This window comes from Polyodon spathula, chromosome 8, assembly GCF_017654505.1.
Source record: "Polyodon spathula isolate WHYD16114869_AA chromosome 8, ASM1765450v1, whole genome shotgun sequence".
Classification (NCBI taxonomy): domain Eukaryota; kingdom Metazoa; phylum Chordata; class Actinopteri; order Acipenseriformes; family Polyodontidae; genus Polyodon; species Polyodon spathula.
Window position 1 is genome coordinate 9638686 of NC_054541.1, and position 142557 is coordinate 9781242.

The 142557-nt window shown below is 40.6% G+C and overlaps 3 protein-coding genes across 10 annotated transcripts in view; 1 reads left to right on the plus strand and 2 right to left on the minus strand.

The window, feature by feature from the left end:
- Positions 1-15267, minus strand: part of LOC121319339 (PHD finger protein 20-like) — a 16662-nt gene extending 1395 nt beyond the window's left edge. Inside the window, exons 1-20 of one of the 7 annotated variants that reach the window (XM_041256674.1) lie at positions 15094-15266; positions 10904-11004; positions 9529-9700; positions 8921-9008; positions 8219-8295; positions 7335-8127; positions 7106-7210; positions 6647-6817; positions 6215-6406; positions 6001-6060; positions 5615-5887; positions 5045-5215; positions 4717-4812; positions 3718-3882; positions 3297-3475; positions 3014-3113; positions 2623-2818; positions 1948-2362; positions 1514-1694; positions 1-63 (exon numbers count right to left, since the gene is read on the minus strand). The exon at positions 1-63 is cut by the window's left edge and continues 1395 nt beyond it. In XM_041256674.1, coding sequence (XP_041112608.1) covers positions 1-63; positions 1514-1694; positions 1948-2362; positions 2623-2818; positions 3014-3113; positions 3297-3475; positions 3718-3882; positions 4717-4812; positions 5045-5215; positions 5615-5887; positions 6001-6060; positions 6215-6406; positions 6647-6817; positions 7106-7210; positions 7335-8127; positions 8219-8295; positions 8921-9008; positions 9529-9700; positions 10904-10986 — 3580 coding nt within the window. In that variant the 5' untranslated portion in view covers positions 10987-11004; positions 15094-15266. Of the gene's footprint in view, positions 64-1513; positions 1695-1947; positions 2363-2622; positions 2819-3013; positions 3114-3296; positions 3476-3717; positions 3883-4716; positions 4813-5044; positions 5264-5614; positions 5888-6000; positions 6061-6214; positions 6407-6646; positions 6818-7105; positions 7211-7334; positions 8128-8218; positions 8296-8920; positions 9009-9528; positions 9701-10903; positions 11005-14669; positions 14771-15093 lie in introns of those variants that run through there. The other 6 variants (XM_041256673.1, XM_041256671.1, XM_041256678.1 and 3 more) reach the window with 6 other exon arrangements.
- Positions 15268-22050: 6783 nt separating this feature from the next.
- LOC121319340 (rho GTPase-activating protein 39-like) lies at positions 22051-68404 on the minus strand. Its single transcript, XM_041256679.1, has 10 exons — positions 68320-68404; positions 48509-48952; positions 35800-37186; positions 32708-33275; positions 32251-32340; positions 27731-27804; positions 26821-27020; positions 26163-26254; positions 23096-23265; positions 22051-22330 (listed from the first exon to the last, which is right to left on the minus strand). The coding sequence occupies exons 1-10, from the start codon at positions 68331-68333 to the stop codon at positions 22136-22138; spliced, it is 3234 nt and encodes a 1077-aa protein (XP_041112613.1). The 5' UTR covers positions 68334-68404; the 3' UTR covers positions 22051-22135.
- Positions 68405-72170: 3766 nt separating this feature from the next.
- LOC121319341 (minor histocompatibility antigen H13-like) lies at positions 72171-92683 on the plus strand. 2 transcript variants are annotated; one of them, XM_041256680.1, is made up of 13 exons: positions 72171-72541; positions 79310-79408; positions 80645-80727; positions 81233-81321; positions 81771-81856; positions 82149-82274; positions 82706-82763; positions 85080-85163; positions 86024-86060; positions 86281-86383; positions 86775-86860; positions 89890-90073; positions 91452-92683. In XM_041256680.1, exons 1-12 carry the CDS (start codon positions 72314-72316, stop codon positions 90035-90037), a joined length of 1227 nt encoding a protein of 408 aa, XP_041112614.1. In that variant the 5' UTR covers positions 72171-72313; the 3' UTR covers positions 90038-90073; positions 91452-92683. The 2 variants fall into 2 exon arrangements, with proteins under 2 accessions (XP_041112614.1, XP_041112615.1); XM_041256681.1 differs by lacking the exon at positions 89890-90073 and having other exon boundaries at positions 72174-72541.
- Positions 92684-142557: the final 49874 nt, after the last annotated feature.

Below are 142557 nucleotides of genomic sequence, written 5' to 3' on the forward strand. Positions count from 1 at the left end.
GTAGTCTGGCAAGAGGCTCTGGAGGCTCCAGCTCCCCTGTGTAATCCAGCCAGCTCTCCAGAACTAGGTGAAGAAAAAAACAGATAAAGCAACACTAAGCTAGACAGAATAATCAAGCTCAGCTATTTCAACATGTGTCAATATTCTTAGCCCAGAACTTTCCTCAAATTCAACTCTCTTTTCAAGCCTGGGTGACACTAAATGCACTGGTTTGGTTTTGAATAGTTTCCTAGTATTGTCTACCCGAAATCTAGTCCCTGCTCTTATGCTCCCAAGAATAAAAGGCAAATGCGTATGTGTACTACAGACAGCTCAACAGTGTAAGCCAGTAGAGTTTAAGTTTAGGAGTACAAACAATGTCCCAGACATGATTTCCTCATTCAATACTCTTCATGTCCTTAGGCACAGGTTTTTCCTTTTATTTACTGAATTAAAATACAGAGCTCAATAAAACATGCATCTCTTCCAATTACAGCCAATAGCATAATGCTGAGCAGTATAAAACGGAGTTATGCTGTATTCAGAATAAAATAAGACTTATCATATAGCAACCTAAATATTCTACAGCAGTTTAACTCTAACAAGTAACATTAATAAAATAATCTGAACAGAGCAAATACTGTAACCTGGCCAAAACAGAAAACACACTCCAACGTTACAATAGTTTGACATTACTATAATTACAACTAGCCATTCAGTACTGACATCAGATGAGTCTTTAGTCAAGTTACTTAGTTTATTCAATAACCTGTAAATAATTCAAAACAAGGAACATGCCTGCTTGTACTGTTAACGGTCAGTGCAAATGCTGACGTTACTCCATCCATTCACAGAAAGTCAACAGTAGATGTTTTACATTGCAGTCCTGAGTTAAAAAACGACTCCTTTCCAAGCATATTCTTATCAGTCACTGCGTTATTCTGTTTAGCATTTAGTATGTCTTTATGTTCATTATAAAGTTAAACTGCCTTTCTAATTTCAATGCTACCCCATGCTATATACATTTAATTTATTTCAGTTCACACATTTAAAGCTCGCCATGCTCCTGGAAGTGGTTTCTTGACTACCTAGCAACTGCACACAGCTGCTGTGTGGAGTATTTACAGGAGAACTCAAGCAGCGATCTGTTAACATCAGCTAAAAACAAGGCAACAAAACTGACAGCAATTTCAAACAGAGTACGTTTACTGTACAATTTCTGTTACAAGCATTGCATAATTAATTAGGGTCCTCACGTTTAATATGCAAGTAACACTTGTCAAGCGTTAGCATTTAAAAAAAAGACACCTTTGCTTCTACTAGTAGGCCTTTTTATGTACTGGAATATGTAATATGCGATTCGAATTTTTGTGTAATCGTGTATTCGACTACACTGACCCATCCTTAGTTTGTAAAACCCTATTTAAAAATGACCTTTTTATTAGCACATCCTATGATCATGTTGTCTGTTGTATGACATTGTTTAAATAAAAAATTAATAATAAATAAATAAATAAATAAAGATTGAGATTACCATCCAACTCCCTCTCTATGAAGTCCATTCTGTGGATGACTTCATCCTGAACCGCCTCGATATGGTCCATCAAGTTGATCTGCCATTGCTGCTGGAAGTTCATATCGCCATCCCTGTCCTCCTTGGCCACCTTCACATTGCAGCTTTCACCAGAACAGCTTCGCTTGGAAACTTCAGCCTCCTGAAGAAACAACGCGATTTACAACAAAGTACAAAATCATGTGCCTTAAAATTACAGATACCTCATGGTGGCATACAAAAAAAACCTACAGAGTTAACTGCATCAAATCACAATTTATCCAATTATTTTTTTTTTTTTTTTTTTTTTTTTTTTTTTTTAATATAAAACTGACCAAACCCATATTTTAAGTATGTGATTTAACTTAACCGACTTGCAGATAAATAAATACCACACAAAAATAAACACAACTTGCAGCTCCACTGAGTTTCCAGACCTGGTCCTGTTCATTTTCCAGGCGAGATTCCCAGTCTGCTTTTCTTCTGTCTTGATCGGGGCTCCTCCCGTAGCGCTGCTCCAGTGCCAGCAGGTCCTCCCCATTCTCCCTGACCCCCCTCATGCGCTCTTCCAGCTCAGAGCTCCGAGTCTCCACCACCAGCCTCTGCTCCACTGCAGGGTAGTAGGTGTGTGGCTTCTGGTAGCAGTGCTCGCTGGTGATGTAGGACTCCTGAATGCAGGGGATGGGACAGGGCTTCTCAGGGGAACTGATCTCCCTGTCCTCTCCTTCCTCCAGCCCTGCCACGGTCGCCTGCCTCTTCCTGGGCTTCTCTTTGGAGTCCACCTGCTTCCACGACGGACACCTGAACTTCAAGTCTGGATGAGCCTTGCTTCTAAAACGGTGAAGCAAGACACAGTACTTAGGGGTCATTACACAATACTATTCTGCAGGGCACCAAAGTCCTGCCTATTGACTACAATGTACTGCGCTGCTCTATACTGATTTTGAATTGCTCAGCTGCATGCTCCATCCTAATCTTTCCTATGGAGTTTTCACACCCACAATCCATTGCAAATTAAAGGCACCAAACTCACACATGACCGTTCGTTGTCCTGCCCCTTTAATCAAAAACAGCCAATGGGAATGACTTACTGCAAGATGCTCATCTTGAGTTGCAAGCCATTCAGAACTTCAATGACTCTGTGGACGTCGCCCAGGAGCTGGTGTGTGGCTGCGATCTTCTTGGCATTTTGGTGAGAGTAGTTCTCTTCCAGGAAGGATAAGCCATACATGTGTCCATTACTGAGCCAGTCTTTGTCGTACCAGTATTTCAAACTCTGTCTCTGTCCTGGAACAAGAACACGAAGACAGCGGACTGTGAACAACAATATCCATTTGTCAGAAATTCACTTAATACAGGTTGTGACTTTAAAATCAAAAGTATTTCAGATACTAACAAGCACTAGATGTTAATATAGAAGCCACGTAACTTGCCTGTTCAATAGCAACATTAAAAAAACGCTCATTTCTGAGCCTGGCTCACCTGGCGGATCTCGACATATATAGCAGGTGTACTTCTCTGGAACATTGTCCTCAAGCAGACCCATACAGACCCCATGCTGCCAGCACAAGCACTCTTCACACTGTTAACGAGAAAAACAAGTAATAACTATGATAATTCTATTCAAACTTCCCCTAGAAATGTTTAATTAAACTGCATTGATACTTGACAATACGTACCACGCAACATGTATGGGTACAAATACAAATCAGACAAAAAGAAGATGTAACCTATAAAAATCATGCAGCGTTGATTTATTTTTCACCTGTATCATGAAGTCATTCTCCTCCTGGACCTCGCAGATACATCGGACAATCTCAAACTCTCGCCGCCCCTCGTTAGGCCCGTCGTCATGTAGGTTCATCGTCACGTCGACGTCCTGACCCAGCTCGTCCTCGCTCCAGAGCAGGCTGTCCGTCGAAGAGTCACTCACAGTGTCTTCATCTGCAATATCCAATAAACACAACATACATGCACAGGGCTCGCAATCAGCTTGTGCATTCTCTGTGCTACAACCAGGGCTCACAATGGTACACAAGAATTAATCAGCTAGCTGTTTCAGCCCCATGATGGTGTAAAACTATCCTTTCCTCTTGCACTTGCAAAACATATACATCTCTTATTATTAAAAAGGGATAAAAACATATAGAAAAACACAATTAAAAAAAAAAAATCTTAATACCCACCATCCACTTTTATCTTTTCTGTGTATCCTGGGCTGGAGTTGTATAACAACTTGTGTTTGTGCGAGAAGGGGGGTTTGTGAGACAAATTCAATTTGGATTGAACGAATATTTTCTTGGGTGAGAAATCTCTAGAGATGTCAATATTTTCTTCACTACCAGTATACTCTGTTAAAGGGAAAGCAGACGCAGAAATAATTAAACAGACCAATTTGAACAACACTAATGGCTGAAAAGAAAAGCCGTACTAAAAAATTACACAAGTATTTTATTTATTTTTTTGTCACGGAACGGCTAACATTATAAATCAGTAAATTTTGTTTAGGGTTTGGGAAAATACAGCAGAAACAAACTTCAATTTACAGTATAATAAACTGAACAGTGATTGAAATTAGACAAATCAGATTTGTAAATAAACAGACTTAAACTAGGTGCTTGAATAATTCAGGGAGATTTAATTAATTAATTAATTTTAAATGGAAGACCCAAGAATTTCAATATTCAATTTCTATCCAGATCAAGCCCACCCCATCCCTTGATCTCTCGTTGTTACCCTCTTTAATACATTTGAGAGATTTCTCAATCAGTTCACACTTGACTCATGCCGTTGCTCATTTTCTGTTCCTTCTCTCACACTACTTAACCTTGAGAGGATCTTGTTCATGTAAAACAAAATCAGGTATTTCTACAAACAGTTAAACTAATGTCTGACATCTCAAAGCTTATACAAACTCAAATAAAACACAGACCAACGTGAACCCTATAAAAAATTAAAATCTGCTGTAATATTACAGAAACCTTTACCCGTGCTTCTATGCACGTAAGAGTGCATTTCAATTATTATTTTTTAAATGTACTTTACCATACTCCTCAATGCTCTGACCCTATAAGCTTAACCTAATAAACAACATTCCCACTGCATCCCCCCAGATCTGAAAAGGGAAGAACGAGGGGGCGGACTGAGCCCAGGGTACAATGATGTGCCCCTGAAGATTTGCTTACCAGATTTGGACTTCTTTTTTTTCTTTTTTTTTCTCTTTAGCTTGACTCTCAGGAACTCTCTGTGTTTCTTCTCTCTGATCTTCTCTTTTTCTTTTACTACCAGGACAGTAACAACCAGAGCATATTACATTACATTACTATATAAGAATCAGAAACAAGTTTAAAATGCGCAGTGTACAGTCTGAAATGAAATGGTGAGATTTGTATCAGAGTTAGTGAAGGGTAATATTGTAAATCTAGCCCCCCCTTCCCCCATATACAAGGATCACCTGTCTTGACTGTGTGTATGCATATCGCAAGGATATAAAAACAGGAGGTGGTGGGTCACCTGTGTCATTGGCATCCTTGTCCTTTTCCTTCTCCTGCTGCTTGCGGTTGGATTTCTCCAACTGGTTCTCTTTGCTCTTCTCTCGGAGGGAGGGCCGGTGGTTGTGCAGTGTGTTGACAGCAGGGGGAGCAGACGTCCTCCTCCTCTCGTGCAGTTTTCCAACCTTGCTGTCTGTGCGGGAGGAAGGCAAGTTTCTATGGGCAGAGTGCAGTGGTATATCTAAAATAAAAAAATAATATAAACAAGCTGCAAGGACAGTATGATAAAAATGTCCTGAGCTTTAATTGCTTTTTCAACTTTTTTTAAAGGCTCTTGAATGAAAATACACACATGCAATGGAAAAGTTCACTGGTACCTGATAAATCCATGTCTAGATGATTCTAATCTAGCCTACAATGATATACACACCTGAATAAAAATCCTGCAGCGCATACATTTAAAGATCCAACTGAATAGCAGTTCAAGCCATTCCAGGTTTTTGTTCCTGCTCACACTAAAAGCTGGAATAACTCACGCTGCTACGTGGTGGGAGCCTTTTAAAAGATGCCCCGGGAAAGACGAAATGCTTACGCAAGGAGGCTGAAATGGTGCGCCGTCTCTTAGGGTTCTCCAGGGCTGCCTGCTTCTCCGAGGCGCGGGTCTGGATGCTCCTCTTCGTCGGGCTCTGCTCGCTCTCGGCTGCCTTGTCCTCTCCGTGGTAGTACTTCATGTGGTAGTGCAGTAGCTTGGCTTTGCGGAAAGACTTGAGGCAGTCTGGTACCTTGCACTTGAAGGTGTGGTCGAGATCAATAGTGAGTGCCTTAGGGGACAGGGAGTCCTGCGATCGCTTTATAGCTGTGTACACTTCAATACAAAAATTAAAAAAACAAAACAAAAAAACATGTATTACCTACACAGAGTTGTTCACTTATTTTGTCATTATTACTTATTTACTATAATTAGAAGGGTTTACTTACAGGGCTCTCTGCTATATTTGTTAGGGTTTGGTGGCTGGGGCTGACGTTTCACAACAGGAGCTGCAAAAGAAACAAAACACAAGATTAAAACAAATCACTGAAAATGCTGCTGAGCTGAGCAGTTACTCACATTACAACGACTGGAATTCAGGACTTTAACACGTCTTATTATCTGTTCATATTTACTAATCGTTGTTATTCTTTTGCTTCTTACCCGTTTCAGTGTGCAATTTGCCTGGCTCTGCTTTCAAAGCTGTGGTGGGAGTCTCGTTTGGTGCTGCTCCTTCCTCCCGTGTTTGTTTCTCACTTGACGGAGCAGCTGGGGATTCTGGAACAGCATTTGAGGGTTCCTGACTCTGTCCTGAGGAGTCAACAGCAGATTTGAGCTCTGCTGATTCACCCTGATCTGCACAGAGAAAGCACATGACACACATAAGAAACCTGTAGTTCTAACAAGGCTTACAAAATTGCTATTACACCTGTTATGTGTTAATTTATAATCACATATAAACGTATGCACAGATTACCCTATTTCCTATGGTTTAAGAGAGACTGCACCCTGAGCTGTAATTGTGGGAACGCGGGGGGGAGGGAGGGGTTTGTCTAACCCTATAGAAAAATAAAGCAAAAAACAAAGACACTTAACCTGTTGCAGACTCCTTTTGCTTGCTATCAGACTGTGTCGTGTGTTTGGAGTCTACGGGCACAGGCGTGCTTTTAATGGAGTGTTGCCCATGATCGTTAATAGACAGTCTTGACGACTTTCTCCTGCTGCGGTCTTGATCACTACTGCCGACCTGACTGGACTTTTTGGTCTCTGAACAACAGAACAGATCCTTATTAAAAATGGCGTGCAAATACGTTTTGCATTGCAGAGCGTTTTTGTTCATTACAGGTTTTACTATTGTGAACATACCTAGACAAACTATTAAGGTTATAACTAAGCTCAGGTTTGTTAGCACGCCCCTCAATGGATACAATTAGTGTGCAAATGCAGTCTTATTTCCACAAAATGCTCAAGAATGTCTGCAGTCTGTTATTTTCTACTCTTATTTTCAAATCTTTTCAACAGTAAAGATTCAAATCACTTATCTGAGACACTGACCTGCATTTGTATCAAGTTTAGTTCTCTTTGACGGCACATGTGCTCCCAAAGATATTTTTCTTTTCCTCAACTCCAAGACGCCATACTGGTTATCAGGTGATTTAGCTGAGAAAATGCCAACCACAGGTGTTACATTTCAATAGCTAGTCAGATAAATAAAGCATCTATTGCTATAATTTGTTCTGCAAAAGTGACCTGGTTTTAAACAAGGTCCACTGTCTATACAAACCTCTTGATGGGGGTCTACCCCGTTTCTTCACTGCCTGGTCTGGGCTCTGCTCTGCTGGTTCTGAATCTCCAAGCTCTGCCGCTGGCTCTCTGTCCTCTGTAGACTCTGTGGTTGTATCGGCAGCTTCATTTTCCTTTGTTTCTTCAGCTCGTCCCTTTTGCTCCGACGTCTCTGCTCTGTCCTCCTCCTTGCCTGTATCTCCGGTTCCATCGCCAGACCCCTCTGCTGTCTCCGTCGCTGTCTCTGATACTTTCTCTTCTGGTTCTGTCTGCTTCTCCGCTTCTGTTTCACTATTTTCCGCATCCTTGTTCTCCATCTGTGTTTCTTCAGGCTGCTGGCTCTTCTCCTCTGCAAGTCCGTTGTCTTGTTTCGACTCTTTGCTTCTTGTTTCTTGCTCAGCCGATGTTACATTCTTCTCCGTTGTTTCATGACCAGATTCCATGTTCTTCTCTTCCTCTTTCTTCTTTGTTTCAACAGTTTTCTTCTTGTCAACTGTTTTTACTCTCGACACTTTCCTCTCCTCTTTCACCATGTCGCTTGTGAAGCCCCGCTTTGGTTTTTTAGATTCCTCCCGGACCTCTCCCTTCACGGGCACGTTTCTGTCGTCTTCTTCTTTAGCAGCATCTCTTTTATTTTCTGTCTCGTTCCGTTTAGATTTTTTACTCTTCGGTGTTGAGTTCTGTTCTTTGATGTCTATCAATTTTTCCCTCACCTTATGTCCCATTGCGGATTTCTCTTTATCACACACTTTTTCTTTCTGTTTGTCTTCGATCTTAGATTTCCCCCCGCTTTTCTGTAAATCACAAAAAAAGGATATGAGATGCAAAATTTCAAAACACAATTTTCCTGGGAAAAAATACATAAAAAATACTTAAATTTCTTACCTCACTGCGGTAAGGTTTGACATGGATACCCTTAACAGCCTGAATAACTCCATCGTAAAACTTCACAGTGTAGGAGGCTAAAGGAAATTAAGGGGCATCAGTTACAGTGAGCAGGTCACAGGTTTTAACAAAGCAGCTTGGAAACAACTTCCAACTAACAATTCATTAATTAGCCCCAGCTAACACATGCAAGCACAGCTGTCTCAAGAGTACACCACTTTAGTCACTGCAGCATGCTAAATGCCTATAAAACATGCAAACCCATTCTGAACAGAAACACAACTGTTAGATGATGCGCTTTGTGTTTTCATTTGTACATAGACTGAAATAGAATGGAGACTCCTTAACCACTCCACTGTCAAATTCATCTCTAGCACTCTTCTTTTATATTATACAACTATACTTCTACTGCTTGGCAGAGCATAAAGAGAAATATTTTCAAACCCCTTCAGATTTTAGTCCTCCTGATTTGTACATCTGTTCGGAAATGAAACTATTGCATTCATGATGGAATTTTCGAGATTTTTCTTTTCTTATATATTACCCAGTCATGTGTACTGAACAGACTGAGTAAATAATAGATTACAGACTTGTTCAACACATAAACAGTACGTCTATACCCCTGTACACCCTTGCACTGCTTAGGTAAAGCCCATCTTGAGTTGTTCTGGATGAACGACCATTACTCTCCAGTATACTTACAGAGATCTCTGTTCACTGAAAGGACCTTGGCAGGGTAAAATCGACAGTCCGTCCAGCTTGCAAGGACCTTCTCGTTCACTCGAAACTCCTGTGTGTGTGTGACAGATTGACACAGCTAAGAACACATGACAAAGATCAGTTACAGTGTTCCACTTATTTTATTAGGATTGGGAGTTTATGTGATAAATACATCACAGGCGGTAAGCTCGACAGCGCTGGAGATGTACCCTGATGCATTTAGCTTCTGTTGATAAATACAAGCCCTGCCAGAATAGCAAATGACCAAGGCACAGAATGGGCAGCAAAAACTACCCTGGCCTCAAAGAAAGCCTGCATATGAACCTGAGAGAACACCTATGGGATGAACTTTGTCATATGTGACCATGGCCTGGTAATCTGCAGGAATTAAAGGAGGTTCACCTATTCCTTTTCCACAAACCAGGACCTTCGTTGATTCTACGTGATCTTTAGGCACTGCAGAATGAGCGTCAGAGGGCATGGAGTGAATCCTGTATGCTGTCCAATTCTAGTCCTGTGCTTGCTGCAGAAGCCACAATAGCAGTTTGTCTTGAAGCTGCTGTACAGATTGTATCTGTAGATATACTCACAGCCTGGACCTCACCCTCCTGCAATCCCTCCTTCCTCAGCTGGATTCGCTCGACTGGCCTGAGATATGGGCTGCTCCACTCGAACCATTCATCATAGCGATGACTCCACTGTCTGTAGTGAATCAGCACTTTCTCTTCCTCATAATCAATCTTTTCAATGTTTGCTGCGTACCTGACCATTAAAAACACATACACACAGCACAACCGTTCAGTTTCATGAATCCTTTGAGTAGTGAGTTCCAAAATGCACTGCCGGTCCTATGGGAGGGAGTTTTTGTTTTTTTTCTGTCTACTGCATGAGCTTGATAATTACGAGTACAACGTACCAACCAGCTGAAAGCTATGTGTTTGTATGTCTCTAATGAATACTGATGAAATACAGACAAATCATTTTTACCGTAAATAAATAAAACCAATATATTTTTATTTAGTCATAAGGAAAGGTTTTGATTAAAAAAATAACATGTAGGCAATAAACAATAAACAACAGGGTGGAACAACCACGACAACACGTCCTAACAAAAAAAAGGCTGAACTAGAGAGAGAGAGAGAGATGAATAAATCATATCTAGGTAAACAGGTTGTGGGGGGCGGAGGGAGTGAGAGTGTCTAATGCGTCAGCGTATCATTCTCCTGGAAGCATGGAGCAATGCACAGAGCTTGGCGACGCCTCTTTGCTTGATGTTGATGGTAAATATTCACTTCACTGACACACTCGCTGACATCTGATTCAGTGGTAGAATTGTATGAATTTAAATTGGAATCTGAATTAAGTATTATTACTTCTTTCTCACTGAGCGATTTTCTACGGTTTACAAACACTATTGACATTTTTGTGACGGGGATATTTATATGTAATTCAGTCAATATCTGGCAGAGGGTGCAAGTGACCAATAAAAGGTGTTAGAGAAACCTTGTGATACAATATTATGCGATCAGGGATTTCTGTAGGCTAATTCAAGTTTAAAGTTGCACAACGTACCAGTACGTTCATACTCCCTGGGGACCAGAGAGCAGCGAATGTACCGGTACGTTCATACTACTCAAAGGGTTACTGTAAATAGCCTAATTCCTTAGTGTTTGTTTACTACATTTCTTCCATAGTGAAATCAACTGCGTACCATAAAAAAAAAAAAACACTTGGTTGACTGTCCAGTTTGTTTACATTATCCAAATGTAATTTTCGCAGAAGGGTCACCTCTTGAACCCTGCTTGCTGCAATGCTCTTAGATTAAACAGTCAAGCTCTGCTGATACTTGCACCGGAAGGAGGTTATAAATTACATTTGCAAGCTGTTGCAGCTAATAAATTGAGATGTGTCAATTTATCAAATATCAAAGCATGCAAAGTACAGGCAGACTCCTCCACTGCTCACCAGTTCTTGAGAGTGTCCCGGGCCTCCAGATGAGCTCCCACCTCAAAGATGATTCCTCTTCGGTTTGGTGGATTCTTGCTCATTTTGCGCACATTAAAAACCTAGGATTTGAACCGAGTAGAATAAAATTCATCAGAATTTAAAGAAAGATTTAATCAAAGTAAAAAATAAAAAAAACACAATACAGAATGTATTATCCCCCTTTTTTAATTCAAGATGATCTTTGAGCAGACCAAAAAAAAAAATAAAAAAATCAGGAAAAGACTGAAAGAGTTATCCAAAGAAAAAAAAGCGAAAGTGTGCCGACAGGCTAGCTTGATGCCGACTGTCTTGTTTATAGTCTGTATTGAACTACAACATGCTGAATCAAGTTTGCTTGCAGGTATAATATATGCATGCCTGCCAAACCTATCAATACCAAATGCACCAAGTTTCATCATAAATTGCATGACCAGTTCTCCAGATACATCTAGAATCTTACTGAGCTATAGGCTACATACTTGAGTTTGGCATACAATGTGCTACGCTCATCTGACTGCTGTGTGATTCGTTTATAATGCTTAATAATCACTGTGATTTTTTACTGAGGCAGGCTGGACTGAATTAGTCTTTGGAGCCATCCAAAGAATGAGCATCTTGGATCCCTGCCTCCGTGCATTTCTGAGCACATCAAACTCAACTGTGATTCTAATTAGATATCATTGCGACGCTGCCTGAAAATCTGGCAAGGTGAGAAAATAGGCTCTAAAACCGGTGTGATTAAAATGATGTGAAAGGCAAGAGTCCTTAGAAACAACAGCTGCAACTAGTTAATGTGAGGGACAGTGGATTAGAAAGTAGTTGACCGGTTGGCCTCATTTGTATTCTCTGCATCTGAAACCCTTCTTTTCAAGTCACTGCAGCATGGCTAAGATGCACCTCGCTTGCTGTGCTTTGCATAGTTCAGTCGAATCTGATTCAGACAGTTGGCAAACAACAGGAAGCTTGTGCCTCATACGCTCTATTTTTTGTTTTGAATAAGTATATTTTAGTATTATGAACTGAAACAAACAAAAGAAAGTTATGTGTTGGTTATATATCAACTAGTTGCAGCTAGTCTGTTACTGTATATTGACACCCAACTAGTTATTGCACAACATTTTCTCTGCAGTATCACATTTTTTAATTCATCTATCCATAATGACAATATCAATCCTAATAAATGTAGCATTAATATTAATAACAACCACATGACCAATGTGTCAGCCATATTCTGTTGAGGTCAAAATCACAGACAAAGCTTCTCATCTTTACTGCGTGTTACATCAGATTTGCCAACCCACACTGGAACCTCCCACATTTAACATTGGCGTTTGTTCCGTGACGGCTTGTACGCTACTTACTGTAATTGCTTGCTTTAACCAGAGAGACCCGCTTGTAGGACCAATAACCCACACACTAACTATGCCATCCACAATCAGCAGAAGCAGCTATGGTAATGCTACTGTATTAAAAATAACTAAAAAGGGCTCATCATATACTCAGGCTATTTGAGATAACTCACATCAGCAATTTTAATAAGAATATTCAAAACGCCACTTTGTTTATATTGGGGGGGGGTATTAGGATCCCTATTTGGCACGAAGCTATTAATGTCCCTTCATTACAACAACAGGAAAGAACAGAAACAAGTGGATGCATTGCATAAAAAATAAAAGCTGAGTATTAAGTGTAAGAAATAGTCATGATGACAGACATTTGGAATCAGGTTTTATTTCAAATAGACCCAGTGAGCAAGAAACAAATGCATAGTACAGAACAGGTCATCCAGCTAATGCTTAGAGGGGGGCTTCTCAGGAAATGGGTCACACAGCAAAAAATACTGCTTTCTTCTCAGAATTCCACTGGGGAATGATTAAGCAACCACTGCTCCTGTTGCAGCCTGCAGGCTAACACAGCACCCCACCTGGTCCCTAAGGTCTTCATTGATGTCTATGTGCATGAACTGGTCCGTGATTGGCTAACAACCAAATAAAACATCCAATCAGAGCGTGTAAAACACTAGTACAACATTACAGCAGCAGGGCTGTGTTTTTGTTTTATTTTTTATAGTAAATCTGAATTATTGAGGTTTTCCAAAATACTAACTAAAATACAGTCATATAAATGAGTTTAAGGAAAAATAATCTAGTGTTTAGGAAATGTAACTCAACTTAAATACTACCAGTTATTGTATTTAACAGTATTTCTTTCTATCATTGTCAAACCTGAATCTATCAGCCTGCCGAACTGAAATGAAGCCTGCACCCTGAGAGCAATAACTACCGGTATTCAAGTTTCTTGATACTGCTTATGTCTATTATATAAAAAAAAAAACAAAAACATGGTAAACAACATTTACACAACAAAATGGGCAATGTACTGGACAATACTGTTATCTAAAGTACTGTAAACAATCCCTTTAATGACCAAAACCCTTGTGTGGCCAGTTTACTTATTTTGTAAGCAAAGCTTTTTTTTAATCGTTAGGAAGTCCGATGAATCTATTATGAAGAGATTAGCATAATTGCCTGTGCATAGGATACTGTGGGATTAATACACAGAAGGGGCAACAATGTAAACCCAACAACATAAATCAGGCCCTTTACATCAGGTGGCAGTATACTGTACAACTGAAAACTAAGCTCTGACAGCAAGCAGTTAGCACAGCTAGTGCAGATTACATCTGACTGGTCATGCCTATGAAAAACACATCACGTACAAATGAAATCGGTAAACTACTACTACGACTACTTCTACTAATAATAATTTACAACGAAACATTACAAAAATATCTGCAAACATACAAAGTATGTGTTCCGATTATTGAGGTGCAAAACGAATTAGGATTGCGGCTGGTGTTTAAATACATATATACTGTCTAATATATTTATGTTAGCTTTCTCAATAAAGTGTTGATGAGAAACTATAGGTTTTGGGAGGATTCTGTCTGTCAAGTAACTATACAAAGAAGAATGCACTGTAAAACGATAAACAACACAAAACAAAAAAGACCTAATTTTCAATTTAACCCACTGCGAAAACACCCGGGACGTTTCAACCTGCGTCAGCCTAACCTCCGCCTTGACTAAATTGAATTTACATAAACACCATGTGAGCGGGCCTGCCCACATGTGCATTATACACAGCTACCCGATTCTTTTCAACAGCATATAATTGAACTCATACAGCCAAACGTGTCCACATCCACCTGGTTAATAGGTGTTACTTGTTTCATACTAGTTAACTTGATATCAACAAGCAAGGAGTATTATAAAACGCGACAGAGGCACAGTCAGCGGCAGTGATGAGAACAGTCATCGTGACACAAATGGCGCGCAATAAGGCTCTCATCCGCGTTGTTTACCACACCGCATAGTATCATAAAACCAGAGTTCAAAACTTTTTAAAGACTGGTCATTTAGCGTACAAATCAACTTCTGTTTGGTAAAATACGCAAGCTTTGTGTACTGATTACATGTATTAACTTACGATACGAAAGTCTTTATTAGAACAACGTGCACGCAACGTTGTATATCATGTTTTCCTGGTTTAAGTCTACAGCAGTTACCCGATGTAAAGAACAAAGAGGCCGTTTATACTGCGGTAAAACCTGTAAGTTAATTGACTTAAATCAGAATTGATACACGATAAAGAAAGTGAAATTACGTATTGGTAGTAAATCAACCCCCGCCTTTTTGCCGACTCTGGATGCGCTCATTGGACAAGTACTCCGCCAGTTACTTACTTAAGACGTAGGATAGGATGGGCAGACTGCCAATCTTTCGGAGATTTGCACAGGGCCTCTCCGGCCTGTTCTTGGTGCCCACCTTAAAGATCTCAAATGCGAAAGGCCAACTTCTCGTAACACGCTGGGGTAAAAAATAATAATAATAATAATAAAAAAACCGGAGCGCCGCCGTTGTACCAGCCTTACACCGGGTGACAGCATTGTTTCCTAACGGGTAGAGCGCAGCTTGCATTGAAGACAAAATGGGTTGCCTTTTTTTTCCCCCCTAAAGAAAGTCGTAGCATCACTCAAACTGTAAACACATGCGACAACTTTCTTGCGTCGATACTGTAATTACTTGCACTGTATTTAGCTGTAAACACAAATACAATGGTAATTTGTGCAGAACATCTTTAGAATCCGTGTTACACAAGCTCATTACCTGTTTTCCACCCGCGCGTCCCCCGCTGGTGTAATGTTTAATGTTGTTATTAATCCGTATTGCCTTGTAGTTAATACCCCGGGTGCCCACGCAGTTTATTTTCCCTCTAGCTGTGGCGGCGAGGTAGTGTGTGCTGAAGCGCCACTTTGCGCATGCGCTCCAGCACAAAAAAAAAAAAAAAAAAAAAAAAAAAGCTTTTTCTTCTCTCTCTCTCTCTCTCTCTCTCTCTCTCTCTCTCTCTCTCAAGCGGTAAAAAAAAAAAACGTTATGTCGGAAGGATCGGAGAATGGAAGTGTTGTGTTCCAATAAACACAGTCAAGTTCTAGCAAATAGCCGCCAAGGTTTCAGGACGAGGGTTTGTTCAGTAAATGAACAGATAATGTGTACTGGCTACAACATCGGTTCGTTATGTCGACTACATCAAAACAAACAGGTGATCGAAACAGCAATGTGATAAACTATCGCGATAATGTTTAACGATTAGTCACATCAAAATAAAATGAAAGCCGAGTTAGAATTATAACTCACTGAAGTACCTATTCATTAAACATTTTAAAAATAATTGATCGTGTGCGTTCAATGTCAAACAACTAAGTGCTCCAACTCCGTACGAAAAAGTAGGTCAGCGTGATGTGGATTGTAATCACTCAAAATCAACGAATTTCAGCACCAAGTTTCATCACAATTGGGTTTTTTTTTTTTTTTTTTTTCGATATTAAGGCTATGTTCCCATATTCTATAAGTAACTTCTATTTTTGAAAGGGCAAGTCCCAGGTGAATGCACCACTAAACACGTGTGATATATGGACTGATGTAATGATAGGCTCCTCCCCTCCATGTGTGTTTCCAGGGATATGCATCACCATGGGATACCATTACCCTTACCCAGGTTATAACCGTAAATCACTGAAAGGAGAGGTATGCAATAAATATATTATTTGGTTAATCCAGGACCACTGCCTAGCAATCTGAAAAGCTTTAAATATCACCGAATCATTGTTATTGAATAGAAGTTTCTCCCCTCACTGGCCAGGTCCAAAACCGACTGCTGGAATGAGGGCAGTATAACACGCAAATGGTTTGTGTATATATAGGCAACACAGCAACATCTCGCTCAACCCAGTGAGTGTCGTGGTTTGCAAACTCAACTGTCTTCATTCTGCCACTAGAGGGCTTTATAAATTATTATATATACTCATACTCAAAATCATCTAAACCTGTTATCCAAACTAAGTGGGATCAGGGGGAATTCCAACTATTATTATTTAGTCATTTAGCAGACACCTTTATCTAAAGAAATTTACAGAGACTAAGGGATAAACTATGCATCAACAACTGCTGCAGCCACTTACAATAGGACCTTGGTTTTACATCTCATCCGAAGGAACCTGGAACCTCCTGGTAACAAGCCCCTTTCTTTAACCACTGGACCACCAAGCCTCTGGCAATCCCTGCTAAAATTAGTAGAGATTATAGCAGTGCCAGAGATTGCCATAGACTATCAGAGATTAGCAGTACCAGAGATTAACAGTGCCAGATATTAGCAGAGTAGCAAATTAGCAGAGATTAGCAGCGAGTAGCAATATTAGCAGTGCCAGATTAGCAGATATTAGCAGATTATCAGATATTAGCAGAGTAACGAGATTAGCAGTACCAGAGATTAACAGAAATGAGCAGTGCCAGAGATTAGCAAAGATTAATCAAAGATGTACTGTATTCCCTTAACTAGAGAGTGAAATTGATTTAATAAATCGTAAATCTAAATTCGCTTTAAAAAATTGTTTAGTTAAAAATAAATTCACCACAGTACTTGTGTAGTTACAATACTTTTAGAATTCTCACACCATTATTTATGCTTTCCAAAGTGTTTCAATAATCCCAATGATTACTTTGCTAATCATTTACTTCATATATTTCAGAAATAATTAGATGCATTACTTTAAAAGGCAAACAATAAAAACTTGGAGGCACAGGGTAAAATAATTTTAAATGTGTAGGCTAGAATACAGGCTTGTGTCTGCATTACTAAAACATGTGCTTCTTCCATTGATGCAAATGATAGACAATGAGAAAAATTGTGCTGTACAAACATTTCAGAATTGTGCATGAAAACAAAAAAGCACTGTATTTTTAAATGCACTGGGTGAAGACAAAGAAACACGACATGGTTCCAATGAGAGGCTACTAGCACTGTGGTATAACTCATACTGCACTTCTCCAGTTCGTACAGCAGAGGTCAGCACTCTCCTGAAGATAAAAAACACAACAGCGGTCAGCACTTTCCTGAAGATAAAAACACAAAAACTTAGCTCTGCAACACACTAATTGACTTGTGCTGTTGCGTGTTGCACAGGATGGCATGCTTGGCAACAATGTGGAAATGAAGTGGGCCATGTGAGGTGGTGGTGTGTGTTTGGAGGGGTGGGGATGTCTATAGAATATAGACTGTATAACCATCTTGTATATCCCCTTCAGGCCAGTGCTTTCTCATCTGGATTGAAACTATACAATTTGTGTATTGTTAAATGACTTGGCTCATACAAGAATAATCAGAAATTAACCAGCAGCCACACCACACCTATTTTCAGGCACAAGTCAGAAGGGGCAGAGTAACATTTCTTGTTTTTTCCCATTGCATTAACAAACTTTTTGCTTCATTTTATATACCCAATTACATTTCCGCCCTATGAAGCAGGGGTTTGGTGTTTCATGGCTAGGTGGCAGTGGAAAGGAAGATGCTGCACGATTCAGAACAATGATTTTCAACAAGGCTTAAAAATCTAAGTGATAAAAACAGGCCTACATGTTATAGAAGGGCAGACAATGAGAGCAGATGATGATCTGCTGGCCTGCCGCTGCAGTCCTGCTGTTCTGTAACACAGCTCACACGCCCCCGTCTCTCTGAAATGCTGCATCATAGGGGAAGAGCTATGTGAATACATTCATATAAAAGTATTTAGCAGTCGAACCGAATACAACTCAAGTGCATTAGCTTTGACAGGGCGTTTCATCATTTGCTCCAAAGCTCTGGAACTCTGCCGAAATCCACAAAGATTCTATCTCAATCAGAATGTAAACAGATTAGTTTTAGTAGCAGGCTCCAGGGAAGAGTGGCTTGTGATTGTACAGCACCTGCTCCAGAAGGCTTTTAGGAGTTTGAACAGAGCTAGTGCATTTACGTGCTCATAGAGTCAATGGTAATGTTGCACACGCTTGACAACTAGGATGCTCTTGCATCAATGATTCGTTTTACATGCAAATAGCACACCTGGCATGACCTACATACAAGCTACCTCTTGTCAGTTAGTCTCAGTCTCGATAGGCACAATGGCCGGTCAGGCAGGCTGACAAAGAACTGCTGTTAGGCGGTGACTCGTGCACCTCTCTGTCCCTGGCTGGAAAAACCTGGAGTGTCAAAAGGGTTAAACCCCCACAGGCCCATTTTGGAGACCACACTTGCCTAAGATTTCAACCCCTAACACTTTCAAAGGATGAAGAGGCAGGAATCATTGAGGAATGGTAATGCACACCTGTTAGCAATTGAAACACCTTGCAGACTTGTCACGTCTAAGCAGTGTCGTCTTGGATACTGTGCTGGTCGGTCTCTGTGTGGAACAGTATACGTTCTGAAAAAACACAGTTTTCACTTAAGTAAACTCATCTATCAAGCAAATTTTATGGTTGAAATTGAATATACCTCTTCGTGAATCAAAAATATCTGACAGAAATGATACAACAGAACATCTATTTGAACAGAATGCACTGTGGCATCATGTTCTCAGGGGGTGGAGGAGGATATATTTAGCAGGCCTGCACAACAGTGCCACATTAAAGATTGAACTTTATCTTTTATTCATCACAAGAGTGTGTAGGTGGGTATTGTAAAGCGAGAGCTCCAAACCGCAGTCACGTCTGGATTCAATTACCAGACAATGCACACAGTAATTATTTGCATTTCTAAAAAAAAAAAATGAATAAAATAAAAATAACCCAAATAATAGCACACAAAACTATTTAAAAAAAAAAACCTAACAGGCAAAATGCTTTGTAGAAAGAACTCTCGATTGAAATTGACACTTTTTAAAAAATTATTATTTATGAAAATTACAGAAATGAAGAGTCAACATTATATCAACTTTCCCTTTGATCTCCTCACGAACATCCACAGAACCTTAGCATCATTTACAGTAAGGGCAAACAAACTGCATCCGCAAAATAAACAGCAGCAAAACAAAAAAACAAAAACAAAAACAAAAACGAGAACTGAAGCTAAGTGCAAAGGAATGACTTGCCACTTGGGAAACTGTATGCTTTACAGTGTTACAGTTACAAAGAAATGTACAAAGAAAAAGTGGTTGCATTATTTGTGAAATATAATTTTTTTTCTTCACTCCATATTACTCCAAAGTACAGTTATTACTATTCACATGTGCTATGCATACAGTGTGTTCTGTAATTCTGGCCCCCTCCCCCAGACCTTGTTAATCTGCAACACGTATTGTGCCACACATCTGCATTCAGGGAAATGTAACACATGTGCCGTTTCTGAGCAACTTCCAGCAGCATTCTGAGCCTGCAGCATTCGAAAGGTTAAACAATTATGCAATTCAAACAAACTCGAGATAATGGTTAGAAAAAATACTTTGCCTACCAGAGCAGCAAGACTGCCCTAACACTTGTTTGTTATACCAGCTCCAACGAGCATGCCAAACTATCTGACCAGGTCAAATCAATTACATATTTAAACAATATCAAACTCTCTGTTAATTTACAAATCCCATTATAGAATAGCATGCAGTTATCTGCTCTATCCCTGTTAGAGACAGCACAGTTCCCTACATGTCAAGGCTCCAAAATCTGGGTCAACCGAAAGCCTTGCTTTAATTGTCCGACTGACGTGTCGTACAGCTATAGCTACTGCGCCAGCATTCCCTTTGCACGGACTTTCCTTGCTGACTCCTATCGTTGCTCATGTACAGCCACTATCCAGAATTCAATGATTTACTTATTTTTAATTCATTTTAAAATCCAAATGGGTACTGTTCAACAGAAAGAGATGTGATTCACAAGGAGATTATTTTTGCATTGTTTTTCAGACATGCAACATCTATACCTCTATAATGGGGTATTTAAGTAGTTAAGTGGTAATTGGAATTTAGGGGTCATCACGGGATTACCTCCTCCAAATAAATCACAACCTGTCCTCTTCGTAAGGAGCTGGACAAGTAGGGCATTTCCACATGTCGAGCATGTTACTTTTACAAGAGCCAGAACACAGGTGCTGCCTGCAAAGGGTTAACCCAAACAAACTAACCTCACAGAGATTTTTGGGGGTATGAAACACACCCTTTAATTTCACAAGCAGGCAAATTTGGTTTAGTTTCCAAAGAACTAAAAAAAAAAAAAAAATATGGTACACTGTGGAACTAGAATGATTGCAAAAATAAATACGGTTGTAGCCCGAGAGGCAGCCACAGCCTAGTCTGTAAAAAAACAATAAACCCTCTATTGCAGAAAGCATGGCCGTCTTCCACCCACGGTTTACCACACTCCACTGGCAGGACAGAAAGCACAAACATCTGAAGCCATTCATAGAAAATGAAAACCACATCTATAAATAAGATGCCATTGCGGAAAACCAGTCAATTCTGCAATAAATGAGGCAATTGAAATGTACATTGTTAAATTATTATTAATAATGTATTTTTGGTTAAAGCAACCCTATATTTCATGCCCCCCCCATACAAAATATTAAAATAGTTTTAGCATGGTTATTTATTTTCATAAAATTAAACCTCTGTGAAGTTAACACATTTTGTAGTCTTTTTTTAAGCTTAGATTACATTTCTGCTCAGTTGTTGCTCTGAATACAACATCTTTTTAAAACATACCAAAGAAACTGCATACTCAATCTACAACTTAATTTTTTTCTTTTAACTAATATGGTGGCAATCTTTAAGATGAACGACCAGGTTTCATGATCAGATCATTGTGTACAGACAGGCCTCGCACAACGGGTAGACCAGGGGCTGTCGAGCAACACTCTACCCAACAACGCACTCCTCAAAAAGAACCCATTTCAGGACTTGAATGACTGTCTAATAAAACACTGCTGGAACAATGTACCTGGACTGGAATGACCTTTATTGCAGATGCACAGTGAAGACAGCTTGCCAAAATCGGCAGGCTTGTATACTGCTGTGTTTGCTTCAGAAATCAACACTCCCATTCCGCAGCTGTACTGGTGATCTCATTTACCATCCAGAAGAGAACAGGGGTTGTTTAAATGATCTAAAACATTAAAAAAGCACCATGGTTTTACTATATTAACCCTGCTGGTGTATTTCACCATCCCAGCTAGGAAACTGAATAACCCTCTTATTAGCATCGCTAAATGCAAGAAGAAATATATGGATAGAGATCCGCAGAGATGGTTTAATGCAAGTTCAAAACTCTTTAGATCATTAAAACAGACCCCAACTTGTTGTCAAAGGCAGTGAATTGCAGATATAAAATGGCATATTGAGGTCCTGGTGAAAACAAAAACATGGACTATTTACAAGCACCAGGAACTGCAGTTGAGACACACTGCTTTTTAGCCGATATACCAAATCTACGCACAGATAACTGGACATGGCATCGTCCTAGCAACAGGTGACATTAAAATAACAGGATAGCGAACAAAATAAATAACTGTTAATGAATGACCCTGAAGAGAAAGACAAAGTAAAAACCCAAGCAGGCAGTGTTCATATTTTTTTTTTTTGGTGAAAGAAGCAGGATCCTGGTAGATCCAGTTTACTGTTCTCATGTTAGACAGTCGGACCAGTCCACAAAGAAGCAAGTTATATTTGAATGCATCACAAGCCCAGATGCCAGTAGTATTGAGTTTAACCAGAATTAAATAAAAGGAGCTTTAAAATTTAAATAAAAGGAAAAAAAAGGCGCAATCAGTTGTTTTCAAACAGAAGATTAAAAAATAAAAACAAAGAAAGAAAAAGGTCATATTGACAGACGTCAAGAAGCGTGCCAGAGGCAGTGTTCACACAATCCCTTCGATGAAACTGGTGTCTAGGTGCACGATCAGCATGCGCAGGAAGGACATCTCCTTGCGCGTGTTCTCGAAGATGATGCGGGGATCGTCCGACTGGCACCGCAGACAGTTTGGCGCCATCACCATTGCCAAGTTGTTGACGTCCATCTTGGTTTTGCTCACGTTCACTGGCTGTGCGAAAACCTGTTAAAAAAAAAAAAAAATTAAACCAGAGTATTTACATTCTCACAAGTTAAGCCTTGTGAATAAAACATGAAAACATGTTAAAGTGCGACTATTAAGAATACTCCTAAATAATGTTGCACCCCACTCTGAATTCTATGAAATGGACAGATCCAATGTTACTGCCCAACTTTACTTTGGGTAAATCTAATGCACTCTGAGGTACTGTTGCAGGACATCCCTGACCATGCAAGCTGGTTTGTAGGTGCAGCACGCCCGTATGGCAGGTCTAAACCCTTCACACCGGAACAATGAATATCTAAAGCAGACATACAGTCCTCCTTTAGCCACACGCATGCTCTACCCGGCTGACGTTTGACGCTGCAGAGCTCCAATGAAGTCCGCCTTTATTTAGAGCTGCACAATGGAGGGCATGTTCGGAGAGAGCCAGCTGTTTCCAATCACGCCCTGTCCCAAACCAGCTGTCAAAAGCCGTGTGCTTTGTTCCGTTACTGCTCACTTTAAAAGGTTTTATTTGTGGCAGTTTTTGATTTATATAAAAATATGAAAAAAAAAAAAAAAAAAGCCTGGTCTCTTTGATTAAAACAAAAATAAAATGCTTCTGCAGAAAAGAAGTGCGGTCAGTTATTTTTCAATTTGAATGGCTTTGAAGTTGCAATAAACTCAAGCGTGACCTACAGAAATGTGCACAAAGGCTGCTATAGGGTGCCATGGTGTATGAATGGGCAGCTGAACTAGACCAGGCTATATGCATGGGCGGCTGACCTGCAGGAAGTGGATGAGGTAACAGAGGACCAGGCGGTTGAGCTCAGGCAGGAACTGCACCACGGCAATGGCAGCCTCGGGGTTCTCGTAGTTGCTGATACACTGCTGGTAGAAGCTCTGTGGGATGAGCGGCTCCTCCAGCTCTCTGTACCACAGCTTCAGCAAGGATGCTGCAACAAAGGGGAGGGGGTGACATTTCAATACAAGTTCACCTTTTCTTCTAACAGGGTTTACTCTATGTATATATCTAGTACCAACCTATATATAACAACTGGTGAGCAATTTTTCCAGTGATTACGAGAAACGCGCGCTCATTAACACCAGCAACAGAGAGTGACTCCAGACAGAGCGAGCTTCCGTCAAACTGAAAGGAATTCCAACCGTACCTTACATAGCTGCTGTCTTCTCTCGCTCGCTTCTCCAGCTGGGAAAAAATTATTCACCAGAGCTTCGCCCTCGGGATTTATTTAACATCCCACCCCTTGGTGGGCATTATATTCTCACATCACACTCCATCCCAAGCATTATTCTCCATCCACATACACACATACACATACACATACACACACACATACACATACATACAGTGCCTTGCAAAAGTATTCAGACGCCCTGACCAATTCTCTCATATTACCGAATTACAAATGGTACATTGAAATTTCGTTCTGTTTGCTATTCTGTTTGATATTTTATTTTTAAACACAGAATCAATTGTAAGGTGACATTGGTTTTATGTTGGGAAATATTTTTAAGAAAAATAAAAAACTGAAATATCTTGCTTGCATAAGTACTCAACCCCTGTGCTGTGGAAGCTCCCAGTTTGCACCGATGAAAGAAATTGCCCTAACGAAGACACAATTACCTTACTATTGGCCTCCACCTGTGAACTATTAAAGTTGCTGTCACATTTTTTGGATAAAAACCCCACTGTTGAAATATCATTGGTAAGGCTGTGAATCTGAAGGAAAATGAAGACAAAGAGCATTCTACAGAAGTTAGAGATAAAGTAATACAAATGCATAGATTAGGGAAAGGGTACAAAATAATATCCAAGTGTTTGGATATCCCAGTAAGCACAGTTGGATCAATAATCAGGAAGTGGAAGCTGCATCACACCACCCAGGCACTGCCAAGAAAAGGCTGTCCCTCAAAACTCAGCGCTCAAACAAGGAGACTTGTGAGAGAAGCCACAGAGAGGCCAACAATCACTTTGAAGGAGTGTCACAAAGACGGCCGGAGTGGGTCACGTCAGAACCAGGAAGGGAATACACAGAGACAAAACAGATTAATTGAAATGGTGAGGGCGCATGCTTGCGCCGGTTTATTGTAAATAAAAGGTCCAAACAAACAGAAAACAGGACACGGCACTTTACGCCAAAACAAAAAAGACACACAAGACAGACTATACTGAACAAACACGGTGAGCAGATAGACAGACTAACAAACACTGTGAGTTTTAAATAAACAAGTATCGTGCTGGTCCCACCAGCACGCAATAACAATTGATATTACACACTTTGGTTTCTCCTCCTCTCTCGCGCTCCTGTTCCCTACTCACCGAACACCCAACCCCGAGTGAGTAAAATGTGCATCTATATATACTGTTGTGCTGGGATTCAATTACCAATTAATTATTCACTTGATTCCCAGCACGTGAATTAATTATGTGCAACCTCGTGCTCACATATTAACTACTTTAAATGCACGTGAAGTGATGTACAATCCCGTGCCTAAATACAATTATACATTTTTAAACACACATGAAATACAGACCCGTTTATATCCCGTGTACCAATGCCTATACACCAACATTTAACACACCACACGCAACATATAACAGAAAAATAGACACAGGGGCAGGCACTTTGTCATAAGGAGCTACAGAGTTCAGTGGCTGGGAGTGGAGCAATTGTGCACCAGTCAACCATATCAAGAGATCTGCATAACACTGGCCTGTATGGGAGGGTGGCAAGAAAGAAGCCGTTACTCAAAAAGTACCACCTGAAAGCACGTCTGGAGTATGCCAGAAAGCATGAACGTGACCCAGCTGCGATGTGGAAAAAGGTTTTGTGGTCAGATGAGACAAAGATAGAGTTTTCTGGCCAAAACTCAAAGCGCTATGTGTGGCACAAACCTAACACTGCCCATGCCTCAAGACACACCATCCCTACAGTGAAGCATGGTGGTGGCAGCATCATGCCGTGGGGATGCTTCTCATCAGCAGGGACTGGGCATCTTGTTACAATTGAAGGAAGAATGGATGGAGCAAAATACAGGAAAATACTGCAAGAGAATCTGCTTCAGTCCGCTAAAAAACTGAAGCTTGGGATGAAATTCACCTTTCAGCAGGGCAATGATCCCAGGCACAAGGCCAAACCAACATTGCAGTGGCTCAAGAACAAAAAGGTGAATGTCCTACAGTGGCCCAGTCAAAGTCCTGATCTCAATCTCATTGAGAATCTGTGGCACTATTTGAAAATTGCGGTCCACAAGCATCGTCCAACCAACCTGAACAAACTGGAGCAAATCTGCCAAGAAGAATGGACCAAAATCACTCCGACACTGTGTGCAAAGCTGGTACATACTTACCCCAAAAGACTTAAAGCTGTTATTGCAGCGAAAGTTGGCTCTACCAAATATTAATGTGTGGGGGTTGAATACTTATGCAAGCCAGATATTTCAGTTTTTTATTTTTCTTAAAAATATTTCCCCAACATAAAACCAATGTCAATGTCACCTTACAATAACTGATTTTGAGTTTAAGTGTTTTAAAATAAAATATCGAACAGAACAAAATTTCAATGTACCATTTGTAATTCAGTAATATGAGAGAATTAGTCAGGGGTCTGAATACTTTTGCAAGCCACTGTATATGTATGTATATATATATATATATATATATATATATATATATATATATATATATATATATATATATATATAATATCCCATTTATGTATGTACAACAAAAATGTGACAAATACAAAATACTTATCTTGCTCCCCTGATAAACTAACACTACACAGGACATTGCAAGAAGAGCCAAACAAGGCAACAGCTCTGTTACCTGGGACGGTAGGATCAGAAAGATTGTCTGGGATTTTCCACTGATCAACTAGTATCTTCAGTGCGTTGACCTCATCGATATCACCAGGCACTCTGAAAGCAAACACAGCAAAAGCCACGGCTGAACATTAAACTCCAAGCCGACAAAAGCGACAGACACATGAAAATCGACCTCCACTCACGATTCTAACAGTTACTTAGCCCTCTGGATTCTTTATTCCACAAAACAATTCTTTTGACATTTTAAACCACACAAAAAATTAAATGTTAAAAGATTAAAAACATTTTCTGAATTGGTGTAACTTTGCCAGGCCAATCACTTTGGTTAACAAATAAAGTAATTGTGAATGTTTCAGAAACAGAGCAAGCAATCTGCTGGTTTCACACACCCCAGATTAGCAATAATAATTTATTTGGCAGATGCCTTTATCCAAGGTGACTTACAGGTGTTATAGGGTAATACAAGGTTACAGTGTAAAAACAATGATTTAAATACAGAGTCGCACTAACCTTGGTTTACCTGATGTGACTGTAGGTAATGTAATCCAAGATCAATAATATTCAGGGTCTGTGAAACCAGACAAACCACTGACTCTTTGTATTTAAGTATGCAAACATGTTAACGTGAAGCCTCCCTGCTTCCCAGCCAGGACTCTTACCTGAATATGCCCTCAGTCTGGGCTCCCCCAAGCGACAGCACATACTGGGAGAGCTGGACCTGTGCCCAGGGCAGCTTGCGGTCAGGGAAGAGCTGGTGCTGCCGTTGCATGATCTCCTCCAGAGCGCTGCCGAACAACGAGGGCGTCACAATGGCGTTCTTGGCGTGGTCAATCTCCTCGATGGTGGGCTTCCGCAGACCCTGTGGTTAACACACACACATGCCAACTGAGAACAGGACCACCGAGCAGAGCAATAACCCTAGCTCCCCTGAAATAACACTACACCGCAATGACTTCTTTTAAAAGAAAGTGAATGAAACCATTGGGATTGTTTTAACTACCATTTAAAACCACCTTCCAGTTCCCAAAAATCCTATATGCCAAACTCTTGGTATAGTTTTGAGACACTAAACAGCAGTCAGTCTGCGTTCCGGGAAAATCCCAATTCCAGGTGTTTCTCATTGCAATGAGGGTTGGGTGTTCGGCTTCCAGCTGATTGGGCTGTGTCACAAAGTAGCCACTTGTCTTGCCTCCCCTTGAAGGTCACACAGCGAGCAGTGACTGCGTGTTGAAGGACCCTGGATTTGAACCCCAGCTCAGTCATCTGATCTTCCCAGTAAACACTGCTATCATTCATAAATCAAACAGAACTATAGTATAAAACACTGAAGGTACAGCTTCTTCACATCTGCTGCTTTTAAAAACGCATGTTTTGTTCGAGACACAGTTACAGAGCGCAAACAGGAGTGTATAAATATTGTCATAGTACTTGCCGACAGACAAACACTGTCTATTCTATTTACTTTACTATGACAATAATGCATACTCCACCCTTCTGCACAAAGGCTGCTGAATAAGTTTATTGAAATGACACCTGATCTCTCAACCTTGTCAGAAGCTGTCCTCTTACCTTTTTGCCTCCCGTGACAGCCACTTTCTGCAGTTTGCGGTAGCAGTACTGTGCATAGGTGCTGATCGGCAAACCTGTTTGTAAAAGAGAACAAGGTTTTAAAAACAATAATAATAACAGGAAGATGACGACCACTGAAAAGAGCATTCCACCATTAGGTGATCAGATAAACAGGAACCAACACTGGGGTCTATTCAATTGATGTAGCTATGACCGTCCTTTAAATAGAGCTTTCCTGGCGCTTTACATATTGTTTACTACAGAGACTTACATACTGTTAGATGTTTGATTTTCATAACTTTTTGCACCACAAATCTGAATTATTATTATTTCAATGACGGTTTTTAACAGAACACTTTAGATTTCCCTGCTGGAAAGCACCTAGGTTTACAGTAAACTGATACAGTGCTCAATAACTCATTGTAAAATACCCATACACGTCTGATCAAACTCAGGTGAACTGTTCCAAAGAAATAGCCCAAGGTATTTTAGTCAACCACAGGGATGGAAATAAGCCTCCCATTGCATAGCAGTTCGATCCATTCCTGGTTTTACTAGGAGTTTAAAAAGACACACCACTGTTTGTTACCTATAAACTGGGGCTAATCAGGCTCATTTTAAAACCTGGAATGGGTGACACTGCTATACAATAGGAGTCTATTTCCATCCCTGCAAACAAGCCAGAACTAAGATGTACAGTAGGTAACCATGACCAAAACTCTAAATTATCTCAAGAACATGTACTAACAATGGTGGATGCATTCCCATATTTCATCAAAACCTAGTAACTCATGCACAGTACACATGCCTCTTGTGAATATGTGAAGCCTGCATTTGGCTGCAATAAACAGAAATACATGGTCAGAAACGCCCGGCACCTGTCTTGTTAAAAACACAGAGACTACTGAAACAGAGGAAGGCACGGCTCTCCCTGTGTTTGTTCCACACTTTCATCGCCAGTTATCGCCTCGGCGAGACCCCAGGCAGCACCACCCCAGTGTGAGGTGGGGGAGTTCACACCAGCGCTGCACACAGCTGCTGAACAAATGGCCAACGCCTCGCAACGACTGGGAGGCCTTCAACACTGAAAATCTCACCAGGACCAAACATGCATCTGAAACAAAGGGGAGGGTGGCTCAATGACCAACAGATTATCCAGTGAGTACAGAAAGTACAAGGATAACGTAGGGATAGAGTGGAAAGCTTGCTTCACCCACAGCCTCTGTACCAAAGTCTGCCGGCTGGAGGTGCCGTGCTAATTGGAGCCTGATTTTCATGAACATGTGAAGCTCCAGGCTCAGCATGCTTATGCGTGCATGAAGATCATCTACTACCTATAACATGACACATTGAGAACTTGGGAATCAAATAGTGTTTCTTTGTTACATCTGACTGCTACAGTAACTTTTTTTTAAATTTTTTAATTTAAAACATATACACGAAGATTTTGTGACAGATACAAACTGCTTCTCCTGCTCTCCTGATAAATATACAGGAGATACCAAGAAGAGCATATACCTGTATGCCATGCCAAAAATAAAACTAAACTAAAAAAGAACAACACAAATCTGGTCTACATTTTGAGTTCTACACACAAAGTAAGGTCAGTACATCACACTCATTTCAGGACAGGAAACAATGTTGTGAAACGTAGAATCCCTCTGGAGAAACCATACAGAGATAAATGCTTGCACTTGGATTTCACTTTTATTCCAATAACGACTTTGAGCTTTAATTTAAACTGCTGTACTCTCTACTGCATTCTTCAAAACTGCCTTCTCAGATGTCTCCCAAGGAATGAAACATGCAAGTTGGAACGGGACCCAACTTTTAAACAAGAGTCGTGGAGGGTTGATTTAAATCCTAACCCTGGACTGCAGCTCCTGTAATCAAAATGAATAACCACTTGCAGATGTTTGTGAGAGCCAAGCTCGTTCTGAACGCTTAAAGGAGGACGGGCCTCTCGTAAATCGACCATGCAGAGAAGCAGCGGGGACAAAGGCAGGAAACAAAACTGGGAAGGACTGTAATTCTCTCACAGGGCTGAAAATGACAGCTCCCTAAAATGTACTGCTTTGGCGTAACTGTACAGAGACCACCGCTACCAATGTTTAACTGTCCCATCAATTGCCACTACAACACCAACTCACACGGTCATGACATCATTATTTAATGTGGCAACATTCACAGCATTTCAGAGGTTTCCCCCAGGAAGAACTGCATGTGACTTATTCCACATAAATCACTGAAGTGTGATGATAGATTTGCAGTGTAACTTTACTGGAATGCAACACCCCCACCACAAAGCTAAAAAACTTCACTCTCACTCCAAAGCCCCCTGCGGCCCCCCAAAAAAGAGGGTTCAGTCCAAATTCTCTCCTGGCTACAACCTGAAGTGAGATTACTGATGTGTCTAATGAGATCAAGCCCAGCGGCTGTGAAATCATATTTGCATACAAATGCAGGGCAGAGCAATTGTAGGGTCTAATCCCCAGCTGCTCTCTATCCACAGTGGCGAGGCAGGGGCTTTACAGAGGGGATGCTGTTTCCAAGCCGTCAGCCCCGGTGCTGCAATGCCTCTCTGCCCACTCCGTATCTGCTTGCCTGCGGCCCACAGCCGGCCCACTGTTAAAAAAAAACAAGCTTTAAATGGTGGCTTTGAGTCTTTGAAAACAAAGATGCTTTCTTTGGCACAGATTAGTCCGAATGTACCAAACTCTATTCCAACTGATAATATATTGTACCACTGGAACAGGTGGGGCAAGACAGCTCTATGCCAACATCAACTGCACAGCACAGATGTATGGTGCCTGAATATGTATTTTTCCTCCCGATTCATTTTCTCTGCCCATCTTGATTCCGGTGGAGGAGATTCTGTTGCAACTTGATTTAACTGGTGGGCAGGGAACGTCCCCCAAAAAACATGTCAATAAACCAAACATATTGGTATAGCACCAAAATCAGCACCTACAATTAAACAGTAACACCAACGAAGGCGTTTGTTGAAACTCGTTGTCTTTGCTGGTAGCTGTGGATGAATGCCACCAGGTTGAGCGCTGTAGCAATGCAACACATTCTCTCTTCATGGGGTGGGACCATGTGTCATTGTGCAGTATTTTTTTCAATTTGCAAACACGTCTCCTCAGTGGAATGTGCGACTCCTTGACACAAAGAATCGAAGTGAAGGCTCTGTATTGCCTCTGTGCAGAATACCTGTACACAGACAAATGATGCTTTTAGGCAGAATCTAATCCTGGCACAGAAGAATAATTGGCAAAAATCAAGGAATAGGGCTGTGTACCTAATAATAAACCAGTAACCAAGTGTTCTGTCTAGACCCCAGAGGAATAAGTCGCATGACTTCAATATGGCAGTCACATTAGGTCATAGTTCAAACTATTAGATTTTGCCGCAGTCTCCAAAAACATTGCAAATATGACAGCGGAATCTCAAATTGTTTAGCCCCTCTCCTTATAGGGATACTTAATGCAAAGTGAGGAATTACTGTACAATGGCAGGTAATAAATATTATTCATGGGGATTGGGGCTACATGGCAGAAGGTGGCACAGCCCAAACTGGACATATGTTGGCAGCCTAAGCAATGGAGCACTTGCAATTCATCACTGGTGACCGCAAGTGGTTTTACAGAGCTTTAAAACCAAATGTCACAGCAAATAAAGAAACTGACATGGCTTATTTGCTTTGCCCAACAATAAAGAGGCCTCCCTGCTGCCAAATGCCACAGCTCTTGCTTTCTCTATCCAAAGATCGCAGGTACGCCAAAAAAAAAGAACAAAAAAACGTGGGATTTTATCCGTGTTACGTCCTGAAACAAAAATGGTAACCCACTATGTTTGTGAAAAAAGAAAAGGCTGACCTGTTAAATTTATGGAGTGTTCTTGGTAACAGATCAATTACACGTCTGTAGTTTCTCACTCAGCCGTGCAGAAAGTCAACATTTTTTCACTGTAGCTGGATCCCAGTGAATGGATCAATTGATTCATTCTTGCTTGGAGCACAGGCTGGGACTGCGATGCTTTGTAGTCATTATGTATATTATTGAGCTGACCCTGGACCATATAACCACTTGGTGCGATACTGTTGCAAAACAGGTATAAAAGCATGCATCCTACAGCAAAACCCTTGTGACAGCGTCCCATAAATATGGGCTAAGCTTGGTCATTCATAACTAACAGCAGTAGTTCATTTAAGAACATTCATTGCACACTTTTTAATACACACAACCTAAGCATTTTAATGTGGGTAATGAAAAAAATGCATAATACACTCTGCAAAGATATACATCATTCACAAAAAAAGTGAGACACCACACAGAGGTGCTTGTTACTGTTTGTGAGCCAACACGGTACAATCTCTAAATGGGAAGTTGCAGAAGATTTTGTTTCTTCATGCATTGTACTTCAACACAAAAAGAAAGACTTTCAGCCTTTCAGCTTGGGAACTAAACCATGTGTTGCTGTTTCTCGTTCTCACACTCAATGAGGTCATTGAAACTCACCCTCTTCTTCCGTGTTCTGTTTTCTCTTTTTTCTTGATTTTGAGTTCTTCTTATTTTTTGTTTCCAACTGGTCCTTGATATTTTGTGTAACTGTACAGCAAAAAAAAAAAAAACACAATAGAAATATAAAAAGGGCCCTGTTGCACATTAACCATTCCATTCTCGACAGTGAAACTAACCCCCAACTCTGAAAATGCTACCCCCGCCCTAAGTATGTTATCACTTTTCTATCCATAACTTAAGCACACTCCGAGTCACTTCGATTTCAATTTACAGGAAATTAAATGATTTCCATTGAACGTTCCTGATTAGTTACAAAAAAAAAAAAAAAAAAAGAAAGCGATCGTCTTTCTAAGCCAAACAAAATAAATGATTATTATTTTATAAGCGTTTCAAGACACCTTTGCTTCTTTCATATAACATCTCCTACGTCTTGCGGTCAACAGCAGTGACTCACTTTTCTTATTGTATGCCGGGTCAAGGTGCCTCTGAATGTAGCCCTCCAGGTAGCAGCGGAACTTGGGTGAGGGTGAGAAGAAGGCCAGGCTGATAGCCAAGAGCTCCCAGCCGGCAGTCATGCTGCGGTGGCACTGATTGTCCGTGGTCTGCCTGACCAGCTGAATGTAGAGCTCGTCCCTCAGGGCCTGCATGCTCCAGCACTTGGTGACGATGATGAGGGCCACGTGGGGTCGCTCTAGCCGGGCCTGCCGGTCTCCCATGTAGACCTGCACCAGCTTGAACATCTCGCAGGCCTCCTTCTTCACAGTCCTGTCGCTGGTGATCAGCATGGGCTTCTTGATGGAGCCCCGGTTCCAGGAGAGCATGTTGGCGATGGACACTCTCCGGCGGAAGATGCCCTGGGTGTGCATGTTGAGGTTCTTGGAGGCCCAGTCCGCCATGCTGGCCTCGGTCGGAGGTTTGCGCAGCGTGGCGTAAGGGAACTGGTAACCCACTACAGTGGAGCCCAGCGTGCTGCTACCCTTCTGGCCGTTCTCCAGTTTTGAGTTGGATTCCAGTGTTCCTGCCTAAAAAAAAAAAAAAAAAAAAAAAAAAAAAAAAAGCAATACAAATAAATAAAAACAAATAAATAAATAAAACAAAAATTATGTCCAGAAGGCATTAGCCATGTTCAGGGTTCGGCTACTCTGGCCCTTCCTAGTTTTTTGTAGAAACCAAAGTTGCCTATGCTTGTTCCAACTGATTTGGACTTCTTATAGTGTTCAATGTTACAGATAAAAGATTCAGCTACAGCATGCAAAATCTTTAATACTAACCTTGATTCAAGCACTATTAACAAACAACGGCACTTTTTTGCTTTTAAAAAACAACATACTTGAGAAATCCATCAAAAGATAAATGCGTTTGTAATCATGTTAAAGTTACACTTCTCTGACTGACAAAAAAAACAAAACAATTTCAGAATATGCAGATTTACAAAAACAATTCCGTTGTCTGCTTGACACAGCTGCAGGGAGAGGATCTTTTTAAAAAAAAAAAAAAGGAAGCAATGACTACCCAGGTCATATATTTACTTAGTTTACGAACATTTGTATTTAGATCATTAGGCAAATGTTAACAGTAGAATTTTGTATGACATCACTGCATTCAAACCAAATTAGCCTCATTAAAAGAACTGGAATTATCTGCAATTAAGATGAAAAGTTAATCTGAAAACTATAGATGAAGTCACATTTCTGGAGGGCATTAACAATATTAAGACACCTGATCCCTGAACAAAACCCAAAACAAGAAGCTGTTCCTGCAATATCAATATGGCTACGAAATGCAAACTTGCCTTGTTATCACAGCCCCTGCGGTCCTTCATACCCCAGGAGAAATATTCAGCATCTTCCCACAACCAGACCTCCTTTACTTTACGCTCAAATGATCAGAGCCCGCTAAAGACTAGGATATTCTGTGCATTGCGACAATGTCCGATGGTAAAGGCACTGTCCTCTATACAAATTCCCTACAATGCACAGACCATATGGATCTCAGCATTCCTCTTCCTATACGGTGGATGTTCAGATTTCCAGCACTGCTGTGAACTGGCACTCACGGCTGCCCAGACTCATGAGAAGTGGTAGTGCTGGGCTGGCCTTCTACCAGACTTGAGGGCTGGTCAGTAGCAAACAACTCCACTGATTCTAGTACAGCACGCCTGATAACATACCGTCACATGTAAAGGAGCGTTAACCGAGGTTTGGTTCATGAAATATAATAGAGATGTTTCATGTACCCATTGTGACATCACAAGGGTTAAGCATTCCTAAAAGTAGTTGACTGTGCACATGTGTTGATAACAGCAGAGGAGGTGAAGTAGTATAACTTTCAGGGTGCAGGACTTGGAAAACACACAAGACAGCATTTTACTGAATGTCTGAAAGAATTATTGTGCATTAGGCAAGCACGTCCCGAGTATGTTCACTGATGCCAGCTGGAGCACAAATAAATAAGTGGAAACAGCCTGATAAAAAACAGCAATGAGACACTGTTTTCTAAGCAAGAGAAGCTGAACAGACCAAGGCTGCATGAGAAAATCTGCAAATACTGCACTTTATTATTATTTTTTTTTTATTATAAATTATCCATACAGAGAGCTATTTACAGAACCACAGAACATAACTCTCTAGACCATTTCCATGAATAAAATTAACTAATAACTAGAGATTCACATATTTACTGTAAAAGCATGAATAAACAAAGGAATCCCATTCAACTGAACTAAATTCCCTCTAATAAAAGAAAAATGAACAAATTAGGTACTAGACAAGCTGGATTCCCAGACTAGTCAAAATCAAACAAACATTTGTACGACATTTTCTCCAAAAGCACACAGTGATGTACTGTAATACAATGGTATTACAGTACGACCTGTTTAATTGATAATGGACAAGGCCAAGTCTATTTTGGAGAGAGACAAAAACATTTAATCCTTCATAATCCAAACAAATACAAATAAAATTAGGCAACCCACCTGGCAGGCTAAACAAAACCTCACATGTGCAGATCTCTAAACGATCAAAGCCTCTGGCATAACGTTTACTTTCCCCATGTAATATACAATCAGGCTTGATGCTCTATATCTTAATCCGAAGCTCTATATCTTAAGTCTGTTTCAGCACCAGACATCAGTATTTCCATAAGGCATCCCCAGACTCAGACACGGCACCTCTTCCACCGAACAAGCAGAACACAGAATAAAAGTATTGTGAAGGAATCTATTTCGGCAGTGTTAATTACAGAAGCTGCCACCTTTAAGCAATAAAGCCAAACACAGTAATTACAGCACAAGTTCCTTAAACAGACTACAGCAGTATATTTCAGTGACTGCTTGCTGTCGCACTGTACATAAAAGGACCCACACTATAATGGGAGGGGCTTACAGAAGCTTCACACCAAACTTGTTACTGGCTTGTGTACTGTAGTTTTCTGCATGTTAATTTGTGATAGAAAATATTCACTATGAAATACCCAAGCACCCCTAACCCCCTGGCTATGGATACCTATAGTAACACAGTAAGAGTGCCGTTATACTGTAGGCTTTACCTGCGATGGAGATCTGGTTGGTTCAGGGGAGGACAGGCTGATCTGACTGGTGATGCTCTTCTCCAGGGAGTCCACTTTCTCGTAAGTCCGTTTCTGCCGGACCTGCCCCTCCGTCTGTGGCGTGGGGGCGGAGGCGTCGCTGTGGCAGCTGGCCCTGGCGCCTTGGCCAGGTCGGTACAAGGAGCGGTTGCTGGCTGTGATGTCGTCTCTGGACCCAATGCAGCTGCCATACTTCTTCAGAGAGTCCAATGGGGAGCGGGCTTGGCTGGTGTCGTGGGGGATGGAATTCTCTGACATTTCCGTCTCCAGGCTGGCCTTGCTTCCCCGAGTGGTAGCCGACCGGCCCACCACTGCCCGCATCTCTGCCATAAGCTTCTCATTGAGGACGCTGAGCTCCCCGCTGCTTCCCACAGAGCCTGGCCGACCCTGCCCACCGCCTACCATCTGTCTCCTCCTGTTCTTCCTCCGCAGGCTGGGCGAGGGCCCGGTGGAGTAGCCAGAGTCCTGATAGGTCACTGTGGCGACGGTGGGGTACTCCTGGGACGCCAGGCTGTTCTGCCGGCTGTGGCGTGCCTCGATGCTCTTCAACACGTTGGCCTCCAAGATCCTCCAGGACTGCTTCTTCTCCGACACGTCTTTTTGCTGCTGGGCTGGCTGAAGCTTCGCAGATGCCAGGCTGTCGGAGGTTCCAACGGGGCTTGGGGATGACGACTGCTGAGCCTGTTTGGAGGAAGACTCAACGTTGACCATGTGTTTGATGCACTCTCTGCCTGCAGGGCTGTATTCTGTTGCCGAGGGGTTCCTCTTGTGCTTGGACTGCTGTTGCACAGATGGGTGCTGGAGCAGCTTGGCTTGTTGCTGCTGCTGCTGCTTCTGCAGACTGTGGGTGGGGGTGAAGTGCTGGGCGGAAGGCCCGTTTTGGAGGTGCGCAGCCTCCACCTCCATTTCCATGGGTGGCTCATCGTAGATGGGAGACTCCAGCGGCGGTTCATCATAGATGGGTGCTGTGGAGGCGTATTTGGGGGACCCGGGTCGTGACCCTCCTGCCTGAGACCTCTGAGGCGTATCATAGGTCACAGAGGAAGAGTTGCTGTTGGACATTACCAAGCAGAAGCTGCCTTTGTCAGTCTTTTTGATCTGCCTGGCCTGCTTGGAGTCGCCAGGGGAGGATGGCATCTTGCTGGGCAGCGGGGTTCTGTCAGCCTGAGTGGGGGGAATGTATCCCCCTGTGGGTTTGCTGGGTTGGGAGCTCACTGGATTGTTGTTGTTGTTGTGATGCAGCAGGATGTTACCCGAGCCTGCTGTCTGGTTCCTGCCGATGCTGTTCACTTTCACCAGCATAGTTGCTTTCGAACCAGGGGTCGGCTGCCATCTCTGAGAGGAGTCCCTACAAAACCAACAGAAAAACAGTGAAAATTTAAATGATTTCATGGCAGGGCAAGACTTTAACAGCTCTTAATTTGTCATGTGTCTATGTTAAATCTGCCTTAGTGTCGAACAGCAACTAGAAATCCGTGGTGTTGCTTTTGTTGTCTGCTTTTTTCGTTTTGACTGAATGAGGTGCAAAGATCACTGGTTATTATTTAAGGTTACTTATGGCCAAACCTTATAGGACACCTTCACGGCCAATACTTTTATTCCCAGCAGTTAAGTGGTAACTTTGGTTCAGAGCATCTCAATGAGGGTTAAGCCAGGTCACAGTTAATGGACTCTGTAAGCAGCTCCGTAAATAACTATGTCTGTGCCTACAGGAGGGCGGTGACTGGGATCCTCCTGACAGAGGGGACAGCTCACCATTTAAAACAAACTCTGGCCTCTATATTAAACAGAAGGGTTTCACATTGACGTTTTTATTGTGGGGGGGGGTCTCTTAAAAACCTAAACAGGATTGATTAGAACAAAAACAGCTGGTGAACGTTTGCTAAGCTTTCAAAATGGGTTATTGAAGTTACAGAATCTGGTTTTATCCAAACAATTTAAAACTTACTTCATTATCATCTTTACAGCAAAGTAATAATGATTTGGATGTAAAGCTGCATCATATTGCAGGGCGGTCACGCCACAGCATTTTCAATACATGCCTCCTACTGTCTTGGGTTCTGTCCTCTCAGCCATCACTCGCCTCTTACTTTCTCCTTATTAGAATAGAACATGCACAGAGGCATACAGAGCCAAGACAAACCAGCATCAAAATACGAATCTATTGTTCAAAACCTCATTAAAAACAGCATTAAACACACACCAGGAAAGTGCGGCAGTCTACACAATATCGCTAAAATGCACTTAACAGTCAGCTTCCCAAATTACTAAATATAAAATTCAATTCAATCAATGTACTCTATTTCTGCCCATGTTGTAAAAGCAGATTGCAGAGTGTTAATATGTCCTTCAGTGGTGCCTAACTTCTCACCACAAATCCTCTTAGCCCAATTACTGTAATTAACCTTCACCTGCTGTTCACACCTAATCTGACTCTAATCTAAGCGAGTGCGGAGCGGTTCAGGATGCTTACACTTCTCACCTGCACACTTCTGAGTGTGCTGTCCACATTTCTTCATGCAGCCTGTGTGTGAGCATTGACACTTCAGACAGTTCAAATGCTGCCTCCCCAATGCTCTGTGAACATAACTCCCCTCACAGCCACAGATGAGAATCTACAATGGAAAACGATTTTCAAAGGCTAAAAATCACCTGAGGTTCTTGAAATTTAAATCCCACACCATACTCGCCCTTTTCTTTATTTGTCTTTCCAAAGACACACACACACACACACACACACACAACTTCCTGAACACAAATAAAACGACAAACCTTTCCAAAATCCTATTTCAGCAATCCATAATGTAACACTCAAGATCTGAAACAGTATCACTGGACCGAAACAAAAGCAAATCTTTTGTGAGTTCTGAGTTTCCGCATTTTAATGGTCTGCTGAAGGCAATCAAGACTAGCCCTGTTTTCCCAGTTACATTAATGTGTGCCCCCAGCACCTGCCCAGCATCTGTCTGTAGCCTTTTAAAGGTAATTTTCAGTAAATTGAACACCACCAAGTGACAATGCCCTTGACCACACTGACCTACAGTGTGTTTCCTCCCTCTCTCTGTGACTTGGCATGGCTGTCTGATCCACCCACTGTGGCTCCTAAAGTGTTATTTACAATCCCAGCAGTTAGGAAACAGTCTAAGTATAGGCTCTTTCCTAAAACGTCATAAAGCAAATAAAACAGAATCCATTGAATATGTCTTTAAACTTACTATAAATCGTTCAGCTTCAACCAAAATGTTATTTATTTATTTATTTATTTGTGGGTTTATTTGTACAACATCAGTGCGGTGGCTACAACAAAGAACACCCCAAAATAAACCAGCTACAGATCTCCAGACACAGTGACACAGAAAAACAAAACAATTGCCACAGAAGACCTTGTCCTTTACTAGACATTTGGGGAAAACATTATGACATTTAAATTTAGCAGAAAAAAACAAAAACAAAAAAAAACACATTTGTGAAAGCAATGAGGTTTTAAAAATAGGTCTTCAAAACAGAGGATGGTTACTTTGTTCACTACACAATATTTTCAGTACCTTGTTGTAAAGTCCAAAGGTCACTGTCCTACAATAATACAGGACAATTCCAAACACTGTCATGTCGCCATGGGGGGGACGGGGGACGGGACGACATTCCAAAATATATTTAAAAGACAAATATAAATATTTTTCATAACCTACCAGTGAGCGCCAAGGGAGCTAAGTTCACCTCTCAACTTCCTGCCCAGAAAGACTACAGGCTTGTTGAAACTTCCTTTAATTTTAGTTCTTAATCTTTTTTTTTGGAACGCACCCCCACTTAAAAGATTGAAAAAAAAACCCCACCAGGATCCCAAGTGGGTGTGCTCTTCCCTCGAGACCGTTAGTTCTTGCTGTGTCTGACAAAAACAAACAAAATAAAAGCCAGTAAATTCCTCTTAATTAGCCCGGAATGATCAGAAGCCACGATAAGTCTATTTATTCAAACTGTGAATTTCTGAAGGAGCCCTTCCATAAGAGAACAAAGCATCTGTGGCAAACATGTGCGACCCTTAAAATGATATCCGTGTCTGTCAGCACTAGAAAGCAAAATCATCGTACTGCATGCCTTGCTGGGATTTTCTTCTGAAGACAAAAGCGGCCGATGTTATTGTGTACCGTAAAACAGGAAACATTTGCTGGCAAGAAATATTCACAGATTTCACTTATTAAAAATCTGCAAAATACACATGCCGAAAAAATGAGCAGATTACTCAATTCAGTTTATATACAGCGGACGAATATTTGTTCATATTTGTTGCTCTAGCGAGGCATCCGCAAAATGAAGTTGCTGTAGATATTTCTTGTCTTTTTTTACAAATTTTTATAGGAACCAATATACCTGTCAAAGTGAAGCTGACAGCTAAATCTGCAGACAAACATGAAACATCCTTCCTGCATTACGACATCTAATACATTTAAAAACAGGAAGAAATGTCGGCTGGTGTTAGTCGGGTTATTATCGGTGAAACAATTGCTAAGCTCCGGGCTATGATATTTTGTTTATTTATTTTTGTCTATTTTAGTTCTAGCTTCACGGAACATTCTGGAGAAGCACTGTCAACAATAATAGCAACATAGAATAGCTTTGCCAGCGATATATTGTGATATGGTCAATACATCCCTTACAGTATGTATAGTAGCAGGCTTGTGCGCTTCCCCAATAACTTGCAATTATCTGTCCATCTAGGCTGGATGGCGTTACTTCAATGACTAGGCCACTGTTATAGAAGCAGTATGTTATTGTTTTGAAGGTAATGCTGAGGATTGTTTGTCTTTTAAATACAAAAACAAGCTACTAAGTAGAGGTTTTAAAATATTGTTTTTATTATCCAGCTTCACAGGCCCACGGCGTAGACATAACACAACTGGATTCAAAGCTGCTACATCAGGGAGGGCCCAGGGTCCACGGAGGGTAGGACCTGTGCAAAACATCTCAGGAGTACTCGGCCAATCACAGCTTGAACATCATTCACGGTTCAATGGGCTGTCAAAAGCTTTTACCAGTTAAGGGCCTAATAAAACGTGGATATTGGGACAGCCCTATTTCACGCTTATAACTTTTCTAAACGGTTCTGGATTTATTTGATGCCTGTGTTCCCAAACCACTAGATTATTAAATATTAAACTGAAGCGCAACAGACTGTCTCAGCTTACCCGTTTTTCTTTTTGTTTCACGCTTTGTTACAAGCACAGACACATACTGCAAGACTGAGAATGGCTTATGGAATCATTTACCGCTACTATATATAACTATATAAAATGTCAGGATCTCTAAGCCTTCAGCGTCTTCCGTATCAAACCGCCTCCTTGGCGGGAAAGAACATCATTTGGTGAAAAGAGTGTAAACGACTCGCTGCATCAGCCCCCAGACCTCTGTACACAAGACGGCCGTTTATTAAACATACAGTTCTATGTACTCTGTTTGCCAGCCAACTGGTGTGTATTGTTCATTTCCAGAAGAGAGACTCAAGTCTGCCTGAGATTTACTTTCCTTCCTGAATTAGCAGGAACAATGGTCGCCCCTCGCCCCCTTCCAGCCAACCTCATTGTGTTCCATGGTACTGTCAAGAGTCCTTAACACATTCACTCCTGCAAAACTGCATGAACTGTGCACCAAGGTAGGAGTAAAGCACCAATGACACAGCTAAATACACATGTTGGGTTTCACCTTACGCAAGCAAACAGAGCTAGTCTAAAATACCAGTATAAGCCCTTTCATTAGTGAGCAAACTACTCTTAACAATTAACAGGGAACTTGGTTTACAGTGTAGACTCGGTCCACATCTCTTCTGGTGCCAATTTGTTCTATATTTTGAAAAAACCACTCAGAAGGAGCAAATGACCGTAAATGGTCTGAAGTCCACTTAAGTGATTTCTTACAAGTTTCTCAGCTTACAAAAGGGAAAAATTTGGCACTTGACGTCATGACGACAAAAACAAAACAAAAAACACACCACACACATTATACAAACAAGACACACAATTAAAACACATGCAGAGTTGCTTCAATAAAACTCCTTAGAAACACAAGCAACCTGTCACAGAACTATAGTTCTGAAATTCCTTGGTCCAATGGAATTCCCAATCCCACTACTATTCCCACTCCCCCTGGAGGGCAGAATGATTATCCACAATTTCCCCTTTGTAGAAGCATGTCCTCAAAAACAATATGGCCTTCCAAAAAATACACACTATGTGCCATTTTAAACAGAAAAAGGGGTTGCAACTACTGTATCTGTCTGATCACGGTACATTCACTGTACAGCACGAGTTTACTGTTGGCATCCCTTGTACTTCCCTGACTGTGTGGGAAAGCAGGGTCGGGCAGAGTAAGGGGATCTCTCCTCAGCCTGTCAGATCACATGCCCATTAATTTTGCTTTAAAAAAAAGCAGCGAAAGATGCAATTTACAGGTTCCCAAGCACAGCGGAATGCAATGCCCCAAAACGCACAGGCTTTGGATTCTTAGCTTTATGACTGGCTTCTGATACAGCAAACTCATACGCAGTCCCATAGAATATAAACTTCAAACAAAACCCACAAAATCAGACCTGAAAACAACATACAGAACTTCACCCCGTACCTGAAAGCCAGTGACCAGTATTGAAACGTCCCTGTTTTCAAGAGAAACCGCTACACAAACGCCAGCCTACAACTCCCGATAGAATATCCATGAAACCCAATACAGAGGCAGCACTAATCACCTCAAAATGACTGTTCATGAGCACAGGCGACTTTGTTCACATTGGAAGAACTTTACTGCAGCAGCTACAAGTTGTTCCGTATTCAGATCAGCAGATCCCTGGCATAAAAGAAACCTGGTATCCTTAGTCTTTTTAAGCAAATCTAAACTCTTCTCTTACTCGAACCATAAGTTGAAATATGCTCAACTATTTAAAAAAAACAAAACAAAACAAAAAACTAGCCCATATTAAAGAAACAAAGAAATAAATCACGATTTAAAATTTGCTACTACTGTTACTTCTGAAGCCAGCGCATTACTGCACCAGTTCAGCCAGCCACCCGACCCACAATCTTGATCAAGCAGCAGTCACAAGCTACGGATTAGAGAGAAAGAAACAACAGCAAGGTCAGCTTCAACATCCCAAACAGGTGTCTGGCACAGCAGAAGCAATCCCTTACAAAGACTGCTTCTGCCTCTGGCGCTCATTAAAACCAACCACCTTTGGGGAGGGGGAAGAGTAAGGGGGCACACTCGCCAAGAGGATTTGTCACTGGAAAGCTGAGCATTCCCAGAAACTGGATCTTTCAAAGTCCTTGTGCTTGACGGTCTATGAGAACTTGCATATAAAAAGAGTTCAGATTAGCCAAATACCTTGTGTAAACAGACTTCGCTCTATAAAATCATAAAACCAGAACAAAACTTCTTGGTCAAGTAGAAAATTCCTTGACCATTGTCTTTCAACACTTAAATTTAGCAGCCCAGTTTATTAAAACACATGGAGCCACAACAAAACTTGCTTTAACTCATGGACATTTTTGTCAGGCAGTTGGACAGGCCTGTTATTGCTACTCTGTTTTAGAAGTCTCAAATCATTGCATCATCTTCCACTTACAGATGAAACCAAATTAGCAAACTGCAGTCTTCCTATTAACCAACACAAATTCAATAAGCAAATGATTGCCAATAGCTGTATATAACACATTATAATCATGGTGGCCCATTAAAAAGAAATCCATACAAAAAACAACAAAAGATGTTTTTTTTAATACCAGTAATTCTTGGAACTGCTGCTTTGAAGTAATTACATGAAGTCTTGTGAAGACAATTGGATTACCAGTCATGGTGCTTCAAATTTAGTCGTTGTCTGGGGCAAGAACGTTAATTACGCTTTGTGCTTTGTAAATATGTCTGTTCTCTCTATAAATGTCAAGTCATGTTAGAGGCCGAGGAGGACTTCTTCTTAATACTTCCTTTTACTAGTGTTGGTGTGCATATTATTAATAAATGTAACTTATCTTGAAATCAGTAAAACAAAAAGCATAAAGACAAAATGTGTTACGTCATTAGAAGCAGAAATTCCCAGCACAATGTGGAAAGAGTTTTGGTTTTAATTTTAACACCTACATTTTATTTAAATATAAATGTTACTTTTTGATTTACATACAAAGTTCTGAGCATGAAGTGTGGGAAAAATTCGAATTCAACCACTAGAGCTTGCTACCTGGAAGACAGTGGTGAGAACGAGGGGTGTTGAGGGGAGGGGGTGCCAAAACGGAGTAACAATGCCAGCGCTAGGACACAGTAAGCATGCAAGTATTCAAGGACTAGCTTCAAGTAAATGAGTCACCAGTACGAGACCGTACAAACCACAAGGGAAATGGATCCAATCCAACAACAACTGGCTCCTGACCCCTGGACACAAAGCCCCTCCAGGAAGCCTGCTTTCTCCCAGCAGTTCATTACTAAAAATCACCAGACCTTCGCTCGCATCTCCTTATCAGAAAACAAGACCGCCTTCATGGGACAAACCACTCTGGGATATGCTGTTTTTGATGCCTGTTAATGGATTTATCTTTTCCTGTTTCAAAAGAGAGATAAAATGCATCAGCACAACAGGGTTCTAGTGAACTGCAGGTAACCAAATCAAGAGCCAGGAACGGTTTTCTAAAATATATTATTGCTACCATAATCCTAGCAGCAGCCTGTCGAAGAGCCACGTGTGCCCCTTCTTAAAACGTGGAGATCTTTCCTAACCCAGTTTGGTATGATTACTTGCGTGAAGGTGTTCTCATAATAAGTTTGCAAGCTAAAAAAACAGGAGCTTTCATCCTCTCAAATGGACCTGGCACGAGATGAAGTGAATGTGCAGCTCTGCAAGTCAGCCAGGAATGCTCCTCTATAAATACCCTCCACCCTCATTATTACTGCAGGCTCGCGGGTATAATGCCATCTCTGATATAAGGTTTCTGTGTCTTGGCTTGCAAAACGCACCCAAGAACCGCATTCATCACCACGCCACAGCCTGTGAGCCAGCAGGACAGAGAGCTCATAAATAACCAATTCCAGCATGCCATTAATGTCTAATGCAGTTTTAACATGTTTAACATGTGTATAATGCTATACACAGACTATTATTCATGCTGAAAAAACATTACTTAAATAATGTACAACGAAGTTTAAAAAACCTTAAATGGTGCATATTTTTTGTTCCATTAAAAAGCTGTTATTTTCTGCGAGTGCAACTGAAATTAAGAAATAATCTCTCTTTCTAAAACAAAAGTAACAATTAGACACACCTCAGAAACCCTACCAGCACTGCAATTCTTCCTAAATACTCTAGTCAGACAGTCTCTCTCTTTGCTGCTTTTTCTGATTTGCATTTCCAGGTTCCATTGTACACCTGTCTGTTTGGAATGTCAACAACAAAACAATTCCCTCCCCCTCCCCAGATTTCCTCCAAACTGAGGATGTGAATACATCACGGACCAGAAGGATAAGGCCCAACACAAACACACCTTCCACACGAGCTTCAGCCCAGCCTGCTGGACAGCTGTACAACCAGCCCACAGCTGCACAGCACGGCTCTCACAAAACCACATGGGCACCACCATGGTACACACCTGTCCTTTGAAATGGAAAGGACTACTGTACGCAATGTGAATGCATATATTCTGGGCAAGGCAACTTCCTGCACGTTTGTTACAGTATCACAGCCGGTCTTACTCTGGACGAGTAGAAAAGTGGATTGTATTTTGATACGCAAAACTGAGCTGAGGCTTTAAAAAATGTGTTGCACTGCAGGCAAGCACTCACAAAAAGTCTGACTAGGGTTATTCATTCTAAATTCATTCTTAAAATCAGCTCAAAATTCCAATTCCCATTCCATTTTAATCCATTCCGATTCAGTCAAAGGAACTTCAACTGGAATTGATTAAAATGGAACTGGAATTGGAATAAAGGAATTGACCTGACAGGTGCACACACAAACACTCACATAAATACACAGAAACATTTCAAATGTATTTCATTAACTCTGTTACTTACTGTACCACAATTAGTTCACATGTCATTGGGATTCAGCATGGATATCTAGTACTAATTTTTACTGGATAACAGTGACACTAAACCTAAAGCAGAAACAAGCTGTATAAATAAACAAGCAGTCAAAGTGCAAGGCAAGCCGACACGAGTAAACAAAATCAGACATTCCGCATGTCACTTAAGAATGGTCACAAAGGCATTCTAAGCTGGCTTCGATACATGACAGCAGCACAACAGGCTCTATTCAGAACTAATTCATGACCGCAGGATTGTGGAAGCTCAAGCTGAATAACTTTTCAAAAAAGTGGTATATAGGGTTCCGTTTGATTATAAATGGAGCTGTAGTTAATAGCGAGATACTACTAGTAAAAATAAAATAGATACTATCGTTTTAAATGGATAGTATCTTTTTAAATGTGTGTTCCTGGTCACATCTTTTCATAGCATAAAACCATAAAACTAGTAAAAGTTTTTGCCTTTGTTTTAATTAACACACGGAATTTGACAACCTCATAAAAATTAAGCCTGGAAGCACAGTACTGGCCAAAACCCAGACATGCCAATTTACTACTTATTTCTACGGTGAGAATTAAAATAGAAAATGTAGAATGAATATTTTAGGGGGCGATTACTGATTAACAAATTAAAAAAACAAACAAACATGTGCACCAAAAAACTATGGCAACATTGAAGTGCTAAACTTGCCTGTTTCTTAACTTCTAGTTAGTCTTATATTTCCATGTATGATTAAGCAAAACATGCATACAACTTCACTTGCCTGACTAACACTTCTGTCTTATTATTTCTGCACATCCACCAGTAATTCACTGGTATGTTCAGTTCCCACTAGAACAGAGCACTGGCTGTCTAGAAGTATTTCACGTTGTTATGAAAGCAACCCTGGTGCGGCCTCCAAAAGCACATACTGTATTGTATGGATACCGGCTTCACTGGATTGTCTCCACCCGAGAGCCCCAATCTTTTCGACTGCAGGCAGAGACAGATGCCTCACTGATTTAAACAAGAAATCAAATACTCTCCGAGCTGGTCAATACACTTCTGACATCACTGCCAGATAGGAGACCGGATAGCCTGAGATCCATCTCACTCCCTGACAGAAACTATTAAGACACAGCTCTGAATTATAACATGCAACTTAGGTTACTAAGTACAATATTAAATTCCTTTTTTTTTTTTTTTTTTTTTTTTTTTTTTTAAACCCTGATTTATAGCAGTGTCACAAAAACATTTGCACTAGAACAAAAGCTGGAACGAGACTGGCCCATAGTCTTGGGAGCTGTCGTCATTGTTAATAAGTCTGACACAACTCCATCCTCAAACTGCTGAACTGGCTCCAGAGAGAGATAGAGAGAGAGAGAATGAGAAAAAGCACAGACTGGAGCGGGTTCGAGCACACAGACACTGCGCAGCCTTGTCATTCTCCCCGTCGGTAACTCGATTCCTGTGCGAGGCAGAGGCTGGAGCCCCTAGTGGGTGAAATGAAATCTGTTTAGTGGCTCTATTAAGGCCTGGACTCTCGAGCTAAGAAATTACATCTCATTTCAGTAGCACACAGCTGTTCATTGTTAAGGACAGACTCTGAGCCAGAGTCGTCAAGAAAATGCCGTAGCGGCAGCTGCCTTCTGCAGTTTTCAACCCTTCAGGTCAATCCGCCTGCATTGTTAAACCAAATCCGGTAGTAGTTCTTTTAGTGTGCGGGAACTAATTTTCGTTTTTACACTGGTAAACGTCAGATTAAGTGTGGGTTTCCACTCCCTTGTGAGTGTTTCTATTCACACACACTGTAGGGGTCTGCTTCTTTATTTTTATTTTTTATTGGTTAGTTCATTTTGTATCCATATGTATTATATTGGTGCAAAGGAAATTAGTCACTGTCTGATACTGGTACGAAATTGTTTTGACTGGGGGGGAAAAAAAAAACCAAACACATCTGTACCTACAAGTCCAAATCTGCATTCAGAACTTTTCCTTATATAGTAAAACCAGGCAAAGCAGTTTCTTACCATCAAATGCTGCCGTTCAAATACACCCCCCACCAACCAGCACAATATCCTTCAACACCATCTTGTCTCAACACAGTTCACAATGAGCCTGCTGTCACGAAATCCTTCTATTCCGTGCCAAATCTCCAATCGAAAACACATTACCCACACAATTATTTGAAATCTACTAAAATATGAATCCAAATGAATAATAAATGCCCAGTGATGTAAATTATAACCTAATAAAAAGCATGCTTTGCATTGAAACCCACTTGTCTTTTGCCCTACAGTGGTTCCTGTGGAGATAGCTGCAGATCCATTCCCCCCATGCAAGGACCAGCTTCACATCATTAACCAGCTGTGAGATTAGCGATGAAGGATGTCATCATAATCCCCCACCCTGAGGCTCAACTACTGATTCCAGCTCTCAGTGAGGTACAGAAGACTCTGGTGAAAGTACACCAGGACTGTCACTGTCCCCCCCCCCCCCCCTCCACCTCCATCTCCACCTCCACCTCCACCTCCACCCGCAGCCTGATGTATGAAAGCCTCCCAACAGCTGGCAACACCAGGATAGGTCCTAGCTATGGACGAAAGTGTAAAAATGAAGGTTGACAAAGTTCAGGGCCTACCTCCCGTGATCCTTCCTGCTGTCCAGGCTGTCTCCTCTGCCCTTGGCGGGGGTCTCTCTGCCAGTGGAGTCCAACTCCAGGGGCGCTGGGGGGGCAGCAATGCTGGGTCCGTGCAGGGGGGTGCGGCGGCCCTCGCTGCTGGTGCCGCTGCCCCTGTGCGCACTGGGGCGCCCGAGCCCTGACTCGGAACTACGCTTCATGGCCTGCAGCTGCGCCAGGGGCACCACGTCGCAGTTCTGGGGCCGGTGCCACTCAGTCTGCCTCGTGGCAGAGTTGTAGTAGTAGAAACGGTTGTTGTTTTGGTCAAACAGCTCCCACCACTGGCTGCCGTCGGACTGACGCACGGCGACGTTGGCCGGGGGCTCCCAGCCACACTCCCCTGTCAGCAGGTTGACGAACATGCGCTCGCGGGAGCGAGGCTCGAGGATCTCCACCCAGTCAGAGCTGTAAAAGCAGCAAAAACACAGGATTTAATCAAAACACCTATGCACAGTTCAGAGGTGAAATGTGATACAGAACAATTCCTTTAATGTAAACTGCTTCGAGAACAAGGAAGACTCTATTAACGAAGGTTCATAAAACCAAAAAAATGTGGCAATCTTCAATAATGAAGTCAGTTCTAATGCACACATTACACAGAGGGATTACAGGAAGGATTGCACCCTCCTCCAGAAAACATACTAAGAAATAACTTCTTGTACCACACAGGCGACTTGCTAGTATCCCTCTCATTTCTTTACTCCTCACAAACTAACAACAGCCATAGTGCATCTGCTGGAGAGCATCAATGCCTACTGCATTAACACAAGTACAGTAAAACAGCCAGATACTCTGTCCAGTAATAGCACTCTAATTTGAATTAAACAACGATGACAGGGCTTGATTGAATCTGGGTAAGCCCTTTGCGTTAAGAGTAAAAACAAACAAACTGACACAGATTAATGGCTAGTGATGGTCCAGATGGTAGTCAGGTGAAGACAAACATAATAAAGGAGTGACTGATCCCAGCTCTCACACAAAAGCCAAACCGCAGTGGCACGCGTTATCATTCCCCTTCTTAAAACTACTAATTATCCATCATTATTTCTTTGTTGTTTTGTAGTACAGTAGACTAGTATGGCGCGTTTGCAGCCATTTGCTTTGTGTCGCTTCTTAACAGTTTTGTAACGTTATTTTCTTTTGGAAAACTGCTTTACTACAGTGAAAAAGCTCAGAGAGTCAACCCCTAACTACTGTAGCCAGAGCTTTACCTCAGTGAGACAGCCTCTGTAATCCAAAAGCTACATTCAGCTACATGACCCTATGTTATAGAAATAAAATCTATCCCAGCAAAACCAAAAGCCTGCAGATGTGTTTGTTCAAGCGCAGTTTGGATTCTAACCTCTGCGACAGGTCCTCTCTGTATCCTGTGAAGCTTCTAACGAGTTAGGAGAAAGCCTGCTGGCTTAAACAAGCAAAGCATTCCTTTATTTTCTTTTTTCGTGAAAAGGTCCTGGGTTGAATCTCCAACCTCTCTGCTGGAGTCATTCCTCAGGTGATTTGAATGCCAGCCCCGTGGGTTTGAACAGTATGGAGGAGGACTACAGTTGCAGGTCTGTCAGATTAAAGAACGTATTGTAGGGCTTGTGCCTGTTTTCTGTGGCTTTTGGCTTTCAGTGCCTGGGCAAGGGGACATTACTGTATACAAAATTATACAAAAAAAAATAACTTGCAGTGCAGTGTGCTTACAGGTCACGGAGTCCTGTGCTGCACTGCATGCAGAGTGTGAAAAAGGCAGAAGTGTCTCTCGCTGTAGTGTAGCCAATGTCGGTCAGCATGGCGAGTCACATCCCCCAGATCAGACTGTACTTCAGCCACTGTCTGGACAGATGGCCACCCTGTCCTGGAGAGTGTGCTCTAATCAGAGCTGCTTCAGTGCAGGGAAGAAACCCAGCGGAGCTTCCAGTGCACTCCCTTACAAAAGATTACCACGGTTTACCATGTTCATTAATACACTTTACCATACGTCATTATTCTTTACATTGCTTTACCATGCTTTTACTAAGCCTGATTACACTTTGATTTTACTATGGTAAAATTTTATATGCGTTTATAGTGTACATCATGGTAACAGTAAAACTGCACACTGCAAGGCACTTTTAGAAGTTGTCATCATGTGATAGACTGAAGTACACCTGGTCTCCCAGGTTACTGAAAGAGAACAGAGCTTACAGGTGTGTCGGGGATCTTAGATCACCCAGACAAGCAGGTCTGTTGTACAAATCAGTTTGCGTGCCAGTAAAACGTACACACACACACACACACACACACACACACGTTTAAAATCAGATCTCATAATTAAGCGCTTTTAATCAAGTCCATTACAGACACACAGAATTGTGAAGTGGGTTAATGCGCTGTACTTCCTCTCTTCTCCTTCTAGAAGGAGGTGAAATGAGTTTCGTGATCTCAACTTACAAAATCAACACAGAATTTGGTCCAATAACACAGTGATGAGCCTGCAAACTTAATGGTGGAAAAGGTTTGGAATTCTAGAGGGACACGTCTGCATACCCCGCCTGACTGCAGCAGGGCCTGCTGAGTTCGTTTTCTCTCTGTACACAGTTAACATGGCACTGCAGAACACAAGCTCAGGAAGTCTAATCCAGACACTGGCTAAGTGATTCAAACATGTCAAGACATGTTTCCTGTTAGCATTTAACAATTGACATAGCTTGAATATTTCAGAAACCGTGGGTGCAGGGGGCTCGTACAGTAGTAGCCCTCCTGTGAAAAACATACATTGACAAATTAAGCAGTTACATATACTGTTATATAGTTTTAAAAAATTCTGCTCCAAAATCAACTGGCAGGTGAAACACAACAAGCTATCTCGAAATCTCCCTGTGGATCCAGTGAGAAGAGGGTGGAGAACAGCTGTGAACACTGGTGGTCTGGATCACATAGGGAAGTGCCTCCGATAAGCCTAATGTTGCCAAGAGATTTTTTTTTTTTTTATCATTTTCCCACTCTTGTCTTTTATGGATTTAGTGTACAGTAGATACAAATATATATCTTCAGGGATACAAGGCTGATAAGACTGGAGTTTTCCATTAAACTTAGAGACAGGCAGTAATAGGCATTTGAGACGCACACACTGTACACACACACAGAGCCAGTTTCAACCCAGGACTGGTGGGGTGAGACTTCAACCCTCAGTCTCTCTGCACCAGATGAGCTAAAGGAATCTCATAGCTCTGATCTCATTGATCAGCCCAAACTTTAACAACAAAATAAATAACCCCATGCCACTGTTATGTATCCTCAGGCGAGTTAACAGGTTAAAAGCCCCCCCACCCCGTCCCATATCACACAAACACAACCACAGCAGCTGTTATCCAGGACAACATGCTACTGTGAAGAAACTCCACCCATTCTCACGTGCCCCCCCCCCCCCATGTCAAAAAAGGTTTAATGTTATTTTGTGGTTGTTTTTCTGCATGAGATATGTTACTTGGGTGTTACGAGTGTAGTCTTTGTTTGGTATGCTCAACAAGTCTCGACATGTTTTGTTGGGTAAATCCAGCGATTAATGTCTCTCTTTCTGCTGATCTAACCGAGAAATAACAAAAACAACATTGCTTTATGAAAATGCCATTGAATTTCTAGTCCGCGTAATCAGACAGCTATTCTTTAGTTTTCTTGGCAGTGAGCGCAATACATTTGGTGACTTTCAGCAAGACCTGCTGGTGATCTGAAAAAAAAAAAAAAAGTTAGGACCCATCATATATAATATTACCGACTACTGACCATACACAATTAATGAATAAATTTAAAATAAAACTAGACTTGCGCATTCAAGCTACTTTCTTAATCATCTCTGAATATGCATCAAAAACAAACAAACCTATTGAAGGGGCTCTTGGTGAAATGCTTTCAGACACCTTAATCATGCTGATATTACTTGGATCTCAATTTAAAAAAAAAACAAAGTAATTCAGAAAAAAATGAACTTTCTTTTCTTTGTCAATTAGTTGCCCCCCCCCCCCAAAAAGAAAAAAACCCTGAACGCTGTCAACAAAGTTGCTAAAGTTCAGTCATGTAGGGCAAGTTTATAATCACAACACGGATAGCGAGGTTAGATAGGAGGTCAAATGTGTTACTTCCCTTAACAATGAAACAACATTCCTTGCTCATGAACACACATGTATTTATAACTTTTTGGGATGTCCCAGAAAAATGTTTATTTGAACCTGAAAATCAAACTGTAAACAGAAAGGACTGAAACTGAGCTACTACTTCATAACAGTCCAATACTCTAAAATCAGTCAGAGTCAGTTTCCTGGCATATATAGATCTATATATATAGAACTATATATATATATATATATATATATATATATATATATATATATATATATATATATGATATATATATACCCTACATCCCAATGTCATAAGTATATGAACACACACAAACTTATCTATAAACACGGTGCCACAACTGGAACATTGACCATACAATCAACGACACAGTTGTGCAAAACCCAAGTGCATCTCAGATCATTGATATACTGGGCAATGATAATCATTTACCATAGTTTTCATGACTGGCAAAGAATTAAATGACAATTATGTGATGTTTCCTCTTTAATGGAGCTTGCCCCACAAATACAAAATAGTTCCTGGCAAATAATTACACACGACAGCCCACTGACGATCGCGTTTTAAAACACAATCTAACATGAGTGCTATTTAATTGGAGAAATAAACTGCACGCCAATTCATTTCGATTCAGAACGGAAACAAATAAATCTGCAATGTTTTAGAACCAGGAGTTGAAATTCAACCCGAGTTTAACCCGAGATTTTTTTTCTTCCAGACAGATGTTTCTCAATTAAATTTGTTCCTTCTCCAGAGGGAACATTTTGCCTGGTAAAATGAAAGGTCTTGGAATGTTGGTGAATCTAGCATTTTCATTGGAGGAGGGGGTCCTGATGACCAATTGCGCCTTAGCAATTAGGGGACAAAGATCTGCACTAATCCAGGACAGCTGTGGGCAGGGGAAGAGCCTCTCAGCCAGGGATGGACACAGAAAAGCTGGGCTAACCAGTCATCCTTCATTGAAGATATAAAAATCCTGTGATCAGCCTGGAAGTCTGCTTCAACAGAACTCGTTTTATTTTACGGTCTATTACAATCAGCATTAAAAAGATAAACACCAAATGATAGGCATGCATTCATCGATTACACAGACCAATATGTACAGTTGCTGCTTTAAAACAAAACTGTGTGCGACTACAGTATCATTGGGTACTATTACAACCTGAAACACCATCACCACGCTTGTACCATACTGTATGTGCCTGTACACTATTAAAATCTTAAAAATCTGAATGCAAGTTTAGGGATTTTAACAGGTGGATTGTGCAATGTACAAGATTTTTTATTTATTTTTGTGAGGCTTTACTGTTTTTTTTTTTTCTTTTAAAAAGAACATTTCAAACTGGTCTCATGGCCGATTCCCCTGGTCCCAAGGGTCTTGCACAAGTCAGGCTCAAACAGGAATATGTTGTGCTTTCAGTGTGAGGAAACTGGCATTAAATCTCCCTGCACCGTACACCTCTGTCCAAAAGAAACTATTAAAAAAACCTGAAGATCTTTTAACAGGATTCTTCTTAACATTGGTTCCTAGGACAGCAGACCGATCAATACTCTTTCAGCTCCTCTTCTTCTTAGCAGGCTGAACCTGCTAGCATGTAGAGTTGCCACGATGCTGTAGATCTGGGCTCACTGGAATGCTTGCTGCCCTTGTCTTTACTGTAGGCAACATGCTTTTCTTGGCATCTTGTCTGAGGGTTTTTTTTTTTTTTTTTTTTTTTTTGCAAAGTTGTTAATAAAAACAGAAGCTGGGGTTTTATAGAAAAATACCTTGAGCTATTTGGATTGCGTGTGTGTAGGTGTGCGTGTGTGTAGGGGTATAGGAGAGGAGTCTTCTTTATCATTTGCATCCTTGCCAATTTGAAATTTACTGTAAAAACACCTCGAGTACAGCAGTGAGCAGCAAGGCTTGTCACTAGAATTGCATGAGTTTGGGTTTGGCTTTCCACTTAAGAGAAGTATTGGCATGTTCCAACACCTACACATTAAATACATACAACATCAGAATTTCAATTAAACACACAGTAAACAACACCTTCAAAGGGAAAGTGGTTTTAAACAGTTCTTTGCAAATCTGGCAGGTGGTAAAGAATGTTATTTTAATGCATTTTTAATTTGCATGTATTAATAGCCTACTTGTTACGCTAGAAAGACATTGTCGAGCCCCCCCCGCCCCCCCGATTTCAAAATACTATCTTACAAACACCCTAAATATTTAGCAGAAGCGGAAATAAACAATCACAAACAAAGCAGGCTTGTTTCACCAAAAATACAACATGCTGCTGCTGATTCTAATCAGCCACTGTTCCTGCGAGAACCAAACACAATGAGTGCCATTATGTGAGCTTAGCAATTCTGAGTCCAACAACTCCACGCTCAACAAAGCCTCCATTAACCCTGTGCTAACACCCCTACAAGGACATCTGTACTTGCCTTTCCTAAACACACAGCACCATTGGATACCCTGATGGCACCGATGGCTTTCAAGATGAGGTCTTGTCTACTGCCCAGGTTACAGGACTCTGTGCTGGAGTGGATGATGCACAGGAATGCTCAGAAGAAAAATCTGTAATTTGAAGATGACTATCTTCTACAAAACCTTAGTTAGCCATCAAATGATTTTATTTCAGTGGATGGAAATGCATATGTTAACGTGTCTAAGTGGTCAAGAGCAGTACAACAACACATCGATAATTAGAAACACTGTTGTTTCCTGACATATCTAGGAGATGCCAAATCACATTTTCTTATCGTGCAGAATGCATCCATGTGTTATACCACAAAACAATGTACAGTAACTACAGTGTTTAGGGCATTGGAAGTAAAACAAAAAAAAAATATTATGCCACCTAGACACAATTTCGACTAATGCATTCATCAGTAAACTAATGCCTATTGCGCCTCAGTCTTAATGCAGTACAAGGCATTAGCCAAAATGTTGACTTGACTTGATAGTTTCACCTCAGATTCCCTCAATATCCTAGTGCCTTCATTCAACTGTACTGTAAAACTGAGATGCAATCCATCAAACTACGATCTCCAGCAGGTTACCTCACCTGAACAGTTCAGTGCAGAGAAGTCAAAATATCCTCAACCTGATTACAAAAAAATAACACGATGCAATCAGATCACAGCAGTAAGGGCTGCAGCAAACAGATGAGCCAATGCCTTTGTGGAGCACAGTAAACAGAGCCAAGTCTTGGACATGTTTGGTCAGTACTAGCTGTCGTCTCCCTTCCTTTTCCTCTCACCTATTTATAACCGACTGGCAGGGTAACACAATATCCTGATCAGGGTTACACCTTCACAAGCCAGGAATGTGGGCTGGGCTGGAGCGCCGGGCTGCAACAGTAAAGCACTTTTTTGCTTTTGGCAAAAACCTTCCCCAGAGGAAAGCACAAAACCAAACTACTGTATAATTCAGCACAGCAGGAGAATATTTGAGATAAGATAAACAATTAAGATTGACTGGGTGACTGCATTGCCAGCTCCTGCCATTGTTCTCTCTGAGCACAAGTGCTCTTGGCTTTATTTGAGAGCTATTTTGGAGCTGGGAAAAAAAAAAACCTGTAGCTAGGTTTGAGGTTAGCGAGCCTGGCCAAAGTCCTGCAGCTTTCGGCCAAGTTTCCTAAAACAGACCCTATTCCAAGATCCTCTTCATAAAGCCTGGAATTTCAGGCTGTCAAAATCTGGATTTAAAATAGAATCCCCCGTTTGGTACGACAGAAATAAACTTCTTATCGCTCTGAATGAGTTTAAAATCAGATCTCATAATTAAGCGCTTTTAATCAAGTCCATTACAGACTGGAGCAGGCAAATGCAAGCGCCATTGATAAGCAGGAATCATTTTCTTCCAGTTGTTATAATTATGTTATTTTATAAATTTTCTATTTAATCTATTTAATTCCTGAAGCAAAACACTGTATATCCAAACTATATTTTGGTTTATAGGTATTCTTTGAGTAAAGGCTAGGTCAAAAAGGCAGACATTGCTAATGATATGCAGTAGTGCAACCTTAGCCACAAAACCATTAGAATTGTTAAATTTACATAATAGCTCCCACATGATCTGGATCAGACAACCACATTACTTGGTTCACCGTAGGGTAGTGAATATAGTAAAAACACAGCAAGCCTGACAAAACTCAGGCGTGCACAGAAATTATGATCAGAATGAAACAATGCTTGTTTAAAAGTATCTACACTGAAGATGCATAGTTTAAAACGTTTGATGAGTGAAATCCTAATCAAAGTTATCCTTACGAGCAACACCCTGGTGTTACAGTACCAAGTGAACCAAACAAAATCCTAACCCCAAACCTCAAAGTTCAGTGTAACAATCTAACAGTTAAGCGTTACACGCACTTAAGTACTTTCACAGAAACAATGCATTTTAATAATTCCAATACTCGACAGCTGCAGTACACTCATCATGCTTTGCATAGCAGTCAGTTCCAGGTTTAATGGTCATAATTAGTCAGCCACTATCTTTTGCATCTCAGTGTACAAGAAATCTCAATGAAAACGTGGAGTAGGGCTCTGCTATGCATTGGAAGTTTCACTTCTATCCCTGGGGTAATGCATTGCACACGCGGCTGTGCTTTGTGAATTACTGTTTTTGCAGTGCAACAGAGAGAAGTTGTTGTTTAAAGCATGGTTCTGCTCATTCTTCTTGCCCCTGGGTCTATTCTGGCCACTCTGAACAGAAACCATTGATAGCTACTTGTAGGGTTTTAGTGCCAGCTTGCAAAGCTCTGTGCCAGCTCAGTATTTACTGCCAGCGCTTTCCTCTCTGAAGACACAAAGTCCTTTCTCCTGTGAAGGTTACAATTTAGAAGTAAAAATAAAATGTGCCAAACATCCTTTCCAGTCGGCTGCAAACAGCAATTTCAGAAGGACCAAAGAAAACAGAACCCCTGCCTCGAGTTACATTTCCAGCATTACACAGTTTTTAGCAGATGAGGTGTTCGCTGCATGTCAAAGGTTTAAGATGGAGATACATCTGATTGTCATAACAGCAACTTTCCACAACAACTCCAACTTCAGTTGCCCCTAAATTTTCTTCCATGTACTGTCCATTTTCACTGTAGCTTGTGCCAGAGGAATTCTTAATCTTGTATTTAAGCAAAACAGATTTTTCCGTAGCAGCACATTTCAATCTTGGCTATTTAGCGTGGACCTCGTCCATAATGTCAAAGCAAAAGTAAAACTTGAAATAAAAGTCAACAAATAGTTAATAAAGTAGGCTTGTGGTCAAAAGGAACGCCTGAATTCTGGGGCTGCACCATGATGTAACTTAATTGGAATTGCAGGAAAATATTTATCAATTTCAAGTTGACAAAGAATTACCACAATTTACTGTAAAGGGTACTATTAAACTATCACAAAAAAAGTGAGTTGTGATGACTCCACATCTGATGCGTTATCACTCTCTAAAACATGCATGATAAAAGATAAGATATACAGGTGCTCGTGATGCCTGGATGACAGACAACACTGAACTGCTGTTTACTGACAGTGTAGACCGAGTCACTATCACCCAGCTGATCTGTTTGCTTTGCTGGCGGTGTTAGTGTGCTCTGTTGCACATCTCTATATAGGAAAGTACACCGCCGATAGCACAGTGCAAACCACAGACAGGGTGAAAGGCTATCCGATACACAAAAATCAAGATTGAACTAGTCAGGAAACATCCTTCAGAAGTGTTTTATAGCAGCACCGCTAAAGAATCGCTACACAATACTTTATCTCCTTGGGACCCACCTCCATGATTTCTTTGTACAGCACCGCCTATTTATATAAATGCAAAACAAAACAAACAAACCAAAAATAAAATAGGTAAATGCAGACATAACGCAAACCAAAACTAATTTTTTTCAGCCATGTCTCTGACAAGTTTTAACAGTGAAACTCAAAGGAGAGCCAACTTGCCCACCCATTTACACTGTACAGAACGTGGCCGTCTGTTTGTCTAACACGTGTGTTTAAGACCCATAAAACATTTCGCCCTGACCAGAAAACTGCAGCAAACTAAAACTACTGTAATTTGGCCTTTCAAAAAAAAAAAATTTTGGCCTTCAAAAAAAAAAAAAAAAAAAAAAAGCGGCCTTTCAAAAAAATCCTGCAGCAAACATCTGCACCGAAAACAAAAAGTTCCATAACTTTCATGGGATTGAAAGTACTGGAGGACTAGTCTTTGTCAAACCTCCTGCATGTTACAGCATAATCACGCCTCACAGTCTTTCCTGGTTTCATTAGCACACAAACCCTGAAACAGTTGTTGTGAAAGAGCAGTAAAATGCCTTCCAGGGGGCCTCAGGATGAATCCAATGGCACCTTAGCTCTTTGTTTTGACCCCAACAGGCCACATCCTGATCCACCCTTGGTAACAGCATGGGAAGATGGGACCAACTTAGCTACGGTACACAAACTGTGTACACCTAACTGGCACTGCACAACAAACTAACTGGGACAAATACCAGCCAATCCTTACCCTAATATGGAATTGAAATGTGTGTGTGCTACATACAGTAGTTTTCACTCGCTATTTTAGGAGCCCACAATGGTATAGGTGGCTGCAGTAAAATGCTATTAGAGGGCTGAAGTGTAAAAACAGATAAGAACATTTGGGGCATGAACACAAAATGGGCTGGCTTTCTGATAAGGGTCCAGAGTAAGCTAAATGTATTGTTTGACAGGTAATAATTTGCTATGTTTAGGGAAACAATGCTGTGAACAACTGAATGTCCCAGGTTCAAATGAATTACTGAAGGACCTGGTTGGAACATGTTCCTGGACTGGAATGGAATGAATCAGTCAAGTTAGTTCCACTGTGATCCACACAATGATGTTGTACTGCGTATAGTGCATTGTAAGGAGCACCACTAGAAGGGATTCATAACATAAGACTACAGTACCTTACATCTCAGCCCAGGACACACAGTCTCTTTGGAAATTCACCACTCTCCTTTCACAGAGGACTAAATTAGTGCAAGAGTAGAAAAAATGCCCAGAGAAAACACTTGGAGGATTTGAAATACCTCAAAAAGGAGAGGAGTCAAGCAAGACCGCAATTTACAGCAATTACCGCCCTTCTAAAATGCTGCAGTCTTCCCCTGGTCTCTACAGCCCTCTAGTTCTTCAATCAGATCATCATGAAATTCAAGCTGTTTTCAAGGAAGCACTTGTCTGTTGATGGTGCAGCTGTACTACAAGGGAATCATCTGATGATCCTTAAAAGCAGCAGCGTGTTTGTTAAGTCTAGACATCTCTCAGGCTTTTTTGGTCTTTCCTTGTGTTCCGTGACGTGCCCTTCATTGTCTTACAGTGGTTGCCAACGCTGACGCTGTCGCTGCTGAACCTTAAATTGTGCTTGTGTGTAAAATACATGTCACCTGGCGTTCCACACAGACAGTCCATTTCTTTAACACTAAATGTTAAACAATACTCAGATTAACATGCGCTTTCCCATGTTGGAATATTCAGATTTTTTTCATTATGAATTAGCTGAAGTCATGTCAATACAATGTCCAAATAAAGAAACACCTTAAGGGTAAAAAATTAAAAAATAAAAATAAAAATACTGGTCCCATCAGTCACAAATAAGCAAAAGAGAAAACACTTCTGTTCGTAGCAATAGTTTATAGGAAAAATACTGTTACCCCATCAAGTCACCACATAAGCAAAAGAGAAACACTTCTGTTCAGTAGCACTAGTTTAAGATGTGTGTCCAATCTTTTCATTGCCATCATACTGCACTGTATGTTGACCTTTCAGTAATAAATAAAGCTTTTGTCCATTCTGGTGAAAATGACCTCCAGTGATTTGCGAACAATTTTTGCTGTGCTGCACTAACTGCATGCAAATGCAACGTTGGTTTGATCGCTTGGCCAAAACCTCTCGTCAACAATCGCAAAAAAGATGCAACATACGCAAGGTTAAACCACGCATTTCTGTGTCTGGGAGGGCAAGGGCTCATAGGGAAGAAGGACTGTGGGAATATAGTATAGGATAAGAGGAGAAGGCTCTACTACGTCTTCCAAAACAAAGATGGCAGTGTTTTGGTTTGGTACTCATACAGATCAGTTATTTTCCCCCAGAATTCAGATCTTTAGAGGATGCAGCTGTCGGTGTCCATTTGGACAAATAGAGAAATTGTAACAGCGTGAACAAATGCAGGCTTTATTCTGCAAAGGACAAACTGTCACAAATTATTAAGTGCGACTTGTGTTAACAGATCCGCCATGGAGCGTGTACAGGAATCTGGCGAGTGTCCAGAAGGTATCGGGCTGGTGCCAGCGATCCTATCACCAGAGCGCGTTGCCAGCATTCATCTGTTCTTCACAGCTAAGGTAACCTTTAAGCCGGCAGGTTCCTTTAAAGCTGTTGCAGCCCCCTTTCAAATTGGCCTGACCTTCGAGAACTCCTCTGCAAAACCGCCAACTGAAAAAGACAGGACTGCTGTCAGGCAGGCTGGTTTGATTCATGGTGCACTTTGAAGTGTCAAGGAACTGAAAAGTCCCTATCTAGGTTACTCTTGCTAAACTATATTTTTTTTAAATAAGTTTCCGTTCGACAATTTCAAATGGGGGAAAGAAAATATCAAAACAAAGCCTATTGGACAGTGCCATTTCTTAATTATCCAAAGTTTCTAAATAAATCTTAAATGTTATCCTCTTCTGTGGATAAATAGTTGTGTTTAAAAACAACATTAATCTATCTTCAGCTTATACTACATGTACAAGTTCAATGAGACACTTTCATTTGTTATTCTCAGAGCCGTAGCAATTGTTGCATAGCAAGCCTTTAATACACACTATCCAAACAGAATGATGTTGAAGTGACTTTTAGCCTTCATGTATTGTGCTGGCTAAGTAATGGAATTTCTACACGCTCCCCCCCCACTTGAAATTCAGTTTGCAGCCCTTCTCATTGTACTGTTTCTGTGCACTTATTCAGTGCTGTAGGTCAAGCACATTTTAGTATATACGAAACAAGACACAAATTAAAATAGAAATATCTTAAGTGTTCACATGTAATAATATTGAACTATTCCAGCTCTATATTCCTGCTTTGAAAGGTCAACAACAGTGAAGGAGGTCAGGTACCATCAAGCACTGTCTGGGTCCAACACCCTGTAAAAGAAACTGGGACCAGGCACCTTCACTGTCCACAGGGATGGAAATGCGACTCCTATTGCATAGCCAGTTTCACACATTGCTGATTTTAATATGTGCTTGACTTGCCCCAGTGTTTAAATAACACTGCTCAGGTGTGTTCTTGCAGGAACAGACCAAGCTGCTATGCAATGGGAGTCTTATTTCCACCATTGTACCAAGACCTTTGGAATAAGACAGACAGTCTTATTTGCAGTGTGCCAGTATGGAAATTATCCAGTGATTTCCATAAGGTGATTAGTAACTGCTATGTAAATGAAGGCAGGGATGAAAACAAAGACAGCGTCATAACTGGGAGAGGCCCCTCAGAGCAGAAAAGCAGAAACTCACCAAGAATGAACCGTAAACTAACAGACAGCAAGGCAGCTCAATAACTTCCCTGTAGGACCACCCTACCAAACCCCAGGCTATTCAGTTCTGGACTCAAGCAGAGACTGCAAAGTGTAATGAAATGCAATACTGTACATGGCACTTCTGTGACATCAAATAAAAAACATGCAGAGAGCAGCAAACTAATTTCACTTGACCGAAACCAGATTTGAAACCCACTCCCACGGGTGAAGGGTCGTGCATGTACGCAGCACCCAAACAGCTGGCATTTCTTACACAACGACTTCTGTGCTCAGCACTTTCTATTTAAAGTTTCGGATGAAAGCTATGGTCTGCTGTTTGACAGCCACCCATTGTTTATAGTCTTCTTAAAACACTGGAGCGTTTAATTGTGGCCAATTCTGTCCTCTAAGGCTCAGGCCAGTTAGCTATTGGAAACCCTAGTAATGTTAAAATGTTAATAAAACCTGCCTTTGTTTAAACAGCCCTGACAAACAGGACACTACATCGGCCCTGATCGCCGGTACAAAAGGGCTTTTATCCACTGCCCATCGTTACAGGAATCTGAAAGGCCAAGGAGCTGCGAATGACAGGAAGGAAGAGGGTCATTCCAGCTTCCCGCTGTACTGCACAGACAGAACTCTCTTCCTATCCAATTGCTGGGTCCACATGAATGGTGGAGGAAAGGGACTTGCAAAAGAAATACATTCCTTAGAAAATGTAAATGCTATGTAAAAGAAACCACAGAGAAGCTTCTCCAGAAGCTAAAACTGTATATATTTAAAAGAAAAAAAAATTATAATGATGAGATGGAGGCGAAAGCGTACAACGTTTATGCAAAATAACGTAATGCACAAAATCTTATAATGAAATCACACACATTGAAGCAAAATAAAATGACGATCAGAGAATTGTTCTAGCAGCCAGCAGAGAAACAGGAGTAAAGTCTATATGAAGGGTAACAATAACAAAGGAGGTTTTATCCTGCTGCTTGCAAATACAACAAATGTTCAGACAGTAGCAGAGAAACAGAGAGAGAGAGAGAGAGAGAGAGAGAGAGAGAGAGACAGAGAGAACAAACAAGCTCAGTTGTTTTTGGTGTGCTGGTGACAGAAACAGACAGGTGTGTAAGTGGGAATCAGAAAGCATGTGATGTTACCAAAGTATGCAGGGTGGAAAGGTCAAGGGGCATAGTCAATTAAACCACCAAAATAATCAGTATGCAGTGGCTTGCACAATCCCATCCACAGTAAAATAGCCTGACATTGAGCATGGCCATTACATGTGCAGCGACACACACAATACTTTAAAGTTCAATAACAAACACCATTCCAGGGTTTCGGAAGCCAATAGCCTTGGTTGTTTTTTTTAACTGAGGTTCACCTGCTCTGGACACTAACACACTATCTGATCATTACCTAATTGGACCCTTTTTGTGCTGCAGTCCCACCCTGGCTGCAAAGACCTGGTATCAGCAGCAGGATAAATACAAAAAGAAACAAACAGGCTGCAGAGAATCAAAGTTTTGCCAATATGGATTCAAAGGGAGGAGCTTCATAGGAAAATTCCTACTTCAAACCAGCCTGCTATTGCTAGCTTACAGTAACCTTCCACAATGTAGGCAGGCTCCTCAAAAAACCCAGCCCTGGCTCAGACCATCTTAAATTCCATGGTTTTAAACCTATTTAATCCAAGTGTACTTTGCAGTGGAGTCACACAAGGACTCTCTGTAAAAGTATCGTAATGAAAATGAATGTGTTTTAAATATTTATTTAAAAACACATGAGCAAAACCTAAAATTAAATCATATATAGATATATAAATTTAAACGATTAAATGATACTGGCAAATCAGTTATCTGATTACTTCATACAATAATGAAATGAGTTACCAACACTGCCTGCAGGCAGGCCTCTAGATGGAAACCACCAGGTGACCGACACAACCCTTCAGAGTCAATGGTTCATGAAGGAGACTTTCGTCAATGAGTCAAACCTGAAAATCCAATGTAATCAACACATGCAGGAGAGGATTCACACTTAGAACTAGTGTCCTTCTTGAGCAAGGCAGACCAAGAGATCAGTTCTCTTGCCTTGCTCAAGAAGGACACTAGGCACAAGCCATCAGCTATGCACCTGAAAATAAACAACTCCACATAAAACAGCCTGGTAAAATATTACTCAGGACTATAAGGGATGACAAAAACAATCCTGAGCTTGTGACCGCTGTCCTGTACTACTGATCTCGACAGAATCACGGACACTTCAAAACAGAGGTTCCTAATTCCTGTAGAAAGATGGATGGGAGGTTGATATGACACCAGTATTGTTTTATGTTTAGACAACACTCACTCCAAAGTAATGAATCATGACCTTTGCCTGCAGTGTGTCAATCAATCACCACACTGTCTGTTTCCGTGGAAACGGCATTTTCTTTCACCCCACTTGAATAGAGGCCTACCTGTTTGGTGGATGTGCTTTAGTTTGGTTATACAAAAATCTCTTGTCTAATGGACAGTGACCCAGCAAACAGACACTGGAGAATAGATAGGAATGAAGGGCTAGCACAATGTGAAGCAGATAATGACAAATTCCAGAGGCGCTTAGTCCAGGAGAAGTATCTGGCACAAAAGTCTGGTGTTGGTAAAGACTGGGCCCTTCCAGTGGAGGAAGGCTTTGGCATTCTGGTTCGCAGCACTGTTTCCAAACGATCCGGTTTATTTAAAAAAAAAAAAAACTCCACAAAGATTGGTTTAATGTGACCCGGCAGGGGTCTCTCAGAACAATGAGATCAGAGAGAAATGGGAGGACTGCACAGCAATAGTTGACAGTACTAAGCCCTTCTATTCATGGGGTCACATCCCCTCTGGTTTTAGGGTTTTCAGCACAACTGGATTCAGCTCCCTTCAAGCTTAAATTGAACGAGATGTACACAATTTCCTGGATCTAATGAAGTCAATGAGGCTGAACGTTTTGGGATTCTGGGCTCTTTGTGAATGTCTAGATTATAACTTCAAGTCTTTGCTGCCTAGCTTGCCCGGGACCACCTTTGAAATATGATGCACAGATCACACAGGGGAAGAATAAAGTGCACACTGATTTATAATTCAAAGCTTTTGCTCAAGAGCAGACTTTGCAAGAGAAAAACTTAAAAGTTTAAAATTAGCATACAGGGTCAAGTGATGTTTTCTATTTTTAGGAAAGGATCCCACAGGGAGCTAGTCAATAGGCTAGTACAGAACAGTACACATCCTACCTACGGAAGAAGCCTGCTATGAAGACTTCTTTGTTGCCACTATGAATAAACAGCAATGCAGCAAGTGACAATAAAGCAATCAATCAGAAAATCAAACTAGCACTAACTACAACACAGACGTAGATATTATACCTTAGCCCTACCCCCAGAGTAAATACTGCAAGCTTTTAAAAAACACGTCTTTTAACAGCATGATAATCTTTATGCAAGACGAATCGTGCGTCTGATTACTGTTTGCTATAAATAATTCACAACACCTCAAGCAAACAGACTCCCGAGTCAGGCAGCGCTGACAAAACTTTGTAATTAATCAAAGCAACACTAGCTAGGCAAGGCTCAGTTGTGAGAGTCAGATCAATACATATTTAGAAACAAGCAAGAAACCTGACTACAGGAAAACTAAGTGTTAAACAGACAGGTCTGGTACTAACATCACATTAAAAACCCTGGGCTGTGCGGCAGCCTACTACCACCAATCAGGCTTGAACAAACTCCTGATCGGAAATCTAGTGACGACCACTGAACTTAGTTCGGAGGGTACAATTAATCACAGGGGCTTTTCCTTCCTGCAGACTTATTTCCAAGGGCAAGGAAAGCCGTGTGCCATTTAGCGTTTCATTTCACACGCAGGCTTGTGAGATCCGAGATCCCGGCCTGGCCTCAATGTGATAAGCCAACCGATGTAACATTAGGCGAGTGAGTAAGCAAAATCTAATACTGCAATAGCCAGAGGGAGAGGTGCTTGTAAAAGCAGATGTTGCTGCATGCTGGGGCTAAGGCCACCTGTCCATTTGCTGCCGCAGAACGTTTCCTATACCTCACATGGCAGACTGTGCTTCACTGGTGTGCATTTCCCTATGCCCCTGATAATGCACACCAAGTGGCCTTAAGGAAATAAGACTCCCTGTGCACTGCAGTTTGAGGCATTCCAGTTTTAATAGAGATCAACTAGCCACAGTTTACAGACAACAAACCCAAGTGCTAACCAGGGTTTTGAAAACCATTTGATTTTCTATTGTTACCTTTATTAACAGGAAGCAGCAGAACCTTGAATCTACTATGAACACAAGAAAGGGGAGGGAAGTGAGACTACTGCCAGCGCTAAGAGGGACATAAAGGGATTTTAAAACTTGGGAGCACCACTTCTTGACTCAAACACTTGTAAAAAGGTGCAGGTTTAATTGGCGTTGGTTTATACCCTACAAAACTGCAAGGTAGAAAGAACACGATCAAATGTAGATTTAATGCTGTATCCAGCTGGGCTTTTTCTGAAGCAATTTAAAAAAAAAAAAAAAAAAGGGTTGCCACAAAAAACAGCCCCCTAAAAACAGCCACACAGGTCAGCATATGGAATAAGGAATATTAATGGCTCATTAAAAATCTTGGGCTTAGTTCTAAGCCAAGCACATTTCTTGTTTAGTCTCTGTAGATTCAGAAAAGGAAACTGGCAATTGAAACTTAACCACAACCAAAAAGACTTTCCAAAGCCACAAGAAATATGGTCTATGGGAATAAAAAGTCTGTTTACCCCATTGCTTGCACAGGAAAATCTATAGGATAGACTTACTTTCAAGTGCATGAAAACTAAAGTGTATTTTATTTATTATTAATTTACAAAATGTTTATCTTTTTTTGTTGTACAATAGAAAATTATTATTTTTAATTAAATACAACAGTAAATCAAAATCTGTCAGCTCTGATGGCCAAGTTCCTTAAAAAGCACCTACATTTTCTATAGGACTGTTTCTGTCGTCTATCTAGTCACCTAGATTAATCAGTAAAGTTAAAGCAGACGTGGGGCTGGTGGAGGTGTGGGGGCCATCCACTGAAACACAATAGATCAAAAACACAATCGTGTGTCCTTTGACACTTACGAGTAATATGTCAAATCACATCGCTGCTACAACAGCCTGCGGGTAGCCACCAAACACTCAGACACATACTGTAAATCACACATCGTGTAAATATCTCGACAAAAATGCGGTGCAGGTAGTTACATATTGACACCTAGGCAAGCCAAGCGTGCAATGCGCAACAAACGCTGAAAACATAACTGGACTACATATCTTTAATAACATACCAATCGTGACCTGCTATTTCCAATTGGAGGTAATTATTGACCAGCCATCTAAAACTTACACGAACTGTAGATTTGCCTCATATTTCCTCCAAGGGCATATGAATGACAAGAATACAATACGGAGATTCGACCACCGTGATTGTTTTAAATAATACCATGGTCGACACAACAGATTTCTGCAGCAAAGCAAACTTAATTCAATGCCTGTTCTAGAATGTGGCCTGTTGCACAACCCTACAAAATGTAAGCTATCAGTATATTTTCTCTTTTAAAAGTAAATGTCAAAAAGAACATTAAAAGACTTCGCCTTTTTGGAGACTGACTATCTTTGTGAAAATAACACCATTAAAAAAAGTTTAAATATTTATTTAATTAACACCAAACACAATAGAAATTCCAATACTCTACTAATTGTAATACCGATTATATTTAACTACTTTTAATGTTTGTTTAAAAAAAAATAATAATAATAATTACAAACTTTCTTGGGGGAATTCAAACAATTACTACAATAAACACAAACAAAACGAATAGCAAATGGTTAAAAAAACATGTGTCAGTCGAGAACACGTTTAAACACAGCGATCATATAAAACAGCTTGCAAACATAAAAAATAAATACTGTACAGTACATTACAGTAGCTGCTTGAATGCAACGAGTTTCCCACAAGCAGTGGGTAGGACTAATGTATATTCCACAAGTGTACTAGATTTTTACTGCATTCTGTTTAAAAAAAAAAAAAAAAAAAAGTTGCATTGTCTCAACGTTATGTTTAGAACACAGATCAAAGAATAATATTAACAATAACGTTCAAGCTGAAATGTCTTACCTCGTCTCACTCATTTTCCTCACATTGTCCGAGTAAAACTTACATGAGAGTTTTCCTCGCTAGTCTAGCTGCGCTGGCAATAGCCTGAACGCAGCAAATGCACGGTTTCCACACCCCTATGACTCAACCAGACCCTCCCCCAGTCGCCGGCAGGATGTGTAATCTGATCTCCACGCTGTCTCGCATGAGATTAGAGAAAAAGAGCAAGAATTTCCCATTCTTTTTTTCCATGCTCGTCCATTGTACTGTGGTTCAGTAGCCCTCTACTGGGAAGGAGGAACAATTGAGTTTCGCCGAAATTTGGGTTTTTATGTATTCGTCAAATATGGGGCTAAAACCACTTGTCATTAGCACGATGTTGTTTTTAAACAGTAGAAATGTAACACAACATGCAACTGGAAGTATATAATCTGTTTTGTTTTAGTGCGCCTCGTTTAGGAAATAAAACAACAACAACAAAAAAAAAAACACACAATAAAACATTGGTTTATTAACACTGGAAGAATCTCAAGACAATGTGTCTCGAAGTGGGGGGGTCGGGGGGGACGGGAGGCTGACGACGACGACGACTACTTCAGAAACCCAAGGCTTCGTAAAGATAAGGCAGTTTACTTCTCTGATGAAAAGTACTGATGTTGTTATTCCTCATTTTCAGATAAATAAAATCAGATTACAAATTTGGCCTTGCTTTTGATAACACAGCCAGGCGATTTCCTGGATATAGCCTCATTGAAGACTGCAGGTCGTTGTCTTATAAATAAGGTATTCGACAGCTGTGAGCTCACGGTCTGGCTTATTTGCATGGATATTTGCATACACATGCATCAGGGCAAAGTACATCTCCTCCGCCCCTAGCTTCACCCTCCCCAATACACACACACACACCGCCCCCAGCTTCACCCTTCCCAATACACACACACACACACACACAGCTTTTCTGACCTTTAATCCTCTCTACAGCTCCTGCCACTTCAGCTGTATTCACAGGATTATTGTGCCAGTAATTGAAAACTATATCTTGGAAAAGACTTGTCTGATTTTAATGAAACTTTGTATATGCTGTGGATAAGGGTCTCGGTAACTCACCTACTATCTCATAGGGTTTTTCATGGGGGACATGTAATGTTACTGACTTAACCTGCTTAGTCTGCTTTGGTTAGGCAAACATCAATGTAATGTATCACACACTCATGGCACTGTGGCGTATTACTCCTGTATTTTCATTTCCCTTGACCAAAATTGAAAAAGCTTTACTGAGACTGTTTAGAATGGTTTAAACACAAATTGATATTCATTAAACCAACAAGAGAGAGACATTGCCTAATTGGTTAAACCTGGTGTGTAAAGACTAAGTTACTGGTATGTCTGAGATTTTGTGTGTAGGAGAGCCACAACAAGCATTTAAGCAGAATTCAGCAAGTTTAATGATTAATTACATCTCACTTTTACAACATAATCAGTATCATTAGATGCAATAATGAGGCTACTAGTTAGTTATTAGCAGAAATCAGATAATGATCAGCTACCAATTAATGGGAGGATGTCGGACCGGCGTTGATGTGTGTGCATGGAGGATCTTGAATGCTTTTCAAATATACTCTCAAATACCTGCTTTAAATATCTTACATGTTAGTCATTAATGAGGGAATAAAACTAAACACACCAAAAAGAACTAGGCATAGCATAGCCTGAGGGAAAAAAAGCAAACCTGAAAAAACTGGAATTCACTATTTCAAAGCAGAAGAGACTGGCTTCAAATAAGTGCCCTTTACTTCAACCCAGTGAGTAATGGAATGAAATAATGTAGTAGAAAAAAATAAAATGCTGTACATGTCTAAGGTGGGGGTAGGGTAGGCGGATATAAAATGGGTTCCATTCTACTAGAGCTGTCTAACTGTGAAATTGAACTAGTGTTTGAATTTTTATTTTCTTTTAAACCCCTGCTTACATTCCTTAAAGATGAAATGTTTTTTAAAAAGGAATATAGATAGATATCTTTCAATAATGGACAACACTGAGAATGCTTAGTCGTTTTAAAAATAAACAAAAGTTGCGACTCAATGTAACTGAAGCCAAATTATTACACCCTAGAAAGTCACAGGGTCAAAGAAAAAAGATTAAAATAGCACATGGGTTTATGATATCAGGGGCCACATGCCATTCCTTTATTTAAAACAATATTTAGTTAAGTGTAATTCATTAGGATTGTCAGTGTGAGTCAACTGAACTCTCTCACTCACTTAAAGCTGAGAAGAGGAAATATAGTAACACTATGAATCCTACATGCTTGTATGTATGTATGAATGTGTGCATCAAATGTATTTAAATTAGCTTTTATTGATCACACTGTTTTGTATGGTACTTATTTTATTGGTAAAGTATTAATCTTTGATTTGCAGTGTTTAGTTCGTTGCGTCTGTACGACATTGAATTGTAAATAATAAAAAGTTTGTTAAAGTTTGAAGACTGTCAGAATGAATGCAAAGTAACATTTTGCATGACAAATAGCAGTATATTAAAATAATTATTTCGGTTTTGATACTCAGTGGAAAAGGAGTCTCATAGAATCATGTTTTGAAAACAAACGGCATGCTGTAACTGAGCTTACATATAATATATAGCTTCTTTTTTTTTTTTTTTTTTTTTTTTTTTTTTTTTTTAACACTCATAGTTTGGTTTCCAACTGATGTCAAACCAGCCCTCCATAATTAGTGATTTAATTTGAAATCTGAGACAGCCTAAAGATCAATTGTTATTATCCTCACTTACCAAAGTACCCAGATTGATAGGATACCTCCATGCCAAACACAGGATCCTTCAGGCACTGGGGTCACAAGTGTGCTTTGAAAATTTAAAGGGATGCAAAATTATCTCATGAGTATTTTATCACTGTGACGTATGGTATCTACAGTATCAATTATCCACAGAATGTTCAATTTCAAGTACACAGAGGCCTCTGCTGGTCAGTTGAAGTACTGCATTTCAACGTGGTCCTTGGTGGCAGTATAAGGTAATATAAGCAGACTGGTAACCCAACAATGCCTGGGTTCTGGTGAAGCAAGCACAAAATGACCTGTCTAGTTAACATGCATCCAGGAAGTATACTGCAGTGGTAAACTGAACATGAGCGTGAGACACTGCAGCTCTGAATGACTTGTCTCACTCATTTAGTTGCCTATATGGTTGCTAGACAGAAAACCATTTCCAGAGGTTACCTACAATTTGCATTACAAAGCAACCCCACTTTGCACCAATTAACACGTCAGTCTAATTAAATACAAGGTTGTAATTCCATTAGGAGCCCGCCTCCCACAGTATACCTGTGCTGCACCCATCTTCTAATTACAGCGACTGTGATGCAAATTTAATAGCAGCATCTCTGCAACACCAAAAGTGCAATACACAAGGAAAGCATCCTTCACGGTGCCATATAATACTTTAGTAGCCAACAGCATCCTCTGCTGGTCAAAAAAGGAACACATTTCCCTTGAGTAAAAATTTGTGCCAATGTCATACAGCCTTACTGAGGCTTTTTAAAAAGTCTGTTTAGAATGGTTTAAACACAAATTGACATTCATTAAAGTGTTAACTAACTAATCAAAGCAGGGACGGGTATATGCCCAATATTACATTTCAAAATCAACGTAATAACATATGGTGCACTATTTAGACAGCAGATTTTAATACATGTCAACTAGTACTAAACACGATGTCTTCTTTGGTTTCTGAAGACGGAAACAACTAAGAGACAGCAAGCCTTTTCGGTAGATAAAGTTGTTATGGAGAGTGTTTTGTGATTTACCTCACTTCCTGCCCTCCCTCGCAATTGAATGAAACTGCGCCGGCAGTGATGTCAGTTCCAGTAGTGAGTTAAGAAACGTGGCCTTAGTAAAGAGACTCAGAGGGATCCAGAGCACAGGTTGAGGCAGGGGAAGACTCTTGTAAAGCAAACGAAACACTGTAGCACCGGCACACCTGAGAAACAGGCGCAGAAATGGCCGAAGTTGACCAGGGCTCGGCTTTCCCCGGCGAGGCTGCACCGCCAGCGATTGACAGCCTCAATGCCACCGACCCGAACGGGACCGACTCGACTAACGCAACGGTAGCCAAGTTCGTCTCCACACCGGAGGGTACAGCGTTGGCTTACGGGAGTCTGGTCTTAATGGCCCTGCTACCAATTTTCTTTGGAGCTCTGCGATCCGTCAACTGCGCAAAGGGCAAGGTAAGAAAAGTGGAAAAAAAAAAACAAAACAACAACAATATTGCATTGCAACTTAAGTCATGTATTTTTTTTTTATTTGTTTTAAAGTTGTTTGTTTTTGTTTGCTATACCGGTAAAGTAAACATGCCCGTTCGATTGCGTTTGAACAAAAATAAAAATGACAACCCCGATTTTGTAGTTGCACTAAGCAACAAATGTAATTCATACCCGTCTATATGCTATGTAATACTAATTGTGTTTCGTTTTCATAATGAACCGGGCCTTGTACGATATAGTACTTGTGTTTGGCAGACAGACACACATACTTGAATATCCCTCTTGCTTTTAAAATACGGCTAAACTATACTGTTATCATTGTTTCTGGTGTAAGAACTACTGGCCCGTGATGGAAACAGTGGTCTTGGTTAAGGAAACGTCATCACTGTAGGTAGTACGAGCATACCCCTGACGCTTCACTGGCTGTAGTCGCCTTGGTGCTTTGGATGTAAATGGACTGAAGCACTTGGTTTATTTTGTTTAGGCTTATTGTGTATATGCAGAGATTGAAATAAGACTCCTGTTGCATAGCAGTTTCACCCATTCCGGGTTTTACTACGAACTTGATTAGTCACAATGCAGAGAGGTAGCTGTGGTGTCTGTCATTAAATCCATAGTAAAAACAGAAATCGCTCAAACTGCTGTGCAGCGGGAATCTTATTGCCATGCCTGATATGCCCTTTAAAGACTGTTGCCAGGTATACCTTGTGATTTCAAAGGCACCCACATCTTCTGCCAGCATCACTTAAAATTACATTGGTGCTTGTCATCACATAAACTAATTCACATTGAACTAGCTTTGGCAACACAGGAATTGCATGCAACATGACCAAAGAATTAGCAGCCAGTAAGCAACCGTGTTCAGCCCCCGTCATTAATGATGCTTTATCTAATAACTAGTGTTGTAAGTTGAACCCTGACTTTGACATCGATTATCGTGCAAATTCTAACGACGATTATCGATCGTTAGAGTTAAAATGCTTTTTAAATAATAATAATAAAATTCCCCTCACAGTAACAGTTTAAAGGGACAATAAGTCCACTTTTTCTAGAGCATGGTATAAAAAACTAATTAAAGCAAATCCAGATGTTTCAAGACACGTTTGGTAAATACATTGGCATTTAAATATAACTCCAATTTTCATTTCCTCCCGTCGCCTTGTTTTGTATAAAATCTGATGAATTTCCATTGTAAACATAACGGTAAATTAAAAAATAAACTCTCCAAAGGAGGAATATATATATATATACACACACACACACACACAAATACATTAACACTATGGCCTATTCACATGGAAATAATTGTCCTATTTATTTTTAATTTGCTATTGAGGTTACAGTTTATCAATTACGTAGCACAGCGTGTGACGAAAGCAGCAATCCATAGCCAGTATGCTGCAGAGATGCGTTTAACTTTTTGCTGTGATATTTAATCAAAACTTTACATGATTCTGCATAGCCACTTAGATTTGCATTATCTTCAGTTAATATAACTGCAGCGTAGTTGGTCATCTAGTTTATCTGGATGTTTGTATTTTCACACACTGCCTTGTCCTTCCTTATAAAAGGTACACCGTCCTTGTCCTTTAATTTTCAAGAACTGAAAATGCTCCCAAACATTACTTTTGGTTGCTCTTGGATTTCTCACGACCTTCTGTACAGATACCATGATGTAGACAGCCATGTGACTGATAAGCAGGTTGTGTTCCCTTTCAATTGAATGCCAACCATTACTGAACGGGAAAGAGCCCTCTTTGACCGTCAATCACTGAGCATATATATAAAAAAGCTGCCTATGAGGGGTCAAAACCACCTCCTGTTGAAGACGGACGTCCTCACAGTAACGTATCGCCATTTTCTCTCTCGTTTCACTGCAAAAGGTCACAGATTGCTTTGTGCTTTCTAGTCCGAATTTGGCTGATTTGTTGGTTTCGACCTTCAAATTTATCAACATCCACGGTAAAATTATGCTTTTGAGCATTATTAAGAGTGCTCTTGCCTGATTCTCCTGTCAGTTTACTGACTAGAGCTGGATTTGACCCCTCTTGTGAGATTGGCGAGCGGCCATTACTCTTTCACTACACAAGGCCTTGTGTAGTTTGATATACTTTGTTGGGAGCTGTGGCACTGTAAGGAGACTCTGCGAGCTCTAGGCGCCGTCCTTTATGCCGATTTAATCAGCCACAGCAACCAGGAAGGGAAAAAAAAAACAGCTCTGGCCTAACGCCCCTCTCAAGCCTCTGGCTCTCCTAGCGCGGCTGTGCTTGCCCTCGACGACCATGCTGACAGAATCGGCTGCATACCACGGCATCGACCTCGGTTTTCCCGCCGACTTTGAGGCTGAGAAAAACACGGCACCGGTGTTCCTACCGTCGGCATGAACCTGGGAACAGGTTGACTCGGCACCAATTAACTCTGCACCGGTGGACTATCTTCAGAGCCGTCTACAGCCTGGATCCGACCTCTCTGCACAACGGCACTGACCACTTGGTACCGACGGCGCTCTCGTCGACGCCGATCCCGACACGACTGATTCGGCACCGGTGGATCGCTTAAAAGTGTCTACATCCCGGCACAGAGCGCAGCAGCTTCGCCTACGACGCCATGTCGGTACAGTTGACTGGGTCCTCTGCTGGGTTCCACCAGTGCAACCAGTGCGCGGCGAAACTGCCCAGGCAGGACGAGCACTGGTCTTGTGCCAGATGCTTGGCGCCAGAACATGCGGCCAAAGCACTGGCAGGTGAGCTGGACTGCTGTCCGTGTAGGAAGTTCTCTAGAAGAACTAAGCGCCGGAGAGCAGCCCTATCCCCAGCGGAGACTCTCTCCCCAAGCCATGGGAGAATGAGGTCAGTGGTCCAAGGGCCTCCGCAGAGGTCCTCTAGGACCTCCCCCCTGGGCTACAGTGACCAGAGAGCTCTCCCCTTCTCCACCACTGGTACAGAGGTGCACATACCTCTCTGGGGAGACGAGATGGTCACCGCCGCAATGCTTAGGAAGATGTATGCATCACCAGCGCCTTCAAAGGTGTGCTCCTTACCGCAGTTGAACCAGCGAGAGCTGTACTCCTCAACAGAAGAATGCTGTATGCTTGTTAAGTCCAAGCGTTGCCCTCAGCGGCTTTTACTCCAGGTACTTCCTGGTGCCCAAAAGGGATGGCGGTTTCAGACCAATTCTGGACCTCAGGGTCCTCAACTTGTTTCTCAAACAGAGGAAGTTCAACATGTTGACAGCACAGCTTATCCGTCCAACTGGGCAACTGGTTCACATGATCGAACTGCAAGATGCCTACTTTCACGTCCCGATCCGTCCCGCGCACAGAAAATATTTGTGCTTCACCTTTCAAGGCAACACACATGAATTCTGCGTGCTGCCATTTGGCCTTTCACTGGCGGTCCTCATGGATGCAGCACTGGCTCCACTCAGACTGCGGGGTAAACTATCTGGATGATTGGTTAGTTTGCATGCATTCCAAAGCACGCGCAGAGGCGCACATGAAACAGGTCATAGATCATGTGACGAAGTTAGGGCTCTCAGTACATCAACAGAAGAGCAAATTCATACCGTCTCAATCCACAGTGTTCCTGTGGATCAAACTAAACTCTGAGCATGCTTGCCTCACTGTCGGAAGACAGGATTTGGTTGTTGGATGCCACACTCTCCCTATTCAGAGAGGACACTCTCCTACAGGTCAAAGTATATCAAAGGTTATTGGGGCTGATTCACTTCCCCGGTATGGACAACAAGACAGCAGACCTCTTGTCCAGAAGAGCTCCAGACAGCTCGGAATACTCAAGTGGTGAAACAGATTTGGGAGAGGTTTCAACCTGCATGAGTCAACCTCTTTGCCACTGCCGAGTCCACTCATTGCCCTCTATGGTTCTCCATGGAGAGAGACGGAGAGGCCCCCTGGGAGTAGATGCACTAGCTCACCCCTGGCCACAGGGGCTGTTGTATGTGTTCCCTCCGCTACAATTATTACCCCTGACACTAGAGAGGATCCGGGTTGAGAGAGCACAGGTTTTGATGGTTGCACCCAGATGGCCGAGACGCTCCTGGTTTGGTTTACGCTCCTCTCCAACATGTTGTTGGATCAGCAGTGGCAGTTCCCGTTGTGCAAGGACCTCCTTAGCCAAGCGTAGGTGCTATTATGGCACCCGAACCCAGCCCAGCTCCAACTCTGGGTCTGGCCGTTGAACGGAGCTGTATATTCAGACGAGGTTTGCCAGATGCAGTTGTAGAAACACTACAGTCTACTAGGGCGCGGAGCACTAGAGCGCAGTACTCATACAAATGGAAAGTTTTCCAAGACTGGTGCATTGCTGAAGGTCACGACCTGCCCTATTAATACGATGCTAACCTTCTTGCAACACCTGTTTGACAGCGTCCACTTTGAAGGTATACCTAGCAGCAATATCAGTGTGTCACGACAAGATTGACTCAGTGTCCCCTGGGTCACATTTCCTGGCAGTGCAGTTTCTTAAAGGGGCTTGGAGGCTTTGTCCTCCCATGAAAAGTATGGTCCCCAAGTGGGATCTAGAACTGGTACTGTGGGTCCTTATGGGTCCCCCATTCGAGCCCATGGCGTCAGCAGAACTGCGCCCTGTTTACTTGAAGGTGGCGTTTTTAATAACCATTATGTCTGCCAGAGGAGTAAGTGAGCTTCATGCACTGTCCGTTGATGACACATGCATGGCTTTCACGAGGAATAACTCGGGGGTAACATTGCCAACAAATCCAGCCTTTTTGCCAAAGGTGGTGTCTTCATTCCATATCAACCAGCTGGTGGTTTTGGAAACTTTCAGACCTCCCCCGCATGAGTCAGAGGAGGACCATAGACAGCACACGCTATGCCCAGTTCGGGCTCTGCGTTGTTACCTGGATAGGATAGCGTCTTGGAGACAGTCCAACCAGCTGTTTGTCTGCTATGGGTCCTGCTCTAGAGGTCAGGCCCTATCAAAGCAACGTCTAGCGCACTGGTTGGCAGATGCGATACGCTTGGCATATGAACAGACGGACTCCCATTCTACCAGGGACCAGGTGACTTCGTGGGCTCCTTCATGGGCTCTCCTTCATGGCGCCTCCTTAGATGAACTATGCAATGCTGCTACATGGACAGGTAGTCGGTCATTTGCACGTTTTTACCATCTTGATGTGGCAAACCGAGCGAGACACTCTCTGGGCTCTAGAGTTTTGTAGGCGGCATGCCCTTGTGGGCTCTGTGGCTATCGCCGTGAAGCTGTACTGTCGGTAATCTGGAGCCACGACAGCTTTGGTACAGCTTCCCATTTCGTAATGGTTGTCATTCCATTGAAAGGGAAAGTTAGGTTATTACCATAACCCTGGCTCCCTGAAAGAGAGTGACAACCATTACCCTTCAAGGTCGTGTCCCCAGCTGACCTCTGATTTCGAAAGAAAATGATGATATGCTACTGTGAGGACGTCCCTCTTCAGCAGGAGGTGGACGGGACTTCCCCCCTCACAGCAGGGCCCTGATAGGGCAGCTATTTTATGTATGCTCAGTGATTGACGGTCAGAGAGGGCTCTTTCCCGTTTGGTAACGGTTGTCATTCTCTTTCAGCGAACCAGGGATATGGTAACAGCGGTAAATGACAATGTAGTAATGTTAAATAGTATTAGTTTCGCTCAAGACTGTCTGAAGTTGGGACTGATTTTAAACAAAGTAATATGTATAAAATAAGTTAATAAAAACAGGTTACTCTTGATCTCTGCCGCATCATCCTGTATTTGTTCACAGACGCATATTGTCAATAACTTTTAGAAACACAGATTACGTTCTTGACAGTAAATTAATATGCCGGTTACAAGACAAGTTTTTAATTTAATGGAATATAATCGCTTAATCGTAGGATCCCAATCGATCAATAATAATAATAATGTTGTTATTGTTACAAGCCTACTATAATAACAAGTATTTAGTTTTGATCTGTTAAAATTAAACACACATGCAGTTTGCCCTTCACAGTAACATCTGGCTTAACCATACGTGTCTTGAGCAACAGAAAAACATTTAATTAAACAGTTTTCAATTTGAGACTTCAGTCAAGCGTATTTTCTTAATTAGTGCTTACCTGGCTAGTGATAGGTTGGTTGGTGTAAAAACACCTTTAGCAGGAGGCACTGGCGTCTTGTGTGTGGTGGTATATGTGAAATCGGCAGGCGCTTTTTGCTGCAGATTTAGACATTGCAGAAATCTTAAACACCTAGTTATGTTGCTGAGGCAAAATCACTTGGATCTTTACAGCAAGACCCAACTTGAAAAAGTTCTGAGATCAAAAAGCTACTAAGAATCGGACACTGTTAGTTGGGCCAAATGGCCTCCTCCCTTTCATAAATTCTTGAATTTGTAAAGGGTAGACAACTCCTCAAATATATAATGTGTATTACCTCTTCTCTGTTTTAGTAATAGATTGTTTTTATGGCAGAGAGAAGCTGTGGTGCATATGGGTGTTCTTGAATAATGACAAAGCCCTCCAACATACTGTCTGCAGTGTTGACTTTCCAGGGTTGCGTCATTATCACACAGAGATGGCCTAATTAACAAGGGTAGATGCGTTGATCGCCGGGGAGCAACACTTGATTGAATAAACCCATGTCTAGGGATAGTCGCCTGAGGCATAATCATCATTGCTTTTTATTTTCAAACGGTAACATATGGATATTTCAGGTGTGAACCAACCCCCCCCCCCCCCCCCCCAATCTGTTACACAGAACTCCTCGGATATGCCGGAGACGATTACAAGCCGAGATGCTGCCAGGTTCCCCATCATTGCCAGCTGCACCCTCTTTGGATTATATCTTTTCTTCAAAGTAGGTGTTTGTGTTTGTGAAATCCTTTCATGTGTACGTCCCTGACGGGTTTGAGTGATGTGCACAGCGCCCCAGATAAGCTGCGTACTTGGTGTTTGAGTTAAGTCTGCTATTTAAATATAATGTGTAAAGAATACTCTTAGCAGTATTGCTGCACACCCTGAGCTCGCATGCAATCAAGCTTGCGTCTCACCGGTCAGTCATGAATATACCGCATGCGGTAGCTAGAGAATGGATCATAGAAATGTCAGGACAGCTAATTGTAGCCTGCCTGGGAATTGCCAGAAACACGTGAGCAATAAGTCAGGGTTTTAAATTAATGTACAATTGAAATCACTCCCTTGCAATGCCTGTTTGTGACTGGCGAATAAGCGATTGGATTCTTGATTTTCAGGATTTCTCTTCGCTGCCTTAGTCCACCCTCAACCTAACCTACCAGTTTACCTCTGTCAACCTCTATAATAAATCTCTATAAAATACAATATTCTGTGTTTGGAGAGAGGCGAGGTGCTTTTATATTGTTAGAGCAAAGCGATCAATAACGAATACAACATTATTGTTTCTTTATTTGCACTAGTGCAGTATTGGTACATTTTTAAAAAATTGTTTTGGACATTTTATTTTGTAAATTTTAAGGTGTGTGTCTGTTGACTTGGAAAGAGACAGCGCAAGAGACTGAGAAAGTAAGATTTACAGAAAACCCCTATAAAAACTAACAGCCTAGTGAGCGCAGTAGCTCACTGCATGGAGAGTAGCAACTTCCTGGAATAAAGTAATAAGGCAGGACTTAAAAAAAATAGTATGTGGAGTATTTAGTGAAAGTACTTGTGACTTCAAAGTAATGTTGCATTTTACTTGGTGTCTAAATTGGAGAGTAATTTACTCGGTGACCCAAAACCTTATCTGGAGCGCTGGATATGCAACAAAACTGACCAGTTAAGTAGTTTTCTAGGGGATTGGGGTGGAGAAGCAATTCACTGATGCGTGTTGCTTTTTTAATATTGATTTACCTTTTTGGTGTGCGTATAAAAAGCTACAAAGATTGATTTTTCTGTTCAAATCTAGTCTAAATAATAGAATGTATTTAGGTGAATTTTTAGCTTGCATATCATTTCTCTCTGGTATTATCTATGCCCTGTATTGGTGTGTCCCTAACCTCAACGTTTCTAGTTGAAGTTGTCATGGAGATGTTTTTGCGTTTACTAACCATTTCTCTTAAATATCCTCTTGCTTCAGATATTTTCTGAAGAATACATAAACATGCTGTTATCGATGTACTTCTTTGTGCTGGGTATTTTGGCACTGTCACACACTATCAGGTAAGTGATACTGAAACCAGGCAAAACTCCTTTTCCACTCTTGTAATCCCTTTTTAATGAACTCAAAGGAAGTTTGTTTTTTTAAATGACTTTTAAAAAGAATATTTCCAATTGCTTCTTGCCTTATAGGTGTCGGACATTGACTTGTGTAACAAGTCCTTTATAGTACTAGGCAGGTCATTCCATAATTCCGGTGCAATATAGTAGAAGTATCTACCAGCTGTTTTCTTCTGAATGTGTATAGAAAGTACAATATTTATCAGTTGCTGCAGTCGCAGCCCTACTTTTTTATTTATTTTTTTAGATTTTTTAGAACTCTAGGAAAACTGATACCGATGTGAAAATGAAGAATCACCTACTTTTTACAATGGTTGCTTAGATCAGCCTTCAATGTAATTGTTGATTTATCCAGCCCTGCTTGAACTATTCTCATTTTTGACTCTCTGTTTTTTGCTTTTCTTTGTTTTTGACTCGCTGTAATCATGCCCATCCTTTTCTGTTTCAGTCCATTCGTGAACAGGCTGTTCCCTGCAAACTTTCCCAATAAGCAGTACCAGCTGCTCTTTACCCAAGGATCTGGGGAAAGCAAAGAGGGTATGAGAATTGTGTTTTTAAATGTCGAGTTTACTATGCGGTGTGTGTCCACTGACTAAATCATTGCTGAATTTAATTAGTCCTATTTTCAAAATGTGTACCGTGTTATAGTTGGTTTAAAGTAGCGTGCATGTTGTATGCAAACAAGCCTCTGTTCCCCCCCTTGCCACCTTTAGCTTATGAGAAATGCATAGTGTGAAATCTGTTGCTGCAAATGACTTGGAAAATGTGCAACTTGAGACAATTGGTGCATGCCAGGCAAACGGCACCTTTAGCAGGAGGCACTGTGCACTGATGGGCTGATAAGCATTACGTTGACAGGCAGGTTAATTTGTTTTCATAACTTCGAGGTTTAACATGCAGGATAGTAATCTAACAAACCTGTGTGGCCACTTACTGCACTGCTAACATGACAGTCCTTATTGACTTATTTATCTCTTTTTATGCAGAAATTGTCAATTATGAATTTGACACCAAAGACCTTTTGTGCCTTTGCTTCAGTAGCGTGGTTGGAGTTTGGTACATTCTCAAGAAGGTATGTTAAATACATGTATGTGTTCAATATATCCGGCAATGCAGTTGTTTTCTTTCTCACTAGTATATGTTAAAATGGTACTTAGAGTTCCTTAAATTGTTTGCAATCAAAGTAAAGTACACCAAAGCAGCACTGGAAATGAATTATTTTTATGATGTGCTGATACCCTCCACTGTTGCCCAGCTTTCCTGACGCAATGCAAGATCGGGTTAATATCTTGAGGCCCTGCAGTTTGACTGATGGTCAGTTCATGGATGTCCAGGTTAACGTTCGGATTGCTTCTCTGTTGCAGCACTGGATTGCCAACAATCTCTTCGGTTTGGCTTTTGCTCTGAATGGAGTTGAGCTGCTTCATCTCAACAATGTCAGCACTGGCTGCATCCTGTTGGGAGGACTCTTTGTCTATGACGTGTTCTGGGTAAGCTTGTCTACTTGTATTTACTGAGCAGGGTTAAGTGATTCTTCACAGGTTACAAGACTCCTATAACATTGATTATACATGAGGGTTCTTTGAATTACAGTCTGCTTCTAGGCATTGCAGAAGCGACAGTCTGTTACCACCAAGATGTGCACTTTCAGAATGAGTCAGCCAGAGGGTTAACAGATACATTGCAATGTCTGGTTCGTCCCACAATTTGTTAGTAGATCCCATTCCTTAATTATGAAAAAAAAATAGTTTAAATGATGTATGTTGAAATTTAATTCAATTTTAAGGAGCTGGTATAATACTATGGACTCCTGGAGTTTTTGAGGATGCTTTGATTCCAAGGGTTAACAATAGAAATGTCATATTCAATAGATAGACCTTCTTTTGAAACCGAGATGAGGTATTGATGGTATGTTTTGCAGGTATTTGGGACCAATGTTATGGTGACTGTGGCCAAGTCCTTTGAAGCCCCAATTAAACGTGAGTTGCTCGAACTTTCTCCTGTGCTGTTCCACGCTTTACAAACTGAACACCAAATTAATAGGCGTTTGTTACATTGGGTGTCAGGTTTTATTCTTCACTTCCGAAATGCAGTTGTTTGAATGTTTTTTAGAAACTTGTCCTGCTCTCACTGCACTGCAGAATAGGTACTGATTCGAGTTTAGGTAAACACTTTGTTTGGTTTGACATATCCAGCCCTGTCCTGTGTGCTGTTGTGAGGTGCTAAATGTAAGGCTGCTTCAGCATGACGACACTGTTGATTTCACCTTGGGTTGTACTGTGCTATCTTTTCTCAGCGTGACTCTGAGTGATGTACAAATGTCAAAAGTTTTTGCAGGGAACAACTTGGTCCAGGCTTATCTCTGCATTTGATACAGTTGACTTTTACATTACTGCTCAGCAGATTAGGCTAAACACTAAAACAATTCACTGGACTTTGCTACAAACGTTTGTTGCATAGCCAGTATATTCTTTTTGTGTTCAGGTTAGCATTTCTGTATTCATTCTGACCACCTCTGCCAAGGATTGTGTCGGTTGTGTTTCTTAAAGATCTTCCGAAGTCAAATATTAGACTTTTTTTTTTTTTTTTGCCTTGCTGTGTGTAAATGTCAGGTCTCTAAAACACCTTTTGACAAACCAAGTAAATAGCAGACACCCTGTCTTGTTTACTTCATGCAAAGTCAAACATAAACAGTGCCTATAGAAAGTCTACTCCCCCTTTCAAAATTTTCACCTTTTGTTGCCTTATAGCCTGGAATTAAAATGCATTAAAATATATATATATATATATATATATATATATATATATATATATATATATATATATATATATATATATATATATATATAAATATCTTGGTTGGATAAGCGTCCAGCCCCCTTGTAATAGCAATCCTAAATTGGCTCAGGTGTAACCAATCGCCTTCAAAATCACACACCAAGTGGCCTCTAAGTGTTAAATTATAGTGATTCACATGTCTGGAAATGTCTGGTTCCCTCTGCTGGGTAGTGCATTTCAAAGCAAAGACTCAACCATGAGCACCAAGGCGCTTTCAAAGGCACAGATCACGGGATGGGCATAAATAAATATCAAAGGCCTTGAATATCCCTTGGAGCACGGTCAAGACGATTATTAAGAAGTGGAAGGTGTATGGTGCCACAAAGACCCTGCCTAGATCAGGTCGTCCCTCCAAACTGGATGACCGAGCAAGAAGGAGACTGATCAGAGAGGCTACCAAGAGGCCAATGGCAACTTTGCAAGAGCCTACAGGCTTTTATGGCCAAGACTGGTCAAAGTGTGCATGTGACAATAATATCCCAAGCACTCCACAAATCTGGCTTGTATGGTAGGGTGGCAAGAAGGAAATCATTACTCAAGAAAGCCCACCTTGAATCCCATTTGAGGTATGCAAAAAAACACTCTGGAGATTCTGTAGCCATGTGGCAAAAAGTTTTGTGGTCTGATGAAACTAAAATGGAACTTTTTGGCCTAAATGCAAAGCGTTGTGTTTGGTGCAAACCCAACACAGCATATCACCCAAACAACACCATCCCTACTGTGAAGCACGGTGGTGGTAGTGTAATGTTATGGGGATGTTTCTCATCGGCAGGGACTGGGGCACTTGTCAGGATAGAAGGAAAAATAAATGGAGCAAAGTACAGAGAAGTCCTTGAGGGAAAACCTGCTGCCCTCTGCAAGAAAGCAGAAACTGGGATGGAAGTTCACCTTTCAGGCATGACAACAACCCAAAGCACACAGACAAAGCTATACTGGAGTGGCTAAGGAACAAAAAGGTAAATGTGCTTGAGTGGCCCAGTCAGAGCCCCAACCTAAATCCAATCAAATTTGTGGCATGACTTGAAGATTGCTGTCTATCAACGCTCCCCAAGGAACTCGACAGAGCTTGAACAGTTTTGTAAAGAAGAATGGTCAAATATTGCCAAATCTAGGTGTGCAAAGTTGGTAGAGACCTATCCCAACAGTCTCACAGCTGTAATTGCTGCCAAAGGTGCTTCCACCAAGTATTAACTAAAGGGGGTGGAGAGTTATCCAATTATGATCTTTCAGTTTTGTATTTAATATATAATTTATTCAATAAACTTTTTTCCCCCTTAAGTGTGGGAGTATGGTGTATAGATAAAAACTCTGAGGCACTGATACAACAAAATGTGAAAAAAGTTCAAGAGGGTGTAGACTTTCTATAGGCACTGTAATTTGGGATAGAATGGTGTACAGTCTTGTATGTGATGACAGTGTTTCAAACAGCAGAGCTGAAGCTTTTTTTCCCCTCACAGTGGTTTTCCCTCAAGATATTTTGGAGAAGGGGCTTGCAGCCAATAACTTTGCAATGCTGGGACTTGGTGATATCGTTATTCCAGGTAATTTTGGAAATTTATCTTTTCTGGTCTAATTTATTAAAACAAAAAGCTCTTTTTAGGACTAAGTAACTTCGGGGCGGGGGGGAAGCATCAAAATTACTATAAGTAATTTAAGTTTCAGTCTCTTATATGAGGCGGAAATAAAATCATACAAAAATTCTATATGGACCAATAATGGGTCTGCTGTGCTGTGGTTTTATATGGAGATCTTTTTCCTAGAATGCCTTAGCAGTCGGCTGTATCTTTTTTTTTCCTACACTTTCTTGTTGAAACAACCAAGTATGTTTGATCATGGGCTATCTGACCCAGCAAACTAAACCCTCATTTGAAGGTGTTAATGTTTATCAGATTATGTGCAGACATGCTGTTTGTTCTGCTGTTAAATGGAGGTGTTGAAGGTATTTGCATGAAAAGTTAAACTTGTAAGGAATTTGGTTAATATTTTACCTTTTATTATAATCTATTCCAAAAGTCTATTCTGGAAAATGACCCAATCAAGACTTGCTTTACCAAGCTTTTTACATGCACTGTGCTGTATTGTTCTATACTTCCACCAGAGGGCTCTCTTGCTTTTCTATACTCTGTCAGTTGTTACCATGACTGGGCCATTACTCTGTGTCCAGCAGAGGTCCCTACAATTTCAGATAGGTAACCCACCCAAGGAAAACTCATTTTAATCTAGGCTGTCTAAAAATGATCATTAGAGGCCAAAATGTACCCAGGAGTTCAACTTTTAAAATGAACTAACTTGCATTACTCGGTTGAAACCCTGATATTAGTCTGTGCATCCTTATTGTTAAAGGCTGTGTTCACAGCTCAAAGCTAAGCCCTCTAATTTGTATGGATATCTTTCTTTGTAGGTATCTTTATTGCATTGCTCCTGCGTTTTGATGTCAGGTGAGTTTTTTTTTAAACTGGTTTGCATATTGCTGAAACTTGGCAGTGCCATTATGCAAGACCTGATTTTTTTATGTACATGCATTTACAGCTAACGCAACTTGATTTCTACCCCTAGAACTGTAGTGTGTGCGCACAGTACAAATACTTGAATTTACCTGTGTTTATGTGTTGAAGATTTCGGTTTAGAGAATAATTGATTTTTCTTTCTTTCTGGTAGCTTGAATAAGAATTCCCGTACCTATTTTTACACTGGTTTCCTTGCCTATGTCTTTGGACTGGGTCTGACTATCTTTGTCTTGCACACCTTTAAAACCGCCCAGGTGAGTAACGGTGTTGCACTATTAAACGTGAACAATACTAGCGAAGTGGAAAATGTAGGAACAGTGTTCGTGAAGCGTTTGAATCCAAATATATCTCCTTATGTGGCTTGTACTGGGAGCAGTATTCCAAACGCAGGGCTCCCCAGATTTTTAATTTCACCCTATTTAAATTAACTGTATCTTTTTGGCAAATGTTTGCCAGATTTTACATTACAAATTGTGATATAGATGTGTGGTGTTTTTTTTATTTTTTATAAACAGGATAAATGCTTAAGGCATCTGAGATTCACTGATGGTTGATTTAAGCTACAGAGGTACAGCATGAGTTGACAGCAGAAAATGATCTTGTAAGAAATTCATAACTACCCGTGCATGTGTTCTTGTTTTCTAGCCTGCCCTTCTGTACCTGGTCCCAGCCTGCACCGGGCTGCCGTTCTTTGTTGCTCTGGTTAAGGGAGAACTGACTGAAATGTTCAGGTGAGTTGTATATACTGTGAAACGCACAATATTCTACATTCTAAATCAAGAATCCTGCTGCATGTTCTAATATAATGTGAGGTGGTAGATGTTCGTGTCCGTATGCATTTATATTTGGCTGCAGTTCAGTCTTATCTATCAATAGCCACAAGTACATACATAAACCTATTGGCAGGTGGCAGGGCCGTTGAGGAGACCCCCCCCCCCCCCCCCCCCCCCCCCCCCCCCCCAACTCCATAGCGTTTTGCATGTGGTGTGGCACTGACAACTGCAAGTGTGGCTGATAAAAGACCATGTCTAAAATAAGCGCAGACCACCTTCTGTGACTCCCAGGAGGCTTGAAACATCTGTGTCCTAAATATTTCAGCAAGCATAAATCCTCTTTAGCAGTTAGCACCCCTTTTCTTAATCTGTCTCTATCTCTTTCTATCTTTCACACACACACACAAGCAAGCTGCTCCCTCAGTGATAAAAGTTGAGCATTATTAATAGGAATGCATACAGTGGTCAAACACCCTTGCAGTTTCGGTGTTACCTTGTCCTTCACCAAAACCTGCCATCCGGCTCCTTGAGAGTATTTAAAGGGGAAATAGTCAAAACAGCGTTTGAAAAACAGATAACTGTCTGACAGATAGTGCAGAGGAATCTGTCGTTTGGAGCTGATACTGAAAACCAAGTCGCCCATCTGCAAGGTGGTGGTGCAGCTGGGGGTGGGGGAGGCGCGTTTTTACATTCTCTAGATCACCCATGTGCCAGAAACGTGTCTGCTTCCACTGATGTTACTCTGATGGCAGCCATAGCAACAGGGAAATGGTGACCTTGCTTGAGCACCTGGGACCCAAAGTCACCGGCTAACCCTGATCACTACAGACCTTTTTCTTTTAAATTCCTTGTCTACTTTGCGGCACATTGAAAGTTATCCACAGAGTGATCGTGCCCCCCAATTTAAAAAAAAAAAAAAAAAAAAAAAGAAAAAAAATGTATTTATTAATTTATTGGTTGCTAATAATAGTAAATAAAGTAATCTGAGAATCCCTTAACAATGTAAACCTAGGTATTAAAATAAGGTGCACATATATACAGCTCTGGAAAAAATTAAGAGACCACTGCAAATGTTTCTTAAATCAGCATCTCTCCATGTATGGCAGCCATTCCATTCCAGTGTCTGTTGAATTCCAACACAGGCACACCTCATTCTACTGAATGAGGTACTGATTAGGGGATCACCTGAACCAAATCGTATTTAACGAGGAAAAGTATAAAAACCACTCCTGTGGTCATCACTATCCTCTTGCAATAGGACCAGCTGGATGGCAAAACAGTGGTAGTAGTACCTCAAAAGTAATTGGAATAAAAAAATAACTATTGACCATGCCCAAAGAGTTGAAAAGGAAAGTTTTGAATCATGAAAAGAAGGGTTCAATTCTGGCTTTACTGGCAGAGGGATACAGTGAGCGTCGGGTTGCTTCCATCCTTAAAATTTCAAAGACGGCGGTTCATAAGAACAAGGTCAAGCAGCACACATAGGGGACAACAAAGCTACAGACCGGCAGAGGGAGAAAACGACTCTCCACTGACCGGGATGACCTCCAACTCATTCGAATATCACTCGGCAACCGTAGGATGACATCAAGTGACCTACAAAAATAATGTCAAACTGCAGCTGGGGTGAAGTGCACGGCGAGGACGGTTTGAAACGGGCTCCTAGGGGCAGGGCTGAAGTCGTGCAAAGCTAGAAAAAAGTCCTTCATCAATGAGAAGCAAAGAAGAGCCAGGCTGAGGTTTGCAAAAGACCATAAGGATTGGACCGTAGAGGACTGGAGTAAGGTCATCTTCTCTGAGTCCAATTTTCAGCTTTGCCCAACACCTGGTCGTCTAATGGTTAGACGGAGACCTGGAGAGGCCTACAAGCCACAGTGTCTCGCACCCACCGTGAAATGTGGTGGAGGATCAGTGATGATCTGGGGGTGCTTCAGCAAGGCTGGAATCGGGCAGATTTGTCTTTGTGAAGGACGCATGAATCAAGCCAAGTACAAGGTTGTCCTGGAAGAAAACTTGCTTCCTTCTGCTCTGACAATGTTCCCCAACTCTGAAGATTGGTTTTTCCAGCAGGACAATGCTCCATGCCACACAGCCAGATCAATCAAGGTGTGGATGGAGGACCACCAGATCAAGACCCTGTCATGGCCAGCCCAATCTCCAGACCTGAACCCCATTGAAAACCTCTGGAATGTGATCAAGAGGAAGATGGATGGTCACAAGCCATCAAACAAAGCCGAGCTGCTTGAATTTTTGCGCCAGGAGTGGCATAAAGTCACCCAACATCAATGTGAAAGACTGGTGGAGAGCATGCCAAGACGCATGAAAGCTGTGCTTGAAAATCTGGGTTATTCCACCAAATATTGATTTCTGAACTCTTCCCAAGTTAAAACATTAGTATTGTGTTGTTTAAAAATGAATATGAACTTATTTTCTTTGCATTATTCGAGGTCTGACAACACTGCATCTTTTTTGTTATTTTGACCAGTTGTCATTTTCTGCAAATAAATGCTCTAAATGACAATATTTTTATTTGGAATTTGGGAGAAATGTTGTCAGTAGTTTATAGAATAAAACAAAATGTTCATTTTACCCAAACACATACCTATAAATAGTAAAACCAGAGAAACTGATAATTTTGCAGTGGTCTCTTAATTTTTTCCAGAGCTGTATGTATGTATGTGTGTGTGTATATATTGTGTGTGTGTGTGTGTGTGTGTATATATTATATATATATATATATATGTATATATATATATATATATATATATATATATATATATATATATATATATATATATATATATATATATATATATATATAATTTTTATTTCTGTTTTGTTCTGTGAAAGACGAGCTGTGCTGTGATGGACTTGATAAACCCCACTCTCTCTGAAATGTTCTTTCTTTCCTTTTCCTTGTGCCTTCTTTCTCCCTGGTCTGTGTTCCCCCTTGTTGTTCTTCTCTCACTGTGTTTGCGCTCCTTCAGCTATGAGTCTTCTGCTGAGGTCTTGCCGCACACTCCAAGGCTCTCCCACTTCCCCACTATCTCCGGCTCTCCTGCCAGTCTCGCTAACTCAATGCAGCAAAAACCCTCCTCTCCCCGTCGTCGGCACCACAACCCCACCTCTATGTAGCGCCCAGAAAAGAGCCAGATGTAATTCGCTGGTCAGGTATATTTCCTCTCTTCCCAATTGCTAGAACACATTGTGATCTTAGGCCTGGATTAAATTTGTATTGTAGCACTGCTATAACTTGTCCCTGGAGACTTTGGGCTGGAGTCGCTAAACAAAATGTCAATGCTACATAACTTCATGGTAAAGGTGTTTTATTTCAAAGCTCCTTCAGCACATATACTTGTTTGGTGACTCTAGCCAGTTTATGAAATTGCAGCATGGCTATAATGTTTAGTTCAGCTCTTCCCTGCTGTCGTCTCTGGCGTATCTAGTAGCTCTTCTGTGAAGCAAGGGCTATTTTTTACTTTTGTCATGTCATCGTTATATTTTCAAAACAAAATTCTTCCCTCCCACGCTTTAATTTCTGTGTTATTTCCCCTCTACGTTTTCATAACGTCAGCTAGCTAGTTGGCAGTTCCAAAATGACAACTAACAGATCAGCCTTCCATTGTCATCCTGACCAAAGCTGCGAGCAAACACAGCGCTTGGGGCAACGCTTTACTGTTCTTTAAAATTTTACACAGCGCGCAGGGTTATGGGATGGACGGGAACCTGCTCAACAAGGCTTACATTCGCTGTAAAACATGAGGGTCATGTGAAAGTAGTGGGAGAGTCACCTATTCCAAAAATAACAAGATTCACCAAACTAGTTATACCTACATAAGCCCAATCACACAAACAACTGCTATTTATGTAAAAGAATACAAATTTGCAGGGCTTCTATTAGTTTGGACTAATATTGTTTGTTTCTGGTGGATTTGTTGTGCAGGTGAAGCTTAAATAAGTTCCTCTTGTTGCAAATTGGAGTTTTGGGAAATGGGGCAGGTGTGCTTTGGAACAGTATGTGCAGTTCAAACACAGTACCTTATTGCTGTATGTTGTTTCTAGTATAATGCAATGTGTACTTGTCTGTCTGTTCTCTTGTATGATAACGATATACAGTATTGCATGGGGATATTTAATGTGCACTCAAGTCTGTGAAGCAGGAGGTTTACTATTAATAGTGCTGTTGAAAGCAGTGCATGGCCTGTGAAACCTGCTTCCATAAATGCATGCAGGCAATTGTAGACCAGAGAAAGCTTGGGAAAGTTATTTTAAATTGGCATGAGGTCTACTGTACCAGCAAACCAAGCTTTTCGTCCGTTTTTGTCCAGCTTTTCGTTTGGAGGTTCTAAAATGTGTATAGGTTACTGAATCCTAATTTAAGGGTAGGAAAAAGGGACTGGAGTGATGAGAAGAATGTTGAGATCACAGAGCACAGCTGGTAGAGCACAAGTCGCCTTAGTCCAGACCCATCTTTAGTAACCCGTCCAGACAGACTTGCTTGTGCTGTAATACAATCGTGAGTGTTCAACTTGTTTCGTTCCTCGTCCAGGTATGAAGAAACCCCCCCTGAATCCAAGGAAGTAAAAGAGACAGAGAAGAAAGTGAACTAACTGTCCTCACAAAACTTCAGTGCCTCTTTCCTGCCTGCCAGTTTCACACCCCTTTCTGATGAAGTGCATTATTTCTTTTGCGGATGTGTTTTTGTTGTACAAGGAAACTACAAATTCATATTTTAAATTACCTTTATTTAATCAGCTATTTTGTAACTTTTTTTTTTTTAATAATGTGGAAGAGTTTCAGTGCCTGTGTATTCCTTTTTTTATTTAAATGTATTCTGTCTAGCCTGGTTATTTGATGGATGTGTCATTTTTACAAAGGCTAGAATTTTTTTTTTTTTTTTTCCCTCTGAGGTACAGAATGTAATTTCCTTGTTTACCAAAGACGTCAAGGAAGACAAACCTATTATTTTTTTTAAGCTTATTTTATACACACTGTATAAATCTATCTAACTTCTTATGGTACATATTTCTCCTCCCTCATCCTTTTTTGTTCAAATACAATTTACATTTGAAACTGACTGCATTACTGTCAGCCAGAGAGAGAGAGAGAGCCCTTGGGTATGGATGTACAGAGCACTGACCGGTCAGCGTTTGGGGATTCTACATATTTGTCTCATTTTGTATGTTTTTATGGTCTTATCTAAAGCAAATAATACCTTTCACAGCTAGATCTCCTGTTCTCTTAAACTTGTTCCCAGGACTGCAGAGGCAACAGCATTGGCCTAGAATCATTTAGGGTTTCATTCATAGTAGACTAGATTAATAATCTTTGTCATTGAAAGTGCATATTAAAGTGAGAGACTTTTTAATTTTATATATAACTAGTAACTTTTTTTTATATCTACAACTAGTAATTAATGATACTGTTAGTGTTATCAGTTTTATTGTTTAGATAATATTTATGTATTTAAAACAGTAGTTGAAAGAAAGGTAATGCAGACTATTGCTGTATATTGGACCAATAGAAAGACCCGTTTTATTTTTTGTTTTGTATGTGATGCTTGCCTGTCTGCTTGCTTGTTCTCGTGAATGTTACATGTTTACTGACAAGGGGTTGTTTGTACATTTGCACTGTACAGTAATAAAATGGATGTTTCCAGAGAAAGGGTCCTTGTTTTCCAGCATGAGTTAATCTTGCGTGTAGAAGTTTACATGGCGTTTATAGAGCCCCCCCCCCCCCATTGAGTAGCACAAACAGTGTTTTATGTAATGTAATTTTAAACAGAGCTTTGTAAATTCATTCTCCTGAATGATTTGTATATTTGAAGAACAGATTTTGAAATCTATATCTCTGGTGTTTTAATATACACAAGTCACCTTCCCACATATTTTTATAAGAATAGCTGTTTTATGGCCTGCATTTTCTGAAATTGACAAGTTAGTGTTTTAATCTGCTTTCCAATCAATTGTAATCTTACAATCTTTGCACGATTACCTGTAACTAATATGTTGCAGTGATAGCTCAACATTGCATGAATGTAGATCTTAGCATGGATATTACTTCCTCACATATGGGAAGGTTCTCTGGGCTTTCTAGGGAAAACAAAGGAGGGCAGGTGTTTTTAAACGGGAATCAAACGTTAAAGCCACGATTGTGCAACACTTTAGATGAGGGATGTGAAATTTCTACATGTATAGAAAAGGGAGCTATATTGTGTACCTGTAATTGCCTGTCTCCTTTCAATCATTGTAAGCATTGTGAAAAAGATAAAGAATTAAGGTGTCTGGCCTTTTTAACACTTTTTTAATTTCTTAATTTTTAAAGACCGGATATATATATATATATATATATATATATATATATATATTATATATATATATATAATGTCAACAGGTTGTCTAACGCTGCTGTGAACACTTTTTTTTTTTTTTTTTTTTAAATACATGCTTTGCTTCTATGTGCATTTAAGTATTCCCATGTTGCTGTTTTTTTTTCTGTTGTAGAACTGCAAATTCAGGCTAGCTTCTAATTGGAGGAGCGGTTATATTTTGCAATAAATTGTGGTGTACACCACTGTAGAGATGCGTGGTGTGGTTTTTGTTGTTTTGGAATATATATACAGCGTGGCTATGAAGTTACTTGGACACTTCACCATAACTTGCATGGCACTTTCCTTGTGGAAAGTATTGAATATCTTGTATTTCATATACTTCAGCAGGTTCAGGATTCGTTTTTTACACTCTTCCAATCCTTTAGAGTTTGGGAATTCTAATCGTGCCAGCTTTATCCACGCCAGTTCTTTTTGAGTGTGCCAGATCGTCATTGCTGCTGTCTTCTTTGATCTTCCTCTCTGTCTGAGCGGGGCTTCTTTGATCGTTGAGGCTGAGCATTAAACTGGGCAGCTTATAGCAACATGTGTCCTAATGGCAAACAGGAACAGTGGGAAATGTTACTTGCAGAAATACAGCATCTGATTGCATCCACTCCCCGTGTTCTCATTATGAAAATTGTTGCAGTGAAAGGGAGGATTGAGAGAAACTGCCAAAACTCAAGTTGCAAAGTAACTTGCCCAAACATTTGGAGGTCAGTAAATTAAAGACCTTTAAATTGCAGTTGTTGTACATTTCAGTTTTTGTGCAGCGACTGTTCCTTTCAGAGGAACCAGACTTCTAACTGGACAGTGCTTTATTTTCATGTTTATTATTATTAATAATAATAAACAGGTTTAATCAGTAGTGCGACTCTGTGCATGTACCCTACCAGTCGAGATCAGCATTCTTAACAATGTGTCTGTCTCGATGTAGACATTATCAAGACGTGACTTTACCTTGACCCTGTGCAATACTGTGCATGAGCACTGCAGCTGCGGCACAGTTCTTGAAAAAGACAGAAGTATTACAGAGAGTGTTCCTTGAGGAGGAAATGCACAGAGACCAATAGGGGCAGAACATACTTTTTCAATTTTTTTTTTTAAACAAAACAACCTAAAATCCAAACACCTGCCTAACACACTTCTGGTTCTAGTTGTGGAAGCTGGAATACCTGCAGACTGCTGTGCTGGTGGCTGATAAATAAGGAAAGATGACCGATGAAACAAAATCTTGTTTGCTATTGAGGGGTGGTCTCTAAGCATACACATGTCGTCTGTCTTTAATACATGCATGCCCAATAGAGATACCTGCAGATAAACTGTAGATCATTTTTAAATTGAATAATATTTATTTGGTACCTGATTACCTCCACCTAATACTAAACCAGGTGTGTCCAAAGCTGGCCTTTCCACTCCTGCTCTTTGTTCCAATCCTGTTCTAAATTGTTTAATTGAACCAAAGAAACCTCCATCCACATCCTGAAGAAGATACTTATCTCATTATAAAGTTTTAAGCCCAGAGTGGAATGGTTCTCTGTGACTGTGATTTGACAGTTCTAAACAAATCAATATTCTTTTAAGCATGTATTTACAAATGGACAGATTACAGATTCTCCCCAGGCCAGAACAAGTCTCTTAATGAAGCAAAGCAAACAAACTCAAGGCTGCACAGATGAGTGAAATTGCAAAGGAATCAAAATCTGTCAAGCACCTTTTCCAAAGCGACTGATAAACGTGCTAGCTTCTACCCCTAGCCCTGTCGGGAAGGAAACAACAAAAATCTTTTTTACAATAGACAGACCATGCTGTATGGGGTTACGAACAGTTCAGGGAGTGAGAACAAACACACAGCCATGGAGCCATGCAGACACACGTGTGCCGCAGTATCTCATGAGCGGGAGAGAGGCAGCAGCTGGAGGGGATTGCAAGGTACCATGCAGAGATTATCCCACCCCTGATAACACGGCACATTCTGATCATTAATTCAAACTTCTATCCGATCATGTGTTCATACCCTGCTGCTGGACCGCTTGTGCGCACCAAGACAAGCTTTGCTAAGTTAGAAACATGAGTTTCAATTCTGTGTTTATAAAGCAGTGTCAATATACAGCACTGGATGTCCAGTGGACAAACATTTAGAGAAAAGAATCTTCATGGGTTTATGACTGACAATGTTTAAATGTATATGAAGGACATTCCAGCAGTTTACAAACGAGAGGAGGCCATTTGGCCCATCTTCCTCGTTTGGTTGTTAGTAGCTTATTGATCCCAGAATCTCATGAAGCAGCTTCTTGAAGGATCCCAGGGTGTCAGCTTAAACTGGGAAGTTGATTCCATACTCCCACAATCCTCTGTGTAAAAAAAGTGCTTGTTGGTTTTCAGCTGGTAAAACTGGTCCAAATAAAATGAGTCCATTAAAAGTCCCTTTCGCTATAAAGTTATATAGCCAGCTGTTAGTGGTCTGCTATCCTAAATGAATCTATTTGCTGTAAACCTTCTCTGGAATTTGATATACCTGCTGGGCGCCCAGTAGGAGACCAGTACATATTTGTTCTGATTCCCAACTATTATTGACTGGAATTTTCAGCAGGCATGGAGGAAACTGCAAGCAACTAGACAGCAATGTGTCTAATGCTGTCACCAGTGTAATTGTCTTTAGCTGTAATGTTACTTCAGAATTGATGCTCTTGATTGTATTCAATAGTAACTGGACCTAACCTCATCTATACTACTACTTCACAAAATACTAAAGCCTGTGTGTAGTTTTTGTAACAATCAGTAATTCTCAGAGTGAGTGTTAGAGCAAAGCATTTTAATAAGGCTTTGATAAGAACTATTCATGCAGAGATGCTGTAATTACCAGTCAACACCTGCACAGTGTTCCAGCCAAACTGAAAGTTTTTGATGAGAGGAATAAAGCTGTGAGCTCATTCAATTTTCTACATCTGAAGTTGGTAAGAACTAAGCTTTCCTGTAACCCTGTGTTGCCTGAAATGAGTCAAAATCTGGAACAACTACATTTGACATTTTTTAATACATGAAAGTCACCATTAGGTTGCGCCACCAGCCTGTAACACAGAGGAGTAGCAAATGAAGTTTCTTCCCATTCTGGAATGTAGATGATTCAGGGTGCCAAGTTCCAGGGCCCTGCACTGAATACTGGAAAGAAGTGCAGCAGAAATGTATGAGCCTGCTTGTAAGAGCCCCCGAAGTCCTGGATAATAGCAAGAGTATATCCCATAAAAAGCAGATTGTATTATTTTTATTTTTATTTGTAATTCTGGTAATGACTGCATAGAGAAGAGGGTTATTTATCCCAATTTAACCATGCTTTGAATTAGGTATGCCTTACCTTGTTTTTCCATGCTTTTACTTTTCTATACTACATGGTAAGTGATTGTCTATTTACATCAATAGTGTATTTGACTGAAACGATTGTTTATTCATTTAAAACGAAGCTCTGATGGACACCTGTGTGATTGAGTCAGAAAGCTGGGATCACACTTGGAAGTTGCATACTGTACACGGATGCAGGTAAAATACAGCAGCTAAATAACTATGCAGTTGCTTTTTATTCTTGTTTAATTCCTGTACAGATTATTAAGGAGAAAATGCATTGGTTTACTAGCGAAGTTCAAAAAGTAAGCAGGACTGTTTGGAAAGTGTGCAGATCTGACAGCAGGGGGCGCTATGGTGCACTGAAAGAGCTCAAGGAACTGATCGGATCTAAATCTGACCTAGATCTCCACTTCTTAGTTCTGACACAGATGACTACTACAGCAAAAACTTTGCTATATAGCCTATCTAGGGATTTTACATGTAGATTACATGTATTTTTTTTTCTGTAATATGAAGATTCAATGGCTTCATCTAATCACGTGCATTGTGCACAGTACAAGTGACTACAGAGGAATCGTTTAATGTTTACCCTAAGGAATTAGAGATAGCACTTTCTAAGTCTTCTGAATGCATATATTATTAATACAATGTATAACAGCATGCTTGTGTTCATTTGTATTTGAATGCTTTTGTGAAGTCACATTTTCTTTTGTTTCTTGTTTTTGAATAATAAAGTACTGTCAGTGTATTGATTATTAATCATCACCTGTCTGCCATTCAGTCAAGAAACTGGTCTTGTGATTGCCCCTCTAATGTTAACCATACTAAACACAGTGCATGCATAGCACCACTATAAGCACAGGAAAGCATGAGGAACTGCAGAAAATGTATTATGGGGAACTTGTTTTTAAGGAACTTCATTGTAATTCAATAGGAAATCATACATTTCAATGCTATTATTCTGAAATCCCAGCAACTTCATGTTGCGTGTTCCTTTTGGGAAATGTCTACTATCAAACCCAATGGACTGGTACAGCAATAACTTCATTGGAATGTGTGTGCTTTTATAAAGAGCCACCAGCAAAAACTGAGTAAACACTGTTGTTTGCTGAGTCATAATTCCAGCGCACACTTTTTACATATCATTACACTTGTAAGCGTCCTCTAGCCCCGGTGACTTGGCCCAGTGTCTAATCCAGATAAGGGCTGTTTGTTTCCTCCAAACCTGTATTTTCCCCACAATCTAGTCCTAACAAGAAGCCAGTGTTTACTCTCTCTGTGTGTGTGCCATCAGCACATCAGCTGTTTGCGTCCTGCAAGTAAGTGCAAGTTTTATACAATTTGCTATTCACCTCAGAAAAAAAACAAAGAGCCCAGGTGGTGCTGTTTTGAATGTGGACAATTTTTCAATTTTTGCCATTAAAGGGATCACATCATGTCTTATAACTGTGTTCCTCAGTTAATAATGTATGTGAATGTAGTTTATGTTAAATTATTATGCTTATTATTGACAAATGAATAATTGTCTTTGAACTGAAATTTGTCCGGTCTTTTGGATAACTGCAACTACACAGCTGGGAAATGCCAAGAGACCCCCCCCCCATGGCCAAAGACTATTTCAGGAATACCCTTGCTGTCACCCTCTTGATTGCAATACTAACTCCTTGCAGGTTTTTCTTCCTCAAGGCTGCTAGCTGCATGCTGCTTGCAACGACAAGCCCCTTTATGTTTCCCTGACAATAGGATTAGGGCTGGCACCCCACCGAGCTGGGACTGGTTGCAGCATTGCACCACTGGGACCCATTAGCAAGATAGAATGAGATGATCTGCCATTGTCCTGTCCCATTCAGTGCTGCCGGCTTACTAATGAAACGTGACAAGTACATCAGACATTCATCACCTAGGTGTTAAAGAAATGGTGTTCTTAGAATGAATCCTGGACAATTAGAGGAGAAGAGAAACCTGCACTTCTCAACATCTGCATGGCATACCTCTTGATAGGGCACAGGCTTGCATAGAAACCTAAACCCATCTGATCAGGCTTGTATTAGTTAATCATGGGGACAGGCGCTCATATCCGTTTCTCAAGGCAAACATTTTGGTTTTGCATAAGTGGAACACAAATGCTTTAGTATTTATTTATTTTTATTTGAAATGAAGGTTCAGAGTTTAGGTTTCCTTAAAAACCAATACAAAATGAAAAGCTCACAGGTTGGACCCACCATTGTCAGAACCGAAACGCTTCCCCTGTTCATTCTTTCACAGAGATCCCGTTTCTCTTTGCTGCCAAATGGAAGGCTCGTTTGGATTTGCAGTCAATGTAATCACATTCAGCTTTGACAAATTTGAAACAGGATTGTGAGAGACACCCGTCCAGCGCCTAAGAGAGCACCTCACTCATTTAGTCCAGCTTGTAATTTAGATTCTTTTCCTGATCTGCATTCTGATACTGTAAGTATGTCTGAGTTTCTTTTCAGTATGGTCGAGGGCACTGTGGACCATGAGCCGACCCCTTTGCAAATAAAAGGGGAATTGTTTCCGAGGAAAGGAGAGATATCACTTACTAAGAAAACAGCGCAGAAGAAATAGCATTTTAGAAAATACTTTTTTGAACAGCTGACTTTTAAAGCCCTGATTTGTGACATTATTATAACAAGAAGCCACAAGTGGCTTGGCCAGGGCAATGTGATCAGTGCACGGGGCTGTGTGTGACATTTAAAAAAAAAAACATATTCACATCAAGAGAAGACCTTTACAAGCCTACACTAGGTGGAAAACAGTGCTCAAACAAAATCCTAAATACAACCACTGCTTCAAATGTTGTTCTTATGAATTGCATGCTGGAAATGACTTCTTATTTAACAAAAAGAATAGTGAGCAGACACCAAAGGTGTCGTACCCATCGAGCTTCAGATGCGTAATGACGTTTCCTTTGAGTCAGGCCAATTTCCTACTTAATGTCTTGATGTGTTGTTTTATTTGTGCGCTTACTTAAATAAAGAAACACTCAACTATTACTAGCAATTGCCATCGATAAGCTGCTTAAATCTTCAGATTGTAGCTATCTATGCAAGCAGAAATTAATTTGGAGTTATCGTGACTGTCTTGACTAATGGATTCCTTGGTAGCCATAGACCTGAAGCTTCATGCATCAAAGTTTCAAACCACTCCAAGCCAAGGTGTCCACCTGCTAACCTGCTAGCTTCTATCACAAATGTGAGTCTTCTTTTTAAAAAAAGGTGGACTACAGATATTTGCACCAATGGCTTCAATTGCTGTTATTACTTTCAATTACTATAATTACTTGCAGAATGGTCACGTTCTTTACTGTTTTTTAGGTAATTATAATTATCCTTTTAAGTTATAATCTGAGCAATTTTGGCCATAGGAGTGTGGGTACCCCAGCGGTAACCATGTGCGTCTGTCTCTGGGGACCTTGTGACCTGCATTAAAACACCTGCGATGTCTAATAAAACTCCAGGCCCTTCCCTGCTGGCCCTCCTATAACAGGCCCAATGCTCCAGTGCTTGAGCAGTGTACACAGCCTCAGGATAAACGCAAAGTGATTTTTATTTGCCTTCCTCTCTGTCTATTAAATCAGCTGTGTAGCTGTTCGCTGACACCAGCACAATATGTGTCAGGCTGCTCCTCACACCCAGGAACAGGCCTCCCTACTCTTGTAAAACACCACCGGTAAGCAAGGCTCTAGGAACTACCATGGCAGGGCTAGAGTCACCAAATTCTAAGGGCTGGAAGGAATGAACGGGACTCTTTTTGTTTTTAGAGATTTACTTTGAAAAATGCATTCACTATCATGTGTTGTTTTGTTTACATCCTGAAATATGGGTTAAATCATTCTAAATGGTCGTTCTGATGTTACCATGCGATTTTCTCTTTTAAAGTTTTGTAAATTTCCCCCATAATCTCCTGTTGCTTGATATTTCTTCATTGTTGTTTGTATCAGTTATCGTTACCTTTACTGAAGTTTCATTCAGGTAATTCATTTATACTTCCCGGGGGCAAACAATGCTTTCAAATGCAGTCTAACAGTTTGTTTCCATAAAAATGAACATTTAAAAATGGATCAGAGATTTCCTTTAATCTGAGGACAGGCTACTTGTCATTTTTTTTGGAGCATTTGTAACTGGCCGTAACTGGCATAACTTATTCTAATTTTGTTAACTGCAAAAGTCAAATCTAAATGAAATGTATCAAATTACATAAATACAGCTTGTTCTGAGTTTTTCCAAGATAAATGTATTTGGTACTTTATGGGTGCAATGCAGGTTTAATATGAATTTGCACAGATTGGGTTGAATTCCAAAGGAAATCCAATGTTAGGTTATACACAGCTACGTTTGAATTAGTTTGACTTATTAAAGGTTTGACCCATTTCCTCATATCAAAGCATCATTGGGAAATGTTAAGCAGCTGATCTTAAAAAAAAAAAAAAAAAAAGAACCAGGACACTTGATTATGCTTCATCCTTCAGCACAGAATGGGGGACAATGGGACAATAATGCACGAAGGAAAGGGGGCTGCAGTGTTAATGGAGGGTCAGATTTCAAAGCATGAACATCTGCAGGCCTGTTGCTTGTGTTCTAGTTGTCATGTGCCGTTTCCCTTCTTCCTTCAATTCTTTACACTGTCTCCACTGTGTGTCTATATGCAGGTGTGCTTTTAAGCCCTGCTGAGAACGCTCTCCCCCTCTGGCCATGTCATGCCCCTAACAAGATTGATGCAAGGCCCAGTGCTGGGCCTGTCGCCAGGCTGTTGCTAAGTGATCCCCGACTCTTAGCGACCACGGTCAGCTGTGAAAGGCTGTCCAGCTGCTTTGACCCCCTCCTCTTCGACCTGACCACAGGGAGAGGATTTTGTGTGGGGGCACTGGAGGGAGAATCTATTTAAAATCTATTTAAAAGGCGATTACAAAGTCACATTATTTTTTTGTTTGGATGAAACAGGGGGGAGAGCTGGGAGTTTAGTTCACTGTGCAGCTACAGTTGTCAAATAGAATCTTAAGTTTTTTTTTGTGTGTTCTTATTTGTGGTAAAAACAAACAAACAAACAAACAAAAAAAGAAGCAGAGCTTTGGGACAGGACACAATTTACATTTTCTATTCTAAATCTTTTTTTTACATAAATGAACTTATTTATAAAATACTGATGCATTCTAGTGAACAACTGCTAGTAGTGTGAAACGAACAGTTAATATAACAAACTTTTTAACAGCTGTGCAGAATTCAAAACAGGCTAAACTCTATCGAGCTCTTAAAGTATTTAAAACGTACTCTGGTAACAGACGACTGATTCATTTGTTATTTAAACAGAATCTCTGATATGCATTGTGTAATATATAAAAACTGTGTAATATATCATATCTTCCTGTAGCAGTTTTTTCTCATGATAGGGAAATCAGCAGATCAGTGAAATGATGTAATGCTGACTCATCGAGCCATTTTCCCTGCATCCCATGGAATGGTGATTTAGGAAATAAGACCATTTATCATATGACGACAGCCACTTGAATGCGCTGTGAACAAGTTACTGTTGTGCTGCTTGTTGGAAAGTTCTTCAGGGTGTGACTGTGGGGGGGCGGAATGCAGTAATGAACTTCCACACTGTGGAGCTTGTCAGCTCACAATGTTCTGAAGAGTGGTGGCAGAGAATGATATTATACAGCCCTGTGTTAACCTCTGAGTGGATAAGGGCAGCTGTTTGTGATATTGCATTATATTACCAGTTAGTGGTGGTTTGATCAATATATTTTCCCTCTTTGAGTAATACTCAATTGACCTTTCCTGCTTTCACTTCTTTTTTCCACTGCACTATTGAAAACTTGTTTTTTGACCAGTTACCAAATTACATAAATAAAGAAAACACTGTCTCCCTGGATGCTTGTGCAGAAAAATTAATTTGACCCCAGAGATAGTAACTCATTTTAATATCTTGAGTGAAGGGACAGTGGTCACTGCGTGCTGTTGCAGGAGGAGTAAGTGTATTTCTCACATTACAGTACACTGGTGGGAATATTGGTTTGATTGTGAAGTATGGGGCACTAGTGTGAGGAGGGTGCTTGTCCCTGGAGGGAGGGTGGGGGAGAATGCTGAGAAAAGCCCTCTTTATCGGCTCTCACTCCAGTTGTAAGTATTTAGACGGGGGTCTTGTAAAGATGAATGGCGTGTGTTGTGCAGGGGGGAGTCGGAACTTAGCAGGCGGTGAAATCTTTAATTAAAAACCTCCACCATTTTCTCACGCTTTCAAAAACAATCCCCACAGAAACCAGCCCGTTGCAGAAAAAACTTGTGTCCTCTTTTGCTGGAGGGCCATGATGTAATTGCTGAGTGTTTTCTTCTCCCCCGGTGCTGTTTACAGAGCTCTGTCCCTTGTGTCAAGGGGATTAGCTCAAGAAGAGCTGTGAAATGCTGATTGTCCCCATTGAGATTAACTGCAGCCAAAACAGAAACAGTAGCCTGTTTTAAATGACACCATTTAATTCACCCCCCATAAATATCTAAATTCATATTGCTTCCTGCATACTTGCTTTGGGCTCCAATCAGTTCCTGAGCTCTTTTAGAGACGCTTACAATGGAACTAAGCATGGGGCTCAGATTCTGCTCCAGTGCTCTGCCTCCAGACAAGCAGATCATTATTTATTTATTTTTTTAATTCTTGCTCCACATTTACGAAGCTCTGGAGAGTTTAAAACCTCAATTAGTCACTGCTGGAAACGGTTCTGTTTGTACAGAAGAGGAAGCTTGTATAGGCAAGCATGATAGAGTACGGGGGAACATATAGTGAAATGTGCATTTAAACCTGCATGACTTTTAAATTGAATAAACAGAGAGAAGCCCATGGTTTGAGAGGACATGCTCAATCTGCTTTGTGTGTTTACTGTGTGTTGTTCACTAATAACAACCACTTATCCTTGAGGTGCTGTTCTAAATTACATTGAATGTGAGACTGCTTGCGTGGTACATCCAGTGCCCTGAGCCCTTGGCACGCGCATGGCACTTCGGAGCCCTTGTGTGGAGGTCAGAAGCCTCTAATTTAAGGTTAACAAAGTTAAGCTAACTCAAATCCCTGGGGGCTTCCATCTATCCCATTTAAGCCCTTCAATCAGAGGTAGTAATCACTTGTCAGGTTCCAGTTACTAGTTTATGACTTTATTAAGTCTCGACCTCTTTAGATAAAAGTGAAGGAACAAAAAAGGCTAAGATACAGTATAACACATCCATCCAAGACAGGCACCGATCTGAAACGCAAAACAGAATTTAGGAAGCCACTTCCCTTTCTACCAAAAGCATGCTAAAGGAATAGATGGAACAGCTTATAGGCACTTCACTGGGGCCAGTTAAGAAACAATTAGAGATGACCTCAAGGTAGCAGTGTGCTAACAAGGCATGAGACTCAATGGGTCAGACACACAGCCCTGCACAGTATACTTTTTACTGCTTGTACTATGAATTTACTGCAGTTTACAGTGGTGCATTTAATCACCATTTCTGAGACGGTTCCCAGTGTAACATTAATCATTAAGCAGTCTTGGATGCAGCTACGATCCAGGGCTGCTAAAATACCTACAATCAGCAGCAACATCTATCTCACCTGTACTCAAACAGCAGATACAAACAACTTTCATGTACTGCAGAACGCATTCCAGGCGCGCCTTTTATACAACAAATTATTCAGACATGTGAGGGACACCCCTTTTACAGAAAAGTGTGTGCTACATATTGTCTGACCCTGTGCATATCAAGAGTGAACAGACTGGGTGGTAAAGAGGTATGCCTGTTGCATTGGGAGTTACTGTAAGCAGGGCTGTGTCAGTGGAGCGGTTTGGGGATCTCTCATTGAAGTCTCTGGGGAATCTATGATAAATATGAAAGCAGAATCACCTCATCTTCCCCCTGGGGTGGTCCTCAGCGTCTCAGAGATTAGCTGCTCAGACTACGACAGAGCGAGAGGGGGCAATATCCACCTGTTAGGACGGATAGCTAGCATTCTCCACTAAACAATCTTGCCTTGAGGGAAATACCATTGTAGCATGGAGAGGACTCTTACACCTGTGGAACCAGAATTCGACATGCAGGCGAGTGATCCAGTATTTACTGTTGTTCCCGAAGAAACTTTTTTTAGAGGTTAAAATAAAAATAAAGTTGTTGTGCAAGGATAACGTTGCATTGATGATTAAATGTTATTAGATTATCCCTCCTTGTTTCTCCACAGCGCTGGGATAGCATGAAAATAGCATTGGAACCGTCTCTTCATTGCAACTTTCTTGAGAGCTGACAGAGCTGCTTAGTGTTACCATTCAAATGTACTGTAACTTCTATTTACATTAACCATATAGCCAGCAAGGCACCCCTGTTAGTGTTACAGTTAAAGGGGGAGTCACCCTGGCTCAGTCAGGGTTTCTGCTCACAATCTTTCCATGCAGTCTCCGCTCTTGAGCAACAGCAGAGCGTGGAGGCTGGAGAGCCAGCGAGCCAGCAGCGTTCACAATCACAGGCCTGCGCACAGCAATTAGCAGAACCGTTTCCGCTGGGAAGGGCACTGCATTTCCTCCAAGATGACAATCTCACAATAAAACACATCCAGTTAGACCCTGCCCAGCACAGCCATTCTTCTCCCTGTGTATCTGCACAGAGATATGCCCGTATCCCCCAGAACCAGAGCACTAAAGCCGAACTTTGGATATTGCCCCTTTCCTTAAAGGACTGTTTATAAATTGTCCATTTGAAAACGCGGTTAAGTGTAGTAAATTGGGAATATGATAGTTGTCGCTGGCTGGAGTAACAAAATACTGTATCAAAGTACTGTACTGTATATGCAAAGTAAAAGTATGTGTCCCTGTGTAAAAGAACACACTGATTGCCTATCATCTATACTCAAGCCTTTATTAGGCAGATAACAGGCTTTGCTAGTTTCAGGTTTTCCATGAATAATGCTACATGTGCAGTATATGGTACACGTGGTATAATAATTATTGCACCCCAGTGTCGCTCTTTGTCGTGATCAAATGATATAAGGCTTTGAAAATGTATGATCTTTTTCTTTTTATTTAAAATGTTTTCATTCTCCCTTGTTCTGAGCAGAAATAAAGCATAGTGGGAGTGAAAATGAAAAAAAAAGAAAAAAGTTTAGGGGTCCTATCTAGCAAATTACAGGGTCGATTTGTGCAAACTCAGGAGTTTGCACATGGAAGAGAATTCTCAACAGATTTCGGCTATTGTTAATAGCTTCCAGAAGACACAAACAGCAGCATGGGGTGCAGATGTGCGAGTGAAATGGCTGTCTGCAGGCAAACATTTGATTCATTTTAAATAAACTGTTTCTGAACAAGAAAGAGGGCCCATTCTTCTGCATGATTTCACAATGCTTGATGTTTGCTAATGGTTCTGGATACACATGCGATTTGTTTAATCGATATAAAAGTGCAGCAGAGGTTTTACTGAACCAAATTAACTTGGGAGAGCCAGGAGTCTCTTGCTTAATCTGGACATGAATTTCAGGACTGAAGAGTGGGGGGTAATAATAGACTCTGTCACTGCATGAAGGATAAGCTTTCAGAGCCAGATCATGATTTATAAGAGTTAAAAAAGAATCCCACAAAGCTAAGACAGGGAAGGTAGTTAATCGTGGCTTACAAAACACGCACACACACACATGTACACACACACACACACACACACACACACACACACACATGCACACAGACACACACACACACACACACACACATGCACACAGACACACACACACACATGTACACACACATGCATGCACGCACACACACACACACACGCACGCACGCACGCACGCACGCACACGTGCACACACACACACAGACACACACATACACGTACACACACACGTACACACACACGCACGCACGCACACACACACACGCATGCACGCACGCACGCGCGCACACAGACACACGTACACACACACGCACGCACGCACACACACACACACAATGTCAAAGCTTATGTCTTGTCAGATTTCCTATTATTGCAAACTCCCCACAGCAATGGATCAATGCAACTTTACAAGCTGGGGATAAAGTAAATACTGCTGCAAGTATTTAGTTACCTTTGTTCTGAAAACATTGATGGATAAAGTATAGCTCGCAATGGATGCCTATGTACACCAAACGCACACTCACTCACACACACACACACACATCACTGGAACCTGAACTGTAGCGGTGGTGTTGGGCAGAGGGATTGTTTATTCAGTGAAGTGAAAAGTGATGCCTGTTAAACAGAACAACAGAGTGTGGTAGTGGGCTGGGAAGGCATGGATATGTATGTGCCATTGAACTGCAGAGCCAGGGTTAAAGAAGGGTTCCACAGAACAGAAAGAGGTACATAGAATCGAGGGATGACACTGAAAACAAGCATTGATTTATTAAACAGAAACAGGGTTCTGTACCACTGGATGAGTTGATCCAGTTGCTGAGGATTTTGGGTGCCAGCATGTAGAAAGGTGGAGATACACCTTGCAGACCTGGTTAAAATGGGATGCTGTCCAAACTGATAAGAAAAGAAGGCTTGCTGTGTGCTGTGGCTCCAAATCAGGTACGCATCATTGTACCAATAGTCCAGCTTCAGCAAGGAACTCAAAAAGACGCCTTTCTGTGTTGTTATAAGTTATAGTCTGACCAGGGCAAGTCTCGAAGATGTTGGTAGACCTCTCTATCAGACTGGCAATGTTCCTGTCGACTGTAATCCATCCGGAAGGGGTTGACTGGTTTAGAGGAACAGCAGGGATTCATACATCCTTCAGCTTGTCCATTCACTGGATCTCAAGACACCTGAAGACCTGTAGGATGGACAGGGGCCCACAACATCGTTGTTGTTTGTTTTGTCTGAGCATATAGGCTTGTGTATAAAGAATATGATTTTGTTACTTAAATATACCAGTACTGTAGTACAATGATGTGAAAAGCACAGCAAAACAACAAGTGAGGGCAAAGATTCATTCTATCAATTAAATTAGCAAGAAACCTATTCAATTTAGCTGGATCTTGGAAAAAATATGTTGTTCATTTCTTATCTCTGCAGTACATAAAAGTTTGTTTCTGAACTTTCCATTGCAGTAAACATTCAGATTGTTTATTACTTGACAGCCTCGTGCACAAACACACATAGTACAGAAAAAATGGAAAGCCAATAAAATTTATAGAGCTAAGCAGTGAAGGAAACGTCTTCCAGATCGTGTGTTGGAGCGACACAGTTATCCATTGTGCAGCTGCGATATATATAGCCATGACAATATTACTGACTCTGTCATAAATAGCAGGGATCACTGATTGTTTCTTGTGGTAACGAAAATATGATGTAAAAATAGCATTGGGGATGTTAAACTACAAAACAAATGCAATCAATCACAAGCCCTAGTTTAACTCTGAGATTTAGCTGCGGGGAAACCAGTATTGGGAGTAGAAAACCTTACTCTGAGAGTGCTGGGATATTTCTATGTATTTCTTTTCAGAGGAATTCCTACATGAGGAAGAAATTACAAAAGCTTTACATGAGATGGAATTCCATATCAGGGTCTGAGCAAAAGGTGAATAAATAAACAGGCACTCCCTTCTGAAGAACCACTGCAGTGAGAGAGCAGTAAGCTGAAGAATACAGTATAGATAGACATTAGACTACAGAAGAGCTGCCAGTGAGGGAACCAGAAGTTTGCATTTGAACTGCAATTCAAGACCAAATGTCTTAATATCTTAAATGTTATTATACAGCATCTAACTACGCAGCTGTTGTTATGTCAATTTACTTGAACAAACGCTTAGGCAAACGTTCCAGCTTATGCCTTCTTCAGTCTACTCGCCAAAACATGTCTCCACTGGCGGCCATGCTTCTAGTTTTAGTTTAGTATTTTGATTAATAGTTTAAGAACATACATTCCAAGAGACAGCGGTCTGAATGATGTATGTGTTGTTTAGAATGCCATGAAACCATCCATTGCCTTGATAAGGCTAAGAAAACAAGGCCAGTTTCTTCATAAATAGTCCGAGCAATGTGAGAAACAGCAGGGTTCATTGCTGCGCCGTTTCGTTTGACTGTTTCAAGTACAGGGCACTAGAGTTTGGTTGGTGCTTGCAGCCAGCTGGCTCACAAAACAATACCCTCAGTGCTGAGGCAAAACTAAACTTTGAACTGTTAAAAGTTAGGACCAAAGTGTGTTAAAGTTGTCTTCAAAACATATTCAAAGAGACTTCAGGCTTCTGTATAGTTTGCTTGGCTATACACACACATTCAAGCATAACCAAACGACAGCCTGTTCCATTGTACTGTATCAAAGTGAAGGAGGTCACAGTTACTCTGGAGCCCAAGACCTTAACAGTTCTCATAGCTATATATTCAGGCTGATTTCATATGTACTGTATCTACATCAGGTGAAGATTTGCATTGTGTTTTTATTTAACCTTGAAACACCATCTAGCAATAAATGGTGAATAAAACATGACACAAATGTGGAGTGCAAGTTCTCAAGTTCTCTGTTGCCTCAAAACTCTACCTCGTAATTAACTCGAGCAAAATGAGAACAAATTGTCAGAGGGCATTTTATTTAATAAAGGTTTCTGTGTAATGATAAGATGTATTATTACAGTGTTTATGGCTGCAATGGGTCTCTCCTGCTAAATGAGACCCTTGGGCCAGCTCTTCAGCAGGACGATGCAATGCTGCACAGATGGGAGTATTTTCCCCAATCTTTATTTGGTATTTGACTGTTTTGCTTCTCACTCCAGCGAACAATCAATCACTGCGGCTGATTATTACTCAATTAATCCGCCTACTTTAAGCCTCCTTTTCCCAGCAGGTTAGTTGTGGGAAAACAGAAGTGCAAATTGTTTGTAGTTAGCTGTTTCTAAACATTTACTCTGAGTGTTTGAAAGGGCTGGGCTATGATTCCTACAGAGGAGGCAGCACTAGCAGAAGAAAAGACTACTCACCTGATGCAATTCTCAGGACTGTCAGACACAGCTGTCCCATACTGGAGTTTACACAGGGACTGTATCCCTGCTGGATTCAACGCAGCAACCAGTCAAGATCACTACAGATGCTGGTTGCAATATAGCCTTCCTGCTAGGAGGACTAAGGATACCCCCTCAGCTAAAAGGACTGCCATTGTTGCCAGGTGGGATCTGCCTACAGGTTATGCACCAACTGCTTACTGGAGGTGAAAATACACTTTTGTGTTGGGTATGTGTAAAGTTCAATGGTCACACTCCTGTATTCCACTCCTGTATGAAATGCCAGGGGTAGATTTACAAGAGGCACCAATTGTCTTTAGGAACCCTGCGATGATATGTTGTGGTGGGCATACCTTAGCCCAAAATCTTGAAGGTACAAGAATCTTTAATGTCAGGCCCTAACTAAATATTTGGGGTGGTGCACTGCACCACATTATAATTAACTTTATTGCCAAAACATTTGAAATGACACAGTTTTTTACACGTTTGCTTTTACAGTCACAGGATCCTGACCCAAGCCATTTATCACAAATGTTTCAGATCTGTAGGTTATTTAAACTGTCAAACTTTCAGTGTGCTGTGCCCCTGGGGTTAGCAGGGGAGAGATGCATGCCACTTTCAGCTTGTGGTTCCTGGGAAAAGTCTGGGAAACAGCTAAACTTAGCACAAATCATTTGATTTCATTTTAAGTGGTTACTGCGCCTAATCTATCTCTCAGTAAACTACTCACAGGACTGCCCTGAAGTGAGGCTAAGTAAGTAGGGTGAGCTGATTTTCAAAGCTAAAATCTTAAAATCGTTTTTCGAGATTTACAATTATACTGTATTTACAATAGTATAATCGTAAATCTCAAAAAACTATTCACTTCTAAATCTTTTTATATATTATTTATTTTATATTACTTTAGTATAAATACATGTTAATTTGGATTCATATGTTGTTTTTTTCTGACTTTATGTGAATGAAAAGACACACATTTGCCCGTTTTCCCATTGGAAATAGGTAAATTTCAAAATATCACTGTCCTGGTCACAAAAACAAAGTTTGTGGGGAATAATAGCCATTTTTTATACTTTTGAGGCATAAGCAATTAGGAAATAGCACTTACTACCCAGGAACAAAAATTGTGTTACATGGTGTTATTTAAATAGCCATCCTCTTACTCATAGTATTATCTTAATAATAATAATAATAATAATAATAATAATAATAATAATAATAATAATAATAATAATAATAATAATAGTTATGTAGATCATTGTTAAAAATACATTTTGGCCCTTTTTTTTCTTGTTTTTACACACTGCGTCAAAATGCTTCTATTTATTAACATTGTTGATGTCTGGACTAAATCCTGCCAGATCTAAACAGCTGCGAAATGATCTTATTACACCTTTGTAGATTCATATTGAATATAAATTAAATGAAACCTCATGGCACACTGAGGAATAAGCACGATGCCTGTGTTAATCACTTTATAAAAATAATGTCCTTGATTACCTTTTGTTTTGTTTTGTTTCCATTGTTGGTGCCATAAACTAAGTTATATAAGAAAACATGCAGTGTGACCGAGGGGACGAGGTTACTGGGCCATTAAGGGCACATGTTACTCCTGCCCCTCTCAATATACCGGACATGTGGCACTCAAATGTGGACATAGTGTTGGACCAGAAAAACGACCCCTCACTGGTGCACACTTGGGGACAGGTCCGGTCTGTTGAAGGTAAGGATGTTGAAGGCACTGGGGCACTAGTATTTCCACATTTTATTATCAAGGGGCAATTACTGTATAGGGTAAACCTGGCCACGGGCACAGCACAGCCTGTAACACAATTATTGATTCCCCCATCCTGTTGACTGGAGGTCATGTGGCTGGCACATAATATCCCTTTTGCGTGGCACCTCGGAGCTGACAAGACAAGGGAACGGATCCCAGAAAGTCGACAAGATGGCATTCGCAAAGAGGTATGGGACATGCTCGAACTTGGGGTGATTGAACCTTCCAGGAGCGAGTGGTGCAGTTCGATTGTCATAGTGGCCAAAAAGGACGGCACCAACCATTTTTGTGTTGATTTCCGTAAGGTAAATGCTATTGCCAAGTTTGATGCGTATCCCATGTCTCGGGTCGACAAACTTCTCAATAGACTGGGGAAGGCAGGGTTTATTTCCACTATGGACCTGACAAAAGGATACTGGCAGATCCCGTTAACTCCACTTCACCATTTCACAAACATGCCGTTTGGGCTACATGGTGCCCGCTGCCTTCCACAGACTGATGGATCAGGTTTCATTGTGAATATGCGGCAGCATATATTGACAATGTGGTTATTTACAGCACCACCTGGTGAGAGCATTTGGCTAGGATCACAGCTGTCCTTCAGTCTCTAAGGGTAGCCCAGCTGACAGGGAACTTGAGAAAATGTGCGTTTGCCAAAAAAGAGACAAAATATTTGGGATATATAATAGGGAATGGGAGGGTGAAACCTGTTGTCAGCAAGGTCCAGGCCTTGGTGAACGTGGCAATCCCCAAAACCAAGGCTCAGATGAGGTCTCTATTGGGGTTGTCCGGTTATTACCGTCGCTTTATCCCCGAGTATGCCACAGTGGTCAATCCCTTAATTGACCTTACCAGAAAGAGCGCACCAAATTTAATTAAGTGGTCAGCAGAGTGTCAGAGGGCGTTTGATACTGTCAAGCAGAAACTGTGCAAGGCCCCTGCTCTCATTACTCTAGACTTCACCAAGAGATTCTTCCTCCACACTGATGTGTCGGATGTGGGTTTGGGTGCAGTCCTGTCCCAAAGGGTACAAAGAACATCCCATATTGTACGTTAGTAAAAAAAATGCTCCCTCGGGGAACACAACTACTCCGTCGTCAAAAAGGAGTGTTTAGCCATTAAATGGGCTACTCACTCTTTAAGATACTACCTGCTGGGGCACTTATTTGATCTCGTCACTGACCACGCCCCACTCACGTGGTTAAGCACAATGAAGGACAGCAATGCCCGAATAACTCAGTGGTATCTGGCATTGCAGACCTTCATGTACCACATGGTACACCGTGCGGGGAAAGACCACCAAAGATTCTTTTTCCCGGGAGGGGGAAGTAATGGGAAAGGTAGATTTAGCCGAGTGTTCCTTTGGCTCCACTCTGAGCGGTGGGATATGTGACAGTGATCGAATGACGCTTGGTGTTAGATCTCCTTCCCGACCTGTGAGGGCACTAGAAAGAAGGAACAGAGTACCCTTAAGCAAATGACAAGACAATTTATTCCTTAGGGTAGGTGGAGGTCGGCCATTTAGGAAGGGGGCAGAGCTATGGCACCCAAGCTCACTGACCCGGACGGTAGACGACGTGGCATCCGAGGATTGGAGGAGCGGATGCTCTCATTAACCTAGGGGTCATGGGCGAGGGTATAAATAGGGGGGCGTAGCATCAGTGATCTGTTCCTTTGCATATGGTTATACCAAACAACCTAGAAGAAGCCCGTATAAAGTGAAACCGAAAGCCGTGAGTGTTTTGTCAGTCTGTGTACTAACACTGTGTGTCTTGTGTTGTTTGTCTTCTCACGAAAAGAATACTAAACACGACCTGGAGCTGCAGCCACAGGCCAGCCTAAACCAGGATATCACAAGTCATCTTTTCCCCACTACAGGAACTGTCTTTGCACCATAGCACTAAAATCACGCACTGTCGGAACTGTGTCTGTGTTTGTGTTTTGTGTGGGTGAGAAAAGACGGGACTTTTTGGTTGCAGGTCAAACCCGTGGGGAAGAGGAGTGATACATGCCGCTGTACCACTTCCATCATTATTATTATTTACAGGTTTTGCTATAAGGCTCTGGACATTATAAACATTAATAAACACCCTTGCACCGGTAAATAATTTTGTCTTTGTGATTAATCCGCTCTGCACTGCATTCACCTGGATATATTCACAACTTTGCCACAGCTGGGTAGAAAGGGTAGGTGGTGGGGAGAGGTAAGTTATCCACCCTCCAGCAACTTGTGAAAGTCACGGCCAACATGTAAAGGAACTAACAATGGAAAATGAGGCAATTAATGAAAATGTTAATGACCTAGTACTAAAAAACAACTCCAGTAGTCCACCTTTCCAGTAGGTACTTTATTGCTCTAGATAATTAATACTGGCAAGCTTTCTCATGCTTAAAGTGGAAATCCTTGACTGCTTGATATAAAACAGGTCAACTGAAAAAGTGTGAGTGTATATGTATATATGTATATATATATATATATATATATATATATATATATATATATATATATATATATATATATATATATATATATATATATAGTACTGTGCAAAAGTTTTAGGCAGGTGTGAAAAAATGCTGTAAAGTAAGAATGCTTTCAAAAATAGACATGTTAATAGTTTATATTTATCAATTAACTAAATGCAAAGTGAGTGAACAGAAGAAAAATCTAAATCAAATCCATATAGGTAGGTATAGGTATATGTTGGAGTTTTGTTGTCATCAATTCTTCTAGGTACACTTGCACAAAGTCAGGGATTTTGTAGGCATATAGTCAGGTGTATGATTAAACAATTATACCAAACAGGTGCTAATGATCATCAATTCAATATGTAGGTTGAAACACAATCATTAACTGAAACAGAAACAGCTGTGTAGGAGGAATAAAACTGGGTGAGGAACAGCCAAACTCAGCTAACAAGGTGAGGTTGCTGAAGACAGTTTACTGTCAAAAGTCATACACCATGGCAAGACTGAGCACAGCAACAAGACACAAGGTAGTTATACTGCATCAGCAAGGTCTCTCCCAGGCAGAAATTTCAAGGCAGACAGGGGTTTCCATATGTGCTGTCCAAGCTCTTTTGAAGAACAAAGAAACGGGCAACGTTGAGGACCGTAGACGCAGTGGTTGGCCAAGGAAACTTACTGCAGCAGATGAAAGACACATCATGTTTACTTTCCTTCGCAATCGAAAGATGTCCAGCAAAGCCATCAGCTCAGAATTGGCAGAAAACAGTGGGACCCTGGTACACCCATCTACTGTCCGGAGAAGTCTGGTCAGAAGTGGCCTTCATGGAAGACTTGCGGCCAAAAAGCCATACCTCCGACATGGAAACAAGGCCAAGTGACTCAACTATGCTCGAAAACACAGGAACTGGGGTGCAGAAAAATGGCAGCAGGTGCTCTGGACTGATGAGTCAAAATTTGAAATATTTGGCTGTAGCAGAAGGCAGTTTGTTCACCGAAGGGCTGGAGAGCGGTACACGAATGAATATCTGCAGGCAATAGTGAAGCATGGTGGAGGTTCCTTGCAAGTTTGGGGCTGCATTTCTGCAAATGGAGTTGGGGATTTGGTCAGAATTAATGGTCTCCTCAATGCTGAGAAGTACGGGCAGATACTTATCCATCATGCAATACCATCAGGGAGGCATCTGATTGGCCCCAAATTTATTCTGCAGCATGACAACGACCCCAAACATACAGCGAAAGTCATTAAGAACTATCTTCAGCATAAAGAAGAACAAGGAGTCCTGGAAGTGATGGTATGACCCCCACAGAGCCCTGATCTCAACATCATCGAGTGAAGAGAGGCCCAAACATCATGAAGAGAGGCTGCCTAAATCCACAGAAAAACTGTGGTTAGTTCTCCAAGATGTTTGGGCCAACCTACCTGCCGAGTTCCTTCAAAAACTGTGTGCAAGTGTACCTAGAAGAATTGATGCTGTTTTGAAGGCAAAGGGTGGTCACACCAAATATTGATTTGATGTAGATTTTTATTCTGTTCACTCACTTTGCATTGTGTTAATTGATAAATATAAACTATTGACATGTCTATTTTTGAAAGCATTCTTACATTACAACATTTTTTCACATCTGCCTAAAACAGGAGCTCAAGACTAAGGATAATCTGTGGCTTGAAAACAAGAGTGGAGGCCCAGGCCAAACTAAATGAATCCTAAACAGGGACACACGTTTTTAGCTTTCGCTGGGCTCATTTGTGCTGTTATAGCAAAGTGTAGAGAGGCAAAATAAAACCACAGTGAAAGAAATTGTAATTATAGTAAATCACATATGAGCACGGTAACACATTGTAAAAAATAATGTGCAACCATATACTGTTCTGTTAGCACAGTAAAAACAGTACATTACTGTTAACATTCACCATGGCAACAATAGGGATTTTGGTTTGTTTGCACCTCGTCAAGGAATATTTTCCTGTACAATGACAAAGCTTAACATTTTTTGTTTGTGTTTGCTAGTTTAATGACACACTGAGGGTAAACAGAGAGCAAACATATCAGATATTATCCCATAATCAGTTCTAGACATGGCATTTTAATATTAATATTAAGGTCATTTCGCAATTGACCAGGTCTGTTCTAGTCATGGTTTTCACCAATTTATTGAGATGATAATACAAGGGGTGACTGTACAATATGTGAAGGGAGCAAGCCTTTCTCTTTCATACAGGCGCACAATCCATTTGCATATCTTTTGCATTTGGAGAGCCTCTCTTCTCACCAGCTGCCAAAGGAAATATGAACAGAGGGCTTTTTAGTTTTGGACTATTCAGGAAAAACTTTATATAGAACTATTCTTGAGAGATTGTTTTAACGTCTACTGTGGATACTAAAACTGGCGCCAAGCTTTTTGGAATAATAATGACCCTAAAACGTCCGACATATGTTTTCGATGAGTTATAGCGATTTTTCCACTTAGTTTGTCCTTCGTAGAACCAAAAAAAAAGAAAGGCACTTTAATTTCAATTAAACACAACCAGCTATACAAACACTGGACAACAGGGAATGGGCAGAGCCTAGCAGTGGAGGCCTACCCACAGAGCCAGTAAGTCTAGACTCCAGATGTGAGCCTCTGGCCCCTATGGTCCTCTGTAAATATCGCAAGCAGATGTCATTGGTGCAGCAGTAAATTACAAAGGGGAGGATTGTGGCAGCAGAGTGGCCACAAAAATCCTGTGCCCGGGCTCTGTGTGCGCTGGCTGTCGACAGCCGGACGCCACTTTGCCCACAGTGCACCAGAGAACCAGTAACTTCAATTACAGGCTCCTGCTCATCGGAGACCTGCCCCTTTAAAGGGTCTGATGTGCGTTATTAAAACTCCTATATGTCTTTTTTAATGACTAGTAAGAAATAAGGGACTATACTCCTGAGTTCATCTGTTCATTATTTTTGGTTGTACTTTTAATGGTTGCATGAAGGGTTTAGTATGGCTAGCGTGGATTACAATCCCATGTTTACCTATATTTTAACTGAATGTAAATTCAACAGGCACTGTATGTTAGTTTGTTAGGTTTGCATTGTGTTTATTTAGTGTTGGAGTTGAAGTGGGAAGTTCTTATACTTGCCTAGCAGCCTCCCTCTGCTCTGCGGTGGTATCGCATTTGAAGCCCTTTTCCTCATTCAACAGTGTAACCTTTAATTTCTACATTGTTAAACTCAGCGATTGCTAACAGGGCCAGTAACCAACAACTGTGCTCTCTCTTTAGTGACAGGTTCATGTTTATCCTAATCCAACAGACATGAAGAAATTGCAGGCTAGCAGCCCACAGCTCAAAATAGGAAAATATTTGCTTCCTGGCAGCTGCATATCAGGCCTGTTCAACTGCTGAACTCCACGCTGATATCCACGCTGGTGTAAATGTATAAAAGCTGTCAACAAAGACCGTATATCAATTGTGAAACATGAGACCTGCATAGTATACTCTGTGCAGCTCTAGCTCGCATGGATTCTACAAAAAATATTTCTGATTGTTAGCACTTGCACCCTGAGTTATTCTGGGGCAGGCAGCTGTCTTCTTGTACTTCGTTTGCCACACAGGTACTAGGAAACACCCTCCTTGCCAGTGCAGAGCATATGCCATGAAATCAAATGCACTTTTGTTTATTTCCCTCTGCGCTGTGTGAGGAATATGTGCCTCAAGCCTCTAAAACAGGCCTGAACTCAAACTAGTACAGCAGAGCAGAGGACAGGAGAGGAGGATGCATGGCATCCATATACAGTGCCACACTCATTGAACTGATGTCACACGGTGCACACTTTTCACCAAGTTCCCTTCAACCTGAGTATTGTATTCTTTTCATGGCTTTTATTAATCCTATTTTGTTGATGTCCCAAAGAGAGACAATTTACATAGGATATTTATATTCAAAAAGGACTACAGCTCCCAGAATCCACTGCCTGATGACACACCTATAATCCCTCTGGAAGCTTTTGTCTTTTCTCTACTCTGTTCCACTCTGAAATCCTGCGACCGTTTTGTGCACCCTCTATATAGAACAAAGTGCTCCTGGTAGTGAAGACATGAATGGCACAGGAACACATGGGGAATCACAGATAAAGCAAAGTTAAAAAATAGAGGGCAAAAAAACATGAGGTGAAAAAACTAAGAAACGATTGTGCAAATTCACACAGGGCCCTGTGGAGACTTTTCAAGATTGAAAAACCAAAGACACAAAACAAATCCTGGCCAATACAATTCCAGATGTCCACAGCCCTCTCTACACATTTACAGTTGTTATTTCTTCATCCTAATCCTCAATGGAATACTGTCACTAGTTTACTTTCAAAGCCAAAACGGAAGACTTGCTTGCTTTTCAAGGTTTTTAACATGTCGGTTTTGCAGACACAAGGCATACAAGTAGTGGACAAAAAAATGGAAACACCTGGGAAAATGAGGAACATCAAGTATATTGAAAGCAAGGGCTTCCACACAGGTGTGGCTCATGCGTTAATTAAGCAAATAACATCCCAGCATGCTTAGGTCATGTATAAAAATGCTGGACAGGCCTGGTTGCCTATAATTATGGCTAGCATGGCTGCAAGAGGAGACCTCAGTGACCTTGAAAGATCGATGATTGTTGGGGTGCGTTTGGCAGGAGCTGAAAAACAAAGAGAGTGTTAAGTAAGAATATTTATCACAGCTATAGTTCTGTTCTCTTATTATTAGAAACAGTCTTGTACAAACAGGTGAACAAGCTGTTCACCTCTTCACAGCTTGATTTAAACTATAATGTTTGTAAATAGAGTCTAGATTATCCATTGATTTAAAACCATGACTTGCCCGGAGACAAATCTGCCCCCAGCTGAGCACCTGGCTCTGACATTTACTCGACTAGATGTGTGCGAAACACCCCCAGTGATGTACTCCCTAGGTGTCATTAGTCACTTTAAGGTGTTGTGCACAATAGGGTTTTGTTATTTGTTATTTGTTAGTGGATAAATCTGAAAGAGAACATGGAATACATTTACGTTAATAGGCCAACACAATTACACAGATTCCTATCTGCATTAGAGTTGTAACCAATGCTTTAAAAATCTATTTTATTACCTCTTACCTCTTCTTACTTTAACATTGACAACAGACTGAAAATCCTTTTGTTCAACGCGTGTTTTGTTTTAATTTTACTGGGGATTATGCATATTTTTCAACCACAGCAAAAGAAAGTTTACCTGGTACTATATCACCTCCTGTGGTAAATCATGTGAGTGAGCGTGACACAGGAAGTAAAAAAGTACCACGAAGTGCACTATATGTTTCCAGATTGGTTCCTGAAAAAAAGTAAAACAAAAAAAAAAAAGCAAAGAATATATATATTTTTTCTACCTAATAATATTTTAACGTCTTGATTATCACTACTGTAAACTGCAGTTTTCTATAATATGGCTATACTATGGTGAAATTGGAAATGAATCATTTTAAAACAGCTGAGCGGTCTCCCTTGAGAAAGTGCATTAACACGGGAATGTAACCCCTGAGCAGTTCTGGGTTGGTGGTGACGTCGTCACTCTGAGTTAGTCCAGGAACAGGCTGCTCTGACTGGGAAAGAGCCTGCCTCTTAACCACACTGCAGCACTCCACCAAGGGATCATAAATTACACCAGCCGTGCACATATAGATAAACATCTCAGAGAACATGCAGTACCCTCCTGTACATCTTCGGGGGATTATTCTATCTTTGATAAGTACACAGCAGTCTGTGTTGCAGCTTGAATATAGGACTTAAAGTTAATCTAAGAAATCTAGCAGTGTGCTTTTTACTTTAAAAAAAACGTTAAAAAGCTGAAAGCATTCTTTCTTTTTCAGTGCAGGCAATGTGGGCTTTATGCTACTACAACACTACAATATACTCCTAGGCCACCTACCTACAACTCCATTCGATTTGTTTGCTTGATGTATACAAGTAAGCACAAACTGGAAAATGTGCTTTTGTTTGCGGTAATTGCTGGTTTTAATGTTAAAACACAGGCTGGTCACTGAACCTGCATGTCTAGATAGTGAGCAGGTACTCATGCAATGGAGCAGGCATCAGAATATTTCTCCTCCCTGCAGCGCCAGAATATTTCTCCTCCCTCCCTGGCCTGTGTATTCAAGGTCAAGGACGGTATAGAAGCACTGAAGCAGAGGGAGTGCATGTTTCTCTGTGCTGTGTAATGTTCTTATTGTAAATTACCTCATCCACCTGGCTCGGGGTAGCGCCCTCTGCTGGCGGAGCTGGGAGCTACTGATCTGTTTTTTCTGAGGTTGAATCCTCTGCACTCTGAACTGGACAACTAGGCTGAGAACGACTCTCTTCACCGTAGGGTTTTGGGAAGAATCGGCTGAAGATTATTATTATTATTATTATTATATAATGGACAAATTCACTTACAACATAAAGTATAGTCTTCTTTATACACCTAAGTAGTTTCTTAAAAGTTATGCAAGATCACTTGTTTTTCTTCCTTTTAAAAAAAAGGGATGGGAGTTTTGTACTGATGCAGCAGCTTAGTAACTCAGTGCCCACGGTGTGCAGGTGAGTAGCCTTGAGACACATTATCATCTCCAGCAGGTATGGTAATTATGCACAGCAGAAATAAGACTAAGCAGGTATTTCATTTTAACCTCCTCGCCTCCACTCACTGACAAACTGTAGCAACAAAAGCCCCCCCCCCCCAACAGCCTTTCAGCCCCCAGCTGAGCCCAGCTGCAGCACAGCAGGGGGCTGTCAGAAAGTTCTTTGTGGTCTGCTACTTTGTGGTAAGGTCTTCAGAGGAGCTGGCCTGGGATTGTGGGATGCAGACCGCCTCTGTGGTTTTGTCCTGTTAATCGTTGCAAATCTGTGTGATAAAGTTTCCCAAGCTTTCCACAGAAGTGATTCTAAAAATAAAATGATATAGCATTCATAAAAAAAGCTATATAGAACTATGTGGGGGGGGGGGAATTACAAATATATATATATATATATATATATATATATATATATATATATATATATATATATATATATATATAGTCTGTGTATTTGCCAACTTAGTATGCAGTTGTACAGTTTTTATCATACAGACGCATGTTTTATAATCCTACATGGAAAGTAGTACTAAATTTGGGGCAACACATAGAGACCGGGGTACAGCATAGAAAGAGTTAAATCACAATGTATTCTTTACTGCTCTCTTTTAACCCATTGAAAATTGCATAATCAGTTGCTTAAATGGCTAAAAATTGCACACTAATTGGTATCCTAATTAACAGCATTCCTTACAATACACTTATATGTTTGTGATTATTGTGTTCTGTAAGCTAATGCATATATTTCTAAAATCTCTTTCTGAAATGGCTGTAGCCTCCTAGTGTTTAGGCAGGACCTAGCCAGCAACTAGCCACGCAGGGGCTTTCAGGATAGATTCTACAATAAAGCTGTAATTGTTGTTGTTAACAGCCCCCCATCACCCCCCCATGGGTGTCCCCCTTTATGCAGTGTTGACACAGCCCCCCCCATGGCTACAGATCAGAAGCTGGCCTGCCCCACACCTGGGCATGTTTGCATAGGAAAACAGGGTGGGTATTGCTTCATGTCTCTTGATGACTGGCTCCAGAAAGTCTGGCCAGCTGTGGGGCTGGGATGTCAGTTTGAGCTGTTACTCGCTGTGGGGCCATGCAGCTGGGAAAAGCATGTTCTAAAAGAGAGAAAAGCAAGAAGAAGAAAAAAATGCTAGGGCTGAACTATTTCAAGACTATAAGCATTTTTTTCTTGTTTTAAATGTTTCATTTAAGGACCTTTCTTTTTTAATTAACGCAGTTTTGAAGTTTCCCCTTGCAAAATAAAACAACAACAACAACTAAAAAAAAATGAAGACAGAAAATAACACATGGTGTCGTTCTTATCCATCATGTTACCAGATTTTTTGTGGAATGTATTAAGAAAATCACACATTGCATTTTAATAAAGTCATTTCATTTCAAAATCTTTTTTTTGTGAAGTGAAGTTTCATTCAAGGACTTTTTAATTGGACGAGTTTTTGAAGTTTTGCTTTGAATTTATAATTATATCATTTTTAAGCTTATCTGCCATATTTAAGGGGCTTTCCTTGCCAATTAATAGATACACAAGTAAAAAAATACTGCTTAAGAATGTGCCAGGTGGCCCTATTGTTTTTCCATTGTTCACAGTATTGTACAACCTTACCTATTTGAACTAAACAGACCCCACCACTGTTTGGGTCATTACAATAGTTCAGTTCACACTGCCATTCACTAATGATAGCACACTATTGTACACAAGGAGACCCTTGCAAATGTTACCATGGTGAAAGCATAGCAAAATAGTAATGCATAGTGCAAGCATGTGCATACATGGTAATGCGTGGGGAAGCAGGTAAAGCTGGCTATAGATAAACACACACACACACTAGTCAAGTAAATAGGATGGAATCAAGAGTGTCTGTTTACTTACTGTCCTCATGTCTGGAAGAGCATTGCAATAATGCATTACGGTAGACAGGTTTAGATGTCAATTTTGTTACTTGTAACTGTTGCCTTTGCTGTCTCAAGATTCCTATGTTTCTTAGCACAGTGTTTGAGATACAATCTGTGCAAGGTAGTGTTCATTTTTATAGTCGTGCGACATGGCTGTTTGCTACAACTCAATAGTCTATCCTGGCATGATCATTTTAAATAAGAATTTTAAAAAAATGTATTGCCTGCTGAAACAGTTCATTTTTCAAAAGTATTACTTCTTGTCAGCTTCCTAAAACATGTGCTGTGGAATGTGGGCACATCCTCTTCCAGAGTTTATGCCCAGCGTCAGAGGAAGCGGTTTGCATGCTGTCTCACTGTTTGAATGTGGTTGAATGTTATCAGGTTTTATCAGAGTTGTCCTGCTGAGCAATGAGGAGCCTAGAAAAGTCTGTACCAAATCATTGAACCCTGCGGTTAAGTTACGGCTGGATCACCGTTGCTGTATTCTGAATCAAAGAGCCATTTGATATTAGAAAACCATGAGACATGATTAGCTGTCTGGGGCTTACAATGCTTATTATACCAGAGCAAAGGATAGCATTCATATGACACCTCCAGGAAGATGTGCAAATTAGTTTATTTTTAGAATGCACTGTATTTAAAACCATGTGTTATCTACCAATATCCAACAACTGGATTGCACTTTTCTGTTTATCTTTACAAATATGCCAATCAGGGACGATGATCCCCTTCACGAAGATGCACTGACAAACAGTAAGAGGAATTATGACAAGCTAATCCCCTTTCCATTGCCAAGGAAACTGCAGAACTGCTCCATGGCACCAGTGCTGGCCAAGTGTCCTAGCAACTCAAAAGGTTAACCCTCAGAGTAAAAATAATTTTCTTTGTCAATGTCTGCCATGCTATCAAAGGTTTAAGCAGACCTTTATTTGGCATGACATTAAGATCCGTGTGTTTACATTTTTTAGTGAAAAGAGATTTTTCTTCGCTGTGTTAATCAAGGTAATAATTATAGATATTAAGAGTTAATGTCATATACAAAAACTCTCTTTCAAGACCTCATAAGTCTCTTTATTTAATAACATTTACATCTGTATTTTCCTTACTGCTAATTGCACTTTGGCTTAAATGTCCCAATCTAATTATGTACAAACTAAAGAAACCATCGATTTGTAATAAATATCCCATGCATTTATATGCAGCCATCTATTCATATGAGCTGACATTAATAGTAAAGAGGCAGGAACATGGCTTATGCCACAGGAACACATGGGCAGCGCTGTTTTTATACATGTGAGTTTCTAGAGTGTCTTATACATGAGACAGCAAGAAGCCTGAGAGCACACCTGAACATTTATATCACACTCACACCAACAGCAATTAACATCATTAACACACACACACACACACACACACACACACACACACACACACACACACACACAGCTGGGGCAATGATAACACTTCCACTCTGTTTAAAAGCACCTCAGGCTGGTGAGCAAGGTTATCAGGGTATGCATTCAAACTAGAAGGTAATTGCAGAATAGGATTGGTTAGACGGAGCCTTCCTATCTCTGTGATGTTTACAATATAATGTATAATTGACTTGTATGAAGCTGAGAGCATAGCCACTGGGGGACTCTGTTCAGTCAAGCCGTCACTGGCTTGCATGTCCAGAGTGTGTGAGTTTAGTGAGTGTTACGCATTCAACAGATATAATAGTAGCTGTAGAAAAGGAAGCAGGGCACCAGAAATACAAGATCTGTGTTAAATTGTTAGTGTAGTCAAGAGTAAACTCAGGTAAACTGAGTTTGCCCACTTCTCATTTGGGAAATATGGCATTTACCCACTTCTCATGTAAGGAATAAAGCATTTACTAATTCCCTCTCCTGTAATAAGCAAACCCTGGCTATGTGAAGGGTTAAAGCCAAAGCATATTACAATGTATTATATAAAGAGACTCAGGCTCATTTATTGATGGGCAGAATCTCTTCCAATTAACCTTCAGCTCACAATTCTGCACACGACCACCACGACGGACGTCATGTAATCTACGAAGGGCATGGAAGTCCTGGAAGAAAACTTGCTTCCTTCTGCTCTGACAATGTTCCCCAACTCTGAGGATTGGATTTTCCAGCAGGACAATGCTCCATGCCACACAGCCAGGTCAATCAAGACCCTGTCATGGCCAGCCCAATCTCCAGACCTGAACCTGAAAACCTCTGGAATGTGATACAGAGGAAGATGGATGGTCACGAGCCATCAAACAAAGCCGAGCTGCTTGAATTTTTGCGCCAGGAGTGGCATAAAGTCACCCAACTTTAATGTGAAAGACTGGTGGCGAGCATGCCAAGACACATGAAATCTGTGATTGAAAATCAGGGTTATTCCACCAAATATTGATTTCTGAACTCTTCCTAAGTTAAAACATTAGTATTGTGTTGTTTAAAAATGAATATGAACTTATTTTCTTTGCATTATTCGAGGTCTGACAACACTGCATCTTTTTTATTATTTTGACCAGTTGTCATTTTCTACAAATAAATTCTCTAAATGACAATATTTTTATTTGGAATTTGGGAGAAATGTTGTCAGTAGTTTATAGAATAAAACAAAAATGTTCATTTTACCCAAACACATACCTATAAATAGTAAAACCAGAGAAACTGATAATTTTGCAGTGGTCTCTTAATTTTTTCCAGAGCTGCATATGTGTGTGTGTGTGTGTGTGTGTGTGTGTGTATATATATATATATATATATATATATATATATATATATATATATATATATATATATATATATAATATTATATATCTACTATATAATTGTTTCCGTGTTTTTGTTTAGGTATACTTACTGACCCTATGTTACAATTTAGGGCCAGGTATATTAACATACAGGTTTATAATATCAGGTTCATTAGTATTACAAAATATATTTCTATTGAGTTTTTTTGTAGTGATGGATGAAACCCATAGAGTAACAACAGTTATCTAGATTTTTATAATATATAATTGAGATGCTGTACTATATTTATATGGGTTGAGTAAATACATGTTGTTGTATGTCTGAGTCTAATTTGCAGTTTCAGTTTTAGAAGAGAAACCCACATTTCAAATTGACATTAAATTGGGAATCAAATAAAACAACAACAAAAAAAAAAACCCTTACATTAAATACAAATGTGGATATTATCTCCCCGCAGCTGTCCTCAGTGAAGGCTGCAGTGGCCGCTTACAGGAAGTAGGCCCGAGCTGGTACTGTAAAAGGCCTAATCACAGAGGTGTGGCAGGATGCAGCACAAAATCACAGGAAGTGAGCCGTGGCTCCAGTCGGTCTGGGCCGAAATGGGATGGAGCCAGTTTGGAGGAAGAAATAGCCCATTAGGACAGAGATTATCACAGATCTAGTGTAGCTTTCCCAGGGCAGGGCGGCTGCAGGGCTGGTCACTGCCAGCTGTGCGCAGTTACTCTTATCAAACAAACCAGTGAAGATCAACATCTGGCAGCCACCAAATGATCTCACAATCCATTTAACACTGCAGCACTGTTACCCAGTCGCTGTTTTTTAGTTTGGGGAAAAATAAGTAAGTAAATAAAAAATTTAAATAGAACAAAAATAGTGCTCAATGTGTATGTCATAAATATGTAATATTTAATCACAGGCTTATTATAGATGCACATCACCGTTTTATCATAGTTGGAAGAGGTACTAAAAACAAAGCACTATCCTTGATGTTATTATTGGATAACTGGAGGAATTCTGATTTGTTACGCATCAACCCACTCAAGCACTATAATTCAAATATAACCAAACCTGCTTGGAACTCCCTACAACCTACAATAAACAGGATTTAACCCAATGGAATGTGTGAAGATTATTCTTTGTGGGCTCTTCCATCAGGGTGGTTTTGCTGTAAAGGTGCATCTGGGATTCACTGGAATCCTGCTGGTAATTTGTAAGCCTCGCATAGCTATTTAAAAAGCAAAATTCAGATTTGAGAAAACCGAAAATGGATGCTGATTTCTAAAACCCAATATGAACTTAACTTCCCATTTACAAACCTTTGCATTTCCTTTACCGTTATGATTATTTGTACATCTTAAAAATAATGTTTTATTTATGAATTGAACTACAATTAAATATGTTTCAAGTACTACTACCACATTTAATATTTTAAAACTGTATACCTAGCTACTATTTTCTGCAAAAAAAGTATTTTCCAAGCAGAGAACGTAGTTTCGAATTTCTAATGTAGGTATGATGTGGAGCTCTCAAAGCTCTGTGCTCTTTCATTTGTTATGGCTGGAGGTTTGCTTCTTGGTTGACCTTCACAAAGCCTCATTACGAGGATATGAGCTGAAGAAACCACGCAGCTGTCCTGGAAGGAAATTGAGCCTTTATGTATCTACACCTAGCAGAAAGGCTCTGATCTGCATTATAACAGGGTGTGCTGGGTGCTGAAAGGTGAGTGTTTCCTTGCAAGACGACAAGATAAATTTCTGGTCCAGTGTGTGAAAAACACCTAATAGCACATTGGCTGCTAAGTGCTGGATATTTAGGAAGAATTTAGCAGGCAACAGGAAACACGGGCTGTGCTTCACACGTATATGTTGATGTTTAGTTGATGCATTTGAACGTTTTTTAAATGTGTTTATAGGAAGTTAAAAAGTGTAAACACTGTGTTTTTCTTTTCTTGTCATGCAGGTCGTGTTTGGTGTTTGTCTCCTGTGTGATTTTAACCCAAGAGCTTTTTTTACATTGACTTTTATAAACAGGTCAAAAAGGGGCAGTGGACCGGTTTAATGGGGACTCATTTCCTCAGGGGTTACTTTTCAATGTGTGCAATAGCCACTGTTAAGTGACTGATTTTCTAACATATATTATATTTATACAGTCTATTTGCATTCTGGCCAAGGCTCACGATTCGCATGCTGTAATGTGTGAGGTGAGGGAATACATATCATACTGTTAGACCTGTGAGCATGTATCAATGTGCTTATTGATAGGGGGATATATATATATATATATATATATATATATATATATATATATATATATATATATATTTTTCGATACGGCAACTTAGATTAACTAAATTGGATTTAAAGGATATCTGTCATTATATCAGTCATTGGATCAATTAACACAATTTAATGGGTGACAGTTCCTCAGGAGTCAAAGGACTGTAAGAGTGTGAATGTTCAGGTGGAAATACACACCCTGCATTTCTAACTTGTTTGGGTCTTGGTTTATTTCAATGGAAGCTTGTGCAACTTATAACTTCCGAACGTCTGGTTGGATTGATTTGAATATTTGTACAGAGCTGCATAATGAAACAGGCATGTTGTAAGGTTTTATTCTCAACCGTTCCTCAAAAACAACCCCAAAACAAACGCGCTGACAATGAAGAGCTGAGCTGAATCCTTCGCGAGCGCACATTGGTGTGATTGGTCATGTTAGGCAGACTGCTGTAGTTGTAAAGATTGTGTTAAAACTGAACTGGAATACTTGAGTGAGGGAGGCCTGTCCTTGGCGGAGAGAGACCATGTGCTGAGAGCTCCGTCACACACTGACACCGCCCCGCAGAGCTGAGGGAATGGAAGGGCTGTGGAGGGTGGTAGTGGAGGAGGAGGAGAGCTTCTTGGCAGGTTGAAGGACAGTGATGTTAAGGAGAACAAGGCTGGAGCTGAAAACCCTCACGTTCCAGAAGCCTTAAGTTAAGTCATGTTTCCCGAAGCTGTGATGCTCTGGGACTGGATTCAATACAAACATGCTGACACATGGGAGCTGAGCATCCACTGCACTGCGGATGTTCACAGTTTGAAGCAGCTTGATCTCAAGCTCTTGTCAGATATTTCCTTATGCAAAATTAAAGACAGAAAAACAAATGTGCGATTCATTACAGCCTTGGCAATGTCCTTATTGAATAACAAGGGGGGGGGGGGAGGGAGTGGGGGGGGGGGGGGGGGGGGGGGTGGGGGAGGGTGGGGGGGGGGGGGGGGGGGGGGGGGGGGCTGGTGGGTGGTGGGGGCGGCTGGTGGGGATTCTTCCAACCACTCTTGCATGGTTACCTGCTTACCTCTACGGCAGTCACTGATTTTGAGGTTTTGACATCTGCAAGCTGAGGGTTGGACAATGGTATGATCTGTTGGTAGAATGATACCACAGTGGTAACATTGTCATCTTTAAGGTTTGAGGCAATGCACACTGATACATGCTATAGCCTTGGCTGCGAATGCTGTGGTCTGCTAATGGATCTGCTCAGTGGTAATGTTAAAATTTTTATGAAACAAGATAACTTGCTTTCCACCACTAAAAAATACCTGACAGACTGTAGTAAGTCACAAAAAAAAAAAAAAAATTTTATATATATATATATATATATATATATATATATATATATATATATATATATACACACACACACACACACACACAAATTTGGTGGTATGATTTTCAATATGTACAATACTTATAAAGGATAGACACAATAGGAATACACCGATCTATATCGGACTGTCCTTTGTCTCTAGACACTGTGTGTCTATCCCCGAACGCCCCCCCCCCCCCCCCCCCCCCCCCCCCCAGTCTGGAGAAGCTTTGAAGGGGTTAATCAATTAAGTGTCTCACCCTGACTACACACCTTCATTGAAAGCTACCCCTTTGCCTGGTAACTATTCCATTGCTAATCTGCAGGAATGAAAGACCCACAACTGTCTCCAGTCTCCTCTGAGGTCCCTTCGAATGCTTTCATTGGGTGGACAAAGGGAGAGTTTAGGTCTTCAACTTTCCCAGCATTGTCATGCTAAGAGAGCCGGAGAAAACGGGGCCATTAGCATTTGAAGGAGCTGAACATCTGAAGAAAACAGGCCTTGGATCTGAGAAAACTCACTCTCATTCACTTTCCCTTCTCTCCCACTCTTTCTCTCTCCCTCTCTCTCTCCCTCTTCTGCTCTGTTCCTTTAGAGGTTTGCCATCTGCTAAGGGGTCTCATCCCCTTTTAGGAGAGCAGAAATAAAACAAAACAGAGCGAGAAGAAAAGAAAGCTTATTGAAGAGACCAGGGAAGAGAAGTGGGTTAAAAAAAAATAAAAAAATAAAAAACTCTAAGAAAGTGTTTAAAAAAGTCCATTAATGACTTATTTTTCTCTGATGCCAGCATGACGACTCCACTTTTAATTAGCTACAAGAGTAAATGATTTTCCTTTATCCTGCTAGTGTTTTTTTTTTTTTTTTTTTTGGTTTACTCAAATGTCCTTTCATGTACCGCACAGAATTCAGAAACTTCTTTCCAGAAATTCTTTTGGATTGGAGTGAGGGTTATTTATGTTTTCAAAGGCTGTGGTGGAAAAAAATAGAATAAAATCCATTCTACCAACATTCACAAATGGTCTCAAGTTTTCACGCTTTTTGTTTGTGTTCTTCATTGTAAATCTGTTTAGTTTCAAACATACACTGTATATAAAAGATTTCAGAAGGTTTTCACCGAATAAGTAAATCAGTAGATTTTCAGGTATTACCTATAACCAGTGTAATGAAACACCATTCATTTCAAAGGACTGTACTATAACACATTATTAAACTGCTTGGAAAAAAATACAATGATCTGATTGGATGACATTCTACACTTATCACCACACCTGGACAGTTGAGATGTTTTTGAGTAATGTTTGTTATTTATAAATTACTGCAAAATGCAGTCAGTAAATTTGCAGCAGTAATTGAAAAACACTGTATAAAAAGTTTGCTTTGTCTTACACACTGTATTCCTGTCAACACAATAACATGCATTACTCACTGGGGGCCTGCAGACTGTAAAATAGGAGTACTGTTAGAAAGACTCACAACATTGCATGGGTTTCCAATTTTCCTCTGATGATTACGTAAGTTGGTTTTTTGACTAGACCGCTGGCACTCCCCCCCCACACCCCAGCTGGAATAACTGATATGATATTGCAATGCTCAGGCATACTTGAGTCACAGCACAGCTGCTTCGAGTCGTGATGCTCCATCCCTGCTTAGTGCTTTCTTCACCCAATTCATTCCCTCAAGCAGCCTTAGAGAACAGGAGGCTTGGCTTCACAGTTTAGTTAATAGCAAGCACATTTACTGCAGTAATAAAGTGGATCTGCTAAGCTGTAATCATTGACAAGTTCACAGTCCTTATGAGCTTGTCTCCTGTTACTCTATCCCAATTAAAACAACGGCTCTTCATTCGACTCTAATATCTATCTATCTATCTATCTATCTATCTATCTATCTATCTATCTATCTATCTATCTATCTATCTATATATATATATATATATATTATATATATATATATCTATATATATATATATATATATATATATGTGTATATGCAGGCTAGGTTTTAAAATTCGTGGAAACTATTTCTACTGATTTTACCCTGTATAATGATAAACAACTGTATAAAATAAACAACACAGGTAATGAGCTATATTCTAATTTTCCAACATATGGAATATATTGTACTTTATTAATGATTCAAGGGTATCAACCAACATTATACATTTCTCAAATTATAAGTGTCACAATTATTGGCCCCATTGTTTTCAGTACTTTATGCACCCTCCCTTAGCAAGGATAACGGCACTGAGCCTTTTTCTATAATTTTTTTAATAAGATTGGAGAACACATTGGAAGGGATCTTAGACCATTCCTCCATACAGAATCTTTCCAGATCCTTGACATCCTTCGGTCTGCGCTTCAATTCAAACCACAGGTTTTCAATGGGATTCAAGTCCGGAGACTGAGATGGTCATTGCAAAATGTTGATTTTGTAGTCAATTAACCATTTCTTTGTGGATTTTCATGTGTGCTTGAGGTCATTGTCTTGCTGGAAGATCCACTTGCAGCCAAGTTTCAGCCTCCTGGCAAAGGCAACCAGGTTTTTGGCTAAAATGTCCTGGTATTTGGTAGAGTTCATGATGCTGTTGACCTTAACAAGGGCCCCAGGACCAGAGTAAGCAAAACAGCCCTATAACATCAAAGATCCACCAGCATATTTTACAGTAGGTATGAGGTTCTTTTCTGCATACACATCCTTCTTACGATGCCAAACCCACCGCTGGTGTGTATGGCCAAAGAGCTCTATTTTCGTCTAATTTGACCATAGCACCCGGTTCCAATCCAAGTGCCAATTGCCAAACGCTTACATTTGTTGGTTGCTCTCAATAAAGGCTTTTTCTGGCAACCCTTCCAAATAGGCTGTTGGCATGGAGGTGGTGTCTAATGGTAGATTTGGAGACTTGGTGACCCCAAGATGCAAGTTCTATAATTCTCCAACTGTGGCCCTTGGATTCTTCTTTGCCTACAGAACCACCTTCTTCACTGTGCGTGGGGTCAAGATGCACTTGCATCCTCTACCAGGCAGATTTACCACTGTTCCACTGGTTTTGAACTTCTTAATTATTGCCTTAATAGCGGTAAGTGGTACCCATTGCCTGATTTATGAAGGTCAACAACTATTTGTCTCTTTTCATTTGTGGGTTCTTGCCTTTCCCCACCGTGATGGATTTTACATGCGTGTTACCTCATTTTTATACCCCAGTGAAACAGGAAGCCATGGAAGGCCACAATACAGTTCCTTAAGACTGATATATACTTAAAAAAGTAGAATTTTAATGTAGATTTAATTTTGTTTGAGTTTATTTATAAGAATCTTTAGGGGTACCAATAATTTTGACACCTATCTTTTTGAGAAAAAAAATTATTACTTGTTAAAAATAAACATTTTCTCTGAGCAATTGTATTAGTATAAAAAAACATAGTTTTCCCATATTTTTGAGCATAAAATATAGTTCATTACCTGTGTTATTTATTTTATACAGCCTTTTTTGTTCATCTTTATCAAGAGTGCCAATCATTTTGGAGGTGCCTGTATATACAGTGCCTATAGATAGTCTACACCGCCTTGAACTTTTTTCACATTTTGTTGTGTCAGTGCCTCAGAGTTTCATACATTTAAATGAGGATTTTTTTTCCTCTTATCTACACACCATACTCCACACTATTAAGGGGAAAAAAAGTTTCTATTAAGAAAAAAAATGATATATTAAAAATACAAAACTGAAAGATCATAATTTAATAAGTCTCCACCCCCCTGAGTTAATACTTGGTGGAAGCACCTTTGGCAGCGATTACAGCTGTGAGTCTGTTGGGATAGGTCTCTACCAAATTTACACACCTAGATTGGGCAATTTTCTGATCTTTATATAGGGTGAGGCCTTCCAAACTCACCCCTGAAGATCTACCTAATTATTTAAACACCTGATTCTAATTATACCCTTAATCTTAATTACTCATTGTTTGTCTAATTCATACATCATTTCGTTTCAAAAGACATGGAATTGGTTAATATAAACCCTATTGGATTTAAGAAGGATATCATGGTAAAACTATTGAATTTGCATAATTATGATTGGGGATCATAGACTTTTTTTCTCGGCACTGTATATATAATTGTTTTATGTTTTTTTTTAATTAAATCCATCCTGTATATACCTAAATGTATAAACTCGTACAGATCTCTTTAATGCTGTATCTCTTTTTACTCACTATGGCCACTTCAGAACCAGGTGGCCCGTATGTCTGTGTGTGTAGGTTTCTGGAGGTGGTAGTTTAATATTCTCAAACATAGTTTAGATGACTAACTAATCACTCACTCACACCTGCTGCACATCTGTGGAGTTTCAAGAGCTGGGTCTCACATCACTGAGGTCAGAGGATGTTGCAAAATAATAACATTGCATGCAGTATAATGACAGCTGAGTAACGAGTCACATTAGAGAATGACTCTTAAATCAGCTGAACACTCCTCATAAGGCAGAGTAATCCATATTCTTACCAGTTTTTCAATAACAATACCAGCCCTCTGGCATATCTATCGACAGACATGGTAAATAGTTCAGTGGTGCTCATAGGTTTTGGCACCCTCATGATAACACTATCAAATGTCTTTGTTTTTCCTTCAAACATTAATACACAAATACATGCTTACATAGACCAGTCATGACTTGCACTACTGTGCATGAATACGGAATATATGCTGCATGTACAGGCTTGTGCATAACGATGCTTGTTATTGCAGATACAGTAAGGAAGACGTTATTTTCATTTGCAACACATTTCCTTTGCAGAAACATCCTCTCCCCCATATGATCCTGGTGCCTTGTACTTTACCTGCTGGATGCATAGAGTCCATTTCCAATATATTGTAGAGTCAAAGCTTCAGAGATGTTACTGCACAGCGACAGAGGGGGAACTAAAATAAGCACTGGTAGAAACTGAAGGATTTTGAAAATCTCAGTCCAGCCGAGCCCCTATGGAATCAGCAGGAGACCATCTAACACTATGTAATCTCCATAACCAAGGGAGCCCAAGGTGTCACTGCAGAAGTTTCCCTTGCTACAAGCGACGACCACACAGGGCACTATTTTTTGGCAAGACAGTATCTGTGTTATTGCTATTACGAGAATAAGTCAGATTAACAACACAGCTGGATAACCTGACCGTTATCCAGAAAGACAAATCATGGGACGCCTTGAAATAATTTATATTTATTACTGTTAAATAGTCCAGCTAGTCAAGGATTAGCCAGTATGAATAGCTTGGCCTATTTCAACAGCAGTGATGCAATTCAATTGTATCTTATGTGCAAACTCTGGTAATGCAATGCTGATAGAGCTAAACCTTATATACAGCTTTTTACTGTAGTCTAGCTGGACTGATTACTCTATTATTAGAGGATGTGTTATTAATAGAAGCACAATAGATTTATATAGAAAGTGTTTCATCTATTTTAGGCATTGTGTAATTATTTTTCTTGGAGTATTGTGGACAGGACTTCCTGTAAACAACACTGGACCCCTGGAGGTCCTTATCAAATAGTTGAATGAGTCATCAAAGACATGCAGCTTTGCAAAGCTGCACTGTATCTTACTTGTGCGTTTACATTAGAAAACTATAAATACATACAAATCCAATGCTTTCACTGTGTATAATTTTGAACAGGTTTCCAGTAAATCCTATGTAACAGTTTGTGGTAAATTTGAGCATAGATTTTACAATATTTGTATTTGTCCATACTTTGCAATACTGTCTTCTTCACCATACTTCTACACTGCTTGAATACATTTTTACCATGTAGCACAGCCAAGTTTCACTGGGGATACTGGTCGGTTGTTATGGCAACCAGAACAAACATTTAGAAGCCTTGTATTTGCCCAGCACAAGGCTGCCTGATTCATAAAATGAAGACATCACCTGAAACAGCCAGTCACTTGTTTTACAGCAATGAGGAACAGGGACAAAGGGATTATAAAAGTTTTAAATGAGCACTCCTGTAGTAGATGTGTTGGAGCTGGGGCCACTGATCAAACTATAACTCCCTATGCATTCAAACAACAACAATACCACTGTGACTACTACTAATATATCATTTAAAACCCTCTTTTTTAAGTTCAGTGTTTTTGTGGCTTTATTATTTAAACAGCCCTGTCGATATGATTACGGGTATAATGTTTGTGTGTGTGTGTGTGTGTGTGTGTGTGTGTGTGTGTGTGTGTGTGTGTGTGTGTGTGTGTGTTTGCCCACACCATATTGCTAAACCATTGATAAACCAGGCAGCTGTCTTTAGAATTGACCACCGGTGCACAAACCTCATTGTAATTTCTCCTGCTGAGTTAAATGTTCCCTTTGGCAGGACATCTTGTGGGCAGATGTCCCTTCAAATAGGTGAAATCAGCAAGGGGCATCTGAGGGACTGCCCACTGGTGCTACTCAAACAACATGCACTGCCACCTTCCCAGCCTTTTGCTGTAGTATTTATCAGAGGGTAACGTGTGTGTGAGAGGTTTTCTTTCTTTATAAAAAATGACCTTTACACACAAGCACGAAAGGAATCACTGTCCTAGTTTTCTGTATTGCTGGTTCCTTTGCTTTTTAAAAAGATGCAGCACTGGTTAATGTATATTAAATGTTAATAGAGAGACAACATGCTTCATTACTGTAGAGTACAGAGAGAGGGAAAAATAATTACTTTGCTGGCTTTTCTTGAAGAACCAGTATGGTAGTCATTTGAACCTGCACAGCCAGCTGATATGACCAGCTCTGAGCAGCTCAAAAGCAGTAATTAAAATAATAAAACATGGTGATTATTGTGCTTGCTATTGCTGTTTTTATAATTTCAGTACGATTTTTACTTTATTCATCATTAAGAAAGTAATAAAAAAAAACTATGTAATTTAGATTAACTACTTACATGGAGGTCGTTTTTTAAATACATAAAATATAAAAGAACTATTAACACATTAAGGAGTAATCATTTAAACAGAAAATAGAAAAGTTTTGCAGCCCAGCAAATATCATATCCAAGACCTTATACAGCAAACTTCCAATAGGACAGCTGTCATTCCAATAGTGTTACAAATAGAACTCAAGTGACTGGCCTATAGTGATACACTTTGTGTATATCAAAAGATGCACTTAAAAAATGACAGAAAAATGACAAAATCAATCAATTTATAGCAGTACATAAAGACAGACAACAGAAGAAAACACACTATGAAATGACATGAATAATGTAACCTATATGATAAATGAACAGATCAAACCACACAAAACACAACAACACAAAACAAAGCACATCAAGTTAACCACTTCTTTCCCCGTCACTAAAAAGGGGGGTTGGAGCTTTAAACCTCTGCTTCTGCAGCAGCAGGACTAAAGAACTCAAAAACTACATCAACAAAAGTTTCCTTTTAAAAACTCCCCCTTCTTATTGCTCATTAAAAAGCAGGGTGTCAGCAACAAGTAGCACATTTGCCTGTGTGGTCCAGCCCTACCATAATAGAACAAGTTGCTAAGACTCTGCTCCATGCTGGACAAGTGTACACCCAGCCTTTGATATCAATAGCGGCACCGCGACCCTATGCTCTCTGAGAACCATGATCTTCTTTCGTTGTTGAGCGAGTGCCATATGGAGCAGGGCTTGATGTTACTAGGAGCTGTCATCTGTTCCCAGAATTCACATGATAATTAAGCCATTAGTCTTTTACTCAGCACAAGTCTAAAGCTGGATGGGATGCTTTTGATAGTCTCAGCAACCTTTAGACCTTCCCACCGCTGGCTGCAACAGATTGCCAGCCTTGCCTAAACCACCTGTTTGATTTTCCCATGGACTAGGCAAAGCTTTAGAAGAACAGAGGAATGAGTCCCCGCCACTGCTGGTACAGTTTCAATTCAAGGCGGTCTCCCTTCTCTCTCTTTCTACTTCATTGATGCCGGAACAGCATCCAAGCAAAAAAAAAAAAAAACTAGGGCACCTTCTGTTACATTCAAGTATTCCTTTCAATTAAAGCAAACAAGGCCTTTCTCTTGAGACATAACAGCAGCATAAGAACTGTGGTACCAGAAACAACGTTCAATAGAATCGCAGCACACCCTGTGAATCCTCATGCCAGTTACAATGGGGTTGGATGGGGGGGTGCCAGGGGTTGGGGGGCAAGTATGATATTTATTCCACAGCTGTATGATACACATATAAGTTCCAGCAACTTCTTTAAAACATTATTATTATTATTATTATTATTATTATTATTATTATTATTATTATTATTATTATTATTATTATTAATGAAATGATCGGATGTCCAGTATTAAAGTTAGGGGATTCGATTCGCATTTAGCAACAGGTCATAATTTCAATCCATTAATTAAGTGCTTTCTACTATTATATTGTATACAATTCAAATAAATGAATCAATAAATAAATAAATACACAGATAAACAAACAGTTGTTCCCATGTCACTGAAAGAGATTTTAGTTTCCAAGCAGCGGTCGCTCCCATGCATAAACTAGCTGCTGGTTGACAAACATCAAAGTTTCTATTGACTGATAAAGTTCCAGCAGCTTCAATAAGCTTTCCCACTGCTGAAGGCACAGGCCGCCAGTCTGTGGCTGAACACCTGTTCCATTTTCCCAGGGTTTTCTATGCAGGGTGGGGTCTATTCACATTGTATAAAGCAGTCAGCTAACAAAAAACCCACAATGGGTAGACAGGTGGCATACATGCCATTATAAAGCATGGCTTTTTAGTTAGCTAATTTTTTACACTTTGTTAGGACCAAATAAAAAAACCCAAAACAAGACCACTGCCCCTTTATCTCACAACCCACCTAACCACACTCATATTTCAGCCTCAGGAATGCCTGACGCAACACTTATGACTAAGAGCAGCTTTGAAGGCACTGGATTAGCAGGAACATATATTAACCAGGATTTAGGCAAGTGAATTCATCATTTCATGTGTGTGAAGCACAGTTTGCTGTCGCAGTTTTCATGTCGGTGCAAATCCTTGACTGATTATTTGCCAGTTGTAAAAACAGGAGGTTGTAACAGTGGTGAAGGATTAATGTATAGCTATGGCCAAAAGTTTTGCACCACCTCGAATTTTAGCATTGAAACATAGTAATAAAATACATATACAGTGCCTATAGAAAGTCTACACCTCCTTCAGCTTTTTTCACATTTTTTTGTGTCAGTGCCTCAGACTTTCATGCATTTAAATAAGGATTTTTTTTCCACTTATCTACATACCATACTCCCACACTGTTAGGGGGGAAAAAACATTTCTATTTTTTATAGAAAAAAAATATATATTAAAAATACAAAACTGAAAGGTCATAATTGGATAAGTCTCCACCTCCCTGAGTTAATACTTGGTGGAAGCTCCTTTGTCAGCAATTACAGCTGTGAATCTGTTGGGATAGGTCTCTACCAACTTTGCACACCTAGATTTGGCAATATTTGAACATTCTTCTTTAGAAAACTGTTTAAGCTCTGTCAAGTTCCTTGGGGAGCGTGATGGACAGCAATCTTCAAGTCATTCGACAAATTTTTGATTGGATTTAGGTCGGGGCTCTGACTGGGCCACTCAGGGACATTTACCTTTTTGTTCCTTAGTGTAGCTTTGGCTGTGTGCTTTGGGTCGTTGTCATGCTGAAAGGTGAACCTCTGTCCCAGTTTCAGCTTTCTTGCAGAGGGCAGCAGGTTTTCCTCAATGACTTCTCTGTACTTTGCTCCATTCATTTTCCCTTCTATATTGACAAGTGCCCCAGTCCCTGCCAATGAGAAACATCCCCATAACATGATTCTGCCACCACCATGCTTCACAGTAGGTATTCTTTGGGTGATGCGTTGTGTTGGGTTTGCGCCAAACATAAAACTTTGCATTTAGGCCAAAATGTTCCATATTAGTTTCGTCAGACCACAAAACTTTTTGCCACATGGCTACAGAATCTCCTGAGTGTTTTTTTGCATACTTCAAACGGGATTCAAGGTGGGCTTTCTTGAGTAATGGCTTCCTTCTTGCCACCCTACCATACAGGCCAGATTTGTGGAGTGCTTGGGATATTGTTGTAACATGCACACTTTGACCTGTTTTGGCCATACAAGCCTGCAGCTCTTGCAAAGTTGCCATTGGCCTCTTGGCATCCTCTCTGATCAGTCTCTCTCTTGCTTGGCCATCCAGTTTGGAAGAATGGCCTGATCTAGGCAGGGTCTTGGTGGTGCCATACACCTTCCACTTCTTAATAATCGTCTTTACCGTGTGCCAGGGGATATTCAAGGCCTTTGATATTTTTGTATACCCATCCCCTGATCTGTGCCTTTCAACAACTTTGTCCTGGAGTTCTTTTGAAAGCGCCTTGGTACTTACTCATGGTTGAGTCTTTGCTTTGAAATACACTACCCAGCAGAGGGAACCTACAGGAACTGCTGAATTTATCCTGAAATCATGTGAATCACTACAATTTAACAAAGGTGGAGGCCACTTAACTTAGTGTGTGATTTTGAAGGCGACTGGTTACACCTGAGCTAATTTAGGATTGCTATTACAAGTGGTGTGGACACTTATCCAACCAAGCTATTTCAGTTTTTATTTTTAATTAATTTTCTACAAATTTCTAGAATATTTTTTTCACTTGGAAGTTGTGGGGTAGGATGTGTAAATACATTTGATATTAATTATATATAAATAGAGTATATATATATATATCTGATATAGATAACTATATATATATATATATATATATATATATATATATATATAATGCATTTTAATTCCAGGCTATAAGGCAACAAAAGGTGAACATTTTGAAAGGGGGTGTGGACTTTCTATAGGCACTGTATATATATGAACATAATTTAGATATTTTTTTTAACATCATGTAATAAAATAAACTACAATATGATACTACAAAAGTCTACTGGAAGCCATAATTGTAGTACAATATTTCATGTTAGATTTCTCTTTAATTATATGGAAAACTACAAAGCGGTATGCAATTCAACATGTTAACGTAACATTATTAATCAAGTTTCGTTCAACTATGAAGCAAAATTAGTTCATTCTACAGAGTGATGCAAAACTTTTGGCCTGAGCTGTAGAGCACACACAGTGCTGTACACAGTTTCGCATTACATATTAACAGGCTCTGGGAACTTGTTTGTTAACTACTGGCTTATCAAGCGAACAGATATAATAGCAGGTTGCTGCAATGCACCTTTTCATGTAGTCAGACCATTTCAGATGATGTTGTAATTGAGTGTCTTGTATTTTTTACATAGAACTGAACTTCCATGTGTCAAAGGATCAACCCCCAAGGTATGGCAGTTTATTTCTGTATTTCTGTAACAGACACACGTAGTGCAGTATGAAAAAAAAGAATGACAAACCATAAGGATGAGGTGTTAGGTTAAAGGGTTCGATATGCACTCTGTTGTAATAAAAACAAGAATGGGTGGGCCTGCCTTAATGCATCAGCTAAGGGTTGAAAAGGGACAGACCCATTAACCAAACAGCCATCACAGACAGGTATACAATGCAAACTGTAAACACTGCATAGCTGTGGCTAAATCTTCATATCCTACAGATTACATGCATTGATATATAGGTGGGACTGGCTATTGACTGAATACAGTATGTCAGTGTATGTATTAAGTGGGTTACAAATGTTGGTTGCTAGCAGTGCCGTTGCTAGGGGATGTTTTTAAAAGTTTGAACCCCCCCAACCTCTCCCCCCTAAAATTAATTATTCAAGAACGTGGGAGAGAAACAAATGTCAGCCACCTGTGATACTGTAAACCCTCGTCCCTACCAATGTAAGCTGTTTGCTTCGCTGCCTGCCTAAGCACACTTAAAAAAAATACGTCAAGCACATATCTAGTTGTGTTTGGGCAGAGTTCTGTCATTTTTACATCAGATTCAGCCTTTGACGCCTTTGATTGGATAACGTGTGTGCGTGAACTGTTCAGACCCACGTGCAATGAGACGTCGAAGTCGAAAAGTAATATAGAAATTATGGCCTCAGCTAATACTAGCATTACGGGAAAAGGAAAAAGTACTAAAAAATCTGTGATTTTTAAATTTGTCCTTCTGCTTTTAAACCAGTGGTTTCCAACCTTTTCATCTCAAGTACCAGTGTTTCCAGCAGGGACCACCTGGTGTATCAGTAACTACGTGCGATATTGAAGCCTTTGGAAAAGAAAGTACAACAAAATGAGTTATTTAAACCCGGTTCATTATTTACAAATCATGCACAAAAGCTCCTTCTTCTGCCACAACATCACATTTAGTTTTGAATGTACCAACTTTTGTTGATAAAACATAATCCCCGTCTGAGAGGTTACTAGACGTTCTCTGCTTTTGACCAACTCTGAGAACACCTGTTTTTTAGTTGCCTGAGAATCATGCTTTAAATGGCTGTTTTAAAACCGAGACCTATAAGTACTTGACAAGTTTGCAATGAAAAACAGGAGGATGGCCTTGGAATCTAAACATCAGGTAAGGTAGGTTATTCTTTCTGTTATTGGCTGCAAGTACAGTATAATAACATTAGAATAGCTTATACATGCTATGTGAATTTCAGTTAGGGCCACAAATGCACATTAAATTCCATAGGAAGATGATTTACAAATAGTTTAACAATGTTACCTACCCTTAGCATTTTATTTTTTAATGCCTACATTTGATCTGCAAACAATCGACAGTCTGGAAGGAGCCAGCAGATTGATAACAACTCAATGCACCCTGCTAGGTGTAACATGCAAGCAGCTTTTTCAAGCAACATCTTCTTTGCCCTCAAGTTAATCTACAGAGGCAATTGTATAGTCTCACTGTCACAAGCCCAGCTGATGCACAGTAATTCTTTTACTAAATTAGCAAGCAATTCACCTGTCATCACATTGATTTCTGCTCTTCTTCCAACCTCGCAAGCCCCCTAGCCTCATTGTAATGTTGCTAGTAAAGGACGTTAAGAAGCGGGAAGACTTGAGTTAATGCCCTTTGAATGGGCTGTTTAGATGTCTTTGAAAAGAAGAAAGATTGATCAAGCCTATACAAAGGTGTCGCTATGAATAACGCTTATCTATGATTAACCTGTTCTAATAATCAGCTTGGGTTTCAGGTGTGCACACCTGTTGCTTACATGTACTTGCCTTGTGAACAAAGCTAGTCTGTTACCAAAGTGGTCTGATGATGATTTCCAAACACTGCAATCAATACACTGCAGTTTCCCCAACGAATATCTGTAGTGTACACTTTCTTACCCACCCTTGCTGTATTGTTAGTTACAGGTGGAATTTCCCATACATAAAACTACATTTTCAATAATTACCTTAATTTAATCTGTGCTGGCCCTCCTTAAATACCTTGTAACAGCCTTAAAAATCATTTGTGTAGTAAAATATTCTCAATAACAGCACCAATAACACAGCTAAAGTTGTTCGACTGCAGATCTTTTTCAGGAGTGACAGCTGGTGATAGACTCTGAGCTCCGAAGCCTGCTTGGGGTTGGCCAGCTGTGAACAGCTGGTGCTACTATAGGAAAAACTCTTTCAGCATGAACAAGAACTGGGTTGTAGAAAATCAACATTTTTGAACAGCTTGGTAAACAGGGATTACTTCACTCTACAGAGCCTCCTTTAAATTATACGCAACAATGTTGCGGTGTAGCATTGCTTTGCCCCGGAATGGCCCTCACTACACCTTGTTTGCTTACACCTGTTCTCAGGAACCATGTGGAAACTGCTACAGCTGTGTTAACCCATCCCATATAAGTGCCTCTTTGCATGCAAGGATTTACCACCCACCTAATATAACGTTGAGGG

Coding starts and splice junctions, on each gene's coding strand:
- LOC121319340 (XM_041256679.1), bottom strand. Junction 26,255..26,820: donor CAGACTGAGGGCATATTCAG/GTAAGAGTCCTG, acceptor GTTTGCTTTCAG/AGTGCCTGGTGATATCGATG. Junction 23,266..26,162: donor TTCTGATCCTACCGTCCCAG/GTAACAGAGCTG, acceptor CCTTTGTTGCAG/CATCCTTGCTGAAGCTGTGG.
- LOC121319341 (XM_041256680.1), top strand. CDS start 72,314: ATGGCCGAAGTTGACCAGGGCTCGGCTTTCCCCGGCGAGGCTGCACCG. Junction 80,728..81,232: donor GCACTGTCACACACTATCAG/GTAAGTGATACT, acceptor TTTCTGTTTCAG/TCCATTCGTGAACAGGCTGT. Junction 82,764..85,079: donor CTTTGAAGCCCCAATTAAAC/GTGAGTTGCTCG, acceptor TTCCCCTCACAG/TGGTTTTCCCTCAAGATATT.